Genomic DNA, 144179 nt, shown 5'->3' on the forward strand with positions numbered 1-144179 from the left:
AAACATTACATGCACCAGGCAGAAACTGGAAAATTGGAGGAGCCCAAGCTCAGGCAGCTTCTATGAGATTCCAGTGTCCAGGAGATACAAGGAGGCAGGAGGGACCACTTAGAATGACCTAGAAACAAAGTGTGAGCGAACATGCCTTCTTCATGAGCAAGAAATACTCCTCTATCCACCACCACCCCCATACGGAGCCTACTTTCCCAGGGCATGTGCTGTGGCACTGGGGGCAGGAGAACTTCATGCCCAGTATTGGACAGGCTCCGCCGACTCCCAGCACCCACACATGAATTTGGGGGATGTTTTCACCACATCCTGGTCGCCTGCCACCTGCTCTCATCATGGCACTCACTTATGTACAGGACACAGTAGCCTCTGAGCCCATGAGAAGGGCCATCCTGTGCAACCGCCTTCTCCAGTCAAAAAATTGCTACTGTGATCCCAGGTCATCTGCCCTTGTGACCTCTTTTTAAGAAAGGGGGTCCTTAGAATGTGCTCCAAGTCTGGGACCCTCTTTATGCATCCCTGGAATGTCAGTCAGCCCATCAGGAACCTGATGCTGGGGACACCCACTGACAACAGAAATCAGGAGTTCTCCCCAATTCTTCTGAGCTGTTTTGGAGAACGTGACAAGCTACAGTGTACAGAAGGAAAATCAACATCCCAGCTGCCTTTCTGGATCCAAAGAGGCACCAAAGAGGCAGGACGATGCCCTTCCTGGGTTCCACAGCAAGCCCTGCCTCTGTGGGTCTTCAGAGGCCCTGGGGACCAGTCCTCATGCATGGGCCTTCCCATCGTCCAATCTCTTCACCCAGCCTTTGAGCAGATACCCTTCCAGCTGGCTTCTTTCCCTCTGCAGTCAGACCTCTTCCTACACTGACCTATTTTGTCCTCTGTGCCTTTTTCAAACTCACAAGTCTCTGCTGGCACTACCTGACCTGCCTGTGCCCAACAATACCTGGTTTCACTTCAGACCCAATGACATCTAGACCTAAACAAAGGATTGCCTCTCTTTCTTGCTCCCCAAGGAGAGCATGCCTCACGTCCAGGACATGCCTGGGTCTAGCCATTGAATGCCAAGGACGCTGTAGGAGGGCTGGCAGGAGGCACTGGCACAGAGTGGACATGTTCTCAGGGATGTCCACGGGTCGGCCGATCCTCGCCCGCCAAAGACAGACTCCTCTCCTCTCTCTCTTCAATACATGATTTACTCAAGAACAGTCACTGAGTGCCTAAGGTGCATTCACTGCTATTCCGGGTGACCTGCAGGGACACTTCATGAGAATGTCACGGTCTTCCTCAGAGAATCTCTGAGGCACGAACCCTCACTTGTCTGAGTAGAGAAATGAAAAAACAAAACAACTGGGCGGGAAAATGTGTAAATCACAGGCTGGTCTTGCTTTGCCCTGTAGAGCATGCCTCACAGAATGGTACCTCCAGGTATAACCTGCCCAGCAATCCTAATAACCATAGGAAAAGTTGTCATTTTTCAATGGCCATTACAAATTTTTATCACAACATTAAAAACTCTGTTAGAAACATACCATACATGCAAATAAATAAAGTTTTAAAATCACTACTTAGCACCCTGTGATTTTAAATATTTGAGAATTAAAAACTGACATGCGCTTTGCAAACTATTTCCTGAGTAGTTTGAACATGGCTTGCGGGTCTTCTGCTCATACAACTTTCCACACAGAGTGAGAGTCTTTTCCATGCCCTGGTCAACTGTCACATTCTTTCTAGGTTTGGATAAGCTTCCAAGGTCCCATTCCTTCCTGCTGCCTACGTGGGCACATGTCTCTGGGAGAGTTCCTTTAGTGTGAAGCTCTTTGGCCTCATGGCTTACCCTGGGACCTCTCCCGCCTTTTTTTTGGTCACAACCATGTTGCTCATTTACACTTCTCTGGGAGCTGGCCGTTGTGAACCAGAAGCTGGGTTCTGAGTCACGATGATGAGTAAAAGTAATTCCTCATGTTTGGCAGAATTTAAGAAATTATGGAAGCATTTCACTTTCCAAGTCTCATTACTTCTCTCTCCAGACAAGGGACCTTGGCCGGGGCCATCAACTGACTACCTTCTCCATGTGCAGTAACTGAGGCCTGAATCAGTCGCCTGCACTCGTATCTCTGAGTGAGTCATGGGACGGTGACAAAAGAACAAGGCCCTGGTTCCTGATGTACGGCTCCCATGGCCATCACCTGGGCCAGCCTGATGGGAGTATGCCTAGAGAAGTCACCAGTGAATGGGAACATGCCACTCTCTGTGTGGCAGCGGTGGACACAATCAGGGTCATGGGCAGAGAGCAGGAGTACCCATTTAGGTGACAATCACCTGCCACAATCCAGGTGCTCAGCAGTTCTGTGCTCAGCCATGGTGTAGGGACCCAGTCAGGTCTTCAGGAGGATAAGGTAGGTGATGGTTTGATATTCTCAGGGAGAACTAGGAATGACCTGAGAGTATGTAAATTTACTGATGAGGTGCCACCCACAAGATCTGGGTAGCAGTTGTGCATGGAGGCCCCTCCAACAGCTGAGGTAGAGGGAAAGAAAGGGGTGGGGGACCCAGCTCAGCGCTGGGGCCACAGGAGGCATAGCTCCAGGGTGTCTCCCTCTTGGCCTGAGCTCCGCTATGCCCCGCCGCCTCATCCTCTGCACAGGTGGATCATACTAAGGAGGGCACCTTCCGGCAGCCCAGGGCTGACAATTCTCCGAGCCCAAACTACTCTGGAGTCATGGCCTTGATCTCTCCTCTCAGGGTCCTGCGACCAGTATGTCCTTAAATAGCCACTCTCAATGTGGCTGAGACACTAGTAACACGAGGGGTTACCACCAGGTGACCTTAGTACCAGCAGCATCTGTGTGAGGCCTGATAGTCCCAATGCATGAGGGCGAGGTCTCTCCATCCCCATTCTGTAGCTCCCAGGCCTCCCTGACCTCCTTGGGCTGTAGCCAGGGGACAGGTGGTGCACTACTGTTACTTTGTTTCAAGAACCATCCCTTACCCTCAGTGGTGCAAGCTCAGGGGAAGAGACCAAAACTTACCTGTCACCAAACACCAGTTAAGTCAGTCTGTGGGCTCTCATGCCAGCCCTGCTCCGAGCAGAGTTGCTGAACAAGGGGTCCCTAACACACTACAGCTTCTTGTCTCACGCTCGCTCTCTTTTACCCCATGAAAACACAGGAGAACAAATGAGTTTTGGGGGACATGACCTGATAATACAACGGCTGCTCCTGTTTCTGCTCCCCCAGGAGGAGCCTGAGGATGCAGATCCCACCTCTTTCCCTAATGATGAGAATGGAAGAGGTGCAGGGCTTCTCTAGACACTCAAGGAGGCTCCCGTAACCAGCACACCTGAAGATGTCTTCCTTCCATGCTAGTTCAGCTCAGAATGGCCTCACGCCCGCCAGTACTTGGTTGCCCTGGTGGTCCATGGTCTCAGTCACCTGTGTCAACCCAGGTCAGAGTAAGAACCAAATGGTCCCCAAATAAGGAAACACCATGTTAACGCATGTACGTAGGAAGCCATGGGCTCCTGGGAAAATCTTCTAGAACACCGTGGAGGAATCTGAAAACTGGAGATGTGCCCTGGCTGGTTGGGCATCATCCTACTAGTGGAAGGGCACAGGGTCGGGGCACGTACAGGAGTCAACAGTATTTCTCTCCTGTCTCTCCCCCACTCCTCTCTCTCTGTCAAATGGATGAAAAGAAAAGAAACCCAGATTACTTGAGAAGGTGGCGGCTGGCAGGACAGAGGGGAAAAGGTGATGTGAGTGAAAGGGGAAAGGAGAGTGTGTGGATGTGTGTGTGTGTGTGTGTGTGTGCGTGTGTGTGTTTGTGTGTCTGTGTGTGAGTCAGGGACAGTTAAATATGGCAGGAGTATCAGAGCCTGGCAGAACCAGTTCTCCTGGACAGGGAGCACCTACCACCTCCGTGGACATTCCACACCATCTGGAAGTGAGGAGCAGCCTCTTGTAGGAACTCATAAACACCACTGCCAACACAGTCCTTAAACACTGCCCGCAACCCGGCAGCCATGCCAGCCCAAATCCTGCTGCCCCACCCAAAGACCAGTAGACCCTAGGACCTCCACCTCCAAAGGTACTGGCCTCCCAGAACAGTATGTGAGACATCGCCCCACCCCAGCAGCAGATATCTGGACACCACAGTTGCGCTTTGCCTGAGCGCAGGCCTTCTGAGCCCACCCTCCACAGGCCTCTTCTGGGTGCTGCTGAGAGCACCTGCTGGGCACACTCTTAGCCAAACAAGGGCGCACTGCTCCAGCAGTAGAAATTCTAAATTCCCTCTCCCTGGATACCTGCCCACAGACACCTCAGTCGTGCGGCTTCAGAGCCAGGGCCTTTCAGTTTGCGTCAGTGCGCCGCACTGACAAATGTACCTCAGTTGCCCCTGTTAGCCGCCACTGGACGTGCATATCCAACCACGGACACCGCAGCAAAAACTGAGTCTTCCCACCCAACAGCTGCAGAACTCTGGACACCACAGTTGCACCTTTCCAGTGTCCAGGCCGCCTGAGCCCAACCACCCCAACAGACATTTCCTGGGTGACTCTGTGAGCCCCTGCTGGGCACGCACAATTTCAACCAAGACCACAAGGCAGCAAAAACTGGGATATACCCCTTCCTATAGCTGACTTCTGGACACCGCAGTTGCGTCTTTTCAGCACACAGGGCTACTGAGACTGCTGCCCCTAACGGCAGCTCCTGATGCCACTTCGAGCCCCAGCTGGGCGTGCTCATATCCAAACAAGGCTGCACAGCCCCAGCAGTAGAAATGTGGACTTCCCCCATCCCGACTGCCAAACAACATACACCATGGTCGCATGGTTTTAGCACGCAGGCCCCCTGAGGCCACTGCACCAGCAGGTAACTCTCAGGGCCTCTGTGACCTGCCACTGAGCACACTAGTATCCAACCAAGTGCTGAATGGCCCAGCAGAAGATAGTCGGACTTCCTCCTTTCCATCTGCAGACCTCTGGTCACTGCATTGCACTGATCCAGCACGCAAGTCCCCTGAGCCTGCTGCAAGGCACAACATGCTGGCATCCAGTCCCCACAGTAGCGCTGCTCCAGCACAAGGGCCCCCTGAGCCCACTGCCCCAGTAGACGATACTTGGGTACCTTTGTAAGCAGGCACTGGGCATCCAATTCCAATTATGGATGCTCATCCCCCAAAGCAGAAAATGGGACTTCTCCCTACACGTGCCAGAGGCACAGCACAATCACTCTGATCCAGTGTGTAGGCCCCACAAGCACACACCACTTGCAGACAGCTCCTGGTGCTATCACTGGGCATATGCCTTTCCAACTGAGGGTGCATGGCTCCCTCAGTAGGATGCAGGGCACCACCGCTCCCCCCCACACACCCCGGGTTACCTACCTCTGGACAGTCTGCTGCTGGATCCTAAACCCCTTTGTGATTCAGAGGGAAATCACACTGGCCAGAATCCCACTGCCTCAACCACAAACTACGAGATACCCGCCTCCGCACACTCATAGGCCTGGGACCTCATAGTGAGTTTCAGAGTAATGCTAATCCAGCGACGGTCACACCACACCAGCTAAAGTCACAGTTCCTGAGCCGCAGGCCCCAAGACTCCTTAATCCCAGGCAATGGTCTTTGGGAACAAACAGTGAGCACATACCAGTGAGACCTCAGAAAACCTTTTCCACCAGAGCCGGAACAATAATCACATCCAAAACACCTTGCAAAACAATGCTGGGGGTCAGTCACATTGCTAACCCGTGATAACACTTCATCCACAAATAAGACACTAACAGTCAAGACCCAACTACCTCAAGAGAACCCAAATAGCTCAAGTAGGGAGCTCCACTAGATGACCTATCCCAGAAGACCTGAGAGATCACACCATTAGAAACACCCCCAAAAGAACCTGCGTAGCAAAGCAGTTGAATCTAGCTCACAGATACAATACCAATATTACAACAAAACATAGGGAGACAGAAAAGCAATCCCCAAAGGAATGAATAAAGTGAAAACTACGGAAAAGGAGTTAAATGAAATGGAGGCAACTAACGTGTCAGATGAAGAAAGTTTAAAATGCAAGAGGAGTGCCTATGGGAGCTTTGTGACAACACCCAACAAAACAACATCTGCATCATAGGCATATCAGAAGGAGAAGAAGTGAAGCAAGGAATAGAAAACATGTTGGAAGAGATAATGACAAAAACTTCACGGATATTGGCCAGAAAATAACTATGCAAGTGCAAGAACCACACAGGGTCCCAAACAAGATGAACCCAAAAAGACCAACACTAAGACCCATCATAATTAAACATCAATGCCAAACTAAGAATCATAAAGGCCATTAGAGAGAGACAGAGAAAGTTACCTACAAGGGATCTCCCATTAGAATATCAACTGATTTCTCAACAGAAACACACCAGGCCAGAAGGGGATGGAATAAAATATACAAAGTGATGTGAAACAAGGGACTGAATACATACCCAGCAAGTCTACCATTCAAAATTGAAGATGGAATCTGGACATTCACAGACAAAAAAGGGCTAAGAGAGTTTATTAACACCAAGCCAGCAATGCAAGAAATGCTAAAAGGACTGCTGTAAAAAGAAGAAACAGAAAGGCAAGATGAAACAAATATATAAGAATAAAAATGATGACAAACAAGTACATATCAATAACAACATTAAATGCAAAGGGATTAAATGCTTCAATCAAAAGACATAAGGTAGGTGAATGGATAAGAAAACATGATCCATATATTTGGAGTCTGTAAGAGACCCACCTCGGAGCTAAGGATTCACACAGACTGATAGTGAAGGGATGGAAAATAAAAGTGTTTCAGGTAAATGGAAATGAGAAAGAAGCTGGGATGGCAATACTTATATCTGACAAAATAGAACTCAAAGTGAAGGCCATAACAAGAGACAAGGAAGGCCACTACATAATACTAAAGGGGGAAATTCAACAAGAAGATATAACTCTGGTAAACATATATGCACCCAATACAGAAGCACCCAAATACATAAAATACACACTTCTGGAAGGTATTAAGGGACAGATAGCAATATAGTCATAGTTGGGGATTTTAATACCCCATTGACACCACTGGATAAATCCTCTAAACAAAAAAAACTCCAAAGAAACAGCAATCCTAAATGACTCTCCAGTTCAGATGGACTTGACATCTTCAGAACATTTCATCCCAAAGCTACTGGATATACATTCTTCTCCAGTGCACATGGGATCTTTTCAAACACAGACTACAGATTAGGACACGCAACATCTCTTCAAATTCAAGAGCATAGAAATCATAATAAGCATCTTCTCAGGTCACAATGGCATAAAACTAGAAATCCACTGCAATAAAAACAATGAAAAAATCAAACACTTGGAGGCTAAATAGCATGCTATTAAACAATGGTTGGGTTATCAAAGAGATCAAAGAAGAAATGAAAAGCATCCTGGAAACAAGTGACAATTAAAACACACAATCCTAAAATCTATGGGATACAATGAAAGCAGCCCTGAGAGGCAAGTTCATAGCTCTACAGGCCTACCTCCAAAAACAAAAAAAAAAAATGGTAATGAAGTATCTAACCTTGCAACTTAATCAATTAGAAAGAAAGCAACAAGAAATGCCCAAAGTACTCAGAAGGTAGTAGATAATAAAGATCAGAGCAGAAAGGAACAACAAAGAGACCAAAAAAATATAAAAGATCAATGAAACCAGGAGCTGGTTCTTTGAAAGGATACCAACAATCATGAACTGCTAGCCAGGCTCAACAAAAACAAAAAGAGATGACCCAAATAAACAAAATTATAAATGAAAGAGGTGAAGTAACAAATGACCCCACAGATATACAAAGGATTGTAAAAAATTACAACAAACAACTCTACTCCAACAAACTGGACAACCTGTGTAGCTGGACATTTGTAAACAAGGATCTGATGTCCTGCCAAGAAGAAGCGAATGTTCTATCAGGAGCACAGCGAGAATTGCAAGCGAGTCACGCTGGGTCAACATTGCACACAATCTTGAGTTCCAAGAACATTTACGTCCCTGAGAAAGGCTCAGATTAAATAGTTGTAGGTGTAAAACAGAAAGGGAGGGCACAGCTGCAAGTTGTCTTCAATATGCTATAGTAATCCTATATAATAAAAGGCTAATATGCAAATAGACAAGAAGCAGAACGACCGATTGCTATGCTATTCACTGACCACCAGGGGGCAGAAACCCAATGCAGGAGCTTCCCCTGGTGGTCAGTGCGCTTCCACAGGGGGAATGCCACTCAGCCAGAAGCCTTGAGCCCGGCTCATTGCTGCCAAGTGCAGCGGTGGTGGCAGGAGCCTCTCACATGGGGAGTGGGCCTAACCCATCAGTTGGACATCCACTGAGGGCTCCTGGACTGCGAGAGGGCACAGGCCAGGCTGAGGACTTCCCCCGCTAAGTGCACGAATTTTGTGCACCATGCCTCTAGTAATATAGAACAAAACAAGATTTATTTATTTATTTTATTTTTTATTGATTTTTTATAGAGAGGAAGGGAGAGAGATACATCGATGAGAGAGAAACATCGATTAGCTGCCTCCTGCACATTCCCTATTGGGGATGTGCCCGCAACCAGGGCACATGCCCTTGACCGGAATCTAACCTGGGACTCTTGGGTCCGCAGGCTGAAGCTCTATCCACTGAGTCAAACCAGTCAGGGCACAAAACAAGATTTAATTGATTCACTGCTGACACATGACCTTGTACCAAACCCCAATAAAAACGATGGTGAGAGTGCAAGGTTTGCTGCATGCCTGAGCGAGCTGTAGCCCTCTGTCTGGCATCAATCATCCTGAGTGCTCATCTTACCTCTGCGTCTTTGGTTCAGTAAACATCCCTCAACTCTTGGCGCCCAAATAGGGACCTTAAGGTAAGTACTGGGAACGCACAGGACTGAAAGGCAAAAAGTCTGCAATGGTATATGCAAAACTTTCGGCAAGCCAGGCAGCGCATTGGGGAACTCCCCAACGGCAGAGAGTCAATATATGACTCTGCTGCGTTCAGTGCTTAAAAGCACTGGGGTTAGTGTGTCTCAAGACACTTTTAGGAAATTAGCTAGAGAAATAAAAAGGCATTGTTATTGGTTTGAGCTGACAGGCAGAAATCAGTTAAATCTAAAGGTTCATGCGCTACGTCACGCTCATCAGAATGGAGATCCTATAGGACAGGAAGTTTGGTCCTTGTGTACTTTGATTACTATGGCTCTTAAATCTTTGCAGTCAAAAGCAAAGGCTTTTGATTATAAGGCTACTCCAATTAAAGTTACTAGCTCTCGTTCATACTCTGCTTGTGAAACTGATAAAGACATGCCTTCTTTGCCTCATGGAAATAATACGGACCAAAAAAGGAAAGATTTTGAACGGAAGTTGAAGGGATATGAAGATATAGAAGAGACTGATAAAGAGGACATCCAGGATTTGTCAGAAAGTGAAACTAGTAGCACTGATTCAAGTGGTAGCGAACAAACGAGATTAAAAAAGAAAATCAAAACAAGGGATGACAAACAAGAGTTCTTAAAAGATTTGCTGACTCATACGAAGGCTTTAATATGTGGTATCCCACCGCCTCATGTTAAACCCACTAATAAGTTACAGGAATTAATCAATTAATGCTTTTCCAGTTCAACAGCCACTGTCAGAGGAGCCCGGAGTAACTCCCTCGGCTCCTCTTCCAGACCCACCACATTATTCCACAGGGGCACATAGGCAATTCCAGCTGCCCTTGCCTACTGAAATAAACAAAATATTATTCGATTCAGAACCTGGAGATGAGATTGTTCCTCCCACATGGAGAGAAGAGATAATGATTTCCTTGCATTTCTGATACAGCGGCAGCCAATGCCACAGGATCTGCAATAATATCCCCAATATCCAAATGGTTATGCTAATGTGGCTCATAGTCCTCAGTCCTCATGAGTTTAAACCTCTCAAAAGTTTAAAAGAGGCAATTAATTCTTATGGCATGCATTCCCCGTTTGTGACGGGATTACTTACTAGTTATGCCTCGGAATTTTTGCTAATTCCCCTCGATTTGGAAGCTTTGACCTAAACTGTACTGGATCCAGGAATATATTTACAATTTAAAACATGGTGGAGAGAGGAAGCTGATGTTATGGCTAGAGAAAATGCAGCAAAACAGCCTCCAGGACAAACATTTCAGGAATTAACTGGGTCTGGACAGGATGGGCGATTGCAAGCACAGGCACCTTTTTCAGATTTGCATATCACTCAGATAAATTATGTTGTTTAAGAGCTTGGCAGAGAGTGGATACACCTGGAAAGGCATCTTCTGCTTTTACTAAAATTACTCAACAAGCAGGGGAGCCTTACACTGACTTTCTGTCAAAATTAACAATAGCAGCTAAACCGGTTTGGCTCAGTGGATAGAGCGTCTGCCTGCGGACTGAAAGGTCCCAAGTTCGATTCTGGTCAAGGGCATGTACCAGGGTTGCGGGCACATCCCCAGTAGATATGCAGGGGGCAGCTGATCGATGTTTCTCTCTCATCAAGTTTCTAGCACTCTATCCCTCTCCCTCCCTCTCTGTAAAAAATCAATAAAATATATTTTTTAAAAAAAGATTAACAATTGCAATTAGAAAGGCTCTCTCAGGAAGAGTCATGAAGATTATTTCTTCACTATTTCTTTACAACCTCAAGACTATGAGAAATTTGCATTTACCGTCCCGGCTTTAAATCAAGCAAAACCCACTCAACGGTATCAATAGAAAGTCTTACCACAAGAAATGTTCAACAGTCCCACTATATGTAAGGCATATGTGCATCAACCTTTAGAAATAGTCAAAAAAAGATTTCCCAGTACTCTAATTTATCATTATATACATGATATTTTAATAGCTTCTGAAATTCAATCACAATTGCAGGAGATTTACCAATACCTCCCTGAAAAATTCTAAGACTATAGATTAGAAGTAGCCCCAGAAAAGAAACAATGGCAGGAGCCATGGAAATATCTTGGGCAAAAATTAACAGATGTCTCCATTATTCCACAGAAGGTTCAAATTAGAAGAGACAGTTTAGAGACTCTAAACGATTTTCAAAAGTTATTAGGAGACATTAATTAGTTGAGACCCAGTCTTGATATACCTACTTATCAATTGACTAATTTATTTCAAATCCTAAAGGGGCCACCTGAATTAAATAGCCCACATGTTTTAATCCCTGCTGCAGAAAAATAATTAACTTGGATAGAACAGCATATACAACAAACACAATTAAATAGACTTCTCTCCATAGACAATTTTAAATTATTAGTTTCCACACTGAGCATTCTCATACAGGGTTACTTCTTCAAGATAGTAATGTTATTGAATAGATTTTCTTGCCTCATAAATCACAGCAAAATAAAACAGACTTATATTCAAACAATTTGCCAAATTATTTACAAGGGGAGATTAAGATTAAGACCATTATGTGGTTTAGATCCAGAAGAAATTATAGTACCTTTTACTGTCAAAAAAATTCAAAAATTGTTTCAAATATGTGATAACTAGCAAACTGCTTGTGCTCATTTTTTAGAGAAAATACATAATCATTATCCTACAAATAAAAGGTGACAATTTCTTAAGAAAACTGAATGAATATGGCCTCATCATATTATAGCTAATGAACCAATTCAAGGCCCCACTGTTTATACCAATGCAAACAAGCTAGGAATAGCTGGTTTTCATTTTCAACAGCTAACAAAGGTAATTCAGTCTGCATACACTTCAGTACAATGCGCAGAACTATTTGCCATTGTTTTATTACTACAACATTTTCCTCAAGCTGTAAATATTGTCACTGATTCTCAATATGCAGTAATTACTCACTTACTAAAAGCTTTTGCAGTAATGGAAATACTTCAAAATATTAACACTGATAATGGTTCTGCATATCTATCTACAAAATGTCAAACATTTTTTTTCAATTTCATCATATCACTCACGTCACTGGCATCCCTTGTAACAATACAGGACCAGCTATTATTGAAAGACAAAATCACACCTTAAAGGAAATGATCAAAAAACAAAAACAGGGAGAATCCCCTACATGAAGACTATTAACAGCTCTATTTACTTTAATTTTTTTAAATCAAGATGAGACTGACAGTACTGCTGCTCAGCGACACTGGGTAAAGGATGTTTCACAAGAATTCAATCAACCTGTGTTTTATCATAATGAGTCCTCTCAGTCATGGGATCCTGCATGGGTCCTACGATGGGGGCGAGGATATGCTTATATTTCCACAGGTAAAGAAAAGTTCTGGGTTCCTGAGAGGCGTCTTCAGCGGAGACATGGGAACCAAAAGGAAGTTCTACTTAAGTGCCCTGACTAAGGATTTCTCAGAGATGACCTTGATGGGGTCTCCTACCCGCAAAGCTCTAAGTTCAACGCAACATTCATCTGTACCAACCTGGGGTCAGGTGAAGAATCTTCCGAAAGAGGGAGAACAACTGGTTTGGCATCATGGTAAAGAAGTGACGCCATCGACTTTGTTCCTTGCTATACTTGCACTAATAACCACTCAGGTAAATGCTAAGAATCATATATACTGGGCTTACAGTCCTAATCCCCCACCGAATAGAGGTGTTTCTTGGTTGGATTCAAAGGTTCGAATTTATGTTAATGACTCAAATTGGTTACCCGGACCTTATGATGATCGAGGTCCATTAAAACCAGAAGAGGAAGGTAGAGCCATAGAAAATCATACCACTGGAACTCAGCGAGTGCCAATATGCTTAGGTCAAGGAGACCATTGTTCAACAATACAGGCACAAGCCCTGCTGAACATTTTGAAAACACTATTACCGCAACAAAAAACAGGCATTTGATTCTTCTGAGTGCCCATGGGTTTAAAAATGTTAGTTGGGATAACAAAAGTACACCTCCATTACTTCCACCATGTCATGTTCCTATGTTTACACACTTGTCTGATTGAGTCCATTGGGAATCCTGTAGAGGAGAGACAGTTTGGGTTTTATCTAATACTTCCTATGGAAGCATCACTGATTGGAGCCCTTCAGGTTCTGCCCCTTCCAAAGCCTATGGAGCTGATCTATGATGGCATAGAGGAGAGAACAAGTCCATATCCACGCAAGCGAATGTAAGCATCGTATGGCATGATGGAGGATTTGCTCCCCCAACACCTCATCAAGAAGGACATCCTGCTGAATCTGACTTATGGAAACTGGGGTCTGCCTTACACTCTTTGAAAGCATATATTTGCATAAAATAAGCAAATCTATAAAAATAACTCTGGGATATACACCTTACAATTTTATGCTAACAAAACTGCATTTGCACAAGCCTGTGTTCGATTACCATTTTTATTAATGATAGATGATCAAATTGTAAGTCTGCAGAGACAAATGAATATGAAATATAACTAGAATTATTCATCAATTTGCATTACTCCTGTACCTTAGAATGAAAGTCTGTTTCCATGGGAAAAGGTTAAAAAACATATGTTCAATCATAAAAATCTAACAAAAGAAATTCTAAATTTACAATCTCATATACAAAAAATATTTCAAAAGAAATTGCATAAATTAACTGGGAAAAAAGTGTTAAAAATATGGTTAAGGAATTGCAACAATTAAATCCTATACCCCATTTACAAGCTACTTTAGGAGCTCCTGCTGGAATACTATTATTGATACTCTATCTCTGTATCATTTTATATTTAGTCTTCCAAGGACTCGGGAAAAACCAAGCAACTAATTAGGAGAAAAACAGCTGTGTTTTCACTGATGCTCCATCAAATGAAGCAAGAAAAAAAAAGGGGGGTTTGTAGCAGGACATTTGTAAACAAGGATCTGAAGTCCTGCCAAGAAGAAGTGAATGTTCTATCAGGAGCACAGCGTGACTTTCAAGCGAGTCATGCTGGGTCAACACTGCACACAATCTTGAGTTCCAGGAACATTTTCCTCCATGAGAAAAGCTAGGATTAAATAGTCATGGGTGTAGAACAGAAAGGGAGGGCACAGCTGCAAGTTGTCCTCAATAAGCTATTGTAATAATATAGAACAAAACAAGATTTAATTGATTAACTGCTGATTCACTAACCTTGTACCAAACCTCAATAAAAGCAATGGTGAGAGTGCAAAGTTTGCTACATGCCTAAGCGAGCTGTAGCCCTCTGTCTGGCATCAATCATCCTCTATGGCCGTCTTACCTCTGAGTCTTTGGTTCATTAAACATCCCTCATCAATCTGGACAAAATAGACATATTCCTAGAAAAATACAAGCTTCCAATACAAAATCAGGAAAAAGCAAACAACGTGAACAAGACGAAAACTAGTGAGAAAATTGAAACAGTAATCAAAAAGCTTTCAGAAAACAAAAGCCCTGGACCAGATGGCTTCACAGGGGAGTTTTACCAAACATTCAAAGAAGAAATAAAACCAATTCTTCTCACACTCTTTCGAAAAATTCAGGAGGAAGGCACACTTCCAAGCTCTTTTTATGAAGCCAGCATTACCCTAATTCGAAAACCAGGAAAAGACAACACAAAGAAAGAGACTTACAAGCCAATATTCCAGTTGAACAGTGATGATGCAATCCTCAACTAAATTCTAGCAAACTGGATCCAGCATTACATTAGAAAGATCATACACCAAGAACAAGTGGGATTTATCCCAGGGATGCAAGGCTGGTACAATATCCTCAAATCAATAAGCATGATACATCACATAAAAAAAATTGAGAGACAAAAAAACACACAGTCATATCATTTGGTGCAGAAAAGGCATTTGACCAAGTGCAACAGCCTTTTCTGATAAAAACACTCAGCAAAGTGGGAATAGAAGGATCATCCCTCCCCATATAAAAGCCTTATATTAAAAGCCTACAGCCAACATCATACTCAATGGGCAAAAACTAAATCCATTTCCCTCAAGAACAGGAACAAGACAGGGATGCTCGCTTACACCACTTCTGTACAAAATGGTACTGGAAATGCTAGCCACAGTGATCACACAAGAAAAGGAAATAAATGGCTCCCAAATTGGAAAATAACAAATAAATTGTCATGATTTGCAGATGACATGATACTGCACATAGAAAACCCCAAAAACTCCTTCAAAAAATTAGTAAACTTAATAAATGAATTCGGCAACGTAACAGAGTAAAAAGTTAACACCAAGAAATGTATGGTATTTTATACACCAATAGTGAACTTACACAAAGAGAGTTTGAAAAACAATCACATTTATCATCCCACCAAAATAATTAAGATACCTATGAATAAACTTCGTTACAAAGGTAAAAGACCTCTACTCAGAAACTGCAAGACGTTGAAAAAGAGATAGAGGAAGACAAAACTGATTAAAGAACATGCCATGTTAATGCTTGGTAGAATCAACATCATGAAAATTGCTGTACTACCCAAAACGAACTATCGATTCAATACACTCCACGTTAAAATACCAACAGCATATTTCACAGACCTAGAATGAACTCTCCAAAAATCCATCTGTAATAAAAATAAAATGACCCTGAACCCGAACAGGTTTGGCTCAGTGGATAGAGCGTCGGCCTCCAGACTGAAAGGTGCCAGGTTCAATTCTGATCAAGGGCATATACCTTGGTTGGGGGAACATCCCCAGTAGAGGGTGTGCAGGAGGCAGCTGATCCATGTTTCTGTCTCATCAATGTTTCTAACTCTCTATCCCTCTCCTTTACTCTCTATTAAAAACCAATAAAATATATTTAAGAAACAAACAAACCTCAAATAGCTGCAGCGATCCTGAGAAAGAAGAACAAAGTAGGAGGGATCTCAGAACCAGATATCAAGCTGTTTTACAAAGCCACTGTTCTCAAAACTGCCTGACACTGGCACAAGAATAGACGTATAGACCAATGGAATAGAATAGAGAACCCAGAAATCAATCGAAACCACTAGCTCAATTAATATTGATAAAGGAAACAAAAACATACAATGTAGACAAAGCAGTCTCTTCAATAAATGGTGCTGGGAAATTTGGTCAGATACGTGCAGAAAATGAAACTAGGCCACCAACTGGCACCATACACAAAAAACAAACTCAAAATGGATAAAGGACTTAAAGATAAGACAGGAAACTAAAAATATTAGAAGAAACCACAGGCAGCAGAGTCTCAGACATATGCTGAAGCAATATCTTCACCGAACCAGCTCCTGGGACAATGGAAAATAAAGTTAAAATAAACAAATGGGATGGCATCAAAATAAAAAGCTTCTTCATAGCAAAATAAACCATCAACAAGACAACAAAGCCCACTGCATGGGAGAACATATTTGCCAATGTTCTCTCTGATAAGGGTTTCATCTCCAACATTTACAGGGAACGCATACAATTTAACAAAAGGAAGATAAACAACGCAATAACAGAAATGGGCAACGGAACTAAAAAGATACTTTTCCAGAGAGGACTAAAGGAAGGCCAAGAGACACATGCTCAGAGTCACTAATCATCTGAGAGATGCAAATGAAAAGGACAATGAGATACCACCCCACAGCTGTCAGAATGGCTATCATCAACAAATCAACAAAGGGCTAGTGCTGGTGAGGATGGGGAGAAAAAGGAACCCTCCTTCACTGCTGGTGGTAATGCAGACTGGTGCAGCCACTATGGAAAACAGTATGGAGTTTCCTCAAAAAACTAAAAACGGACTCCCATTTGACCCAGTGATCCCACTTCTAGGAATATATCCCAGGAACCTAGAATTACCAATCAGAAAGGATACATGCACCTCTATTTCACTGCAGCACAATTTACAATAGCTAAGGTTTGGAAACAGCCTAAGTGCTGGTCAGCAGATGAGTGGGTTAAAAAGCCGTGGTACATCTACACACTGGCATAGTATGCTGCCGCAAAAAGGAAGAAACACTGACAATGTGCAACAGCATAGATGGAGCTGGAGAGCATTATGCTAAGCAAAGCCAGTCAGTCAGTCTGAGAAAGATAAATATCACATGACCTCACTCATCTGTGAATTATAATGAACAACATAAACTGATGAACAAAAACAGATCCAGAATTCTGAAGATGGCGGCGATATAGGCAGACGCGTCCCAGGTCCTGTCCCGGAGCAAATGGAGTGAGCAGCTGAAACTAATAACACCCACCCTAATTGGCGAAATTGCTCAGCTGGTGAGACCGTTTGCAGCCGGGAAGGGCAGAACTCCCCTGGAAAGGTAAAAAAAACAGGGATTTGGGCAGGAAAGTTTGCCAGTCCTCTGAGCCCAGAGGGTCGGATCGAGATTGCGTGGCAGACAGCCGTGTCCCTTGGGACAGGCATAGCCCCTGACTGGGGAAAGGAGATCCGCGGGATTCCTGGCGCCATCGGGGGATTTGAGAGGTGGGTTCTGTGATCACAGAGGACTGAGCCTAAAAGGGGCAGCCTGAAGAGCTGACCAGACCATGCAGTGCCGGTAAGAGAAGAGCTTACAGAAACCAAGCATTTCCCGTTTCCGTGGCCGGCGTTTGTTTGTTTTCACTGAATCCTGTTCATAAGATATTTTGGATACAGACATACACCTGTGCTGAAGAGAGGGAGAGGGTGCGGAGGAGTGGAATCTGCGGAGAGACGGAGGAGAGAAGGGGGGCCGGGAGAGGTGGCAGCGAATTGAGCGCTGAGACACCCCTGAGCACAGGACTGGGGCATCCATACGAATAACAGGGGTGCCAGAACAACAGGAAGAAGAACAAGGATCAGAAAACCTATTTGAAGAAATAATATCAGAAAACTTCCCTGAGGTGGGGAAGAAAAAAGTCACACAAGCCCAGAGAGTCCCAAGCAAGGTGAACCCGAAAAGACCCACACCAAGACACATCATAATTACCATGGCAAATGTTCAGGACAAAGAGAGAATCTTATAGACTGCAAGAGAGAGACGGAAAGTTACATACAAGGGATCTCCCATTAGATTATCAAATGATTTCTCAACAGAAACACACCAGGCCAGAAAAGAATGGACGGAAATTTACAAAGTGATGCAAAGCAAAGGTCTGAATCCAAGAATACTCTATCCAGCAAGGCTATCATTCAAACTTGAAGGGGAAATAAGAAGCTTCACAGACAAATAAAGGCTAAGGGAGTTTATCACCACCAAGCCAGCATTGCAAGGAATGCTAAAGGGACTGATATAAAAAGAAGAAATAAAAAGCTCAGAAAGAAAACAGCCACACAAAAAAAGGAATGGCTACAAACAAGTACCTTTTAATAATAACTTTAAACGTAAACGGACTAAATGCTCCAACCAAAAGACATCAAGTGGCTGAATGGGTAAAAAGAAACATGACCCATACATCTGCTGTCTACAAGAAACCCACCTCATTTGAAGGGACTCACACAGACTGAAAGTGAAAGGATGGAAAAATATCTTTCAGGCAAATGCAAAGGAAAAGCAAGCTGGGGTACCAATACTTATATTGGACAAAATAGACCTCAAACTGAAGGCCATAACGAGATAAGGAAGGCCACTTCATAATACTAAAGGGATCAATACAACAAGAGGATATAACCTGGTAAACATATAGGCACCCAATGCAGGAACACCCAAATTCATAAAAAAAAACTCCTGGACGATATCAAAGGAGAGATCACAAACAATACAATCATAGTAGGGGACTTTAATACACCACTGACAGCACTGGGTAAGTCCTCTAGACAAACAATCAGCAAAGATACAGCAATCCTAAATGACTTACTATATCAGATGGACTTAATTGACATCTTCAGAACACTTCACCCCAAGGCCAGGGAATATACATTCTACTCATGTGCTCATAAGTCATATTCAAAAATAGACCATATATTGGGTCACAAGCAAAGTATCCCCAAATTCAAGATGACTGAAATCATAAAAAAGCATCTTCGCAGACCACGATGGCATAATATTAGAAATAAACTACTATAAAAACAACCCAAAATACTCAAACACCTGGAAGCTGAATAGCATGCTAATTAATATTGATTGGGTTACCAATGATATCAAAGAAGAAATGAAAAACATCCTGGAAACTAATGACAATGAAAACACAACAATGCAAAACCTATGGGACACAATGAAAGCAGTCCTGAGAGGGAAGTCTATAGCTCTACAGGCCTATCTCAAAAAACAAGAAAAAATGGTAGTAAATCATCTAACTCTACAACTCAAAGAATTAGAAAGAGAGCAACAAGAAAAGCCCAGAGTGAGCAAAAGGAAGGAGATAATAAAGATTAGAGCAGAAATAAATGACATAGAGACCAAAAAAACAATACAGAAAATCAATGAAACCAAGAGCTGGTTCTTTGAAAGGGTGAACAAGATTGACAAACCTCTAGTCACACTCACCAAGAAGCAAAGGGAGAGTACCCAAATAAACAAAATCAGAAACGATAGAGGCGAAAAAACAACAGACCCCACAGATATACAAATGATTGTTAAAAAATACTAAGGACAGCTCTACTCCAACAAACTAGACTACCTGGAGGAAATGGACAAATTCCTAGAAAAATACAACATTCCAAAACTCAATCAGGAAGAATCTAAAAATCTCAACAGGCCAATAACTATGGAAGAAATTGAAGCAGTCATCAAAAAGCTTCCATCAAACAAAAGCCCAGGACCAGAAGGCTTCACAGGGGAGTTTTACCAAACATTCAAGGAAGAACTAAAACCTATCCTTCTCAGACTACTACAAAAAATTCAAGAGGAAGGAACACTTACAAGCTCATTCTATGAAGCCAGCATAACCCTAATACCAAAACCAGATAAAGACAACACAATGAAAGAGAATTACAAGCCAATATCCCTCATGAACATAGATGCTAAAATCCTCAACAAAATCTTAGCAAATCAGATCCAGCAGTACATCAGAAAGATCATACACCATGACCAAGTAGGATTTATCCCAGGGATGCAAGGATGGTACAATATCCGCAAATCAATAAACGTGATACATCACATAAACAAATTGAAGAAAAAAACCACATGGTCATATCAAGTGATGCAGAAAAAGCATTTGACAAAATTCAACACACATGTTTGATAAAAACTCTCAGTAAGGCGGAGTAGAAGGATCATACCTCAACCTAATAAAAGCCATTTATGAAAAACCCACAGCCAACATCATACGCAATGGATAAAAACTAACACCATTGCCCACTCTCACCACTGCTGTTCAACATAGTACTGGAATTGTTAGCCATTGCAATTAGGCAAGAAGAAGAAATAAAAGGCATCCAAATTGGAAAAGAGGAAGTAAAACTCTCCTTATTTGCAGGCGACATGACATTATACACACAAAACCCTAGAGACTCCATCAAAAAACTGCTAGACTTAATACATGAATTTGGCAATGTAGCAGGATACAAAATTAACCCCAAGAAATCTAACGCATTTCTATACACCAATAGTGAACTTTCAGAAAGAGAGATCAAAAAAATTAAGCTACCTAGGAATAAACTTAACTAAAGAGGTAAAGGACCTCTTCTCAGAAAACTACAGGACGTTGAAAAAAGATATAGAGGAAGACATAAACAGATGGAAGAACCTACCGTGTTCATGGATTGGTAGAATCAACATCATTAAAATGTCCATACTACCCTAAGCAATCTATAAATTCAACGCACTTCCCATTAAAATACCAACGGCATACTTCACAGATCTAGAACGAACTCTCCAAAAATTCACCTGGAATAAAAAAAGGACCCCAAATAGCTACAGCAATCCTGAAAAAGAACAAAGTAGGTGGGATCTCAATACCAGATATCGAGATGTATTACAAAGCCACTGTTCCCAAAACTGCCTGGTACTGGCACAAGAACAGGCATATAGATCAATGGAATAGAATAGAGAGCCCAGAAATCGGCCTGAACCAATATGTTCAATTAATATTTGACAAAGGAGGCAAGAACATACAATGGAGCCAAGATAGTCTCTTCAATAAATGGTGTTGGGAAAATTGGACAGATATATGCAAGAAAATGAAACTAGACCACCAACTTACACCATACCAAAAATAAACTCAAAATGGATAAAGGACTTAAATGTACGACAGGAAACCATAAAAATTCTAGAGGAATCCAAAGGCAACAAAATCTCAGACATATGTCGAAGCAATTTCTTCACTGATACAGCTCCTAGGGCACTTGAAACTAAAGAGAAAATGAACAAATGGGACTAGATCAAAATAAAAAGCTTCTGCACAGCAAAAGAGACCATCAACAAAACAACAAGAAAGCACACTGCATGGAAAAACATATTTACCAACATCATATCTGATAAGGGACTAATCTCAAAAATTTATAGGGAACTCATACAACTTAACAAAAGGAAGATAAACAACCCAATCAAAAAATGGGCAAAGGATCTAAATAGACACCTTTCACAAGAGGATATTCAGAAAGCCAAGAGACATATGAAAACATGCTCAAAGTCACTAATCATCTGAGAGATGGAAATCAAAATAACAATGAGGTACCATCTCACACCTGTCAGACTGGCTGTCATCAACAAATCAACAAACAACAGGTGCTGGAGAGGATGTGGAGAGAAAGGAACACTTGTGCACTGCTGGTGGGAATGCAGACTGGTGCAGCCACTATGGAAGACAGTATGGAGTTTCCTCAAAAATCTGAAAATGGAACTCCCATTTGACCCTGTGATCCCTCTTTTAGGAATATATCCCAAGAAACCAGAAACACCAATCAGAAAGGATATATGCACCACTATGTTCATAGCAGCACAATTCACCATAGCTAAGATCTGGAAACAGCCTAGGTGCCCATCAGCAGATGAATGGATTAGAAAACTGTGGTACATCTACACGATGGAAAACTATGCTGCTCTAAAAAGGAAGGAACTCCTACCATTTGCAAAGGCATGGATGGAACTGGAGAGCATTATGCTAAGTGAAATAAGCCAGTCAATGAAGGAAAAATACCACATGATCTCACTCATTCATGGATAATAGAGACCATTATAAACTTTTGAACAATAATGGATACAGAGGCAGTGCTGCCTCAGACAGATTGTCAAACTGCAGCGGGAAGGCCGGGGAGGGGTGGGGGACAGGAGGTAGGGGGGTGAGAGGTCAACCAAAGGACTTGTATGCATGCGTATAAGCATAACCAATGGACAGAAGACACTGGGGGATAGGGGAGGCTAGGGGACTGTCTAGGGCGGGGCGGGGAAAAATGGACACATATGTAATAACTTATGTATTACTTTAAGCAATAAAAAAAAGAAATATAGCTAACAAAACAATTTAAAAAGCCTCAGCCCTCAATTTAGATATTCTAATAAAAATTTAATTAAAAAAAAAAACAGATCCAGAGAGAGAGAAGCATAGATCAGACCATCACCCTCAGAGGGAAGGTAGGGGAGGGTGGGCTTAAGGGGGAGAGATCAACCAAAGGACTTGTATGCATGCCTATAAGCCTAGCCAATGGACGCAGACACCAGGGGGTGAGCGTGAGGGCATGCTTCCGGGGTGGGGGTTGGGGTGTGGGGGCAGTGGGGGATAAGAACACATATGTAATACCTTAGTCAGTAATATGAAAGAAAGAAAAGGAACCCAGGAACATATCATCAGGTGAGAATTCACACACTCACACTCACGCACACTCAGGCACATGCAAACTCACACCAGGAGAGGGCTCTGCTGCTCTCAGTGGGAATCACCTCTTATCTCCCAGCCTGACCACTGCTTTCTCACCAGCTGAACCAGAGGACAATGACGAGTGACAGGCCTGGTGCTCTGTGGAAAGCAACCTCTCCCTCCTGGACACTGCCCACTGTCCAGCAGCCACTTTTCTGCCCCCTCTCTGTCCCCCACGCCCTGAGCAGGGCTGGGCTGGCCTGAGAGCCCACAGACTTGAGGACCCAGATCCCGGGGGAGTTGGCGCCGAGGGCTGTGGGGACGCCCTTGGTCAACTGCAAACTCGGCCAGCTGAGGTCACACAATAAAGGCCGACGCCAGAGTTCCATGAATTGTTGCGTGTTAAGTCCCCTCAGCGAGCTCCCACTCTGGCGCAGCGGGCGGGGTTTGGACCTCAGGCCTTCACTCCAACCAGGTGGGAACTCATTTTCAGATAGAAAGAGCCTGCGGGGGAGGGGTTGCGGGTTGCCAGTGACTAGAGCAAGTTCACCCCAAGAGACAGCAAGTTCACCCCCGCAGACAGCAAGAACCCAGAGTGTGCGCTTACCTTTACCACAGGCCAAGCTCCTCACCACGTGGACTCCTGCTCAGCAGGGAGGCTGGCGGGAAGGAAGAGGTGGGGGCCAGCACCTGGCTAGCTTCCTGGGGCTGCGCCCTGTTTCCATTGGGGACTAATCTCGCGAGATCATGAGATCCAGAGCGAACCAAGATCTGGAGCAGGAGGGGTGCGGGGGGGGGCGTGTTTTAACAGGCCCGGAGAAGGTGGGGACAGGGGCGCCTGTGCCACTCCCACCAGGCTGCAAGGGGTGGCAGAGGGTGGGGGACTGTCAGGGGGAACCCTGTGCTTCCAGGCATGATGGTGGGGGCGGCTGTGGATGTGGAGGGAGAAACAGGAGGCCGCGACCCCCAGCTTACCTCCCACTCGCCACCCCTGGTCTGTGTTTCTGGGGACCCCTTTCCCTCTGTGGTTGTGGCTGCCACTTACCTACCTTGTTCCCTGGGCCAGGCTTGGCGCCCCACTCCCACCCCACCGCAGCCCTCTGTCTAGAACAGAGCGCCCTGCCCTGGGCTAGCCCACTGTCCCTACTGTCTGGATGGGGACATTTTAGTAACCCCCGGGGCAGAGGAGAGCTGGCCAGATGCAATTACATTGTCTCTCTCCACAGGTGCCCTCCTCAGTCTACCCCTGGGGTATGGGTCACCAGAGCTCTTTGACAAGCCTGGAATCCAGCCTTTGCTCTGCTCACCTCCCCTAAGCCTTCAGGTGATGGCACTCTCCCTGCCTTCCTGCCCCCTCAGGAAGGGGTTCTCCTCTCACCAACAAATCCCTTTGGCAAAGTCACACTTGGGCCTGAAAGCAGAAGGAGTGGGCAGGAGGCTCCTGAGGAGAAGCAGGCCAACAAAGCTGAGGGGAGGTGGGGAGGCACCAGCCACAGCCTGGTGCTCAGGCGCTGGCACAGCTGCCCCTTAGCTGAACCTTAACCCAGGGCTCTCCTCTCAGGTGGCGCCTCCAGGGCACACAGGGGGCCTGGCATGCTCAGTCTGGCAGGTTTTGCTGCCTGCTTTTCCATAGTCTCTTTAGGAGACAAAAGCCAGGCTTGTGAGGAGAGAGGGAGAGGGGAAGACCAAAGCTGAGGCCCAGCCCTGTCATCCAAGCTGGCCTGAGGCATCTCCTGGGCGTCCTTGGAAATCAGCTTCTCTTAGTGAGGAAGGGCTTGTAATAAGAATAGAGCCGCAGTTGTTTAATCATTACTTACAAACTATAAATACGAGGCCCCAGGACACTGGAGGATGAAACAGGCTCTACTGAAAACATAGGCTGCCTCCATGGCCCATTACTCAGAAAAGAATTGCATTTTGCAAAGAGACCAGGCACAGGACAGGCTTTGATTTGGCAGCTGTGCCCACATCCTGACCCCCTCCTGGGGTCTTTCTCAGGAAGGCTGACCATTCCAATCTCATCCCAGGAAGGGGCTGAGCTGTTCCTAAAGTCCTAGAAGATTAGCCATCTTGTGGTCAGCCTTTGAGCTCCTGAAGGGCAGACAGCAGGCCCTCCCCTCCCCTTTGCATGTGACACTTGCAGCTGGCAGCCACAGATAGCTATCTTCTCTACCAAGAGGCTGAGAGCTGAATTTCCAGGGTGAGCAACTGCTCTCCCCATACTGACCGCATCCTTGGATAAACACTCCGTGTATGGTTCAACCCTGTCTCTGCTTAACTTGGCTCTAGTAGTGACAGGCAGTTTCAGACACATTGTGCTGCCTTGCTTTTCCTCACTCAGACTTGGGGAATATTCAGACTCTGCAAACTCTGAGACCTTTTCTGAGAGAGAGCATGGGCAGAGGACACTGTGTCCCTGTCATGCAGGTGACCCTGCATCTCTTCACCATAGGCTGTGGGGAGGTTGTGGGGGCGGAGCGTAACAGCAGGGTCTTGAGGCTTGCTTCTTGTGTATCCCTACCCTGCCATTCCTCCAGACATTCCCCATGCCTATGAACTAGCAGAGGTTAAGGTTTCCAGCTACATAGATGGAGGAATGAGGACAAATGAGGCGACTGCTCGCAGCCCCAGTGGATCTGGGATTGTCACCTAGAGCAGAGCAGATCAAAAACAGAAACAGAAACAACTCCACTATTTCACCTGGGAACTAGAGATTCAGCCTAGCACTCGCACCTCTCTCCTAGATGCATTTGGCAACTATTAGTCCTGGGGTGGCTGCTAATATCATGCTCTGAGCTACACACAGTCTCTCCTCACAGAGTTTAGGATGAAAATAAAACACACACACACAGACACACACACACACACACACACACACACACAGCTAAACCCAACAAGACCATTGTCTACAAATGGCTCTTTGTAACTAATTCTGCCATGAAAACGAAGGTGCTGGTATGGAAAGTTACAGAGGCAGGAGACTCCTGCCTGAGGGTTGTACAAGGAGGGGCCATCAGGGGCTTGGAAGGATCCTGTTCAGGGCTTGAGGACAGACTGCACAATTTCTGAGAGAGTAAAGTGCTTGGCCAATTTGAGAATGCAAGAGACACTGGGGCACAGGGGAGGTTGATAGAGTGACACAGAGGGCAATGGATGCATCGTGGAAGGCGAAATTCAAAGGGAATCTATTTGAAGTTTGTCCACCCTTATGTTCATGATGATCCGGTTGCTTGTCAGCATTGCAGAGCTTGATGCACTAAAAAGAAGAGGTCTGTTATATGAAAAGCAAAATGCAGGCCACCTGACTGATTACATAATGCAACCCTATTCTTGTAAAATTAAATGTGAATGTAACATTCATTTATTTCATTGCCTCACCCATTGCCTCACAATGTTCACCATGTTCCTAGGTGACAGTAAGCCTGCATAAGGAAGAGAGACTGAAAGTTCCCGGGCCCCACTCTCCTGGGAAATCAGCAATTCCTATTTATGAACCTCGTAAAGCAGTCCACATGGCCACTAAAAGTGATAATGCTAGTTATCGTAAAATATCTTCCTGTAGTTTTTACAAGTTTCTCTATCACAATTGCCTCTCCTGGACTAGTGGTGAAGAGCTATTTTCATTTTAGAAAGATTAAAAGTGTCAGTCAACCAGCACTGCATTATAATGATCACCATTGTGACTTAAAAACCCTTCAGTGATGGAAGAGAGGGAAGCCGGATGCTTTTGAAGGAGCTGCTGTCTGTGTGTGTGTGTGTGTGTGTATGTGTGTGCGCGCGCACACACACTCCTGCACAGCTGAGAAAGGCTGAGTCTAGCCTGTCCTGTGAGGGGATGAAATAGAGATGAGGTGAAAGGGGTACATACTTTTGTCTACAATCACCTACAGTAAGCCTAAGGGGGAAAGAAGCTGCATTCTCAAACTAAGCATGCTTGATGTGGATGTGGATAAAACATACAGCCCTTTTTGACTAAGGAATATTTAGCCTTTTGATTTTGTAGCCAGACTCCTGCCAGGACATTTTGAACTTTAATGCTGTCAGTTGTTTTCAGGTGAAGATACTAAGATGAGGAAGATTAAACATGGGTCCAAAGCAGGGAGGGAAAATCAAGAAGGAATTTGTGGCTGATTTGTGCTTCCATGACACCCACTGTACAACAGGCTCCTGATGTCCTTAGAGGCACCTGCAATGGCCTCTGGACGTCCAGTTCTCTGCAGGAATAGATGTTGTGAAAGTTCTTGGAGAGAATTCAGGGTGACCAGAGTGCATTCGCCACAGTGTGTGGCCCGATTTGTGTGAACCACACCTTTTGAAAATTCTTTTGGCGTAGCTCTCGAGGAGCCCAGTGGGAAAGGTAGGAACCTTCATCCCTGGGCGGCATCCCTTCTCCCAGATTCGGGCCTCCCAGAGACTGGACTTGAAGAGGATAGAACCCTCCCCATGTGAGTAACTGTTGGGGGAGAGGTTGGGTGTGTGGAGAGGAACACTCAGCTGAAGGCCAGCTGCTCACTGAGATACAGGGCTCTCACAGCTCCAGGGCCTTGGCCCAGCCTCAAAGCAACTTCTTGGGATGGCGATGTAGGCTGCCCTACCGGTCCTGGTCCAATCCTACTTGTACAGGTTGTCCACTGTTTGCTCCCCTGGTTGCTAAACCTCAAGCTTGGAACAAAATACTTAGAATCCTCAGACTGCAGGAACAATTTGCATGGATATCCCTCCTCACCTGCGAACCTGGTTGGGGAGGGGATGAAAGAGTCAGTGGTCAGTGTCCTTTCAAGTGTCAGAGTGTCAGAGGGCAGAGGCCTGAGGGGCTTCCCCATGGCTGGGCTCTACTCCCCTCTCTCTACTCAGGACACACGTGAACTTTCCCAAGGACAGTTCTTGGGTACCAGCACTGACGCCTCTCCCTCCCCTCCAGGTTCACCTGAATCATCCCCCTCTGCATTTCCCCCTCTTCTCCAGGCCCTGGGCCCAGCCAGGCTGGACCCAGCCTCTGCCCTGTCCAGATGTGGGCTCATGAGGTGTGCTGGGCAAGCTGAACTGCCACCAATTCCAGCACTGGACACAACAGCCACTGGGATTTATAACCCTGCCTCCTGGGACCAACAATGTCTGTGAACCGCTCCCACACTCCTGATTGATGGTATCACAGGGGAGGAGGGGTACCTTGCTAATAGACATCTGCTGAAGCCCTCTTGTTTACCATGTTTCACTCCAATCAGGCAAAGGCAACAACCTTCTGAAGAGGGTCTCTCTCTCTGGATCTTTTGGGCAGGAGCAGGTAGGGGTTGCCCAAAGGTTCTCTCTGATTCTTGGCTTCTAAATAAACAGCTGAAAATCAATATCCCAAAAGGCAGCTTAGGGTGGAAGAATCTTGGTTGCCTTTATTTCTTAACTATTGGCTAAGAGGGTTCAGACTGGTGTCAGTCAGGTATATATATATATATATATATATATATATATATATACACACAATCAAATGAGCAAACAAAAAATAAACAATAAAACTTCTAGAGATCTTTTATGGAGAGCCTGAAAACAGGACAGTCATAGTAGTAGACTTTTATCACTCCTCTGACTTCACTGGAGAGGTCTTCCATGTGACAAAATAATGATACAGAGACTCTAAAGAACACACTGCATCAGATGGATTTAATAGACATTTTGGAACATTTCACCCCAACAGAGCAGAATATACATTCTTCTCAAGTGCACATGGATAATTCCCAAAGATAGACCTCATGATAGGACACATAACAAGTCCCTACACGTTCAAGGAGATTTAAATCCTATCAAGCATCTTCTTGGATCACAGTGGAATGAAATGAGAAATCAACTAGAGTAAAAACACCCAAAAACATTAAAGCACTTAGAGGCTAAATAGCATGTTATTAAACAATGAATTTGTTACAATGAGATCAAGAAAATATCAAAGACTTTTTGGAAAAAAAGGAAAATGAACAAATAACAACACAGAATCTCTGGGAAATAGCAAAAGCAGTCCTGAGAGGAAAGTTCATAGCACTATAGACATATCTCAGAAAATAACAAAAATCAGCAATAAACTATTTATCCCTATAACTTAAGAATTAGAAAGAGACCAACAACCAGAGCCCAGAGTAAGTAGAAGGATGGAAAAAATAAAGATTACAGCAGAAAAAATAACATAGACAAAAAATTCAATGAAACCAAGAGCTCGTTCCATGAACGGATAAACAAAATTGATAAACCATTTGCCAGACTCATTAAGAAACAAACAGACATGATTCCAATAAGTAAAATCAGAAACCATAGTGGAGGAGTAAGCACTGGCACCACAGAAATTCAAAGGATTGTAAGAAAATACTATAAACAGCTACTTGCCAAAATGCTGGACAATGTGGATGAAATAGATGAAGTCAGTAAAAAATGACATCTACCAAAAGTGATTCAGAAAGAATTAAGAAACCTGAATAGGCTCATAACAACTGCTGAAATAGAAGCAGTAATCAAAGAACTTCCAATCAACAAAAGCTCAGGTCCAGACAGCTTCACAGGGGAGTTCTACCAACCATTCAGAAAACTACAATCTATACTCCTAAAATTATTTCAGAAAATCAAAGAGGAAAGAATACTTCCAAATTCTTTATATGAGGGCAGCATTATTCTAATTCCAAAACAAGGTAAAGACACTACAAAGAAAGAGAATTACATGCCGATATAGCTGATGATGACAGATACTAAAATCCTCAACCAAGTATTAGCAAATCGCATCCAGAATTATATTAAAAGGACCAAATGCCATGATCAAGTGGGATATATTCCAGGGATGCAAGGCTGGTATGATATTCGCAAATCAATAAACATGATACAACTCATAAACAAACTGAGAGATAAAGATCACATGATCATATCGATAGACGCAGAAAAAGAATTGGAAAAAACCCAACACCCAATTGTGATAAAAACTCTCAGCAACGTGGTAATAGAGGTAGCATACCTCAACATGATAAAGGCCACATATGAGAAACCCACAGCCATCATCATACTGAATGGGCAAAAACTAAAACCATTTCCTGTAAAAGAACAGGAACAAGACAGTGATGCCAATTTTGACCATTCCTGTTTGACATAGGACAGGAAGTGCTACCATAGTGTTCATGAAGAAATAAAAATCATCCCAACCGGAAAAGCACAGGATAAATGAATTTGGTCATGTATCAGGATACAAAATTAACACCCAAAAATATATGTCTTTTTATACACCAAGAATGAACTCACAAAAAGGGAAACTAAGAAAAGAATCCCACTTACCATTGCAGTAAAAGAATTAAGGAAAAATCTCAATGAAGGAAGTAAAAGAACAGCACTTGGAAAACAAAGGAACATTGAAAAGGAGATAAAGATATCAACCAATGGACTAATAAACTGTGTTGATCCGTTGGGAGAACTAACATCATTAACATGTCCATACTACCCAAAGCTATTTAGAGATTCAATGTAATCTCCATTAATATACCAACAGAATAATTCACAAAGAATAAACTCTCCAAGAATTCCTATGGAGTATAAATAGCCTCAGCAATCCAGGGAACAAAAAAAAATATGGAAGGCTAACAATACCAGATATTAAGCTACATTATAAAGCCACCATTCTCAAAACTGCCTGCTACAGGCACTAGTAAAGACATATACACCACTGAAACAGAACAGAGAACCAAGAAGTGGACCGAAGTCATTATGCTCTATTATTAATTTACAAAGGAGGCAAGAGCATACAATGGATTCAAGACAGAGTCTTCAATAAATGATGAAAATCAGACAGAAACATGCAAGAAAATGAAACTAGACCACCAACTTACACCATACACAAAAATAAACTCAAAGTGGATAAAGGACTTGAACGTTAGTTGGGAATCAATAAAAAAAAAAAAAAACTTAGCAGACTGCATAGGCAGCAAAATATCAGACATATGTCTTAGCATATCTTTACTGACACAGTTCCGATGGCAATGCACACAAAGGGGAAAATAATCAAATGGACTACATCAAAATAAAAATCTTCTGCATAGCAATCTAAATCCTGAACAAAACAACAAGAAAGCCCACTGCATAGGAGAACATATTTGCCAATGGTACCTCAGATAAGTGTGGAATTTCAAAGTTTACAGGGAACTCACACAAATTAACAATAGGAAGATAAACAATCCAATGAAAACATGGGCAAAGGACTTAAATTGACACTTTTTGAAAGGGGACCTACATAAGGCCAAGAGACATAGGAAAAAATGCTCAAAGGCACTAACAGTCCAAGAGATGCAAATCAAAACGAGAGAAGTACCAATCTACACCTGTCAGAATAGCTGTCAGAAAAAAATAAAAAATAAAAAACTACAAGTGCTGAAGAGGATGCAGAGAAAAAGCAAACTTTGTGCACTGCTGGTGGGAATGCCGACTGCTGCAACCATTGTGGAAAACAGTATAGATTTTTCTCAAAAAATTGAAAATGGAGCTCCCATTTGATTAAGTACCCTCTCTTCTAGGTATATATATATCCCAAGAAATGAGTAACATTAATCAGGACAGATATATGCAACTGTATGTTCATACCAGCCCAATTTACAATAGCTAAGATTTGGAAACAGCCTCAGTGCCCATTAGCAGATGAACGGATTAAAAAACTGTGGAACACCTATGCAATGGAAAACTCTACTGCTGTAACAAAGATTGTACTCTTATAATTTGCAACAGCACAGATGGACTTGGAGAACATTATGCTAAGCAAAATAAGCCAGTCACAGAAAGATAAATATCACATTTTCTCACTCACTTGTGGAATATAATGAACATTAACTGATGAGCAACAAGACATCCAGACACAAAGAATCATCGATCAGACTGTCAAACCTCAGAGTAAGGCAAAGACCAACAGTAGTTAATATATATATATATATATATATATATATATATATATATATATATATATATATCTCCTTTCCAATAACAGACAAACATGGTAATTAACGGTACCTCTGGCATGCTTCCCATTGGCTCATCAGGGCAATATTCAAATTAACTGTCAACCAAGATGGTGGCCGGTAGCCAGGCAGCTGAAGGGAACAGGAGGCTAGCTTGCTCCAGTGAAGGAAGAAGCCAAGTTTCCCCACCTGTCACTGCTGGGCTGTGAGCTTGCACTCTAAGCAGCTATGTTGCAATTATAGACACTAAACAAACCCCATGCTTTCAGCCAGCCGGCAGAGCTGGAGTTGCAACAGAGTTTCTATAATAGAACCCAAACAAATCCAGATAACTGCTTTCAGCAGCCGAGGCCTCAGCGCTGTAGCCAAGCCTCAGAACTGAAGTTGGCTCTCAGTTCCAGTGACAGCCATAGAAGGTAAACAAATCCCAAAATAAAAAAAGAAAAAAAGGAGAGGTTGGGAGCTTCAGTCACCCGCCAGCCTGAAAACGGCCCTCAGCCCCTCATCCAGACTGGGCAGGAACCCCAGTGGGGAACCTGACCCTGAAGGGGGTGTGACCAGCTGCAAACAGCTATCATCCCCTCATCCAGGCCCGCCAGGCACCCAAGCGGGAACCCCACCCTGATCCAGGACACCATTCAGGGCAATCCAGCCGGCCCCCACCTGTGCCCCAGGCCTCTATCCTGCATAGTAAGAGGGTAATATGCCTCCCAACACCAGGAAGAGCAGAGCCGTGGGGCCTCCTGAAGCCGGGATCAGTGGAGCCAGGAGGCCTCCTGGCACCGGAATCAGTGGAGCCTGCCAGCACCGGGATCAGTGGAGCAGTGAGGCCTAACTGCCCCTTGTCAAGGGGAGCCGTGAGGCCTCCCAGCAATGGGATCAGAGGAGCAGCGAGGTCTCACTGCTCCTGTGTCAAGCGGAGCTGCGATGCCTCCCAGCACTCTGATCAGCGGAGCCGCGAGGCCTCCTGGCCCCTGGAGCAGCATGACAGGGGGCAGTGCCCAAACCCCCTGATCACCCTGTGGCTCTGTGTGTGACAGGGTGAGGCACCCCAACCCCGCCATGGGCCCTGCTCTGTGTGTGACAGGGTGGAGCCACAACCACCTCCTCGGCCCTGCCCTAAGTGTGACAGGGGTAGGCACCCCAACCCCCTGATCTGCCCTGCTCTGTGTGTGACAGGGGGCAGTGCCCCAACTCCTCTATAGGCCCTACTCTGTGCGTGACAGGGGGGAGCTCCCAAACACCCTGATTGGCCCTGCTCTGTGTGTGACAGGGTACAGAACCCCAACCCCCTTGATGGGCCCTGCCCTGTTCATGACAGCAGGTGGTGCTGCAACCTCCCCATCGTCCCTGCCTTGAGTGTAACAGGGGGTGGCACCCCAACCCCCCAATCGGCCTTACCCTGAGCATGACTGGGGGTGGCATCGCAACCTCCCGATCCGCCCTGCTCTGTGCATGACAGTGGGCGGCGCCCCAACTCCCAATCGGCCCTGCTCTAAGCCCGACCAGGGGTTGCACCTAGAGATTGGGCCTGCCCTCTGCCACACCGGAGCAGGCCTAAGCCAGAAGGTCATTATCTCCCGAGGGGTCCCAGATTGTGAGAGGGCACAAGTGGGGCTGAGGGACACCCCCCCACCAGTGAACAAATTTTTGTGCACTGAGCCTCTAGTATATATATATATATATATATATATATATATATATATATATACACACACACACACACATATACCTACATACATATATCTCTGTGTATATACATATGCATATGCATACGTATACGTATACGTATATGTATATATATCTCCCATAGAGGGCTAATGAACTTTGATATTCAGCAGGGCTGAACATCAGCATTATATTACCCTGCTGTTGGCAAAATGGCTGAAGGTAATCTCCTAACCTGATAACCCTTTTAATGTTTAGCAAACTTGACTGCTGATATGCCTGTTTGCTTTGCTTAAGGGCATATATGAGAAACCTAAAGCCAAGTCAATAAAAGCTGATGGGTGCTGGGTTTCAGAGAGCTTCTCCACTAGAAAGAAAGGTCTCTGCCTGGCTCCCCCATTTCTTCTAAATTTATATTTGTTGTATAGTGTATTCATTTGTGTGCAGCTCCTTTACCTGATCCTGAATCCTTGCTGCAAAAGGTTACAACATTCTGGCACCCAATGTGGGGCATCTGGAGAAGAAATTGCACCAGAGTGAAAAATGAAGACATTTCACCAGAAAGCTGGGAAGTGCACTGAAAAGGTGGGGAAAATTCTCTGTGCACAAAGCCCATGCCAGCTTTGGAAATTGTGACATAAAGTGGGTGGAAAATCTTTCATTTCTGCCAGGCTACAATGAGGAAAGTTTGAGTATATGGCAAAAAAAAAATTGTAAACATATAGCTTATACGCTCAAGGTTAAGGAAATTAAAATATCAAAAGGTACTCTCTGAAATCAGGCTCAAGGGAAAAAAAGTAACATTGTCATCTTGAACTATGTGGGCTCTTGTCTGCACTGCATTATGCCTAATTGGTATTGGGGATCAAAAGTCTGTAATACCTAAGCCCTGGGTCCTCCACCTCTAGTGTGGAAAGGCTCAGCAGCTAGAGAAAACGGGGCTAACAGTCATTTTACAAAAGGACCCTTTAATGCTTTGTCTGAAAATTACCATATGACACCTTGGGACAGGCAGATTTTAGCTAAAATAACTTTAGAGGACAGCCAGTGCCATGAAGAGCAGAATAGGATAAGATTTATGAAAACTACTCTGATTTATTAAGCCTTGTCTCTATGTTACGGGCACTTGTCTGTTGATTATTATCAATCTGTCTTGGTTGTTTATTGTTAGTCTATTAAGCATGCCTTCAATTTAATTTAATAAGAAAAGAAAGAGTAGATGGACAGGCCATTATTAATATCTAAAACACCTCCCAACCCATTAATTACTAGTCTTTTGGTGATCCTGTAAAATGTATGCCCACTCTCAAGAGTGTTATTAAAAGTCTCATTTTATTTCCCAGATCGTTATTTGAAATTTGGATAGATGAGACATTCCTCACAATTTAAGGGATATCTCTAGGATTTCTGTACCAGTGAAGAGAAAAACGCTAGCTTAAGAGAAGTCGCACCCCACCCGATTTTGTGTGGCCTCTTGGACTGACCCCCATCTCTTCACAGATGCTATAGTACAAACCCAAGACTGTTTTTCTTATTAAGATGGTGAAATGACACAAGGAAAATAGACAGGCTGCTTTTAGGCAATAAGATTAGTGTTTCCATAATAAGGGGCAGTTCTGAAATAATAATGGACCATATTCCAAGGTTAACATTAAAGCCAATGAAAGCCAGTAAGTTTTCTCTGCTGCAAAATTTGCCAAAGTAAAGCACCTTAGATGGTGATAACTGGCTTTGGAATCTCAAAATTGTTAAAAGTTAAATAGATAGATATACTTAAAATGAAGGCTTTGTGGCAAAGCTTTTCAGTAATAATTATAAATAAATATATTGATGGTGACGGTGCAGTCACTGAGGAGAGGGCGGACTGCACTCTCTGTTGGAGGAAAGGGCCAGTGGATATTCCCCCTGTAAAAGCAGAGAACCTGGCAGAGCAACCTTATATCTTATCTCTGAAGGAAAAATGTGGTGGTTTTAAAATTCAAATGCCTACAGGCCTTCTTCCTTTCTCCCCCTACTTCTTTAGCAACCTCATATGTCTAAACATACATTTGTAAAGTTTTGGTAACTTAAAAATCTGTGTTATTTACATTAAGGAATAAAACTTATTAAATCTCTGTTTTGAAAGAACAAAATACTGAAATATTAATTTGAGTTTGACTCGAATGAAAAAATAAAGGACAGATTTGAATCTATTAATTAAATAAGTCTTTGTTAATTTTATTGGAAACATATCCTTAAAAATGTGAAGGTATTACTAATCTAAGAAATGCTAAGTATTTAACTTACCACCTAAAATTTAAGGCTTCCAAGAGATAAAAGTTCAAATTAAATTGGGAGAAATTAAATGCTTGTAATGATACAATGCATAAACTTTAGAAATTCATTATCAAGAAAAATAATTCTTGTGATTTATCTGGAAAAATTTAGTAGCACAACATATATTGTAGTAATTATGTGTACTATGTGTGGTAAAATTTCATCCTAGGGTATAAAATGTAATTGGATTGATTAAAAAAGAGGAATAATTCTCTGGTCTGAACCAAATTTTTAATATAAAAACGAGTTTAAATTTAATTGATCTATTTTAGAATAATTACAACAAATGTATAATGTAATATTTGGGTTACACATATTTGTGATAGTCTTTCCATGTTAAATTTCAAGACTTTAACCAAGAGATAGCTTTGAAACTTTTCAAGTGCCCTGGAATAATTCAAGGGTTTACTCTTCTTAAAAGAAATATTTTAGGAAAAGAAATATTTTCAAACCAAATTATGCCGATCTAATATACTTGAAATCACTTGAAGCTTCATCAAATAAAAATTAATAATTGTGTTCTCTTAAAATACACGTATTTTAAATGTTATAAATGTGTCACCCTCTAAGGGAGGGCAGGACAAAGTTGCTGAATACTTCTTTAGCAACATCGGATTATTCAGCAGCAGAATTTTAAGATGGGTGCCCTGACAGCCTGATCTTTAGATAGGCCAGTGGGTAGTGCAACATCTGGACTTCATAGGTCAAACGTATAAGTTTACTTACTTTGCTTCCTCAATAAAGATGCATGCTTTAGTCACTTAATAAATTAGCTTTTTACAATATAATCAAGGTCTTATATAAACTCAGTTATATGAGAAGCAGATATTTTATTAGCAATTGGTTCTAACACAGTCCAGAGTAAAATTTCTGTACCTATGCAAATGAGCAATAGCCAAAAGAATGCTGTTCAAAAGTAAATTTTAAGCTTAATAAAAAGGAGAAATTTAAAAATCTCTTCTGCGACTATTTACAAGGGAAACCAAAAGTTAGTATTCAAACATTAAATCGCACCATTAATAAGAAAACATAAAAAAAAGAGTTACTTTTACTTAGTCTGTATGCATTGCGCTATTGGCCAGCATACCTCTCTCTGATAGGTATTTCTGAAAAGGAACCAAGTTTGTAGCTCTATTTAACAGAAAGAAAAAAAGCTTTTAAAAGAAACTCCCTAATTGTGGCCTAGAAATTACTCTGGAAGAAAAAACAGAAGGAGATTCCCTTCAAATATCTAGAAAACTGTAATTAAAAATAAATGTATTAGGCCTCAAAAAGAAAAGTAAACAATTTGCATTTTGCCTCCTTAAAGAAAGCTTATTTCAATATACTCAAAGACTGCTAGCAGAAACCCTATTAGTGTCATTTACTGTCCCCACCCAATGACACAGGAAGTTAGGAAATAAGCCTTATTTTAGACTGATTTAAATTAGCAAATGAAAATAAAAGAATATTCAGGGGAACTTAGTTGTAATAGGCCAAAATATATTCCTGGAGCAGTCACTGTTTTTACTGATAGTCCATCTCATGGTAAAGCTGCTTATAATGCAGTGAATCAGACCAAGTCATTCAGACCAGTCATACTTCTGTGCAAAGAATCAAATTAGAAACGATCAAGGCTGACTTGCAGGATTTCCAAAAGCCTCTTCATATTATCTCTGATCTGCCTATGCTGCCAGCCTGGTAAACAGAACTGCAACTACTCAATTTAAATGGCTGTGACCGAGGCCTCTCTATACTATTTGAACAAGTCCTGGTCCTTTAACAAAAGGAAATGAATACGCATATCAATTAGTTATTTTAAGGAAACAGGTCAGGGGAATCTCATCAACTTTTACATTAGTCTGCCAAAATATTGTGCAGCAGACAAAACAGATTATCAAGAAATGTCCCCCTTGCATGTTATATCTGCTACAAGGGCCTCTAAATCCCAACTTGAAAAACGAAATTGGGGGAATAGTGAAATCTCCTATAAGTAGACTACACAAAGCCTTAATTACTTTAAATTTTTCCCTTGTAATGCTGATGGCAAGACATCCATGGAAAGACACTAGTGAAAGAGTAAGCTAAAGGAAAATGTTCTGCTTAAATGGAAAGATACCGAGTCTGGTTTATAGAAGGGTCCCTTTATTAACCTTTGGTTGAGGATATACTTGAGTATTTCCAGAAAAATCCTCCAATTCCTGCAACATGAATCTGAGAGAGGAACTGACCAGACTACTGCAACGACAGATAGCAGTCACCCCAAGCAAAATGCTGAGGAGTCAGAGGAGAAACATCCAGAGATGGGGGATGGTGAAGACGGCTTGCCATGCTAGCACTCATCAGCTGTGCATTGGTACAGGTTGCCCATGACAAAGCCAAGAAAGGTCAGACCTGCATTGTCATTTCTCACCATTTGTCCACCATCCAGAACTCGAACATCATTGCTGTCATGTCACAAGCTAACTGTGATTGGGAAAGGGATCCATAAAAATCTAATGGCCCCAAACGAAACCTACTATGAACGAATCCTTAAATACCTGACAATAATATTTAGAAGGACATGAAAGAACTCAATCCTTGTCGTCGAACCTCCCTATATTTCCTTTTTAGAATAACCACTAGTGTTTTTCTTTCTTGTTCTTCTATGTTTGCTTCCAGTATGAAGATGCAGAATGAAGTCCTAAAAGATCTGAGCCCAGCTAATGGCATACACCTTTCTAAATTAATTAAGAAAGCAAAAAAGGGGGAAATGTTGGAGCAAAGACCAACAGTAGTGAACATATCAATGCGAGAAGTCCCACAGAAGGAGAATGGACTTTGATATTCAGCATGGCTGAAAATCAGCATTTTGTTACCCTGCTGTTCGCAGAATGGCTGAAAGCAACCTCCTACCATGATAATACTTTTATTGTTTACCAAACTTTACCATCGATATGCCTGTGTGTTTTGCTAAAGGGCAAATGTGTATTCAAGTAAATAAAAGCTGATGGGTCCTGGGTTTCAGAGTGCCTCTTTACTAGAGAGAAATATCTTCACCTGGCTCCCCATGCCTTCTAAATTTGTAATTGTTGTCTAGTGTATTCATTTGAGTTCATCCACTTTTCCTGATTCTGAATCTTTTCTGCAAAAGGTTGCTGCAGGGAAGATAGGGGAAGATGGGGTTAGGGGGAGAGATCAACCAAAGGACTTATAGGCATGCATATAAGCCTAATGGACACAGACACCAGTGGGGGTGATGAGATGAGTAGGAGGTAGGGGGGACAAATGGGGGATAATGACACATATGTAATACCTTAATCAATAAAGAAAAAAATAGCCCTAGCTGGTTAGGCACTGTGGATAGATTATTGGTCTCCAGACTGAAGGGTCCCAAGTTTGATTCCGGCCAAAGACACATGCCTGGGTTGTGGGCTTGGTCCCCAGTGTGAGGCTTGCAGATGGCAGAGGATCAATGGTTCTCACTCATCATTGATGTTGCTATCTCTCTCTCCCTCTCCCTTTCTCACTGAAATCAATAACAAATATTTCAAAAAATAAAAAAAGAAACAGATGAATGAAATAGAGACAGAGTAAAAAAAAAAATACGTTTTAGAATACCATAGAAGGAATCCTATTATTTTCAGATATTTAATAATTCCTACAACTTTTGTGATAAAATAGGTTTGCACTGTTTTGGTAATATAATATTTAAATTATTTTTCTTAACATATTAATTTTATTGCATGTAACACTGTATTATAAAAGGCTAATATACAAATTGTCCCTTCAAACAGGAGTTTGACCAGGAGATCAAACATGGGGTGGGACTGTGTAGCTGTTGTCCCCAGCTGCACCCTCCAACCAGCCCCACACTGTTCTGTCTGCCCCCCCCACCCCCTGCAATGATCGAGGACCCACCAGCTAGTAAGCTTCCCACAGCCCTTTCCACTTGCCTTCATCTTCCCCCATCTGATCCCGCACTCAATTGGGGTGGGGCCAGCCAGCCAAACACTTGCATCCCCTCCCCCTGACCAACCCGGCAATTGGGGTGTGCAGGCCAGACACCACGCATGCACGAATTTGTAAACTGGGTCTCCAGTATTATTATATTTAAAATAGTTTTTCTTGGGATATTAATGCTTATTGCATGTAAAATTATTACATTTAAAATAGTTTTTCTGGAAATATTAACATTTATTGAATGTAACATGACACTAAAACCATTTGTCTTAAAATATTAAAAAAGTAAATATAAAAAAGAGGGACACTGTATCAACATGGATTAAAAGGAATGCATTCCTCACTCTGGTGTTATCTACTTCTTACCTCACTAATCAGAAGATGAAGAATTATTTCCTAACAATGAAACAATAAGATAGTGTTCAGTACAGATGCCCATCCACTACTCACTTTCCACATGGCTTCCTGAAATTAAAGTACAGCATTCCTTTTAAAACAGCTCATTACTCTAATCCATGAAAGGCTGTACCATTTACCTTGACTTCCCATCCCAGTAGTGCTTTGCTTTGGAACAGAATGGGCAGGTCTTGTAGGTGGAGGATCCCAACTTCTTGAAGATGGAGTTCTTTGCAGTGGAAGGGAATCCACCCCGGAGCCACTGCTGTGAAGATTAATTGTATGTCTGCCATCCTCTGTGTTATAAATAACATCATTCTACTTGAGTAGGGTCAACATTTGTTAAATGGTCAAGTCTGGTTATTGTGTATAAATCTTTACTAAACAGGATGATGGTCATAAGCATGCTGGTTAGCCCAAAATGATAAAATTCTATCTTTACATGTCTTCAGCACAGTGCTCAGAGTTATTGAAAATCAGTTTGGATAACTGAGAAAGAACTGAAGCAGCATTATATATATGTGCCAATAAAAGAAAACAAAACACACATACACACACACACCGGAATTTGAATGCAGAGAATCCAGATACACTAAGTGAAAGAAGTTATTTAAAAGATACAAGAAAACAGTCTCAACTAGTCTTCAAATTAATTTCATCTCAATAAAAGCTTTTAAAACGTGTAACGTCATAGTTAAAAATTAAAATATAAAAAGTCAAAACATGATGCATTACAAAAAAGTGTTATTTCACGAATGTTATCATATAATTCCTACAGTTCATTTATAAAATAATTCTTTGATCAGAATACTACACTCTATTTTAATAGTATTTAAAGAAAACATGTTGAATAATACATAATTAACAATCACTATTTTCATTTTCAAATTGAAAAGAAGCTTATCTTCCAATTCTGTAATTTGTCATGGGAAAGAAGAACTATGAGCATCCTCATATGTGGCCAAATATGAACTGGCAAACTCTTCTCACCCACATGGGAAAAATGGGAACATTCACCTTCATCTTGCACAAACTCTGCAATAACACTTTAGAAAATTTCCCGTGAAATGTCACACACCTAATTATCACAAATGGACACTAAGTCTTTGAAATTGGGAAAACTGGTTAATATGAAACCAACTTTTCCTGCTACAGATATATTGAAATGAATATATTTTCCTTTCATAGTCAGTCAAATAAGTAAATAGTTAAATTAAAAGACAACTCCCTGAAAATAGCTCATCAACATTTTTATTCATGTTTCACATACCTCATATAAAAGAAAGAAAGAAAGAAACACCAATAAACTTGCTGAATCATTGGTTTGTAGCCTTTTTCTGGGTCAGAGACCCCTTGGTGAATCTATTTAATACCATAGACATTTCTCTTATGTAGTTTCCAAATGGAAATTTTTCTACATCAAACGTAGGTACAAGATCGTCTTATCAAATTAATAATAGAGATTATTATTTTACACAGTACAGGGTTGCACATTCCTATACTCAAAACTAGTATTTCAAATCCAATTCTAAATAATGAAGTGTGTGTCCTTGAAGTTTATGTAGTTAGACTAACTTTTATTTCAGTGGGAATTTTCCAAGGTGAACTGATGTCCTTTATTCAGACGAAAGAAGGGTACTTTCAGAACAAATTCTTAGTAGTTCAATAAGTATGAATCTTCACTTTAAACCTACATGCTTCCTGTTCCCAAAGTGTAACATTCTAACATGAGATCAATAGAACTGAGTTCTTCAGAGAACAGTTGAAGTGACTAGAGGCAAACAGTAATGCTAAAATAGACTGAATTTAGCTTGAGGTTTAAATCCTATCCGTGTAAGGTCATTAGGAGTGTTTCACACATTATATATTGCATTCATTATTATAAGTGCTATACCTCTTTAGCAATTACAAATCATATTGATCATCAGTATACATTCTCAATCTAATGAATGGTATCATTTCTTTTGCTTTGAATGATATGAATGAAATTGAGGTGTATCTCTTCATTCAATGTTACTGTTTTCACATAAATAATGGTTTCATGCTCATACCTATTTTTAATTTTTTAAAAACATTTGAGTTACCGACAGTTTATGCACTCTTTATTGAATTTATAGGAGTTAATATATCACATAGGCTTCAGGTACACAAGTCTATGATACCTCATTTGCATATTGCATTATGTTTTTACCTAAGTCAGATCTCCTACCATCCCTAGATTTTGAAACATTACCTGTTTTCCACCTGAGGGTCCTTTTGCTTCTCTTACTTCCTCCTCTTCCACTTCCAGACTTCTCACATCACCTCTATTTCTTGATGGAACTGGTGCCCTCTGCCCACCCCCACTTTGAAAAGATCGTTTCTTGGTGTAGTCTACTTTAATTGTTTTTCCACCCACAGAATAAAATGAGTACACATAATATCAACACTACATAACATTTAACCTGAACAAATGAGCAACTGTTTGAAACTAATTATTATTGCAACCAAAATCAAGACTTACCTCAAATTCTTCTCCCAGACCAAGAATTTCTTTCAAAAATGATAGAGTCTTTCTCATGGTAAGTTTATGAAACACTTCATTATTAACAATATTCCATTGTAGTATTCAACACAGAACCATATATGTTGGTTATTAAAAGTCCTCCAAAGACCTCTAGTAATAAGAACTAAAATGTCTCACATTCCAGGGGAAAACACATACATTTCATTCTTGTTTTTTAATAGGCTTATTCTTGGTTATCTGGAGAGAGGGATAGAGAGATGGAAACATAGATGAAAGAGAAATATTTCGATCAGCGGCTTCCTTAAATGTCTCATACTGGCAAACCAGCCTGCAACCTGGGCATGGGTCCTGACCATGTATAGATGATGAGACATGTTGGTTCACGATTCTATCCTCTACCATTGAGTAATACTGACTGTGCACTGTGGATTACTTTTTAGGATGTATCTGTTACTTCATTTATGTTTTGACACATCTATTTCATTTTTTCCAGTGCACCCGGCTTAAATAACCTATATTTTAAAACAAACAATCATTCATTAAAAATGATTAGGTACTTTATTGCTCCTCTACCACTTCTCAGATTTCTTACTTTTACTATTTCTTCAGTTAAAATGACAGAAAACAATGTCGAGTATGAATGCAACTCTGTATACATAGTTCTGATTTGTTTCTCCATTCTATTTTTAATCGGCTCCTTGCACAATCTTTAGTATTTTTTGGTTAGTACACTGTTTGATGTTAAATATGGTTCTAAGAAAACAAGCCATCTTGAAGGGGAGAGTTGCTATGACTAGGAACTCAGCCTCACCTCCACCCAGATGGGCCTCACATATCACCTGAGAGCCACACTGGCCAAAGACCTTTTTAAGGCAGCAGCAGATCCACGGGCACCGGGACTCCAACCCCCCACCACTGCCACTGCCTCCTGTGAGTCTTAGAGTGTACAATTGAATTGCCGATGCACTCTGTGGCCATTGGCCCATCGCACTCAAGCACCTGGATTCTGCAATGATAGCTAAAATGGGGAGACAAACAAACAACCCCCAAAGGACAGAAAAGGAGGAATTGCCAGAAGAGGAACTCAATTAAATGGAGACATACAATATGTTCGAAAAGGAATTCAGAATAAGGGTCATAAAGTTCATACACCAGATGCATGGGAAATCCACAACTTACATAAGAATCAAGGAAAAATGAAAAAAATTGATAATAGCTGCAAAAAAAAAATATGATGGAAGGTTTCAATAGTACACTAGAAGTAGCAAAGGATTGAACCAGTGATTTAGGAGACACGGCAGAGTAACACACCTGGAACAACACAATCTGAACAGCAATTGGAGAGAAAAAATAGAAAGCAGGTGGATATCCTAACGGAGATTGGGGACAACATGAAACAAAGTAACATGTGTATAATAAGGGTGTCAGAAGGACAAGATGAGGAACAAGGATTAGGGAACCTATTAGAAGAAATAATCACAAAAACTTTCTGATCTTGGGAAGAAAAAGTCACACAAGCACAGACAGTCCCAAACAAGATGAACCCAATAAGACCTATACCAAGACACATTGTAATTATAATGGCAAACAGTAACAACACAAACAGAATCTTAAAGGCTGTAAGAGAGAGACAGAGAGTCACCTACAAAGGCTCTCCTGTTAGGTTATCAAATGATTTTTAACAGAAACACATCAGACCAGAGGGAATGAAAGGAAATACACAAAGTGATGCAAAACAAGGGACCAAATCCAAGAATACTTATCCAGCAAGGCAATCATTCAAAACTATAGGGGAATTCAGTGTCCTCACAGAAAAAAAAAAAATCTAAGGGAGTGTTTCACTACTAAATTATCAATGCAAGAAATGCTAAAGGGACTGTTGTAAAAAGAAGGAATAGAAGAGACAGAAGAAACACAGGCATAAAGAAAAAAGTTGCAAAATATCAGTACCTATCAAAATAACCTTAAACCTAAACAGACTAAACACTCCATTCAAAAGATATATAATGGCCAAAATTATAATAAAAAAAGACCCATATGTATGCTGTCTATGAGAGACCCACCTCAGAATAAGGGCCTCACATGGACTGAAAGTGGAAGGAGAGAAAATAATTTTCAGGAAAGGAGGGGGAAAATCTAGGGGAGCCATAATTATATTTGAAAAAATAAATCTCAAGAAGCCAAGATGGCGATGGCATAGGCAGACGCGTCCCAGGGCTTGTCCGGGAGCAAATGGAGTGAGCAGCTGAAACTAATAACACCCACCCGGAAGTGGCAATGTACACTCAGGTGGTCAGACAGTTTGCAGCCAGGAAGGGCAGAGTTCCTCTGGTAAGGTAAAAACCATGGATCGGGGCAGGAAACTTTGCCACACCTCTGAGCCCAGAAAGGATATAAGCACCCCTATGTTCATAGCATCACAATTCACCATAGCTAAGATCTGGAAACAGTCTAAGTGCCCATCAGCAGATGAATGGATTAGAAAACGGTGGTACATCTACACGATGGAATGCTATGCTGTTGTAAAAAAGATGGAATTCTTGCCATTTGCAGCAGCATGGATGGAACTGGAGGGCATTATGCTAAGTGAACTAAGCCAGTCAATGAAGGAAAAATATCACATGGTCTCACTCATTTATGGATAATAAAGACCATTATAAACTTATGAATAAAAATAGATAGAGGCATAGCAGCTTTGAACAGACTGTCAAACTACAGCAGGAAGGCCGGGGAGGGTTTGGGGGCAGTCGGGGAGGGTAAGAGATCACCCGAAAGACTTGTATGCATGCATATAAGCATAACCAATTGACATAAGACACTGGGGGGTAGGGGAGGCCAGGGGATTGTCAGGGCGGGGAAGAAAAAGGAGACATATGTAATACCCTTTGTAATACTTTAAGGAATAAAGCAATTTAGAAAAGAAAGAAAAAAGAAATCTCAAAGTAAAGGTCATAAAAAAGAGATAAGACCAATTGCTATGATGTGCTCTGACAACCAGGGGGTAAACTCTCAATGCAAGAGCTGCCCTTGATGGTCAGTGAACTCCCACAAGGGCAGCACCACTCAGCTGGATCCTCTGCTGACAACTGGCAAGTGGAGCAGCAGTGGCAGGAATCTTTCCCACCTCCACAGAGGTGCTAAGAATGTTTGGCAACTGGGATTAAGCCTAAGCCATCATTCTGACATCCCCTGAGGTCTCCCAGACTTCCAGAGGGTGAGGGACTCTGCCAAGTGTACAAAGATCGTTCACTGGGCCTCTAATATTACTAATAAGCTACAATAAGATATAACAGAATTCAAATACTTGGAGGCTAAATAGTCTTTTATTAAATAAATGGAGGCCCCGGATATGAATTCCTGCAAGGAAGCAGTCTGGTCGGCATCCCGAGATGGGGGCACATGGGGCCAGGCCTGCAGCGGTTAGTGGCCATTGGTGGTTAACCAGAAGGCCATGCCTCCAATCTGGGCGTAGGCGCATATAGGGGGTGTGGCTGACCAGGGGAAAGGCTGTGAGTGGTTTGCTTATCAGTCATGCCCTGAATGGGTCATTGGGGGCAGATGGGAGGCAAGGCTGGTCAGGGATATGGCCGATTAGGGCCCAGATAAGGTTGGTTGGCTGCTGCAATGCAAGTCTTAGCCACCCCCCATTCTGGTCATTCTGCCATTCGGGTCACAGGGCTTTTATGTACAAAGATAGATTATTGGACTACCGAAGAGATTAAAGAAGAAATTAAAATCATCCTGAAAATAAATGACAATTAAAAATAAAAATCCAAAACCTATTGGACACACTGAAAATAGTCCTTAGAGGGAACTTCATAGCATTACAGGCCTAACTCAAAGAACAAGAAAAACAGTTAACAAATTATCTAACCCGCACAACTTAAAAAGTTAGAGAGAGCAACAAGCAAAGCCCAAACTGAGCAGCAGGAAGAAAATAATGAAGATAACAGCAGAAATAAATGGCATAGAGTCCAAAAACCGCACAAAAGATTAATAAAGACATGAGCTATTTCTTTGAAAGAATAAGCCACATTGATTAACCTCTAGCTAGGCTCACCAACAGGACCCCAGTAAACAAAATAATACATTCTGAATATTTTAACAATACAATATGTAAAAGTTAAACATTTAAGTATATTGTAATTTAAATCAGCACTTATGAAACAACTTTGAATAATTCAAACCTTGCCTCCAATCCTGAAACTTCATAATGGTACCTACAATTCTTGATGCTTCCCCCAAACCTACCATTTGCTTTTAGTCATTCTTAAATAACAGAAGCCAAATCCTTTACAATAAAATGTTGTCTGTACCTTATCATTTTTAATTTCAGTGTCTAATTCTTCTGTCATAGGGGCTTCCTCCCTGATCATTGCCAATAAGTCTGGGTGGTGGACAAACAGCTTTGGGTCAAGCAACCTGCACCCTGGGAGCTGGGCATGGACCAGATAGAAAGAGCAGACTGGCCTGGCCTCTCCTTCCCTTAAGGCCACTCCTTCCACTTTAACGGCAGAAAGGGGCACAGCACCACTCTGTTTCCTGACAGACCCTGATGCCCACCAGACTGTGTTGTGCTGAGGGCTTGACAGGCTACACATCACACATTCCTGCTTCTGACTGAGGAACTGGACATAGAGATGGCCTGTAAGGCAGTATTAGTTAGTCCCAGAACAGCCCGTGCAACATAGCCCTGTTTGTGGGCATCAGCCCCTGGTGTATGCGTGCCTCTGCCTTGGAGCTCTGCCCCTGGACACCCTGGTAATGCTTCTATGGTTCCTGTACAAGACAGAGGGTGTCTCCAGGATCCTGGGCCAGACCGGGGCGCACTGCCCCTAGCTTGTCCTCAATGTTCTTTTCTATGGGAACCATCCCCGCTTACACCGTTCTCCTGCACTGTCCCATGCTCCTTGTGATCCTGCTCCTCTACCCTCAAGGATACAGCTGTGAGCCAGAACCCAGGGATGCGCCGGATATTGAGGCTTCTCTGTTTGAAATAGGGCTTGAGCCTCTGCCGAGTCCTGCACCTGAGCCAAGAGAAGGCCCTGCTGGCTTGCTCATTCACGGGCTCCATCTCCAATTGGACGGCCAGGAGCACCTCCAGAGGGGACCAGGTGACTTGGCCCCGGGCCCTGACTGGGCCTGCTCCTGATGCACTGGCTCCTCTTCTTCTGGCTTTGCTTTGGCCTTGGACTGAGGCTCCACCTCTCCCACCTGTTCCACTGCCTTCATGGTGCACTTCCCCTCCCCCTGCAGGACAAACTGCTGCCCTGCAATAAATTGCTCCTCCATCCGCCCCTCCTCCTGGTGGTCACTCCCTTGCAGGTCACCTGGAGCCTGTGCCTCCAGCCTCAGCTCTTTACTCACCACCTCCTCCTGCCTCCCCACCTGCAGATGTGGGAAAACCTCCTCCCCTGCCCACATTGCCTGCCATGGCACCACCTGCAGCAGGCCCTCTGACCACGGGACAAACTGCGCCTGTGCCTGCAACTCCTCCCCCAGGCCCTTCTTGTCTTCCCTTTGCTCCTCACTCTGGGTTCCCTGCTGCACCTCACTCTCCTCTCTCTGCACACAGTGCTCTGCAGCCACCCTGTCCTCCCCTGCCCCCCACTCAAGATCTAGCCAAACTTCTTGCCTGCATCCAACCTCAGCTCCAGGATCACAGCCTCCCTCACCTGCATGAAATCCTCCCTCTCCAGCCCTATAGCTTTCCTCCAAACCTCCTGTGTCCTTGTGTCCTGGGTATCACCACTTCCCTGCACCGAGGTGAAGCTAAAAGCCTTCTGGGCCATCCTGCTTGCCCTGTCCTTCCTGGTGCAAAGGCCCTGGGGTGCACTGTGAGTCCTCAGGCGCCCTGCAGCTGTAGGCCCCCAAGTGGAACTGAGAGGAAGCGCGCTGCCCCCAGGAGCCCCTCAGTCTCCCAACACAGCCTGACTCTGGATGCCCCCTGGCTCTGAGACTGGTGCTATGAAGGAGCAGGTGGTGCAGAGCCTGCTGATTCCAGGTAAAGCGCTCGCTCACTGGTGCATGCATCCAGGCCCTGGTGTGCTGAGTGGGTGCACACTGGGCCCATGCACAGGCGCTGGTAATGTGAGCATGTGGTACAGAAGGCACCTGGCCAGGCCCAGCCTGCAGTCTCTGGATGGGCTCCTGAAAAGTCCCCTCCAATCAAGGGCAGGGCAGTGGGCGTCACCCTGCGCAACTCCACCCCCCAGTCTCAGCACTGGTGTATGAACCTGGCCCCTGCAGCCCAAGGTTCCTGAGGAAGCCCACCCACTTTCACACATGAAAATCCTCCCCCAAAAAAGCTGAGTGTGAAAGCTGGAATGGAGAAAGGCATGCCAGTCCCCCACTTTAACAAAAGGCAAGTTTTGTTCATGTGATTGCCTCCTTTGGGAATGGGTTTCCCGTTTCATTCTTGCTTGACAGGAAAATAAACTTTGTTGTGTTGAGGTTCCCCCCTCTAGAATGTTCTGATTGGCTTATGCGGTTGTCTGTGTACAAGGAAGGCTTTGGTCTACTGGCAGAGTTTTGACCTTTTCCCTTTCCCAAGTGCAACCCATGCAGGGTGCTGCAGTGCGCACCTGCCTCCATACACCCCAGGCCTTAGCACCCTCCCTGGCGTGTAACTCCTCTCCTCTGCCCCACACCCCTGCTCACTTCATTGCAATCCTGCCCCACACAGGGAGGGTGGCTCTACCTGTAAACTTTCACGTTCACAGGACAGGCCAATGGCTTCTGTTGAGCAGTGCCTCCATCTTGAAAAGGCCAGCTGTCTTCTGTCTGACCATGGCATGTCTATGTGAGTGACCACCCAAGCCAAGGGAGTTGAGAACCTAAGGGTCAGGATCTAAAGTCTGCCCCCTGCACTCCTGTAGTGTACAAGGTCCCTGTCCCCTGGCCAAATTATAATACTTGTCATCAGAAGTCAGCCATTCTTCCTTCCTCCTCCCAGACAACACCCTGAAAGAAGAGGCCGGCTGTCTCCTCTTCTGTAGCCCTGCCTCTTTCCAGGCAGGCTGAAATGCTGGAGATGCTGCTCCCACAGCCCCTTGTGAGGTCTTTGCCCAATACTTTTACATTTCCCTGCTACCAACAACGCAGAGTCAGCAACACCTTGCAAGCTTCTTTATGGTTCTTTCAGTGACACTCATGTTAGGTGGCATATGCTCTCTGACTCTTCCTCAGGCGATCCTTTTCTCCTCTTTTCCTCCTGTGTAAAGGGAATGGACAGAATCCCTCAGCCAACCTTGGTGTGTGCCCACACACTGCATCGTTTCTGTCCTTCGGGGCCATATTTGATGTTCTGCTCCCTCTCCTCTGAATCTGGAGTGTCCCCTTCTAAACACACAACCCACACTCACAGACACTGGCATGCGCCTGAAGGTGTGTGGGGCCCCTCTGAAGCACATGTCCACAGTCAGTACACCGTGCCTTTTCCGGGCCTGTTTAACTTTCCTACCCCAGGACTTCAAAAGTCTCGTCCAGATCCTCCTGCCATTGCCAGCATTGTGGGCTCAGCTCAGCGGAACTGAGCGGTGGGTATAAAAACTGAAAGAAATGTGAATTAGAGGCACTGAAAACTGGTAAGGCATGGGAGGGTAGGACTCCGCTGGAGTGGCAAGAGGCCTAAGTGAGTGACGAAAGCACCGACAACAGGATTGCAGAAACATGATGAAGAACCATGTTTGTTGCCCAGGGCCCTAGGCCAGTCATCCTGAAAGCCATGGTGCTTACAGCACCCCCATCTGCTTACATTCTGTGGGCACCAGGACTCCCAGTTTCCCTTTGCTGCTCTCACACACATTCCTGGCGCACTAGGGTACCTCCAATTTACCCAGGCCTGGTTTTCCATATTCACTTTTCTAAGGAGATTCACAGGGGCAACTACTCACCTTTTAATGCCCAGCAGGAGGGCTCCTCCTCTCCAACAGGTCCCCTCGGCAGCTCCCTCCTCTGGGTCCTGCGTCTGCGGGGTAGTACTGCAGAGGATTGGGCCAGAGGTCCTCGCTGATGATCTGGGAAGGAACACAGGGCAGAGGGGGACCACACCAGTCTGCTAGTCTGCTTTTCATGCACGTGGGGCTTCCACCATCACATTTTCTGACAGTGGCCAGAGCAGTATCAATCACCTCAGCAATCTTGCCTGACCCGGGCAGGGTATGTTCAGACAACCAGTTGAAGAAGCTGACGCTGCTTGTATCTCGCCGGCGGCTGGGGGCTCCACGTTCATAATCCCAGAACCAGAGGATTGGAGTGGAACTAGAGGCCCTGTACCCTGCCAGAAGGCTGGATTCCCATCGGTCCAATGTCCACACCCACCCACCATTTTCCTGCTCTTCCAAAGGCCCATCCTGGGAACTGTCACTCACCTGCAAGGCTGACATCATATTGCTTAATGATCAGGTCATTCAGGAAGTAGGGGTTGCTCCAGAAGAAAAACATCAACCTGCAGCGGTATTTGGGAAGGCTCACTTCCTTCACCTGCCAAGAGATGCAAATAGTAAAGTGTCTTGTCTGCCAGCTTCTGGAGTGAGCCTGCCTGCAGGAATCACCCACCTCCCCTCCCTTTCTTTCTGCTCGGACACGTCCCACTGGGTGCCAAAGCCCTCATCCCACGCTCCACTCTGCCTCCCAGTCTGACCTCCACATTGATCAAGTAGTTCAGCAGGTCTTCATCTTCCTCAGTGATGATGGCTGATATCTGCGGGTGGTTCCGGATCTGCTTTTGGTCAAGGAGCTCTCAGAGGCTGTGAAACGAAATGGGCAGCTAAAAGCCACGGAGCCATCCTGGGGGCATACGAGAGTTGGCCGTGGATGGCAGACATTGCCCCTGTTCCAACCTCCTCACCGCCTACCTTTCTTCACACATGCTCACAACAATGGTACCTGTGGGTTCATGTTCACCTGAGCATGAACCTGCCCTAACAATCGGAGGGTTCATTTCCAGACATGTTCTGAGACCTCCCTGTCCTCTGTGTGCCTGTGCAGATGACGCAGTGCTTAGGGCAGCGGTTCTCAACCTGTGGGTCGCGAACAATGAAAATACATCCTGTCTATCAGATATTTACATTATGATTCATAACAGTAGCAACATTACAGTGATGAAGTAGCAACGAAAATAAATTTATGGTTGGGGGTCACCACAACATGAGGAACTGCATTAAAGGGTCATGGCATTAGGAAGGTTGAGAACCACTGGCTTAGGGTGTCTGCATGGACTCTGGCCTTGTCCCTTGGGATCGCCTACACGAAATGTATGGTCTCCAGAAACAGTGGCAGCACACAACTTCTAGAGGTCCATGTGGGTCACAAAGGCTTCATTCCAGGTTGGAAATAAGCCTTTTATTGCACACGAGTTGCAATAAACGGGTGTGTGTGTTTGTGTGTGTGTATACCTCTGGTCCTTTGTGTATACCTGTGTGTGTGTCTGTGGAAGAGGGAGGAAGCCTGCCTGGAATTCCTATGGGCATCTGATGTGTTGAGAGTGGACACTGGAAGCATTCGCCTTAAACCTGGCTAAAACGAGCTGAGTGTTTACACTGAGCTTTTTGGTCAAAAAGGAAGAAACACAAAACACTACCTCCAAAGATCTTTCCACTGCCCAGAAAAGGTGCCCTTCCACTATCTGATTGTGGTGTGGTACGTTGTGCCCATACTTCCTGACCTGACACCTAGAAGCCGGCCATCGCTTTGCCCAGTGCTGTGCCACTGGGGAGGGGAGGCCCTTTCCTCTGTCCTCCTCCCTTTCACCTTCTCCTGGCTCCTCCTCCACTTACTTCCTGTGGTCTTTGTCAGCAGTGAAGCTGGAAGGGCTCAGGCAAGGATACAGCTTGGGCCCAGAAGTTGGGGATGCACTGGATGATGGCCCTTCTGCACTCAAGAATGGGCTTTCTACGCCAAGAGGTCTTGCGCTTCACCTGAACGTAGGCCCTGCTGGCTCGGGCGCTCTCAGTGCTCAGCTGGACCTGAAGGGCCGCCAGCACCTCCAGTGTGGGCCAGGTGCTTGTCCCACTGGGCCCTGGCTCTTCTCACTGCTCCTCAGGCTTCGCCTCTGCTTCTACCTGGGACACCGCCTCCCCTGCTGCACTCATTTTGTCCCCAGCCTCAGCTTCCACCACCTGGGAGAGAAGGTCCACGTCCAGTAGCTGCCCCGCCCCAGCAGCACCTGGGCCCTCGCCTCCTAGGGCCTTGGTTTCTGCACAGCCTCATGCTTAACATGGAGGTTACCTCGCCACCCATCCTGCCCTGGCCTGCGTGGTCCCTCCCACGCCCCACCCTGCACCTGTACACACAAGCTCCTGTGTTCACCCGAAGGGCCCTTGCGGGTACACTTCTGACACAAAGTGCTGGCGAGATCCGCTGTGTACTGACCCAGCAGGACCCGCCCCCCTCCCCCGAACCCCCCACCTCCAGATGGCACTGGTCCTGAACTGTGCAGCTGCCAACAAGCAGGTGGCAGTGTTTGGAGCTCACTGCATGTGCCCAGGTCCCTTATCTGGATCCTTCAGGCATAGTCTTGGTTTCACAGGGTAATTCTCCTACACAGGGGGTTTGGGGCCATCTCATGGAAAGGAGGATGCACTAGCTATGCTGGGTGCGCTGGCCATGCACAAGATGCTCTTTGCACATGAACTTCAATCAGTGAGGGAGACTGCACTTGACCCCATTCTGCTCCGCCCCTCCCTTCGCCAGCACCACGGCAGGCCACCAACCTCCATGCAAACTCCTCCTTGCCCCCCCTTCTGAAGTATATATAATCCTCTGGCCTTTTCCTGGCTGTCACCACCTGCTTTTCGCATTGATGCAAGCGCCAGAGTTTGCACATGGAGAATTTGCTTTCTGTGTCACTTACAGACTGGTACACATTTGCCCCTGGTAGAATGGACAGTCACAGTCCTGGCTGGTGTCTCCATGAGCTGGAGCCTGATCCCAAACACCAGAGGTTGCTAGTCTGGCAGGTAAGGGAATTCACCTCGGTTTTGTGTTGGATTCCTGGTCAGGGTGATTAAGGGAAGAAAGGGATCTCTTTTCTTCTTCTTCTTCTTCTTCTTCTTCTTCTTCTTCTTCTTCTTCTTCTTCTTCTTCTTCTTCTTCTTTTTCTTTCTTTCTTTCTCTCTCTCTCTCTCTCTCTCTCTCTCTCTCTCTCTCTCTCTCTCTCAGCAGTAAACATATCCTGGGGTGAGAAATAAAAATGTAATAATAAACAGGTTCATAGGACCTGGGCAAGAGGGTGTGGGAAACTGTTTATTGCCTTCACTATCTGATAAGCATAGACCGAGAACTCCCGGAAACCCCCGAAGGCTGGGTGCCTTTGAAGCCCTCCCAAAGGTGGGAGCTAGGCGCCACCTCTGTTTGTCCAGACAGTGGTAGCTGAAACTACTCCCCCATTTATTATTATGTAAATCCTTGCTGATGGGCTAGTCTGCCTGTTACTAGGGGGTCACCTGCCTAAGGGCTATGCTATGGGTGCATCCCAGATCAATAAAAGCTTGGTGAGGCCTGAGCAAAGAAGAAGTCCTTTGGGACTTGCCGCCTGGTCCCCCAATTTTGCAAAATTATCTCGTGTCTTTTTCTCTCATTTGCGGTGCGGCTCCTCTTTCAGATACCGAACCCTACTCCACGCAGGGCGTGGAAGGAAACACTCAACAAGAGAGGGCACCCCAACCTGGAAGGTCTCTGAGGTCCAAGCTGGAGCCAAGGGCAAGGCCTATGGCTATAGGGGACTGTAGCCTCTATTCTTGCAGATCCAAGGCTTAGGAGAACAAAGCCAAGAAAAGGGCTCATTCTCTGGGCCTGCAGGTGATTGCTTTGCTATCTGCATCTCATTTCTTTCATTCTCACTGTCTTTTCTTCTGAATATGTGGGTGCATATGCCCTTTCTGAGTGGTGTTTGTCATTTCTTGAGATATGTTCCTAGTAGTGGGATTCCTGATCAAATGGGAGCTCCGTTTTTTCAATTTTTTGAGGAAACTCCATAGTATTCTGCATAGTTGCTACACCAGTCTGCATTCCCACCAGTAATGCAAGAGGATTCCTTTTACACCCCATCCTCGCCAGCACTTGTTGTTTGTTGAATTGTTGATGATAGCCATTCTAAACAGTGTGAGATGGTATCTCATTGTCCTTTTGATTTGCATCTCTTGAATGATTAGTGATTTGGAGCATGTTTTCATATGTCTCTTGGCTTTCTGTATGTCCACTTTCGAAAAGTGTCTAAGTCCTATGCCCATTTTTTGATTGGAATATTAATCTTCCCTTTTGTTTAAATGAATGAGTTCAGTATGAATTTTGGAGAATAGGTCCTTATCGGATATAACATTGGCAAATATCTTCTCCCAGGCAGTGGACTTCCTTGTTTTGTTGTTGTTGTTGTTGTTGTTGTTGTATTTTTTGACTGCTTCTTCTCTGCAGAAGCATTTTAATTTAACGTCGTCCCATTTATTTCTTTGCTCCTCAGTTTCCATTGCCCTAGGAGCTGTATCAGTAAAGATATTGCTGAGACAGATGCCTGCTATTTTGCTGCCTATGGATTCTTCTAAGATTTTCATGATTACCCACTTACCTTTAAGTCCTTTATCCACTTTCAGTTTATTTTTGTGTATGGTGTAAGTTGGTGGTCTAGATTCATTTTTTGTTTGCATGTATCTATGCTATTTGTCCAACATTAATTACTGAAGAGACAGTATGACTCCATTGTATGATTTTGCCTCCTTTGTCAAATATTAATTGAGCATAACTGCTTGGATTGAGTTCTGGGTTCTCTGTTCTGTTCCATTGGTCTATGTCTGTTTTAGTGCCAGTAACAGGCAGTTTTCAGAATGGTGGCTTTGTAATATAGCTTGATATCTGGTATTGTGATCCATCCAACTTTGTTCTTCTTTGTCAAGATTGCTGTGACTATTTGGGGTCATTTTTAATTTCATAGGAATTTTTGGAGACTGTGTTCTAGGTCTGTGAGATATGCCATTGGTATTTTAATGGGGAATACATTAAAACTATAGATTGCTCTGGGTAGTATGAACGTTTAATGATGTTGATTCTACCAATCCATGAATGTGGTGTGTTCTTCTATATGCTTTTGTCTTCATCTATCTCTTTTAAATTTCCTGTAGTTTTCTAAGAACAGGTCTTTTACCTCCTTAGTTAAGTTTATTCCTAGGTATGTTAACTTTTTGTTGCAAATGCAAATGGGATTTTTTGTTGTTGTTGTTTTAGTTTTTCTTTCTGTAAGTTCATTATTGGTATATCAAAAAGCCATAGAATTCTGGGTGCTAATTTTGTATCCTGCTGCATTGCCAAATTCATTTATTAAATCTCCTAATTTTTTGATGGATCCTTTAGGTATTTCTATGGACAGTACCATGCCATCTGTGAATAATGACAGTTTTACTTCTTCTTTTCCAGTGGGCATGCCTTGTTTGACTTCTTCTTGTCTGATTGCATTGGCTAGCACTACTAGTACTCTGTCAAACAGAAATGGTGAGAGTGGGCATCCCCGTCTTGTTCCTCTTCTTAATATTTTTTGCCCATTGAGTATGATGTTGTCTGTAGGTTTGTCATATAGTGGGTATGATCCCTCTATTCCCACTTTGCTGAGAGTTTTTATCAAAAGTACAGTCCCAGTGTAGAAAAATTTGTGCACTCGGTGGGGCGGGGGGGGGGGGTAGTCACTCAGCCTGGCCTGTGCCTTCTTGCAGTCTGGGACCCTTGGCCGATGTCCACCTGCTGGCTTAGGCCTAATGCCTGAGGGATCAGGCCTAAGCTGGCAGTCAGATCTCCCTCTGGCAGCCCGGGAGCCCTTGGGGATATCCACTTGCCAGAGGGTGCAGGCAAAAGCTGCAGTGGGATATCCTTAGCGGTGCTGAGGAGGCGGGAGAGGCTCCCACCACCACTGCTGTGCTGGCAGTCATCAGCCTGGCTTGTGGCTGAGCAGAGCTCCACCTGTGGGAGGGTACTGACCACCAGGGGGCAGCTCCTGCATTAAGTTTCTATCCACTGGTGGTTAGTGTGCGTCATATTGACCAGAAATTCCCAGTCGTTTTGCTGTTAGGGTCAATTTTCATATTACCCTTTTATTATATAGGAGGACAGAGGCCTGGTGCACGGGTGGGGGCCGGTCGTTTTGCCCTGAAGTGTGTCCGGATCAGGGTGGGGGTCCCGCTGGGGTGCCTGGCCAGCCTGGGTAAAGGGCTGATGGCATTTTGCAGTCTGTCGAAGCCCTCCAGTGGGGATCCTCAACCCGTGGGGGTGCCTGGCCCACCTGGGTGAGGGGCTGAGGGCTTTTTTCATGCTGGCCACATCCTCTCCAGGGTTGGGGGGGTCCCTACTGAGGTGCCTGGCCACCATGGGTGAGGTGCTGATGGCTATTTGCAGGCTGACCAAGCCCCGCAGTAGGGACCCTCACCACATGGTTGTGTGGCCAGCCTGGGTGAGGGGCTCAGGGCCGTTTTCAGGCTGCTCACAGCCCCTTCAGGGTGGGAGAGTCCTGCTGGGGTGCCTGGCCAGCCTGGGTGAGGGGCTGATGGCCATTTTCAGGCCTGCCAGGTCCCTGGGCAACCTACGCTCCCAGCCTTTCTCTTTTCGCTTTTTCTGTTTTTCTGGCATTTATTTATCTTCTATAATTAAAACTTTGTAGCCTTGAGCACAGCCCAGGTCTGGCTGGAAACCTGCGTTGCCTCTGGCAACCCAGGCTCCCAGCCCTGCCTTGAGCAGAGGCTGGCTGGAAGCAGGTATCAGAATTTATTTATCTTCTATAATTGAAACTTTCTAGTCTTGAGTGGAGCCAAGCGCTTGCCAGAGCAGGCGGGAAGCTTGGCTTCCTCCATTGCCGGGAGCAACCCAAGCCTCCTGCTTACTCTAGCTCCGTGGCCACCATCATCTTAGTTGGGTTAATTTGTAAACTCACTCCTGATTGGCTTGTGGGCGTGGCGTGTAGGTGTGGCTTGAGCATAGCAGAGGGATGGTTAATTTGCATGTTTCTGTCTTATTATATAGGATTGGGTGTTGAATTCTATCAAATGCTTTTTCTGCATCAATTCCTATGAATATTTCTCAATTTATTTATGTGATACATCATGTTTATTGATTTCTGGATGTTGTATCATCCCTACTTCCCCAGAATATATCCACTTTGTCATGGTGTATGCTCATTCTGAAGTAATATTGTATCCAATTTGCTAGAGTTTTGTTGAGAATTTTAACACCTATGTTCATCAGAGATATATTGGCCTGCATTTTTCTTTCTTTGTATTGTCTTTATCTGGTTTTGAGAATTAGAGTAATGCTGGCTTCATAGAAAGTATTTGGAAATGCTCATTCCTTTGAATTTTATAGAATAGTCTGAGGAAGAAGGTCTTAGTTTTATTTTATTGTTGAAACACTTGGTAAAAATCCCCTGTGAAGCCATCTGGCCCAGGCTTCTGTTTGCTGCAAGGTTGTTATTGGTTTTGTTGTTGTTGTTGTTTTTTGACTACTTCAATATCCTTAGTAGTTATTGGCATAGTCAGATGTTTTATTCTTCCTGATTGAGTTTAGGAAAGTTGTATTTTTCTAGAAATATGTCTACTTTTTCAAGGTTGATCAGTTTATTGGAGTAGAATTGTTCATAGTATTTATTTACAATCCTTTTTATATCTGTGGGGTCTTTTTCTACTTTTCCTCTTTCATTTCTGATTTTTTAAATTTCGGTCCTCTCTCTTTGCTTCTTGGTGCACCGACCTAGAGGTACATCAATCTGGTTTATCCTTTCAAAGAACCAGTTCATGGTCTTATTGATCTTTTGTAGCTTTTTTGGTCTCTATGACACTTATTTCTGCTATGATCTTCATTTTCTTTCCTGCTGCTCACTTTGGGATTTTCTTGTTGCTCTCTCTCTCCAACTCTTTAAGTTGTAGAGTTAGATAATTTATTAACTGTTTTTCTTGTTCTTTGAGTTAGGCCTGTAATGCTATGAAGTTCCCTCTAAGTCTGTTTTCAGTATGTCCCATACATTTTGGATTTTTATGTTTTCATTGTCATTTGTTTCCAGGATGATTTTGATTTCTTCTTTGATCTCTTTGGTAACCCAGTCATCTATCTTTATACACAAAATCCCTGTGACTGGAGTGGAAGAATGACCAGAATGAACAGTGGCTAAGACTTGCATTGCAGCAGCCAACCAGGCTTATCTAGGCCCTGATTGGCCATAGCCTTGGCCAGCCTGACCTCCCATCTGTCCCCAATAACCATTTCAGGGCGGGACTGAAAAGAAAACCACCCATGGCTCCTCCACCTGGTTAACACCACCCCTATATTCCCCTAACACACAGATTGGAGGCATGGCCTTCTGGCTAAATGCCAGTGGCCACTAATCCCTGCCAGCCTGGCCCTGATGGGCCCCCATCTGGGGAGGCCGACCGGACTGCTTCCATGCAGCAATTCATACACTGGGCCTCTAGTTATTTAATAACAGACTATTTAGCCTCCAAGTATTTGATGTTGTTACATTTTATTGTAGTTTATTTCTAATACTAGAGGCCAAGTGCATGAACTTTGTACACTAGGAGTCCCTCACCCAGTCCTGTACCCTCTTGCAGTCCAGGAGCCTTCAGGGGATGTCCGACTGACGGCTTCGGCCTAATCCTGCTTGCCAAACATTACTAGCACTGCGGCGGAGGTGGGAGTGATTCCTGCCACTGCTGCTCCACTTCCCAATACCTGCCGAGCTTAAGCACAAGCAGAGGGCCCAGAGAACAAACATCACAGCCACTTGCCTGTGGTGGTGAGAGAAGGCCACTGGGCCCAAGCCTCCAAGACATCCCAGGGCATGGTGTTTTCTCAGTCCCAGTGGGGCTGTAGCTCTGAAGCTCTCGGCAGGGTGTGCTTCTAGTTGGTCAATGTCAGTTCCTGTTGCTACATACTTTGATCCTCAGTCTGGGGCAGGGAAGGGCCTGGCACAGTGAATATGAAAGATGACCATCATGCCTGCGGGAGGGATGAGCAAGGAGCATAGGAACAGGAGAAGAGTAGGGGAAGCTGGGGGCCTCCATGTTATTGCAGAAGCAGATCTCCCTTTTATAAGAGAAACAACACCACTCTGAAAACTAAAACTGGGGCTTGGTACCATAAGGACCCACTCAGGCTAGAAGCTGGGTAAGCAGCCTCTTTCAAGCCTTCTACCATCTCTAAACCTGTGCTACGGCCCTGAAGCCTCTCAATCCCTTTTTCCCTTAGACATTGGTGCACTGGGATTTTCAGTCACTTTTAGGTGGATGGAGAATTTTTTCAATGTGGGTTTTATTATATGTAGGCAGCATAATGTATCTGTGTGTTTTGTTGTTGCTAATCCAAGTAGAGGACCTTTTTCTAGTGTTGTCCTTTTTCAACAGAAAGCATGGAAGGGGAGGTGGGAGTGAGAAAGATGAGAGAGAGAGAGAGAGAGAGAGAGAGAGAGAGAGAGAGAGAGAGAGAAACATCATGGTTAACTAGAACCCAGGGACATGTCCTTGACCTGGAATCAAATCCGGGATCCTGCCATGCCAAGCCAGATTCTCAACCCACTTAGACACAGCAGCCAGGGGGCATATTTTAACATTTTTTCATCAGAAGGAGCATCTGACAGCGAGAAGCATAGAAATAATACGAAGGTCTGAATTTCAGCCCATTTCCAGAGAATGTGCCTTCATATTCATTCATAATTAATTATTTAAGTTAAAACATTATTCTTCAGCTGTATTTTAAATAAATAAATATCTCAGCATCACTGACACCTTTTCAGCACAGGCAGATAAAGGATAGCTTTTCTAAATATTTAAGACTTTACTAGGGTCATGTCATACTGACATAAAATTATTCATAAAGAGGCTCAAGTATCATTGTTTGGTCACTGACTTTTTAGGAGGCTCATGTGGAGCACCACCAACACAAATGCCCCCTCTAACTTACAGTGAACCAGTTGCTGTGATGATTATTATAGCCGCACACTAGGTGGTTATGATGAGGGGCAAGGCAATTATTACAACAGCAGATGGGACACCTCTGTAAGAGGTCCCGAGCATACTGTTGTCAGAGATAACAGAATTCGTGAATTATTCAGTACAATTTCTCAACTTATTGGGCTCTTTCTGGGGGAGTCAGGGGGAAAAACAGTTAAATTAAAAATAATGCTAAGGTACGGGTGATATTTAATTTTTAAAAAATAGGTCTTCTGTTAGTTAAGAATGGGTAAAAGCAAATGGTGGGTTTGGGGAAGAAGCAAGAATAGTAGGTCCCTTTATGAAATTTGTGGATAGGATGCAAAGTTTGAATTACTCAAGGTTGTTTCATAAGTGCTGATTTAAATTACAGTATACTTAAATGTTTAAACTGAACATATTGTATTGTTAAAATTTTCAGAATATAAGCACAACCAACAGAGGCAATACACTAGGGCGAGGGTTGGGGAGACCTAGGGGAGGTCATTGGGGACAAAGAATAAAAAGAGTGACATATGTACTACTATCTGTAATACCTTAAACAATAAAATTAAAAAACAACAACTTCAGAATAAAGTTTTCCACAAAAAGGGAATCCTTGTCTTATTTTACTACAAACACATAAAACCAATGTATTTGGATTGTGAGTTGAAGTCTTGCCCCTAAATTTCCCAATGTGCCTTTGACCATAAGTGCATAATTCTTTGAAGTGAACTGCATACAAAATGAAGCAGTGTGGGATTAAAAGTAACAATTCGAAGAAGTAGCAGCTGCTTGTGTAGCCCGCCCCCATCCAAGGAACAGCAGCAATCCTGATCTCCACACCCTCTGTCTGAGGAACAGCAGCTGTGTGTGAAGTCTCCCCGAACAAGCCCAGAGGAGCCAGCGCAACTGTGAACAGCACCCACCAGAGGAGCTGCTACCAACTGAGGAGCAACTGCTACCACAACTGCCCAAGCAGCAACCGCAGCCCAAGGAGCCACTGCCACCCAAGGAGCAGCCACTGAAAGACTCAACATCTAGATATGGTGGTATGATAAACATTGGTAGACAAAGAAAACCCCAAAGAAAAGAAAAGGAGGACTCACCAGAAAAGCAGCTAAGTGATACAAAGGCATGAAACATGACAGAAAAAGAAGTCAGAATAATTGTCCTAGAGTGCATAAATCAGATGGAGGAAAAAATCAACAACTTATGCAAGAAGCAAGAAGAAACAGATGACAAAAATCAGTAAATTATGTAATAAACATGAAGAAATGAAGAGTGATATAGCTGCAAGAAAAAACAGCATTGAAAGTTTCAACAGTAGACTAGGAGAAGTGGAGGACCGAATTAGCAAATTAGAAGACAGGGAAACAAAACACACCCAAACTGAACAGCAATTGGAGAAAAAAATAAAAGAGAGGAGGAGAGCCTAAGGGAACTATTGGACAACATGAAATGAAAGAACATATGAATAATAGGGGTGCCAGAACTACAGCAGAGGAACAAGGGTTAGGAAACCTATTGAAAGAAATAATATCAGAAAACTTCCGAGAGGTGGGGAAGAAAAAAATCACTCAAACACAGAGTGTCCCAAACAAGGTGAACCCGAAAAGAACCACATCAAGACAAATCATAATTACCATGGCAAATGTTCAGGACAAAGAGAAAATCTTAAAGGCTGCAAGAGAGAGAGACGGAAAGTTACATTCAAGGGATCTCCCATTAGATCATCAAATGATTTCTCAAGAGAAACACATCAGGCAAGAAAAGAATGGACAGATATTTGCAAGGTCATGCAAAGTAAAGGACTGAATCCAAGAATACTCTATCCAGCAAGGCTATCATTCAAATTTGAGGGGAAATAAGAAGCTTCACAGACAAAAAAAAATGCTAAGGGAGTTTATCACCACCAAGCCAGCAATGCAAGAAATGCTAAAGGAACTGGTGTAAAAAGAAGAAATAAAAAGCTCAGAAAGAAAATAGCCACACACAAAAAAGAAATGGCTACAACAAGTATCTTTCAATAATAACTTTAAACGTAAATGGACTAAATTCTCCAACCAAAAGACATCGAGTGGCTGGATGGATAAACAAAACATGACACATACATTTGCTGTCTACAAGAGACCCACCTCAGAAGAAGGGACTCACAGTCTGAAAGTGAAGGGATGAAAATATATCTTTCAGGCAAATGGAAATGAAAAAAAAAGCTGAGGTAGCAATACTTATATCAGACAAAATAGACCTCAAACTGAGGCCATAACAAGAGATAAGGAAGGCCACTTCATAATACTAAAGGGATCAATACAACAAAAATATATAACCCTGATAAACATATATGTACCCAATGCAGGAGCACACAAATACATAAAAAAAAAAATCCTGGAAGATATCAAAGGAGAGATCGACAACAATACAATCATAGTAGGGGACTTTAATACACCACTGGCATCACTGGATAAATTCTCTATACAAACAATCAGCAAAGACACAGCAATATTACATGACTCACTGAACCCGATGGACTGAATTGACATCTTCAGAACACTTCACCACAAAGCCAAGGAAAATATATTCATCTCAAGGGCTCATGGGACATATTCAAAAATAGACCACATATCGAGTCACAAACAAAGTCTCCCCAAATTTGAAAAGATTGAGATCATACCAAGCATCTTCTCAGATCACGATGGCATAATATTAGAAATAAACTACAATAAAAACAACCCAAAATACTCAAACACTTGTAAGCTGAATAGCATGCTATTAACTATTGATTGGTTTACCAATGAGATCAAAGAGGAAATGAAAATCATCCTGGAAACTAATGACAATGAAAACACAACAGTCCAAAACCTATGGGACACAATGAAAGCAATCTTGAGAGGGAAGTTTATAGCTCTACAGGCCTATGTCAAGAAACAAGAAAAAATGGTAGTAAACCATCTAACCCTACAACTCAAAGAACTAGAAAGACAGCACAAGAAAAGCCCAGAACAAGCAGAAGGAAGGAGATAATAAAGATTAGAGCAGAAATTAATGATATAGAGATCAAAAAACAATATATAAAATCAATGAAACCAAGAGCTGGTTTTTTGAAAGGATAAACAAGATTGATGAACCTCTAGCCAGGCTCACCAAGAAGCAAAGACAGAGGACCCAAATAAACAAAATCAGAAATGATAGAGGCAAAATAACAACACTCCCCACAGAAATATAAATGATTGTTAAAAAATACTATGGACAGCTCTACTCCAACAAAGTAGACAACCCGGATGAAATGGACATATTCCTAGAAAAATACAACATTCCAAAACTCAATCAGGAAGAATCAAAACATCTCAAGAGGCCAATAACTATGGAAGAAATTGAAGCAGTCATCAAAAAGCTTCCAGCAAACAAAAGCCCAGGACCAGACGGCTTCACAGGGGAGTTTTACCAAACATTCAAGGAAGACCTAAAACCTATCCTGCTCAGACTACTACAAAAAATCCAAGAGGAAGGAACACTTACAAGATCATTCTATGAAGCCAGCATCACCCTAATACCAAAACCAGGTAAAGACAACACAATGAAAGAGAATTTCAGGCCAATATTCCTCATGAACATAGATGCCAAAATCCTCAACAAAATCTTAGCAAACCAGATCCAGCAGTATATGAGAAAGATCATACACCATGACCAAGTTGGATTATTCCCAGGGATGCAAGGATGGTACAATATCTGAAAATTAGTAAATGTGATATATCATATAAACAAATTGAAAGAAAAAAACCACATAGTCTTATCAATTGATGCAGAAAAAAAACATTAGACATAATCCAATACCCATTTTTGATAAAAACTCTCAGCGAGGTGGATTAGAAGGATCATACCTTAACATAATAAAAGCCATATATGAAAAACCCACAGCCAGCATCATACTCAATGGAGAAAAACTAACACCATTCGCCCTAAGAACAGGAACAAGACAGGGATGCCCACTCTCACCACTTCTGTTTGATATAGTACTGGAAGTATTAACCATTGAAATTAGACAAGAACAAGAAATATAAGGCACCCAAATTGGAAAAGAAGAAGTAAAATTCTCCTTATTTGCAGATGACATGGTATTAGACATACAAAACCCTAAAGACTCCATCAAAAAACTATTAGACTTAATAAATGAATTCGGCAATGTAGCAGGATACAAAATTAACATCAAGAAATCAATGGGATTTCTATACACCAATAGTGAACTTACAGAAAGAGAGACTAAAAAAACACTCCCATTTACCATCACACCAAAAAAATTAAGCTACCTTGGAATAAACTTAACTAAGGACGTAAAAGATGTCTACTCAGGAAACTACAGGACGTTGAAAAAAGAGATAGAGGAAGCCATAAACAGATGGAAGAACATACCATGTTCTTGGATTGATAGAATCAAGATCATTAAAATGTCCATACTACCCAAAGCAATCTATAAATTCAATGCACTTCCCATTAAAATACCAACGGCATATTTCACAGACCTCTCCAAAAATTCATCTTGAATAAAAAAGGACCCTGAATAGCTGTAGCGACCCTGAGAAAGAACAAAGTAGGTGGAATCTCAATACCAGATATCAAGATGTATTACAAAGCCACTGTTCTCAAACCTGCCTGGTATTCCCACAAGAACAGACATATAGATCAATGGAATGGAATAGAGAGCCGAGAAATTGGCCCAAACCAATATGCTCAATTAATATTTGACAAAGGAGGCAAGAACATACAATGGAGTCAAGATAAATGGTTTTTGGAAAATTGGACAGATACATGCAAGAAAATTAAACTAGACCACCAATTTACACCATACACAAAAATAAACTCAAAATGGATAAAGGACTTAAATGTAAGACAGGAAACCCTAAAAATACTAGAAAAATCCAAAGGCAACAAAATCTCAGACATATGCGGAAGCAATTTCTTCACTGATACAGCTCCTAGGGCATTGGAAACTAAAGGGAAAATAAACAATTGGGACTAGATCAAAATAAAAAGCTTCTGTACAGCAAAAGAAACCATCAACAAAACAACAAGAAAGCACACTGCATGGGAAAACATATTTGCCAATGTTATATCTGACAAGGGACTAATCTCCAAAATTTATAGAGAACTCATACAACTTAACAAAAGGAAGATAAACGATCCGATCAAAAAATGGGCCAAGGTCCTACACACCTTTCAAAAGAGGACATTCAGAAAACCAAGAGACATATGAAAACATGCTCAAAGTCACTAATCATCCAAGAGATGCAAATCAAAACAACAATGAGGTACCATCTCACACCTGTCAAAATGGCTATCATGAACAAATCCACAAACAACAAGTGCTGGAGAGGAGGTGGAGAAAAAGGAACACTCATGCACTGCTGGTGGGAATGCAGACTGGTGCAGCCACTATGGAAGACAGTATGGAGCTTCCTCAAAAAATTAAAAATGGAACTCCCATTTGACGCTATGGTCTCACTCTAGGAATATATCCCAAGAAACCAGAAACACCAATCAGAAAGGATATATGCACCCATATGTTCATAGCAGCACAATTCACCATAGCTAAGATCTGGATACAGCCTAGGTGTCCATCACTAGATGAATGGATTAGAGAACTGTGGTACATCTCCATGATGGAATACTATGCTGCTGTAAAAAAGAAGGAACTCTTACCATTTGCAATGGCATGGATGGAACTGGAGAGCACTATGCTAAGTGAAATAAGCCAGTCAATGAAGGAAAAACACCACATGATCTCACTCACTCATGGATAATAAAGACTATTATAAACTTAAAAAAAAAGAAGAAGAAGAAGACTATAGGATTATGAAAGAGTGCATTCATTCATTCTTTTAAATACATACTGAGATCTTACTGTTTCCAAATAATACATATAGTTACCAAAAAAGAAAGAGAACTGTGCTTGCTTCGGCAGCACATGTACTAAAACTGGAATGATACTGAGCAGATTAGCCTGGCCCCGCGCAAGGATGACATGCAAATTCATGAAGCGTTAAATATTTTTTATATGAAATGCTGAAAGGTATTCTTTAAGAAGGGGAAGAAGGAAAGGTAAAGATAAAAATTATGAACAACAAATACATATCTATCAACAAGTGAATCTAAAAATCAAGTGAGTAAAAAATCTGATCAGAGTAAACTGGTGAATATAATAGAATTGGGCATAGAGAGGGGGTGGACTGACAATTCTTGAGGGGGAAAGGGATGTGGGGGGTGTGGGGAGTGTGGGAGGAGACTGGACAAAAATCGTACACCTATGGATGAGGACAGTGTGGGGGTAAGGGCAGAAGGTGAGGTGGGAACTGGGTGGAAGGGAGCTATGTGGGAAAAAGAGGAACTGTAATAATCTGAAAAATAATGATAAAAAAAATAAATGAAGCAGTGTGCTACTTCTTCATGGCATGCTGCCCTGTTTCCAGTTAGGGAGGGTAAACAATTTGCATATTCTCCTTGGAAAACCTAAATGGAAAAAAGGATTGGGGAACTCCACCAAGGCTGCAAAACAATTCTTGACCTCCTTCCTGTGACATTTTGTATGTCCTCAACCTTGAAAGGAATAATATAAATAGGGAAAAATTGCATACGGAATGATATAAAAGTTTGATGAAGTCTAAATGTAGGCATCCTTTTGCTTACTTAAATGACATCAGCACTTTCTGAAGTGGTTATACTAAGATTGAAACAGAGATTACCACTTAAACGGAACCAGTTAGCTTTCCTGACTATACTTCTAAACGGAGTGAACAAAAGTGCCCCTAGATTGTGATATGTATTTTATTGGAGAACTATTAATGCACTTTCTCTGCAACTATTTGATATTTAATGTACCACAAAGGGTATGATCAGTCAAACTATGAGTTATCTCGAATCCTCAGTATTTTTATTAGTGAATATAAACAAACATCATGAATGGGAAAGGTTTTTAGAAACTCACCTCTTGGACTGTTGAGTGTATAGTTATCAACAAGCCTTCCAACTTCAATTTTAAAAATTACCCCAATAATGTGTGGTTTTTAACATTCTTTTTGTTAAAATAGTGTATGTGAAATTAATTGAAAATTTAGGAAGCTGGGACCTCAACTTTTTAAGGATTTTAAAATCTAGCCTGTCAGATTGCGCATTGTGGGGTGGCACAAACCATGGATGGTATGGCTCAGTGAGCCCATTTTCCAATGCCAGCTGGTATGCTCCTGGATTGGTGAAATACTTAATAAAGCCATTTGGATGCCAAATTTACTCAGCCTAATTTTTCCAATGTAGGTTTGTACTGATAACGTATTATGGTACAGAGAAATACAACAAGACAAACAATACAAAACGTCCCAGCATGAAATAGATCACTTTATATACAATCCCATGGGGAAGTGGAATACAAAGGAAGATTAAAGGGGAAGAAGGAACAGCATAAAAATCCTGACCATGACAAAAGACTCCTTCTTGTATTTCTAAATGGATATTCAGGGTATCAAAACCCTAAGCTATGTACATACTTTTAGATATATATTTTTATTGATTTCACAGGGGAAGGGAGAGGGAGAAAGAGTTAGAACCATCAATGGTGAGAGAGAATCATTGATTGCCTGCCTTCTACAAGACATCTACTGGGCTAAGAGCCCACAACATGGGCATGTCCCGGCCTGGGAATTGAACCCTGACCTCCTGGTTCACAGGTCGAAACTCATCCACTGAGACAAGCAGGCCAGGCTTTGGCTCTTCTTTATTCAGAATCTTCCTTTTGACATTCGTGTGCTCCAGCTGCCCTGTATCCAGCCTGCCTGACAGCTGTGCAGATTGGTGGACTCTAGGGTACATTCTAGTAGTAAGGAACCTACTATGTGTGCCTTACTCTCCCCGCTTGCTTTCTGATGGCCTAGAGACCCTGCCCATAGTGCCTTCATGTACCAGATGCCTGTGCACCAGCAGTCACCTCCTATCCAGGCCCCTTCTGTGCACATCTTCACAGATGTGGTCTCTATCTAAGCTTTCTAAGCCTCATTGCCTTAATATTATGCTTTTATGAATATTTTGATGGAAAAATCCAGATTCCAATAAAGAATTTTTCTAGATTTATCATTGTGGTCTCCAGAACAAATAAAGCGTCAAGTGCAGGACACTTGGTTTTAGAGGCAACATGCAGCAATGAGTTTTCTTTTGTTGTGTCTTAATATGGTGGGTTTTTAAAATTAATTCTTTAGAGAGAGGTGAATGGAGAGAGACAGACACAGAAGCATGCATTCATGTTAGAGAGAAACAATGTTGGATGCCTGGGGACTGAACCTGCAATCTGGACATGTGCCCTGGCCAGAAATCAAATCGGTGAACTTTCTGGTGCACAGGACAATGCCCAGACACACTGGCCAGGGTGCACTGACTTTTATTTTCTTCCTTATCTTGCATCTGGTGGTTAATAAATACCATCAATGCTAATAACAGTGGGCAATTCCAGAGGAGGACATGATGACAAGAGCTTTACATAAGTTGGCCCCACAGGTGAATCTCCCCACAAGGTAATGGGCACGATCTCTATGTGTGGAGGAATTAACACCCAGACCATGGGATGTTTTGCCTATGCCCTTCCTCCCTCAGAACCTGCCCATTTGTGTACTTTTCCTCAAATTCCAGAGGTTCTGATTCCCATTATGGACACTATTTCCTGTGAAGGTGGGGATGGCAAGACAAGGTGCATGTCAGAGGGACAGGGAGAGGGAGACAGAATAGGAGAGAGAGAGGAAGAGAAAGAGAGTGTTTGCTGTAAGAGATACACATTTTCTGACCAATGTTCTCTAATCCTCTTTTTGGGGGGAGTGGGGAGCTCACCGACTGTTACAGAGACTTCAGCATTTTCTCTTCCCACTAGAAGAAGCAGAGTGTGCCTGGCCAGTGTGGCTCAGTAGGCCTATGAACCAAGAGGACATAGTTCAATTCTCAGTTGGCGCAGGGGCCAGAGTTTACATCTGGATCCCCAGGTGGATGTGCAGGAGAAAGCCAACCAATGATTTTGTCTCATTATTGATGTTTTATCCATCTCTCCCTCTCCCTTCCTCTCTGAAAACAATAAGAAATGTACTTAAGAAATGGGAAAATGAGCTCCTACACTGATGGGCCCAAGGTAAAAGAGTGGAAGGTAGAAGAAAAAGAAAGGAACGGCAATAAAAAGAGAACGAAGGGCCAGGTGCTGTATGTGACAAGCTAGGAAGCTGCTGACACCCAGCAGAGAGCAGCAAGCACATGAGTGGCTGGCACTGAATGAGAGGCAGTAGAAGGAGAAAAACCAGGACTGACTTCCTCACATTTAGGGAGACATACAGGCAAATGGAGCCCTGCCCCTGGGCCTGGATGTGTGGCCTTCTCCCTAGGTGGTCCTCTGGCAGGCGACTCAGTGAGCAAACTGAGACAGTCTAGGGCCAGAATGAGGTGGCAGGTGGGCAGGGAGCCTGTTCCATGCTGAGCAGCTAACTGTCCATTGACTGTGGGATCCAACAGCACACTAGGACATCTCCCTTTCACTTGGTTGTATTGCCCCTCAGGGTGGCCCTCCATACCCCCATCTCCCCGGTGTGACCTTCACCTGTGTCCACTTAAATGCTCTCTGGGAGCTGGCTTGGGGTTGTCCACTCTTCAGACCAGGGGCCTGTCACTGGCTGAGAGTTGCTTTACCACCTCCTTGATTGATGGGAAGGAGGATCATGAGGGGAAAGTCTTCTAACATTAGACCATCCTCCACAAAAGGATGTTCTATTCTTAGGACGGGACACAGAACAAAGCAGAGGTTTATGCCAGCTTAGTATTTTGCTGAAAAGAATGTAAATGTGTTTAGGCCACAGGAACTTGAATTCGAGAAGGGGCTTGATCCAGTGGAATGACAGGCATAGACTTGTGAGGCCAGGGCTCTGGCTCCCTGGCAGGCTGATGTCCCTTTGAATACTGGGGGCCTGACTTGTGCACAGGGAAGCCCTACCATGGAGCGGCCACAGGCCAGTGGGGAGGAGTGTTTGAGTCCAGGGCCTGGACTAGTTACCCGTGACGGCCCCAGACAAGTTGTACCTCCGTGATGCTCACTGGAAACCACTTGTTCCAGTCCCTGCGGATGCACCTTGTGTGCGTTGACCCACTAACAGAGAGACAGAGAGGCACAGCATTTCTGTAGGCCCTTCTGTCCCCCCTGCACTGTGATGCCCAAACAACTCTCATATTCCAGGCAGAGGGTCCACGTGACAGACTACAACAGTGGTGTTGACCAGAAAATTCCAGACTGGCTGATGAGGTTTGTGGAAGAGGTTCAAACTGTAATGAGGTCAGCAGTTGAGTCTAGACTTGGTATCATGGTTTGAAAGCCTGAGTGGTGCCACCTGGGGGCTGAGATTTTCTCTTTAACACAAACATTACACGCACCAGGCAGAAATTGGAAAATTGTAGGAGCCCAAACTCAGGCAGCCACTATGAGATCCTAGTGTCCAGGAGATACAAGGAGGCAGGAGGGACCACTTAGAATGACCTAGAAACGAAGCCTGAGCGAACATGCCTTCTTCATGAGCAACAAACACTCCTCTATCCACCCCCCAAATGCAGATCCTGCATTCCCTGGACATGTGCTGTGGCACTGGGGGCAGGAGAACTTCATGCCCAGTATTGGACTGGCCCCGCCGACTCCCAGCACCCACACATGAATTTGGGGGATGTTTTCACCACATCCTGGTCACCTGCCACCTGCTCTCATCATGGCCCTCACTTATGTACAGGACACAGTAGCCTCTCAGCCCATGAGTAGGGCCGTCCTGTGCAACCTCTTTCTCCAGTCACAAAATTCCTAGTGCGATCCCAGGTCATCTGCCCTTGTGACCTTTTTTTTGAAGGAAGGGAGTCCTTAGAATGTGCTCCAAGTCTGGGACCCTCTTTATGCATCCCTGGAATGTCAGTCAGCCAATCAGGAACCTGATTCTGGGGACACCTACTGACAACAGAAATCAGGAGTTCTCCCCAATTCTTCTGAGCTGTTTTGGAGAACATGACAAGCTACAGTGTACAGAAGGAAAATCAACATCCCAGCTGCCTTTCTGGATCCAAAGAGGCACCAGAGAGGAAGGCGGATGCCCTTCCTGGGTTCCACAGCAAGCCCTGCCTCTGTGGGCCTTCAGAGGCCCTGGGAACCATTCCCCATGCATGGGCTTTCCCATCGTCCGCTCTCTTAACCCAGCCTTTGAGCAGACAGCCTTCCACCTGGCTTCTTTCCCTCTGCAGTCAGACGTCTTCCTACCCTCACATATTTTGTCCTCTGTGCCTTTTTCAAACCCACAAGTCTCTGCTGGCACTACCTGCCCTGCCTGTGCCCAACAATACCTGGTTTCACTTCAGAGCCAATGACATCTACACCTAAACAAGGGATTGCCCCTCTTTCTTGCTCCCCAAGGAGAACATGCCTCACGTCCAAGACATGCCTGGGTCTAGCCGTTTAATGCCAACAGCAGCGCTTCTAGAGGCACAGGGGAGGTGCATGACGAAGAGCACTCACTCTGGGCTAGAGCGACAGGGCAGAAAATGGCCCAGAGAATCCCATGAGGAACCCAGAATGGGGGACAAAAGGGAAATGGCAGCAGAGCATTGGCCAGTCTTGCTGAATCTGAGATCTGCATCCCTTAAATATCAGAGACATAATCTACCAGATTATGCAGACCGCGGTGGTGGCGGGAGGGGTTGGGGTGCAGGGGTGGCCTGGTGTAGATGAGGTGCCAGTGACATTCCCAGATCCCAACCCCAAAGGCACTGGGTCATTCCAATAGAGAGTGCATGGCAAGGTGGGGAGAATGGCACACACCGATCCTGGACACAAAGAAGAGGAGAGGGCTAGAGGGAAAGGGAGGGCCCAACCATGGCATTCAGGCCTGCAGAGGGATGCTTCTGGTGAAGATTGCACTTCTGCCTCATCAGATGGTAAGAATTATGCTTCTGACCAGAGAAGGAGAGAATGGTTCCTGCTACTGCATCCCTGTCATCCACTGACCCTAAATCTCCAACTCGAAGCCAGAGGAAGACTATTGTGGCTGAGAGGAAAACCAGATGCTATAGGCTGTACAGCCCGTTCCACTGCTGATTGTTCCCCTGGGGACGGTTCCATAAGCCTCAGGGTCACAGAAGGTCTGTCTCCATACTTGACAGAAAATCCCTCTATGCCCTATGTGAAGGCTGGCAGGACACACTGGCACAGAGTGGACATCTTCTCAGGGATGTCCATCGGTCAGCTGATCCTCATCTGCCAAAGCCAGACACCTCTCCTCACTCTTCAATCCTTGATTTACTCCAAAAAATTTACTGAGTGCCTAAGGGTACATCCACTACTATTCTGGGTGATCAGCTGGGACACCTCATGAGAATTTCATGGTCTTCCTCGGAGTATCTCTGAGGCATGAAACCTCACTCGATTGAGGAGACAAACAAACAAAACAACTGAACTGGAAAATGAGTAAATCACAGACTAGTCTTGCTTTGCACTGTAGAGCAACCCACACAGAATGGTACCTCCAGCTAATACCCTGCCCAGCAATCCTAATAACCATAGGAAAAGTTGTTATTTTTCAATGGCTATTACAGAGTTATGTCACAACATTAAAAAAACTCTGTTATAAACATAACATACATGTAAATAAATAAAGTAGTAAAATCACTACTTAGCACCCTGTGATTTTAACTGTTTGAGAATTAAAAACTGACATGCGCCTTTGCAAACTATTTCCTGAGTAGTTTAAACATGGCTTGCGGGTCTTCTGCTCATACAACTTTCCACACAGATTGAGAGTCTTTTCCATGCCCTGGCCAACTGTCACATTGCTTTCTACATTTGGATAAGCTTCCAAGGTCCCATCCTTCCTGCTGCCTATGTGGGCACATGTCTCTGGGAGAGTTCCTTTAGTGTGAAGCTCTTTGGCCTCATGGCTTGCCCTGGGACCTCTCCATCCTTTTTTTGGTGACAACCATGTTGCTCATTTACACTTCTCTGGGAGCTGGCCATTGAACCTGAAGCTGGGTTCTGAGTCATGATGATGAGTAAAAGTAATTCCTCATGTTTGGCAGAATTTAGGAAATTACAGAAGCATTCCACTTTCCAAGTCTCATTACTTCTCTCTCCAGACAAGAGACCTTGGAAGGGGCCATCAATTGACTTCCTTCTCCATGTTCAGTATCTGAGGCCTGAATCAGTCGCCTGCACTCCTATCTCTGAGTGGGTCATGGGACGGTGACACAAGAACAAGGCCCTGGTTCCTGGTGTAAGGCTCCCATGTCCATCACCTGGGCCAGCCTGATGGGAGTGTGCCTAGAGAAGTCACCGGAGAATGGGAACATGCCACTCTATGTGTGGCAGCGGTGGACACGATCAGGGTCATGGGCAAAAAGCAGGAGTGTCCATTTAGGTGACAATCACTAACCGCAATCCAAGTTCTCAGCAGGTCTGTGCTCAGTCTTGGTCTATAGACCCAGCCAGTTCTTCCAGTCAGATGGGGGAGGGGAATACATGTTGGAAGAAATAACGACAGAAAACTTCCCTTTTACAGGCCAGAAAATAACTATGCAAGTTCAAGAACCACACAGAGTCACAAATAAGATGAACCCAAAAAGACCAACACCAAGCCACATCATAATTAAACATCAATGCAAAAGTAAGAATCATAAAGGTTGACAGACAGAGACAGAAAGTTACCTACAAGGCATCTCCCATTAGAATATCAACAGATTTCTCAACAGAAACACACCAGGCCTGAAGGGAATGGAATGAAATATACAAAGTGATGTAAAACAAGGGGCTGAATCCACACCCAGCAAGGCTATAATTCAAAATTGAAGAACTAATAAGGAAATTTACAGACAAAAAAGGGCTATGAGTGTTTATTACCACCAAGTCAGCAATGCAAGAAATGCTAGAGGGATGGAAGTAAAAAGAAGAAACAGAAAGGCAAGAAGAAGCACACACATTAAGAATAAATATGACAAACAAGTACTTACAATAATAACATTAAAGGTAAATGGATTCAGTGCTCCAATCAAGACATAAGGCAGCTGAATGGATAAGGAAACAAAACCCATATTTTGCAGTCTGCAAGAGACTCACCTCTGAGCAAAGGATTCACACAGATAGTGAAAGAGGGAAAAATAAATTTTCAACAAATGGAAATGAGAAAAAAGCTGGGGTGGCAATGCTTATATCTGAACAAAATAGAACTCTAATGAAGGTCATAGCAAGGGATAAGGAAGGCCACTACACAATACTAAAAGGAGCAAATCAACAAGAGGATATAACTCTGGTAAACATATATGCACCCAGTACAGGAGTGCCCAAATACAAAAAACAACTTCTGGAAGGTATCAAGGGATAGATAGATAGCAATAGTATCAAAGTAGGGTACTTCAATACCTCACTGACACCACTGGACAAATCCTCTACACAAAAAACCTCCAAACAAACAGCAATCCTAAATGACTCTCCAGTTCAGATGGACTTGACATCTCCAGAACATTTCATCCCAAAGCTACCAAATATACATTCTTCTCCAGTGCACACGGGACATTTTCAAAGATAGGCCACATATTAGGACACAGGTAAAGTCTCTTCAAATTCAGGAGGATAGAAAACGTAATAAGCATCTTCTCAGGTCACAATGGCATAAAACTAGAAATCAAGTGCAATAAAAACAATGAAAAAAATCAAACACTTGGAGGCTAAATAGCATGCTATTAAACTATGGTTGGGTTACCAAAGAGATCAAAGAAGAAATGAAAAGCATCCTGGAAACAAATGACAATGAAAACACACAATCCTAAAATCTATGGGACACAATGAAAGCAGTCCTGCGAGGGAAGGTCACAACTCTACAGGCCTAGCTTAGAAAACAGGAAAAAAAATGGTAATAAATTAAGTAATCTTCAACTTAAATAATTAGAAAGAGTGCAACAATAAAAGCCCATATTACCAAAAAAGAGATAATAAAGATCAGAGCAGAAATAAAAGCCATAGAGACCAAAAAAATAATACAAAAGATCATGAAAGCAAGAGCTGGTTCTTTGAAAAAAAGAAAAAAAAATTGATGAACCTCTAGGGAGGCTCACCAAGAAACTAAGAAAGGGGACCCAAATAAACAAAATCAGAAATGGAAGAGTTGAAGTAACAAATAACCCGGCAGATATACAAAGGATTGTAAAAACTATAAGAACTCTACTCCAACAATTGGAAAACCTGGACAAAATGGACACATTTCTAGACAAATACAAGCTTCCAATACTCAATCAGAAAGAAGCAAAAAAACTGAACAGGCCGATAACTACTGATAAAATTGAAACAGTAATCAAAAAGCTTCCAAAAAACAATTCCCTGGACCAGATGGCTTCACAAGGGAGTTTTTCCAAACATTCAAAGAAGAACTAAAACCAATCTTTCTCACACTATTTCAAATAATTCAAGAGGACGGCATACTTCCAAGCTCTTTTCATGAAGCCAGCATTACCATAATCCCCAAACCAGAAAAAGACACCACAAAGAAAGGGACTTACAGGCCAATATTCCAGATGAACATTGATGCTGCAATCCTCAACTAAATTCTACAAACCGGATACAACATTACATTAGAAAGATCATACACCATGACCAAGTGGATTTATTCCAGGGATTCAAGGATGGTACAATATCCACAAATCAATGCACATGAAACATCACATAAACAAATTGAGAGAGAAAAACCACACAATCATATCATCTGGTGCAGAAAAAGCATTTGACCAAGTGCAACAGCCTTTTCTGATAAAAACACTCAGCAAAGTAGGAATAGAAGGATCATCCACATAATGAAAGCCTTATATGACAAACCTACAGCCAACATCATACTCAATGGGCAAAAACTAAAACCATTTCCCTCTAGAACAGGAACAAGAGAGGGAAACCCACTTTCACCACTCCTGTTCAAAACAGTACTGGAAGTCCTGGTCACAGTGATCACACAAGAAAAGGAAAGAAATGGTTCCCAAATTGGAAAAGAAGAAGTAAATTGTCATTATTTGAAGATGACATGATACTGTACATAGAAAACCACAAACAGTCCTTCAAAAATTTAGTAAACTTAATAAATGAATTCGGCAATGTAGCAGACTACAAAATTAACGCCAAGAAATATATGGCATTTTTATACACCAATAATGAACTTACAGAAAAGGAGATTAAAAAAAGAATCCCATTCATCATCCCACCAAAAAAATTAAGATAACTGGGAATACTCTTACCTAAGGACGTAAAAGACCTCCACTGAGAAAACTAGAAGATGTTGAAAAAAAGAGATAGAGGAAGACATAAACAGATGGAAGAACATACCTTGTTCATGGATTGGTAGAAACAACATCATTAAAATGGCTATACTACCCAAAGCAATCTATACATTCAATGCACTCCGCATTCAAATACCAACAGCATATTTCACAGACCTAGAATGAACTCTCCAAAAATCCATCTGGAATAACAAAAAAGATCACGAATAGTGGCAGCAATCTTGAGTAAGAAGAACAAAGTAGGAGGGATCTCAATACCAGATATCAAGCTGTATTACAAAGCTACTGTGTTCAAAACTGCCTGACACTGGCACAAGAATAGACATATAGGCCAATGGAATTGAATAGAGAACCCAGAAACCAATTCAAACAACCAAGCTCAATTAATATTTGACAAAGGAAGCAAAAACATACAATGGGGATAAGACAGTCTCTTCAATAAATGGTGCCGGGAAATTTGGTCAGACAAATGCAAAAATGAAACTAGGCCACCAGCTGACACCATGCATAAAAATAAGCTCAAAATGGATAAATAACTTGAACATAGAGCTGGAAACCATAAAAATAGTAGAGGAATCCATAGGCAGCAGAGTCTCAGATACATGCGGAAGCAATATCTTCACAGACACAGCTCCTGGGGCAATGGAAAATAAAGTTAAAATGAACAAATGGGAAGACATCAAAATAAAAAGCTTCTTCATAGCAAAAGAAACCATCAACAAGGCAACAACAAAGCCCACTGCATGGGAGAACATATTTGCCAATGTTCTCTCTGATAAGGGTTTCATCTACAACATTTATAGGGAACACATACTACTTAACAAAAGGAAGATAAACAACCCAATCACAAAAATGGGCAACGGACCTAAATAGATACTTTTCCAGAGAGGACAAAAGGAAGGCCAAGGGACACATGAAAACATGCTCAGAGTCACTAATCATCTGACAGATACAAATCAAAAGGACAATGAGATACCACCTAACAGCTGTCAGAATGGCTATCATCAACAAAGGGCAAGTGCTGGTGAGGATGGCGAGAAAAGGAACCCTCCTTCACTGGTGGTGGGAATGCAGACTGGTGCAGCCACTATGGAGAAGAGTATGGAGTTTCCTCAAAAAACTAAAAACGGAACTCCCATTTGACGCACTGATCCCACTTCTAGGAATATATCCCAGGAACCTAGAATTACCAATCTGAAAGGATGCATGCTCCTCTATGTTCACTGCAGCACAATTTCCAATAGCTAAGGTTTGGAAACAGCCTAAGTGCTGGTCAGCAGATGAGTGGGTTAAAAAGCTCTGGTATATCTACATAGTGGAATAGTATGCTACATCAGAGCAAAAGCTGGCCCAGTATAAAAAAAAAAGGAGCTGTTGGGAGCTTCAGTCACCCGCCAGCCTGAACACAACCCTCAGCCCCTCACCCAGACTGGCCAGGAACCCCAGTGGGGACCCCCACCCTGAAGGGTGTGTGACCAGCTGCAAACAGCCATCATCCCTTCACCCAGGCTGGCCTGGCACCCCAGTGGGGATCCCCATCCTGATCCAGGACAGCCTTCAGGGCAAACCAGCCGGCCCCCACCCGGGCACCAGGCCTCTATCCTATATAGCAAAAGGGTAATATGCCTCCCAGCACTGGGATCAGTGTGACAGGGCAGAGCGCCCAAACCCCCTGATCGCCCCGCAGCTCTTTGTGTGACAGGAGGCGTGGCCACAACCTCCCTATCTGCCCTGCTCTGTTCATGACAGTGGAAGGCGCCCCAACCCCCTGATCAACCCTGCTCTGTGCCTGATAGGGGGGAGCTCCCCAACCCCCTGATTGGCCCTGCTCTGTGTGTGACAGGGGGGAGCTCCCCAACCCCCTGATGGGCCCTGCTCTGTGCATGACAGGGTATGGAGCCCCATATGGAGCCCCTCTGTGTGGGATGCAGCACTCCAACCCCCCTTCTCTGTGTGTGATGGGGTAGAGCCATAACTTCCCCATTGACTCTGCCATGAGTGTGACAGGATGTGGTGCCCCAACCCCCTAATCCGCCCTGCTCTGTGTGTGACAGAGGGCGGTGCCCCAACTCCCCTATCTGCCCTACTCTGTGAGTGACAGGGGGGAGCTCCTCAAACCCCTCATGGGCCTTTTCTGTGCATTACAGGGGGAAGCTTTCCAAACCCCTGATGGGCCCTGCTCTGTGCGTGACAGAGGGGAGCTCCCCAACCCCCTGATGGGCCCTGCTCTGTGCATGACAGGGTATGGAGCCCCAACCCCCCTGATGGGCCCTGCTCTGTGTGTGACATGGGGTGGCTCCACAACCTCCCCATCGACGCTGCCTTGAGTGTGACAGGGGGCGGTGCCCCAATCCCCCAATCGGACATACCCTGAGCATGACTGAGGGTGGTATCGCAACCTCACAATCCACCCTGCTCTGTGCATGACAGGGTGCGGTGCCCCAACTCCCCAATCAGCCTTGCTCTGAGCCCGACCAGGGGCTGCACCTAGGGATTGGGCCAGCCCTCTGCCACCCGGGGGCAGGCCTAAGCCTGCAGGTCATTATCTCCAAAGGGGTCCCAGACTGTGAGAGGGCACAAGCCAGGCTGAGGGACCACCCCCCACCCCCCAGTGCACAAATTTTTGTGCGCTGGGCCTCTAGTTCAAGTATAAGGGGCTTTCAAAGTTGCGGAGGGAGGTATGAGAGGAAATCAGGGGGAGATGTGACTTCAGTAGAGTCACAAGATGCAATATTCCTGGCTTTTAATGATGAAGGAAGCGGTCACCAGTCACAGAATATGGGTGGTCTCCAGAAGCTGGAAAGAAAGTCTCCCCAAGAGCCTCCAGAAGAGAATGCAGCCTCCTGATACCTGGATTGCAGCCTGGTGAGCCCCACATCAGACTTCTGTGCTAATAACTGTAACACATTTGCATTGTTTCAGGCCACTAAATTTGTGATAATTTTTTACAGCAGCAGTAGATAACTAACACACATGTCAAAGCTTAAAAAAAGCCTTGCAGGCATGAGGAAAAAATATTTAAAGAAGTGTCAGCAAAAAGGTAAAAGAAAGTGAGGATAGAGGGAGTTCATTTACTATGGCACATGGATTGTAAAACTTTGTCAGAAAGGTTGGTCTGAGCACAATGCTGCATCAAGGTGGAGCTACTTACAGCAATATGGAGAAAGAGTATGGAAAAAACAGGGTTGTGTTTTTTTCCAGCCTGATTCCCTAACACTGAGACCAGGATATAATAAGTGCTCAATGTTTGCAGAATGCAGCTGCAAGGAGGGGACTGTAATTTAGACAGTATAAGATGACCCTGAGATTAGGGCAGAGGTAATGCTGGCATGAAAGGCAGGGTGGGATTGACTAGCTCAGTTGAGGACCTTTGAGGGCATGGAGGAAAGGGGTGGTCTCAGGCCTGAGAGCTGAAGTCTGTGTTTGAACAATTATCACCACCTTTTTGAGAACCGGCTGAAGTTGTTAAGGTCCTTACATAAAGCAATCCTCATTACAAGGGACAGGGCCTGTTGCCTAAAGGTAGGGGAGCCCTGACTGGCTCCTGTGGGGAAGATAGCATCTGTCTCGAGTAGCTAGGGTGACTTTGTTAGGGGCAGAAATAGAACATTCAAGACTAGCTATCCTATATAATGATAGGTTAATATGCAAATCAACGAAAAGGTGGAACAACAAGTTGCTATGACATGCACTGACCCCAGGGAGCAAATGCTCAATGCAGGAGCTGCTCTCTGGGGGTCAGTGCACTCCCACAGAGGGAGCACTGCTTGGCCAGAAGCCGGGCTCATGGCTGGCAAGTGCAGTGGCAGTGGCGGGAGCCTCTCCTGACTCCATGGCAGTGCTAAGGATGTCTGACTGATGGTTTAGGTCCACTCCCCAAGGGCTCCTGGACTGTGAGCGGGTGCAGGCCAGGCTGAGGGACCCCTCACCCCTGAGTGCCCAAATTTCGTGCACCAGACCTCTAGTTAATTATAAAAAACATTAATCATGTTCTGCTCACTGTGATTGTTTTGTCCTGATTAAAGAAGGCACATTCTAACCTGGCTGGGAGTTGCAAGCAGGACCTAGGACCTCACTTGGAAATACGGCCCATCCTCCACATCCAGTGATGCCTTCCCCAGGATATAAGTGACACATTTTCCCATGGAACTCTGAATTAGTACCTTTCCCTCTAACTTTCTTCAAATTAAGAGAATCTATGGAGTTCCCTATACTGCACAGTTTTAATGAAAGAAAATAAGACTTTCTAAGAGCATCAAATACATTTTTTTTATTTATAAACATATATACTCCTCTCTCTCTCTCTCTCTCTCTCTCTCTCTCTCTCTCTTTCTCTTTAAAATATATTCTTACTGATTGAGAGAGGAAGGGAGAGGGAGGGAGATAAAAACATCAATGATGAGAGAGAATCGTTGGTCGGCTGCCTCCTACACACCCCGTATAAGGGATCAGGCCAAAACCTAGACATGTGGCCTGACCTGGAAACAAACTGTGACTTCCTGGTTCATAGGTTGATGTTAACCCACTGAGTCACACTGGCCGGGCTCAATTCTTATTTATAAATTCATTCCAAGGACATATACAGCTTGAAAAGCTTTGAAAGCAGTTTAAAAAAACAACAACAACTAGCTTTTAAGTAGCAAGAAAACAGTTATAGAAGAAAGTTTAAATTAAAAGAAAAAATAATTGTTTTACTTTATTCAAGAGTGGGAACATCCTCCATGAAAATGTGTACCTTGACTGAGGATGGCTGGGTGGCCTTATCACACCTTAGGAAATCAAATGCTTTTTACAATGACAAGAAAGAGAGTTTCATCTAATTTCTCTCCCAGGGTAGATGTCTGTCAACAGAAGGTGGACATGAATAAAAGGAGGGGCTTGCACAATCAATCAGGAAATCAGCAATCTATGAGTAATCCAGAACCCAGTATTTATCTCCTCTGCCACACACCCTCCCTCCCAGCCAGTGAGCAAGACAATTACTCTCAAGTCAAGCTAAGTGAACCGCCACTCACAGTGGCCCAATGCTGACATACAAAGCATACAAATAATTCTCACTCTGGCATAAAAGTGACAACTTTCTTGGAAGAAAAGCAGATACTGTAAATTCTCAAAGTCTTCCTGAAACATTTTCTAAAGTAATTTTTACTTCTTTAGAAAAAATGCATACCTGGCAAACCATCTGTAATAAAAGGCCCATTCTATAAAACCTTACCTGATCCTACTCATATCTGCAATCATAATCATATTTACAGACAAATATATCTATACTAAGAAAAGAGCAATATGCTAATTAGACTGGGAGACCTTCCAGGAGACCTTCCAGATGTTCTTCTGGACAAAGCCATGGTGGTGGGGCCAAGGTAGAGGCGGTTAGAGGCCAAGAGGGGAGGGCAGTTGTGGGTGATCAGGCTGGTGGGGGGCGGGGCTGTTGGGGGTAAGCAGATCAGCAGGGGGGCCATGTGGGGGCAAGCAGGCCGTCAGTGGGGGTCAGTTGGAGGTGATCAGGATAGCGGGGGTGGGGGGCAGTTTGGAGTGAGCAGGCCAGCAGGGGACAGTTGGGGATGAGCAGGCCAGTGGGAAGGGAAGGAGGGACAAGCAGGCCAGCAGGGGGGGAAGTTTGTGGTGATCAGGCTCATGGGGGTCATGTGGGTGCAAGCAGGCCAGCAGCGGGGGGCGAGGGGAGGTCAGTTGGGGTCGAGCAGGCCGGCAGGCAGAGTGATTAGAGGCAACGAGGCAGGCAGGCAGGCAGGTGAGCGGTTAGGAGCCAGCAGTCCCAGATTGCGAGAGGGATGTGTGACTGCTGTAAACTGGCAGTGGGACATCCTTCGAGGGGTCCAAATTGGAGAGGGTGCAGGCCAGGCTGAGGAACACACTGTCCCCCGTGCATGAATTTCATGCACCGGGCCACTAGTAAAAATATAAACAAACAGATAAAAACAAAGATAACATGCTAAAGACCACAAATTTATTATATGGCAAAAGTCAAGATTCAAAAATATCTCCCCTACTAGCAGAATTAGGTGGGAAATTAACAAAGTAGAATTTAATAGGATGCAAAATAAAGTCTCGTACTAGGGCTTTAAAAAAAAAAAACCTGCACAACAGGATAACCTAGTTTAAGACCAGTGCATCTACAAAAACACATTTTCGTTTATTGCAAGCTCAACAAGAGGCAGCAGTCTGAAACAGTGGTCCCAAAAAGCTAATGCAATTCTAAGTTGCATTAAGAGAACACAATGTCCTCTTCACAAATAATATCATCCTGGGGACCATACTCAGTTCTGGGAATCACATTTTAAAAGAATCAATAACTGAACTGTGTGTTGGGAGAAGGGTGGGATCTAGCCTAGGGAATATTCTGCACAAAAGCTAGTGAAGGAACTGGGGATGTTTAAACTGTTTTATTTTGTTTTTCATCTCATCTGTAAAGAGGATATGCTGCATAATGGAAAAGGGAGTGGACTAGGAATGACAAATGGGTTTCCTTTCCTGAGCCAGTTCTAATCAACTGGTAGTGACTCCCAGGACCTGGTGCTGAGAAAGATTCTGAGAGTAGAAAGGAGGGAGTGAGGGCAGAGAGAGAGACACCAACTGGTTGCCTCCCACATTATCCCAATCTGGGGATTAGGGGAGTAGAGGGGCAAACTGCAACCAAAGTAGGTACCTCTGACTGGGAATTGAACCCAGGACCCTTGGGTATGCTGCAATTCTCTAACCACTGAACAACACCCGCAAGGCTTCAGTGCATCTTAGTTCTTATACCATTCTCTGGCTATGGTTTTATTACCGTGTTAACATAAGAAACATTCAAACCTGTAAAGAATTTTGTGTTTATTTGAGCAAACTGTCGACAAGTGCCTGGAAGCAGTACCTCAATGGATTGGGAAAGTGCTCTGGAGAGTGGCGGGTTTTCTTCTATTTTTATACATTACAACCAAAGGAGGAGACATAGGTAGGTTACAAGAAATTCATTGGTGATAGATTAGAGAGGCGGGAGAAACCAAAGGGGTCTTGGGGGTGAGGGAGAGAACCTGTGGGACTGGATAAAAAATAAAATGATAGACACATACTTAGAAGGGTGTAGGATAGCCAACAGTCAACAATAAACATGAGAACAATGAAGGAATTAGTGGTAACTGTCCGGGAGCCCAAGCACAGTAGGTTGTGCCACAAGGGGCCCAGAAAAAGGGAAGTTACAAGTTACCCAGATATTTCAAGGGTATCCTAGCTAATAAAAGACAAAAGGGTAATTAACCGAACCTCCGCTATGCTTCCCATTGGCTAATCAGGGCGATATGCAAATTAACTGCCAACAAAGATGGCGGTTAATTTGCATACATAGGCACAATGATGGGAGGCGAAAGGGGAAGGACAGAGGAAGCTGCCTGACGCTGACAGTGATCGGAAACCCAGGCAGCAGGCAAGAGCCGGGTGGCAGGGCAAAGGTGGAGTACCTCGGCTGCCTTTGCCCTGCATGAACTATGCAGCTGGGAGAGGGGTGTGCGGCCGCTGGGAGCAGGGCGGGAACTTCCCGGGGTTTGCATCAGGCAGCCGGGAGAGGGGCGAGAACTATGCAGCCAGGAGAGGGGCACCAGGTGGCTGGGAGCAGGGCGGGAACTTCCCTGGCTTTGCAGCAGGGAGCTGGGAGCGGGCCGGAACTTCTGCCGCATTGTCATGGCAATGCGGCAGAAGTTCCCGCCTCGTAGCTGCTTGCTCATTCACTTACTCGCTCATTCATTCACTCATTCACTCACCCATTATTCACTCACTCACTCACTCAGCAAACCATCTCAGGTCCCTGGCACCAGGCCAGGCACTGAAGTTGAAGCAGGATAAGACAGAGCAATGTCCTCAAGATGTTAGTAATTCAGTAGGGCGAAGCAGGCACATGAACAAGGCAGTTGTACGCACAGATGCAGTGTACTGGTTTCAGTGAGAGCAGTAACTAATGCCGACTTTGTTCTCTTGATACAATGGGGCCTCGGGAGCCAGGCCGCCCCAAGCCTGTAGGCCTGTGCCTAGGCCAGGAGTGGCTGGGGTCCAGGAACATGACAGAAGGCGCAGGTCGGGCTGAGGGGTCTGACCCCACCCCTCACCCTCACCCCCGAGTGCACAAATTTTTGTGCACCGGGCTACTAGTCTATCTATATAAAAGACTAATATGCTAAGTGTCCTGCCGTCAGGGTAATACGTTATATCGCAATGCCCAGCTTCCTCTCCCTAGCAACTAGCCTCCTAGAAGTTTCTTCAGCCCAGGAACACAAGTTGCTTTATAGCCAGGTAGAAACATTCACAGTTAACCAAATGTCTGTGAAGTATTTTCCTGTGCCTCATCTCATTTGATCCTCACACAAGTCGTGGAGTAGGTAGATTGGAGACTTGGTAGAATCCTATTTTCTTTTCATTAAACAGAAAATGAAGATTTAGAAAGTTTAGAAACTCGACCCAACTGAAAAGAATTGAGAAATGGTGCCCCCTCCCCTCCACCCCCCCCCTTCCCCCGCTCAAAAAGAAATAAAGAAAAGAAATGGTGGACCTTAAAAATGACTTCAGGTTTTTTCACTGCACAAAATATAGTCAAACACTGCTGCAAATTAAATATTTTACCCTTTGTTCTCCCTGCGTGATCTACAATAATAATGTGCTTCTTCGTGTTGATATTTACTGCTGTGTTGCTGACAATTACCTGAAAAGAAGTTGGAGTGCTTCACTGGGCTGGAAAAAGTTTAGCTAAATCAGAAAGCAGCTCTAATTAACAAGTTTGTTTTATATCTATAAAAGGCTAAGTTGACTCACACATGGGTGATACATATAAAGCTCTCATTGGCAGCAATCACATGCATTTCAATCTGTCACTGTCGATCATGAATTTGGTTGACACTTCTATTATTGAGAAAGGGTGAACAGGGATATTAAAATATTTCTTCTAATTAATTTCCTTTCAATGTGCACAAATTCATGCACCAGGCCTCTAGTGTTATTATAGATGCAAAAAGACAGATAGGCTCAGTGAAGATACTGTCCTAGAATGTAACTACCCACTATTACTGCTTTTGGTTAAAGTTTAATTTCTGATCGTCCTTTGTGGTTACTTCAGGTCTTTGAGTTTGCAAGACCATCATACAGGCCTTCCCTGAGCTTGTCAGGTTACCATGTGGCCCCTTTCACCCACAGCATCTTGGTAAGCCAGCTTACCTTTATCTTCCTTGGTATGCACAAGAGTGGGTACTTGCCATGGCCTGTGTTGCTCGGTGGTTAGAGCATCAACCTGAGCAGCAGAGTCACCTATTGGATTCCTGGCCAAGGGCACATACCTGGGTTGCAAGTCCAAGCCCACAGTGGAGTGGAATGGGGGTGCTGCAGGAGGCAACCTATAGATGTCTCTTTCACATTGGTGTTTTTCTGACTCCCCCCCCCCCCCGCCACCCCCCCTTCCTTCCAGTCTCTAAAATCAATGGAAAATATGTCCTTACTCCTTGGGAGAGGTACAAAGAAAACCAAAAACCAAAAAACGATAAAAAGGTAGATACTTAAAGTTTAGCTCACTGATTTTCAACCAGTGACTTTTGCCTCTCCAAGAACATCAGGCAATGTCTGAGACATTCAGTAAGGTCAGAACTGGTAAGAGGCGCTGCATTTAGTGGGCAGAGAGGCCAGGGATGCTGCTAATCACCCGGCGGTGCACAAGACGGAGCCCCCTACAAAGGGTTTTCGGGTCCCAAAAGGCAACAGTGCCGCAGTTACTGAGTGACTTAATGAAAGGCAAAATAAGCAAAGCCCGAGCTGGGGGAGCTCGCTGGGTGCAATGCCTGGGCTGTGATGGGACCAGCTGGCCAGGGGATAGCCAGGTTGGGTCCAGCGCCCTAGGCCGCAACAGGAGGAAGACACAGGGTTAACACCCAGATCCCGCAGGCCCCGGATGTGGTGCAGAGCACATGGCTTCTCCTCCAATCCCCGCTCTAGCCCAGCGGTCCTTGTGGGACTGGGAGGCCAAGCTCTCGCGAGAAGTGGGCGGAGCTTCCGGCGGTTGTTGGCATTGACTTGGCTGTAAAGCTCTGGGTTCCCGGATTCCCGGATTCCCGGATTCCCGTGCTGGGCTGGCTGGGTCTCGGGGAGAGGGCGGGATCGGCTGTGAGGCCCCCACCCGCCGCGAGGTGCCTCCACTTCCAGGGCCGCGGGTTTCACAGCCTCGCTCCGTATCTCTACTCTCCAGCCGCTGGTGAGAGTCGCGCCCGGTACACAACCCGCTCACCCGTGGCAAGCCGAGGGGAGGAAATGTGTTTATCCGCCATTTCCTAGTTCGAGTGGGCGGGAGAGCCTTGAGGTATACCCGTTCCTCTTGATTCCCGGCCCGCGGTTGGGCTCTGAGGACAGGTGAGGAAAAAGTACCGGGAGCACACGTGAGGAGATGTAGCATCTTGTTTGTTTCCGTTAAAGCACCAACCCGGTGCGCGGGTGAGGAGGCGAACCTTCTTGCTTGTTGTCGTGCAAGCGCCGTCCCCGCTGGGCTTTCGTGCTTTCCCGCTTTCCCGCAGGTCAGCCACTGTTCCGTCTTCAGAAATTCCCGTGCCCTCTGCCTGCCTGGTAACCGTTGGCATCTTCTCTTCCAGCTCACCGTGCCCCCCAAATATGACGTGTTGAGTCAAGACGAACTACGCACAAAGCTGTCCCAGACCTTCAAGCGCCGAGGTATCCTGGACTCCCTCAAGGTGTCGGCTTGAGGCATATCTGTTCTGTAACTTTTACAAGTGGAAGCGGTAACAGGGAGTCCGCATTTAAACCCACTGGGTCTTGGTTTTAAAAATAATATGATATGCAGGTGGTATTGGGGAGTGACGCTTTTATGTTTTGTAGAACTCGTTATCCTGGAAAGCATTCTCAAACGGTTGAGAGTTTGCCCGGTCTTCATATTCAAATAGATTTATTGACTGGCATTCAGGTAGGAGCGAGTAGCTGTATAAAATGAAAACATTTTAGCAACAAGGCAAGTTTTGTGAAACTGGTTTGTAGGTTCTTGAATTAATACGTGGTTTTGTAATAGTCATGTTTGGATGAAGGATATTGAGACAATATAATAAGCATTGTGTGCTGCTTACAGTACAATAGTCTGGAGAATGACAGCTTTTTTCTTTAAAATATAATGAAAGCTCTGAAGGTTTCACTTGGGCAGCACATACGTATAGTATGAATTAACAGCAAGGAGTAGGGTTACCTCAAATGTGTTTTCATTACTATATACAGTTAGACGTGTATTTTACACTTATCAGGGGAAATACTGAGTTTTTCCTTCTCCCCCCATTGTTTTCGTAACTTAAAAAACAAAACAGAACACTTTATACCTATCTGAAAAACCCATAAAAACATAGAGGAAGAGAGTCTTTTCTGATTCAGCTATTATTGGCACAGTGGTGTGTGTGTGTATTCTTAGTTCACTGTTGTATAGTGAGCATTTTCCTGTGACCCGAAAAGTTCCTTGAAACCCTCCATTTAAGTGTCCCATGATTGGATGTATGGGTAATTTATGTAGCAGTCCCTGGTGAATGTTTAATCTTGGCAGAGAATAATTTACTAATACACTTTACATGTAAAGTAACATCAGGAATAGAATTGGTTTAAATGTGTTTTCATTACTACATATATTTCAGAAGTATATCTGAAATATAAATGCTGAATAGGTTATAACCAGGTCTGTGCATCCTTCAGTTGCATTTCTCATTTTTGCCTAGGTTACGTGGCATTCTTACATTCTTGTATGACTTTATCTATATAGAAAAGGCTAATATGCAAAGTGTTTCCTTGGAGGTTAGCCCAGGAGACCGGGAATTCGATTGCTCGCTATGATGTGCGCTGACCATCGGGGGGTCGCACAGAAAATTGCAGGCAGCGAGCTGGTGTTGGCGGGGTACTGAGGGAGCAAGGAAAGGGGGAAGCAGGAACAGGGGAGGGGGGAACCGCGTGGTGGTGGTGCATGAGGGAGCAGGAAAGCAGGGAACCTGATCAGCCGTGATTGCCAGCCAGGCCTAGGGACCCTACCTATGCACTAATTTCTTGCATCAGGCCTTTAGTCCTGGAAAATAAAAGGCCATAAGCATTTTTTAAAAAATACATTTTATTGATTTTTTAAAGAGAGGAAGGAAGAAGGGTAGAGAGTCAGAAACATCGATAAGAGAGAAACATCGACCAGCTGCCTTCCGCACACCCCCTACCCAGGTACATGCCCTTGACCAGAATCGAACCTGGGACCTTTCAGTTCTCAGGCTGATGCTCTATCCACTGAGCCAAACCGGTTAGGGCCGTGGTCGCCAAACTGTGGCTCGCGAGCCACATGCGGCTCTTTGGCCCCTTGAGTGTGGCTCTTCCTAAGCCTTAGGAGTATCCTAATCTACACTAATAAAAGAGAACAATGGTAATTGGCATACGGCGATACCGTTTTTATTGGCTAATCAGGGCCATATGCAAATTAACTGCCAAGAAAGATTGGCCGTTAACTGCCAACAAGATGGCGGCTAACTTGCATATGTAGGCACAATGCAGGGAGGCGAAAGGGAAAGCAGGAAGAAGCCCCCTGCCACTGACAGTGGTCGGAAACCCAGGGGGGAGCTAAGAACTGGGGGGCAGGCCAAAGGCGGCCCTGGGGCCGCCTTTGGCCTGCCCCCCAGCCATGATCGGAGAATCAGGCTCCTTTGCCGCCCTGGCCAGTGATAGCAGGAAGTAGGGGTGGAGCCAGCAATGGGAGCTGGGCACGGTCAAAGCTGGTAGTCCCGGGAACTAGGGGTCCCTTGCCTGGGCCTAATGCGAAGCCCACGATCACGGCGCCCCCCGCTGCCACTGCAGGTCCCCGCTGCCCGGGACGGACGCCTAGGCCAGAGGCGTTAGGCCTGGGCAGGGGCGGAGCCTGCAACCGTGGGGAGCTGGGGTTCCCCTTCCCAGGCCTGACACCTCTGCCGGAGGCCTCAGGCTTGGTCAAGGGGCCGATCCGGTGATTTGTGATCGGAGGGTGATGAGGGTCTACTCCTCTGGCTGAGGCGTCAGGCCTGGGCGGGGGTTGGAGCAAGCGATCAGAGGGAGGTGGGGGTCCCCTGTCCAGGCATGATTCCTGGGCCAGAGGCCTCAGGCCTGGGCGGGGGCCAGAGCCAGTTATCGGGGGGCAATAGGGGTCCCCTGTCCAAGCCTGACACCTCTGGCAGAGGCGTCAGGCCTGGGCAAGGGGCCGATCAGGCGATCGGAGGGTGATGGGGGTCAACGCCTGAGGGCTCCCAGTATGTGAGAGGGAGCTGGCTGGGCTGAGGGACACTCTCCCCCCACACACACACCCAGATCACGAATTTCGTGCACCGGGCCCCTAGTTACGTTACTAACAATGTACCTACCTATATAGTTTAAGTTTAAAAAGTTTGGCTCTCAAAAGAAACTTCAATCGTTGTACTGTTGATATTTGGCTCTGTTGACTAATGAGTTTGCTGACCACTGGGTTAGGGCAAAGCATTTTTTTAAGGCTCTTTGGCAGAGCATGTGTATTCTTCTCAGTATAAATGTCTTTTGTACTATAGGATTTTTGATGTGTAAGTACTGTTCTGAACTTGTAGTTATATACTCTTGTTCTTTTCAGGTGTAGGGTAGAAGATAGAGGTATAGCAACTCTATTTGTTTCCTGCTTGTATAGTATTGATATGAATACGTTGCGTGGATATAGGCAACATAGTCTTGAGCTCTGCTCAATTAATATGTTTCCAGATTATATGCAAAGTATATTAGGACAATATTCAGTAGTTCAGTTAATTTAGAGGTTTTCTTAAAACTCAAAGGAAAACTAACACATTATAACCTTGAAGAAAATTACCCACTTTGAACCTAAGTTTTCATATTTATAAAATGTGGGAAAATTACTGTATTTCACAGTGCCTTGAGATGTAAATAATATATATGGAAGTGCATTTTTAAAAATATATTTTTATTGATTTCAGAGAGGAAGGGAGAGGGAGAGAGAGATAGAAAAATGAATGATGAGAGAGAATCATTGATCAGCTGCCTCCTGCACACCCTCAACTGGAGGTGGTGTCCTGCAACCTGGACATGTGCCCTTGACCAGAATCGAAACCAGCACCCAATATTTCTTCCAATATTATTTTCATATTCTTCATCAATCCACAGAGAGTTGAGGAAGCAACAGAATTTTCTCTTATACATGCTATCTGAATCAAAGACTGCTGAAATGGACTCATAGGGAAGATAGTTAGAGTCTTCATGTGTTCTGACTAAGCAGCAATTCACTTGGAAGCAGGTGAAAACAGCTTCTCTGGCCAGAATCCATGGGCTGCTTATCTCATAGAGTAAGACAAAGTGTGCAGCAGAGTAGTACTAACTTTTGGCCATGGATCTAAAACAACTCCCCCATCAGACCTGCCTTGAGTGTGACGGGGGGCGGTGCCCCAAACCCCCAATCGGCCCTACCCTGAGCATGACTGAGGGTGGCATCACAACCTCCCAATCCACCCTGCTTTGTGCATGACAGGGGGCGGCGCCCCAACTCCCAAATCAGCCCTGCTCTGAGCCGGACCAGGGACTGCACCTAGGGATTGGGCCTGCCCTCTGCCACCCGGGAGCAGGCCTAAATAAAACGATTCTAATAAAACGATTCTAATTTGTGTGGCAAATCTGTGTATTCCTAGTGCAGCAAACCTGAAAGTTTGTTCCCATTTGTTTTTTTTTTTTTGTTTTTTTCTTTTTTGTCATTGAGCTAGACACAACTGAGAAAGCAGGTCATTCACGAATTGATGCACCCTGTATTGAGTGGAAGTCCTCCACCATTTCAGTGGAAGGGAGTTCCCTCTTCTTTTTAAAACATATTTTATTGATTTCAGAGAGGAAGGAAGAGGGAGAGAGAGAGAGAAATATCAATGATGAGAGAGAATCATTGATTGTCTGCTTCCCGCATGCCCCCCTACTGTGGATTGAGCCCACAACTTGGGCATGTGCCCTTGACTGGAATCGAACCCGGACCCGTCAGTCCCCAGGCCAACGCTCTATTCACTGAGCCAAGCCAGCCAGGGCAGGAGCACCCTCTTAATAGGCAGGTATACCTGTGTCCCACATGAGAAACCAGAGTCTGCAGATGTGGGTAATTTGCTTAAGGTCACAGGATTTCAAGATGGCAACACAGGGCAGTAAATCTAGATCTCTAAAATGTGCTCTTTAGATAAGAGAAATAAAGAATACATTAATTTTTTTGAAACCTGTTTTAATCCTCAAGTATTAAAACATATGTTTACCACTTCTTAATTATTTTAACTGTATTCCTACACCATTGCCTTTGAACATATTAGTTACATTTTATCTTAAAGGCAGATATAGCAAACTTTCCATATATTTTTTAAATTGACTTAATATTTTAGAGCAGCTTCATAGCAAAATTGAACAGAACGGAGAGTTTCTGTATGTCTCCTCCTCCTTCATGCACAGCCTTCCCCATGATCAACATTTATACAGTCAATGAGCCTACATGGTGGCATCATTGTCACCTAAAATCCATAATTAACATTAGGGTGCACTCTTTATGTTGTCCCTATGTTTTAATTCTCTTTCTATTAGCTGTAGTTGTCCAAAAGTTTCTTATTCAGAAGTTTTAAGAAATCTTGAACAGTGTTAGTATTTGAAAAACTTGAAACTTAAATATGCTGTATTTAAGTTTGCCTGAGCATTAGTCAATTACATAGTTACTAGAGGCCGGATGCACAAAAATTTGTGCACTGGCGGGGGTGGGGGGTGTCCCTCAGCCCCACTTGTGTCCTCTCACAGTCTGGGACCCCTCGGGAGATTACGACCTGCTGGCTTAGGCCCACTCCCGGGTGGCAGAGGGCAGGCCCAATCCCTAGATGCCTGCACCGCAGCTCCTGGTCGGGCTCAGAGCAGGGCAGACAGGGGAGTTGGGGTGCCGCCCCCTGTCATGCACAGAGCAGGGCAGATCAGAAGGTTGCAATGCCACCTCCAGTCACGCTCAGGGTAGGGCCGATTGGGGGGTTGGGGCACTGCCCCCTGTCACGCTCAGAGCAGGGCCCATCAGGGGGGTTGGGGCTCCATACCCTGTCACACACAGAGCAGGGCCCATCAGGGGGTTAGGTAGCTCCCCCCTGTCATGCACAGAGCAGGGCCGATTGGGGGGTTGGGGAGCTCCCCCCATCATACACAGAGCAGGGCCGATCAGGGGGTTGTGATGCCACCCTCAGTAACGCTCAGGGTAGGGCCGATTGGGGGGTTGGGGTGCTGCCCCCTGTCACACTCAGGGCAGGGCTGATGGGGAGGTTGCGGCTCCACCCCATCACACACAGAGCAGGGCCCATGTGGGGGTTGGGGCGCCACACCCTGTCACACACAGTGCAGGGCCCATCAGGGGGTTGGGGCGCTGCCACTGTCACACTCAGGGCAGGGCCAATGGGGAGGTTATGGCTCTACCCTGTCACACACAGATTAGGGCCCTGCTCTGTGCGTGACAGGGGGCAGCGCCCAAACCCCCTGATTGTCCCGGCTCTGTGTGTGACGGGGTGGCGCCGCAACTTCCCCATCAGACCTGCCTTGAGTGTGACGTGGGGTGGTGCCCCAACCCCCCAATCGGCCCTGCTCTGAGCCGGACCAGGGACTGCACCTAGGGATTGGGCCTGCCCTCTGCCACCCGGGAGCAGGCCTAATCCAGCAGGTTGTTATTTCCCGAGGGGTCCCAGACTGCGAGGGGGCACAGGCCGGGCTGAGGCATCCCCTCTTCCCCCCCACCCCCCCCGAGTGCACAAATTTTTGTGCACCGGGCCTCTACTACTAATATAAGGGTAATACGCTAATCAGACTGGATGTCTTCCAGACATCCTTCTGGACAAAGCCATGTTGGTGAGGGCCGAGGCAGAGGCAATTAGGGGCAATCAGGCCAGCAGGGGAGAGCAGTTGGGGTAATCAGGCAGGCAGGTGAGCGGATAGGAGCCAGCGGTTCCAGATTGGGAGATGGATATTGGACTGCCGGTTTAGACCCATTCCTGGCAGTTGGACATTCCCCGAGGGGTCCTGATTTGGAGAGGGTGCAGGCCAGGCTGAGGGATCCTCCCTCACCACTCCCTTACCCCACTCTTTCCCCCTACCCCGTGCATGAATTTTGTGCACCGGGCCTCTAGTATTATATATTTAAATGAATTAATCATGAAGAGCATAGTTAATTAAGCACCTGTTGATTGAGATTTTGTTGTTTTATTGTTTGGGTTTTGCCATTAGAAGCGGTGTGCAGTGTACACTCTTTGTTTCCCTGTGGAAGTGTAGCTGTGTGAATTCCTAGAGGTGAAAAGACTAGGTTAAAGAACACATGTCTTTTTGAATACACAAACACTAACAAATTTCCCTCCTGAGTGATTGAACCTGCCGACTTCCCCGCTTTCTTGCCAGCACTTCACGTATGATCAGAGTTTTAATCTTAGCAGTCTTATTGGGAAAATAGGACCCCTTTGTTTTAGTATTAACTTGCATTTTCTTAGGATTTTGTTTATCGACATTAAATTGTCTTACTGATTTATTAGATCTCTTTAATATTATGAAAGTTAGTGTGCTTTCTCCTCATTATAGCAAATATTTTCTTCCAGTGTGTCATTTGTCTTTTGACTTTATTTCATGCCATATATAAGTTCTTAATTTTTATGTTATTAAATATTTCTCTTTATCACTTCTAGATTTTTGTATCATGCTTGGGAAGGACTTCCTTCAGAAATTATTCTTAAGAGATATATAACGTACAACAGGATAATGTTATAAGTCCAAAATTTATAAAGTGACTGAGTAATGGTTGAATGAAAGTTGTGAGACAAAACTATGTACATTGTGTTTTTTAGGTTTTCTCGTGGAGTTTTTAAAAGAAATGGCAGAATATCATCAGGCTAAAGAGACTTGTGACATGGACCCTCAGACAAGTGCAATTTTGCCTAGCAAAGACTCTCTTGGTAATTTCAGGCTTTTTTCCTGATTCCAGGTTTCTATTTTCTTTTTGAATGAAGAAAAAGATCTGCTTTCCTATGTTGTGTGTGTTCCTAAACTGTGTGCAGGTGGAGTGCTCATTTCCCATTGTGTCAGCACAGTCCTACCTTCAGTGCTGCCCCTCCCTCTGTGATCACCAGGTGGATGCAAAGGCCCATGTTCTTGTTTGTTGGGTCAACCCCTCAACTGGGAGGATCTTCCCTGTGACTCATCTAACTTTATCGTATAGCCATTAACGTGAGAAGATCCTAGACTATTTGCATTGCGGAAAACTAGAGAAGTCAGTGGCCCGTCACTTCATGTTATAGTTGAGGAAACCAAGGTCACCAGATGAAGGAAAAGTGATACTGGAGTCCAAGTTTTCTGGTCCATGATCCAGATCCTTTTCCATGGGACAGCCTTTCTACATACAGTACCATCCTGCCTTTAGGTGTATGCTCAGAAGGGAAACAGGTGGCTAAAATGCTGTGATTAATCCTGGCTCCTCCTTACTCATTAAAAGCAATAACTTGTTAGACAATAAATTCAAATATCTTAATCTGATTCTGCCAGTCTTTTTTTCCTGTGCATACTTTTTAGTGGGCACTGGTGTTTACATGATTGAGATTGCACTCTCGTGTGGGTTTTGCACTCTGTTAATGTTTGATTCTAATCCACATTTGGTTTGAGGGCTTCGGGTCTGCTGCAGAGAGCACTGGAATGAGAGAAATAGCAGACCTGGCTTTTGTCCCAGTTATGCCGTTGTGTAGTTGCTAAGCCCTCTGGGAGTCACCTACACTGTGTGGGCACCTGTGTCCTCTGTAAAATGGAAGACTTAAAACTAAGAATCTCTGATTCATTTTAAGATCAGTGTTTTGAACATGTGACTCAGCTTTCACCAAAGACCATAAAAGAACTCTTTGGCACTTGGAGACTGGAAAAAGATGCCATTGTTTTCTGACCTACCTTTTGCTTTCTTTTCCCCTGACTTTTATGATGGAAATTTTCCAGCATTCAAAAAAGTTGAAAGTTTTACAGTTCACCAGTAAGTTTGTATTATGTTTGCTTGATCACTTTCTGTTCATCCAGTAATCTATCTCAATTTTTTGAATTGTTTCAGAGTAAATTGCAGATGCCCCCTGTCCGTATCCCTGTACTCTTTGCTTTTGAACAGACTTCTTGCTCACCTACCCTGAGTCCTCTGCCCTGTTTGTGTTTTTTTAATAGCTGAGAAGCTTCAACATATTGATGATCAGTTTTCAGGTGCTTACCCTCAGCATCCAACATTAGGAACTTTAGAAATAAAGTTAAATGAATATAAGAGAGAACTAGAACAGCAGCTTCAGGCAGAAATGCATGAAAGGGTAAGTTTATCTTGTTGCTGTTAACAAAAGTGATATTTTTGCTTATCTTTTCATTCTTAATCTTAGGTATATAGGAAAATATCTAGAATCTTTAATAAACTAGAGGCCCAGTGCATGTGTAGGTTCCCTAGTAGCTACCTGCTGGTGGGGCCTCCCTTTCCCTGGCCACCTGCTGCCAGGTGGGGCTGGTCTCAGGGGACGGGCTGCAGGTGGTTGGCCAGCCCCGCCCCTGCTTGAACTCCCGGTGAAGGGGACAATTTGAATATATGGCTTTTATTATATAGTTAATATGATATGTACTCTTGTGCATGTTATTATTTTTCTTTCCACTTGCTGTTGTTTCTTTTTGCCTTTTGAATGAGTTTTACAGGAACAGTTAATGAGACCAAAGATGAATTAAACTATAAATATAGGGTGTCCCAAAAATATATAAACACACCTTGAATAATTATAAAGGCAGTGTATATTAAACAACATTTTCACAATTGAGCTATCGGCTGTTAGAGTGTGTATACATTTTGGGGGGGATACCCTGTATAATTAATGAATATTGAACTTAAACATGGAGAATTTGTTACTAATTGTTTAGTATTATTATTTACAATGATTTGTAGTTAATTTGCAGTTGAAGCATTTTAAAAATACTGAAGTAGTACAAATTAAAATGGAAGAGAAAGGAAAGTCTGAGGAGTTAGTGGTTTGGGAATGATGTTGGAGAGCTTGTCAAGCAAGATCGGAAGCCTTCTTGGGAAAAGATGTTCCTTGAGAGAATTCAAAAGCACCAGAAGGCAATATTTTAAAATCATTTACTGGATGGCTCCTTCCTGCAGCTGCTTGTAGATTTGCTAAAAGTCCAGGGGTGAGATGAGACATTTGCTGGAACACTTGTGGACCTAGAGCAGTGATGGTGAATGTTTTGAGCTTGGCGTGTCAAAAATTTTGAAAAACCCTAACTTAACTCTGGTGCCATGTCACATATAGAAATATTCATATATTTTTTTGATATTTGCAACCATAATAAAAAAAGATTTATATTTTTGATATTTATTTTATATATTTAAATGCCATTTAACAAAGAAAAATCAACCAAAAATATGTATAAAATGAACAAAAACAGAAAAACAATGTACATTTAAGAAAAAATAATAATAAAAACAATGATAATCATTACCATTTGCAACGTCATGGATGGAACTGGAGAGCATTATGCTAAGTGAAATAAGCCAGTCAATGAAGGAAAAATACCACATGATCTCACTCATTCATGGATAATAGAGACCATTATAAACTTTTGAACAATAATAGATACAGAGGCAGGCCTGCCTCAAACAGATTGTCAAACTGCAGCGGGAAGGCCGGGGAGGGTTGGGGGGCAGGAGGTAGGGGGGTAAGAGATCAACTAAAGGACTTGTATGCATGCATATAAGCATAACCAGTGGACATAAGACATTGGGGGATAGGGGAGGCTAGGGGACTGTCTAGGGCGGGGGAATAAAATGGAGACATATGTAATACCCTTTGGAATACTTTAAGCAATAAATTAAAATAAATAAATAAATAAATAAATAAATAAATAAATAAAAAATAAAAAATTAAAAAACAAACAAACAATGATAATCAAATGGTACGAAAACTAGAAATTAGTGACTTTTTTGGTGCTGAAGTTTGTCTGCTAATTCTTCGATTGCAGGTTCATACTTGGTGCACTTCAAAGCCAAGCAAGCGCCACTAACATCATGTTAGCCGGTTCCTTTTGTTCATTTTAATATTATTTAATGCTGAGAACAAAGTCTCACAAAAATATGTTGATGAAAAAATTGTTAGCAAAGCCATCGCTAGATTTTTTATATTGCTAAAAGTGTCAGGAACTCTGTTCCAAGCACTCAAAATTTCTTCTTCATAGTTGCACTCTTCATGTTTCAAACGATTTCGTTCCAGATTTTCAAGTTTCGACCTTAAGTCGACAAACACGAGTCCAAATGCTACCTTGAAAATCTGCAAGTTGCATCTCTAAATCATCAATTTGCATCCATTGGAAATTATTCAATTCCAAAGTACTGTAAACTACATCCAGATACTTAATTATTTTAATGGTCTGTTCTAGGCTTCTAAATTGGTTGAATCTTTCGCTGAACTGTTCAAAGAACGTGTTTACTATATTCTGGTACATAAGTATAGACTCCATTACACTTGTAGTAGCCTTCTCGAAATACTTTTTCATCTGAGGAAAATACGAGTTTTAGTTTCAATATCTCGCTTGAAAATTTTAAGTTTACTTTCAAAAGATTTGATGTATCCAAACATAACGTCAATATTTTTGCCAAAACCTTGTAATTTTAAGTTCAGTTCATTCATATGAACAGAGAGATCTGTAAAAAACATCAAATTGCTGACCCACTTATGATCATTGATCTGAGGAAAGTTTGCCAGATCCTTATTCTCAATAAATACCATAATTTCTTCAAAGCACTCCACAAATCGCTCAAGTAGTTTTCCTCGACTTAGCCATCTCACACGATTGAACATCAGTAGTCCACTGTAGGTTGAATCAACTTCCTGTAAAAGTACAGAAAATTCTCGCTTGTGAAGGGGTCGAGAAGCTATAAAATTCACAATTTTTGTTACAACTGACATTAAATCATTCAATTCAGAGAATCCCGATTTGGCACACAACACCTCCTGATGGATAATGCAATGAAAAGGTGCAAGTGGATGTCTAATAGCTTCCATAAACAATTTCAGGAATCCCACTTTTTTCCCACCATCTTTGGTGCCCCGTCTGTCGTGACTGACACAATTTTAGAGATATCAATGTTTAGGACACTGAATGTTTTTATAACAACTTTACATATTTGGTTTCCTGATGTACTCATTGGCACTTATTCTAACTTCATCAACTCTTCTCTCATAGTGAGACCATCAGAGCCTGAGAAGTTGTGCGAATTTGCAAGCCTCCACCTTCCAGGTCTGCGCACAGTCTCCACGCACCCACTCGCCCCTGGCACCAAGCACCCGGCAGACTGGCAGAATCCGAGGCTGCTTTTTTGCATCCAGTCCAGCTATGTGCTTATTTTTATCGTTCCCTTCTGCCAGCAGCCCTGTGGGGCCCCTTCCCCACTTGAGGGTCACGCTGGTCCCAAGGGCCACGGACTCTGTGGGGCGCAGATTTCACCCCGCGCGGTTCTCTCTCCAACCTGAATTGCAAACCGCACCTTTAGGGGAAGTCTAACCTTTCTGTGAGAAGAAGCAGTGCTCGTCTGAGTTCACGCAGTCACGCTGCTTGAGATCCCTTGTTTCCAGGTTAGTAGCTGATCTCTGGTTGTCTGTAACAGCCACTCAAGATGGCACAGTCTCCGCTGCTGAGCCGGCACACAGGGAGACGTTTCAGCCGCAGTCTCCAACCGTCCTTTTTTTTCTGGGAGTTCTCTGTCTTTCCCAGCTGCAGACTGTCTCTCAGCTGAATATCCTCTGCCTATTCGGGCTGTATGTTACCCGTTTCAGCTGCTCACCCTTATCTGCTCCAGGACAAGGCACAGGACACGTCCGTTTATACCTCCGCCATTTTTCTCCCCTTATATCTTTTTCTTCTAACCTTCCCACTCCTGTCTCCTAATGAACATGGCGATCAAGTGCGTCCGTTTGCCGAATGCACCCGAACGCACAGGAAGCTTACCCGAGGCACATGTTGACAATAATGAGGCCGTTTCCAGAATTGGGCATTTTGTCACTCGAGTAAAAATAAAGTGTCTTGAGTAAAGATTAATCTCTTTATAGTGCAATTCTTAACCTTTTCATATTAATGCCAATATTGGAACAGTGTATCTTGGATGTTTTCACAATGTATCTTTGCTACGCAACACTGATGTACATGCTTACATCTGGTTTTAGAATTGTGTAATTGATCATGAGTAACATGAGTAATAATATTACTCGAGTGATGCCCAGCTCTGGCCATTGCGAGAGACAAATATATGAATACGCAATTTTTTGTCTCTTTCGATGCGTGTCACCCAAAATGGTACGCGTGTCATAGGTTCGCCATCACTGGCCTAGAGGACTAGTAGGGACTGCGGTCAAGAATACACCTGGAAGAATCAGCTTTGAAAAGGATACTAAGACTTCTTTTTTCGAGATTACTGGAAGGAAGAGTGGAAGTGAATGTCCGAGTCAGGGGCGTGAGACAACCTCACTAAAATTGCAGCAGATGTGAGAATTAAGTGATAAGGAGAGGACCAGAGGTATGGAATGGCCACTGGGTGGCGGGGGGTTGCAGAAGGAGCAGAGCAGCTCTCTGAAGCTGACAGGATTCTCGAGCTGTTTTGAGGGTACTGCTGAAGTGGGCAACCTGGAATTGAAGTAGACCAGACCAAGTGCATGTAGGTCAAGAATTTCAAACACTAACACGAACCAAGTTTATGTGGGCTGCAAAACAAAAGCTTCAATTTTCATAGAAAGGTTTATTTCGATAAAGACATGCTGGATACAAAGGGCTAAAATAAATGAGTAATCGTTAACAAAAAATAATAGAACGTTTTAATAAAAATTAGTATTTTGCATTGAACATTAACTTCCCAGACACTGAATAACTGGACAGATTAATAAGCACAATGCAAATAAACCTACTTTTCTCATTCTCCAAAAGCAAAGTATTTCCTGTTGCACATACCAAACAAGTCAGTACAAGACTAATGATGTGGTCATCGGGTGCTAAAATATTGTCTGCTAGTATTAATGGAGAGAAATGGCACGCCTGCGTGTAAGGCGCACAAGGGAAATGAATGCAACACAATTATAATCAGTCATTAGCAAATGTAGTTAGTAATTAATAATTATGTAAATCAGGTTATTGTAAAAATCAGGTTACGAAATTTTTATTAATACGCTACATACTGTTATATTCGCTGAGCCACAAACATATTCATTGTGGGCCATGTGCGGCCTGTGGGCCATGAGTTTGACATGCTTGTTGTAGGTGATTGTTCTGTTGCAGCTCTTGGGAGGATTTGGAAGGTCATTGAGGGCAGAAAAATGGTCGTAGTTGAGGAGTGTAGCTTTATAGAGCTGAATTTATTTCATTTGAGAAAGGCAGCCTGTTTAGTTGAAGACATTGGGGTTCAGCATGATGGTGAGCGGAACCAGAGCAGAGTGTGGATGACTAATAATCCAGGAGAGAAGGGAGAGCTACGTGGCAGTCTCAGACATCAAGGAGTAAGTCTGGGGATACAGACAGATGGAAGAATAAGGGTGGACCAACAGGACAGAGTTGCAGGTTGGGGTTCTAGGTGAAGTTGGAAACCAAATGCAATGTGCTTCCATCTGAGCAAAGGCAAAGGTCCCTGCAGTAGAAGGGTCTGGGGCTTATAAGTGTCATCCATGTGGCCATTTGATCTTGTCACCCAGAAAATGACTGGACAGGACATGAAGAGGTTGAGGAATGGTGGGGAGTGCATGCCTGCAAAAGAGATTGGATTGTTTCTTTTGGAAAAACAGTTCCTTTCCCAAGGGTTGTCAGACCTAACTAGGTTGGGGTCATGGTTTCCTCAGCCAGGACTACTGATACCAGGAGATGGTTGAAGTTAAAAGGCTTCCTCCCAGTGTCAACCTTTCTTGGAGCTTCTCAGTAAAACCCAGTTATTAATGGTGACCACACCCCCTCTCCAATTTTTTCTGGCATTTCTGGGAATTGGGTTAATTTTAGCTATAAAAATAAATGGAAGCACTGGTCTTTGAGATGATGGGTTGTGTTCAGACTAACACTTTGAACCTTAAAATGAGTGAGTGACTAGATCAGATCAACCAGTTGACAGCCTGTCTCCATTCAGTCAGATTCTCTGAAGGCACTGGAGAAGCTTGGCATCCTCATAAAAGGCACCATACTTTTACTCTGCCACCCAACTGTTCACCCCCTTCTCTCCCTGATAAAACTGTCCTGTCCTTCAAACTTTAGCTTCAATGATGCTTCCTGGTGACGCCTTCCCTGAATCCCATTGATAGACTCATTTAGGCATCATTCCTGCCGTGGAGACTGGACTCTGGTTGTGAAATTATCACATTGTAGTATTATTTCTCTCTCCCTCAGTAAATTGTGAATTTTTTAAAAGATGGGGACTGTAGCTGTTCATCTTTTCATATCCAGCTCACTGTGCTTTTTGACATGATATTCAGTAAATCCTTGCTCAGTGAACACGCAAATGTAAGTGTGATCTATTTTTCACAGTTTCATTCCAGCTTGTTCATTCTGAGTCAGAACCGCCCATGAATTGAAACTTTCAGACGACTATTGAACCATGGGGATTCTACTTTGTTAAGTTCCCCCATTTTGTTTTTTGTTTTTTTTTTTTCTGGAGAACTTACAAAAATGTTAAGGAAGTGTCAGGATATTCTGCACAAGGGATATTAGGGTAATATAGCGTAACAGTCATTGGGCTAGGGAAGCCATGGGCAAACTACGGCCCGCGGGCCGGATCCGGCCCGTTTGAAATGAATAAAACTAAAAGAAAAAAAGACCGTACCCTTTTATGTAATGATGTTTACTTTGAATTTATATTAGTTCACACACACACTCCATCCATGCTTTTGTTCCGGCCCTCCGGACCAGTTTAAGAACCCATTGTGGCCCTCGCGTCCAAAAGTTTGCCCACCCCTGGACTCGGAGGTAAATTCTTGTGTAACTAGAATAGGCAAAATGCATACCTTGAGATGGAATGTTTTAAAAGTGAAATTGTTCCTCTAATTGTCTGTACTTTGTTCTCTGGAATGTAGGAAGCAGTCCATTAGTTCAAATCTGTCTTATTTTCCTCAGCTTGCTTGCTACAATTAATGCTTTCCTCTACAGATGGAAACAAAAGAAAGTTATGCTCAAATACAGCTTCTACTGAAAGATATCGATTTCCTAAAAGGCAGAGAAGCAGAACTGAAGCAAAGAATTGAAGCTTTTGATTTGTAAGTAATGTTTTCATTTTGACTATTCAGAGTCTGTGAGTTTAAAACAAATACTACTAATTATTCTAATGCTAATTGCCAAGTAGAGTTCTTGGTTGTAAAGGTGCATTCGGCTAGTTTTAAAAGGCATAAGTTGAGAGAAACAAAGACTAGGATTTTGCTTTTGAAATATTAGTTATTGGGATGAAAAGCAGTGAGACACCATCATCAGGCTACAGTAAAACCAGACCAGTACTTTGAAGAAGCTAACAACTGTTAACAAATTATGTTCAGTCACACACTTATGTTTAGTCATTGAGATCTAACGGTTCCATGTGCATGTAGTAACTCAATGCAGTGGCTCTGACTTGATTTGTACTGGGTGATGGATGTGTGTGTACTAAGTGCTCACCACTATTTCATTCTTCACATTGTACCTGCCATTAATGGCAAGCTCACCAGTCTAGTTTATGAAACAGGTTTCATTTCCATTAGGTTCTACTGTTAGTTGACTCTTACTTCCTTAGTGGATTTGCCCTGGTCTTCATTAATGTGGTTAGATCATTTATATAGGCTTTAATTCATTTTATTTTTCATCTCTGCTACATTACTCTGTTCTAAGCAGTACTGAAGTGGTAAATTGATCATGACAGAAAAGGAAAGTGACAAATAAGCCATCGATTTTCAACTGGTGTGCTGCAAGAATATATAAAAGATGACATACCTGACTGTAGTCAAGGGCGTTAACCTCTTTTTCCTTAGATTTTCAAATAAAAAAAAAAGACAACAGTCAACACAAAATAGCGGTTCATTGTGAACGATTCAAAAATATACCTGTTGTGTTTTTTTTAAATGGGCAAATATATTTTTGGCATGCTGCAGAATTTTAGTAGTTTATGTGTGTCAGAGATAAATAAGGTTGAAAATCGCTGATATCTTACGTAATAAAAGCCTAATATGCAAATTATTCCCTCTACTGGAGTTCCACTGTGAGTTTGACCACTGGAGCAGTCGATCAGTCACTATGACGTGCACTGACCACCAGGGGGCAGACGCTCGGACCAGTAGGTTAGCTTGCTGTGGGCACTGGTGGGCTGGACTGGAAAGTGAGATGTGAGGTGAGAGCTGTCAGGAAGTTCCTGGGGTTTGTCTTGAGCCCTGGGCAGAGGCAGGTGGGGGCGGGAGCCAGCAGGGACCGGGTGGCTGGGGAGGCTTCTATGCTGAGAGCCTGGACTATGCAGCCCTCCGCAGCCTGTGGCCTTCTCAGTGCTCAATTTATAATCTTCAGAGCTGCTTATATTTATTTAAGTTTCACTAACTACTCCAGGAGAGTGGGTAACACCATTATAGGGGGCAGGCCAGGCATAGCTGCCCAAAGCCAAGGTGCAGCCTCAGGCTCCTGGAACGCAGCTGAGAGGGGGGTGGGGCTGAGTCAAAGAAACTGAGTCCAAAACTTGAGGCGGAGGCAGCAAGAGGTGGAGGATGATAGCTGTGCAGGGGCCTAGAAAAGCTGTTGTGTGGGGACAGCCAAGGAACCCAGTGCCTCTCCCACGGAACAAGGTCTACATCCCTCCCTCCTCCTCCCGGTGACCTGTCACCCCAGCTCTTCTCCAAAGGTTGGACTTGGCCCACAGAGCTCTCCACCACTGCACACCCTGTACTGCCTTGTCTGCCCCACCCCACTCTGCACAGCCCGCTCCATTCCCACACAGCCTTTGGAGAGCTCTGCCCCCAGAGGAGAAAGTGGGAGGCTGCAGACAGGAGGTCACATGAGGAGGGGGCAGAGCAGGGCCCACCAAGTTAGATGGAGGGGAAGGAGGGAGAAACCCCACAGGACTGGGGGCAAAGACAGTCGGGGAAGGAGGGCCATGTGGAAGCTTTGCCCTTGGTTGAAGTAGAAATCCTGACCCCATTTTACAGACCGCAGCAGAGTGTGTGTGTGGGGAGGGTCAAAGCAAAAGAGGGTTTGAGGGGACTGGATGGAGAGCAGCAACGTTTGATTAATGGCCTACTTACTATTTTTATTGATTTCAGAGAGGAAGGCAGAGTGAGAGAGAGAGAGAGAGAAACATCAATGATGAGAGAGAATCCATCGCCTCCTGCATGTGCTCCATACTGGGGATTAAGCCCGCAATCCAGGAATGTGTCTTTGACCGGAATCAAACCTAGGACCCTTTAGTTCGCAGGCTGCGGCTGTACCTACTCTACCAAACCATCTAGGGCGACCCATGGCCTATTTAAAAACCACTGCAGTAGGCTGAGCAGGGGTCTTACCATGATGGTGTTACCTGATAATGAGGGTGTCTGTCTTTATGTTGGAGTAATTGGAACTGCAATGAAGTAAAGACACAGCAATGGAGCCTACAAAGGGTTTCCACGCACACAATGCAATTTACTTCATGTGGCAGCTGAATTTGGTGAGCAGAGCCTTAGAAGAACATGCGGTCTCCAAGACCAGGGGCAGGGGAAAGTTCATGCTGAACATTCTGTGCTGTGAGTTACAACCTATATATATAAAGGCATGATATGCTAAGTGTCTGACCGAGTGGTCAACTGACTGGTCGCTACGACTTGCACTGACCACCCGGGGGCAGATGTTCCAACCAGTAAGTTGCTTGCTGCTGGGGTGGGGCCCATCAGGACCAGGCAAGACAGGACCAGACTTGCCCTGGAGCCCTCCTGTGATCCCACCCCAGCCCCAATTGGGACTGGGTGAGAAGATCAGGACTGTGTGAGACCACCGTGATCAGCCAGGTGGAGGGACCCCTGCCATTCATGAATTTGTGCACCAGGCATCTAGTAAGCTAATAAGTATAGTTTACTGCTCCTTTGCTTTACATGTTAGTCAGCAGAGGGTGCTAACACATAGAGCTTTTATCCTTTGCTTGGAATGGTCAGCATTCCCTAGCACTTACCTGGCTCGATCCAAGGGAAGACCATTCCATTCTTCAGTATTTGGAAGTTCTGATTGACCTATCTATCTTTTTCTATTGTTCAGCACTCTTCAGTATTCAATCACTAGATTATTAAATATCAGAAACAAATCTTTTGTCTTTCATACCTATGGGCTGATCAGTTAAACCTCACAGAAATAATCTTACTGAAGAAATAAGTACTAAAGCAAAAGTACACTAACTTAAGTTTGGTATGTAGCTTTTCTCTGAATTTATTATGGCCATTTATTACCTGCAATCATTTTTTAAGTGTTCATCATCTTCTATGAAAAGCACTTTGGTCTTGAAACTTGCACACTCCCTGCAGCCTGGTGCACCATGCTGCTCCATCTGCTACTTCAGATCCCACATAACTTGGTCAGTTCATAAAATAGATGGAGAACTCCAGCTCTTTCCAGTTACTTCCCAGCAGTGACAGTCACATAACAGTTTTAGCTTGTGGAGCTAAAATTATGTTATTTTTTTCTCCTAAAGTCTTTACTTCAGCAATTACAGTTTTATTTTTTTGCTTTTTATATTTTTGCTAATATCAGAGGCTACAGAAGAAAATCATAAAAGTGTGGCTGATGCACTTAGGAGACAGGATCCTGAATATAAAGAGCATGGAGGAGACCTGTGACCAAAAGCTCAAGAATGAAATTCTAAAGAAATTGTTTGGTGTTCTTAAACAAGTAATAGATTTGGAATAAGTTGATGGAAACACAGCAATACTAGTGAAGTAGATAAGACTTAACATTTTATGGTGATAGTGTTTAAAAAAATACGTGTTTTTTATTGACAGTCAAGCCTTTCCCATGAATATTTAAGATAATTTTACAGAGTTACAGTATAGGGAATAGCATCCTCTGCTCTTTCTTACTCATAGCTTTTCTAACATGTATTGAGGGTCTGTGATTTGCTTTCATTTTATGGCACATTGTGAGTTGCTCAGCTCACATGGTAGATAAACTATAAAAGTGGTTGATCTAAGGCAGTTATTCTCAACCTTCTGACCTTTTAAATACGGTTTCTCATGTTGTGACCCAACCATAAAATTATGTTCGTTGCTACTGCATAACTGTAATGTTGCTACTGTTATGAATCGTAATGTAAATAGCTGTTATGCAGGATGGTCTTAGGCGACCCCTGTGAAAGGGTCGTTGAACCACCAAAGGGGTCGCGACCCACAGGTTGATCAACTTTTTAAAAAATCACTTTTTAAAAAAATAATAATAATTTTAGGGAGGAAAGGAGAGAGACAGATAAAAATCAGCATGAGAGAGAAATATTGATCTGTTGCCTCCTGTATGTGCCCTGATCAGGAATTGATCCCATGACCTTCCAATGCACTGGACAGTGCTTCAACCATCTGAATCAGGCTGACCAGGGCTGGAATTATAATCCCTTTTAGTTCTCTTTTCCTCTCCCGCCTCATACTTGCCACTACGATGGAGGTATCTATCAATTTATAAATTATTCTGCCTAGTGGTTTTAGTGCTTATCAGGTAACATGTGCCCTGTATTCCTTCAAGATTCTGCAAAGCCAGAATCAAAAGAAATAAATGGAAATTAACAATGGAGCAAAAAAATTATACAGGAAAAGGAAAATATGATAACTATGGTTACTATGACTTCCCTATAATCTGAGTTTTAATGTGTTGCAGTGATTAACTGCTCAGTGCAGACATCAAGCCCATATGGTAACTTTTCTCTACAGTGCTCAGTGTAGTGTCTAGCACACAGGTGTTCATATAATATTCATTGAGTAAATGAATTTGTGGTGAAGTGATGACTCAACTAACTTTTGGTATGTCTTAATAAGTGGTCTCTTTTTACTGCCTTGCCCGTAATTTGTCATGAGATTACATTACATAGTACTTACATTACATAGTACTGAGCTTATTCTTTAAAAGAATTCTAATTAAAATATAGTACCTTTCCATGTATAGATTTTGAAATGATGACATACATATAGTATGTCAGCTTCTCGAGTATAATAGCAAATGCTGACATGTCTGTAGTTGTTAAACCCTTAGGACTAAATGAATGAGTAAATGTGTATGTTAATTTTCCCACTGCTTCGCAGATCATGTACTGTTTGATGTTGTCTGGTTTGGGTATCCTCTATGACTTGAGCAAGGGTGGGAATTCACAGGATACTCACCATCTCTCTCAACTGAAACGTCTGCTAGTGGCAGTTGGTGGAGATAAGTAAAACTTGAAAGTGTGCTTTTGGTATTGCTAACCCAGATATGAGGGTGGTCGAAGTTGGCCCCGAACCCTATGCCCAGCCCTTGAGGGCAAAAGTTCTTTGGGGTGGGGATGGGGTGCAAGGCAAGGCAGGTGGATGTGACTGACTTCTTGTTCTTGGGATTTAGAGTCAGTTGTACCAGTGTAAATTGAACTTAATTTACTTTTGTGTGCCAATCCAGACCACCATGGAATAATTGTTCTCAATAACCTCACAATAACGAGTTTTGGGGACCAAGTTAAAGGATTGTAGCAGGTTTTATATTCAGAATTTGGATCTCTGGGCTTTGGTACTGATAGTCCTTGAAGTTATGCATGGCCATGTTCATGCCCTTAGGTGCCTGGGTGCCACAGAAACCCATACATTGATAGGAATCTGTTCAGGAAAGTGACAAGAAAATCATTTTGGTCATTCTAATTCTCAGGTATCAACTTGAGCTAAAGGATGACTACATCGATAGATCTAACAGACTGGGTGAAGAGGACAGGAAGAATAAAGGTGATTCTTGTGGAGAAGAAAGCTGCATTTGTAAATTTCTGGTATAGGTTATTAGCTTCCTAAATTGGGCCTGTTCTAAATTTATATGTGTGTGTGTAGCTTACATTTTACTTTTACTACAAAATTAATCATTATTTTGTTCTTTTAATTTTACGTATCAAAAATGACCTTAACCTGAGAGAGGTAGGGTATTCAGGAGGTTTTTCTTCCCCCATCTACTTTCCTCCCTCCCCTTTGACCACCACTTGCTTGTTATCAATATTTATGGGCCTGTCTGTTTTGTTTTGTTTATTTTTATTTCTTAAGATTCCACATGTAAGTTAAATCATAAGGTATTTGTTTTTCTCTGTAACTTATTTCATCATAATATCCTTTAGATTCATCCATGTTGTCACAGGTGGCAAGATTTTATTCATTTCAGTGGCTGAGTAATATATCACATCTTCTGTATCCACACATTCATTTATTGATGGTAGTCTAGGTTGCTTCCAAATCTTGTCTGTTACTAGTAATGCTGCAGTGAACATGTGGGTGCACATGTATGTCTTTTCAAATTGGCATGTTGTTGTTTTTTACATATACTGAGAAGTAGAATTATTAGAACATATGGCCGCTCTTATTATTATTTTTTTTTGGGGGGTGGGGGTGGGGAGAGTGACTTCACACTGTTTTTCCATAGTGGCTGCACCAATCTGCATTCCCACCAACAGTGTATGAGGGTTCTCTTTTTTCCACATCTTGGCCAGCACTTGTTATTTATCCATTTATTGATGATAGCTGTTCTAACAGGTGGGAGGTGATATCTCATTGTGGTTTTAAGCATGAGAGACTTCATTTTTTACTTATGGAAAAATTTAACTTCTCCATTCCCTGTGACCTGTTTCCTTATTTCTTTTACTTGTAACATATGTTTATGCCTCATGATATTTTTACCTGACATATAACTTCCTAAACTGTTTTATAACTAACCCAGGAGTAGGAAAGTTGAATAATTTTTCAATCTCTTGATATTTTATGTCTCAGTATATTTGTAGAAACTTGTCTATGAAAAGAAGTGAACTTAAGTAGAAATTTCAAAGGAACCAGAGCTGGGTACTTGATAAGGACCCATAAGGTCACCCAGTGTGTGGCTGCTCCTCTGTGACTATCTTGTGAAAACTAGACTAATACTTCTTAGGAATTAGTACCATCATGTAGTCAGCTAATTTTTTTTTAATGATATATCTGCATAGACTCATATTGAATGAAGTGGAAATGATGAAATAGACATTAAAATCATAAGACAAATCTTTGTATTTAAGGAAATTCAGATCTTTGTGTATGAGGGCTCTGAGCAGCTGGTGCAACTGGTTGGTATGTGTAGTGGAAGAAAGTTCACAATATATGTGACCATTAAGACTTCCCATCACCTGTTGGGTAATAGGACTTATTTCTTACTTTCCCTACTGATTTTTGACTATGACACCTGCTATTTTAGATGATGAAATAATCGTCATTAGGTCTGACATTGTACATAAATTCTTAAATGAGTTTTTATTCACTAGAAAAACATCTTTAATTGGTTGGCTTTCTCTTTCAGTAAAACCTATTCTTTTGCAAGAGCAGTCCATGGCTACCAATTCAAACAGGAAGAAGAATGCAATCATTCTGCAACTCGTGTGAAAGAACTTGAGGTAATTGCTAAGCCTATTGTTTTTTGAAGTCGATAAAACTTCAAGGCAGTAGATGAAATTTTAGTTTCAGCCATACATTATTTAGCTTGATGTGTTTAGACTGTTTATTTTATGACTAAGAAGGCCCAACTTAAGTTAATTTAGTAGTTCTTCCTTTTAGTCCTTCCTGCTTGTTGCCTCGAACAAGTTCCTTAAACATTGGGGTGGTTGAGGTTCCGTGGTGAGCTGACCTATGTGCCTAGCCCATAGCAGGTGGCCAGTGCTTTTAGTTTCTGCCTTAGCCTCTCCTTCCTTCCCATCAGCAGAAGGTGAACATTCCTGTCATTACATTGGGATCTTACAGGATAAAACAGAATGAGATGTGTTTTTCACATGCCATTTATTTTCTTGCTGTTCATCACGTGTGCTCTCTGAAGGACAGAGCTGGAACTTGATGTACCTGGATATATCCTGCACATAAAATGTATTTTTGCAGCTGTAATGATCTATTTATTTGAGAACATTGTAGACTTTTGTATGTAAACATGAAATGTATAAAAAAAGGAAAGCACCACAGCATGTTTGTGATAGCTCAGCTTTTCATTTTTATAAACATTGCTGCAGTCTGTGATTGCTATTGGGACCTTAGTTGTATCTGGAAAATGGGCAACAAACTTAATCTGAAGCACTTGCTTTGTAGGCCAGGGTTCTTCTGCATAAGTATAAGGTTGGATGAACTTCCCCCGCCCCTTCTAGGGCAAAGATGAGCTTCCATGTTGGAATCAGGTTCTTCTTACTGCAGAGAATGAGTCCTCTGTCCAGTGACCTTACTTACTATGACACCCAGTTTATAGCAGCCTGCCAGTTTTTGCATAAGAAGTACTGCAGTAACTGTTCAAATGCAAGTTTTTTTTTCAATTCCAGCTTGAACTCGAATCTCTCAAGGCCCAGTTCTTGGCAATAACCAAGCAAAACCACCTGCTGAATGAAGAGATGAAAGAGATGAGTGGCTATTTGCTTCTAAAAGAAGAGAAATTAGAGCTTCAGGCTCAAAATAAATTACTTAAACAACAACTGGAAGAGAGCAGAAATGAAAACTTGCATCTTTTTAACCGTATGTCTTTTTCCTGATTTGCATGTCTTTGTAATTCATATTAGCTTAATATTATGACACTATGCTTTGTATCTGTAAGGAAGGCTTCAATCAGGAAAATTTTTATAAAATTAAGATTCTCAATTTGAAGTTACTTCCTTTTTTGCTTGCTATTACTATAGTATATTATTAGTGTCACTAAGAAGTATCTTTAAACTACAAATCTGCCTTCTGGGTTGTACAAATCTCCCCTCACTTTCTGCTGCTCAGATTTGGCCATTGAGAAGGAGGAATGAGAGTGAGGTTGAGGTTATTATTCCCTCTCCACCATTGCATCCTCACCCCCACTGTATATATTGGCTGTGGGCTGGCCCTGTGCCTCTCAGCAAGGCAAGATCCAGTGCTTACAGGATGACCTCTCACCATTGCTCTGTGCCTGTGCCAGATCTTTCTCTCCCAATTCTGGGAATTCTTCCCTCCCTGATGGTTTAGGCCAAGTGTGGAGACTGTCCTGCCCACAGGCTATAGAAGACCCATAAAATCTTTTGATCTGGCCCTGCCAAGGCATTAGGGGTGAGTTAATTAAATGTTTGACCAAATATAGGAGGCTAATTAAGTTGATAATTTTGTATGACCTGCAAATGATGTTATAAATATCCATGTCAAAACCGGTTTGGCTCAGTGGATGGAGCGTCGGCCTGCAGACTGAAGGGTCCCAGGTTCGATTCCGGTCAAGGGCATGTGCCTGGGTTGCGGGCACATCCCCAGTGGGGGATGTGCAGGAGGCAGCTGATCGATGTTTCTCTCTCATCGATGTTTCTGGCTCTCTATCTCTCTCCCTTCCCCTCTGTAAAAAATCAATAAAATATATTTAAAAATAAATAACTAACTAAAAATAAATATCCCAATGGCCCTTGGCAGAAGAAAGTTTCCCCACTCCTACTTTGGGCCCACGGAGTTAACAGCATGGCCCCATTACTAGCCCAGAGAACTATACCACCCTTAGTGGCTAACCTACATGAATCACCCTTTAGTGGTTCTTCAGTGACTGAAATGGTGGAACTCCATCTGATGTCTGCTTGAACCCTGAGTGTTGCTGACTGGTGCACAGATCAGATTAGACCTAGGGGTACTTAACAGGTTTTGATGGAGAACTCCTTTTATGCCTCCTGTGTGTGATAGAGGAAAGAGGTGGGCTTTCAGGTTAGTTAAAGGATTTGAAAGAATTTCTTTCATTTGCATTAGAAAAGAGTAGTGAACTTTGCCTCTGCATGCATTAAACTCTTCTGAAATTTGTGCTCTTAGTCCATTCCATAGAATTAATATGGTATTAACTACATGTGTACAAAGAAAAGAAAGAACAATTTAAAATATCTTTAGCTGCTTTTGCTAAGTGAGATGGGAAAACTTACTGTTGATAATCACCAGGCTTTTTTACCTTCTTAGTTATAGCTCAACCACCTCCTGAACTGGTAAATTTGCAGAAACAGTTGAAGGAAGCAGGAGCTGCTTTCGTGTTAGGGCATAAGAAGTTTGAAACTCACAAGGAGGCTCTGCAGAGACAGCTGCAAAGTGAAGTGAGTACTGATCTTTATTTGGTCGGGTGTTAGTCTGATCCACTGTGTACACATGTAAGCTTGGTGTGTGTCACACCAGTGTAAATCAGATTGGTTTTAACATCAAAAATTATCCCCCCACTATTCTAAGGTAACCTTCTCACCTGAGAAATTCTTGGGTGATGATATAACTATATTTATAACAGTAATAAAATCCCAAGGAAAGCGCACTCATAAACAGAAATTGTCCCAGTCTCGGTTGTGCCCTCTAGTAATGTCTCTTGATTCTTGCCCTGTGACTTAGAATTGTTGACACTCTGGTGTCTGCCTCATACCTTATAGAACTGTTCTTAGAGATGAGTGCAAATGGAGGTGGCAAACTTGTTTGTGTGCTCTATTGTTTTCTAGGGACCTGTGGACCACAGGCATGAAGCTGCTCAGAATGGGCAAAGTGGAAAAGAGAATAAGCCCTATAAAAGACTTGTTCCTTTTGAAGTGAACTGGGATTTCTTTTACATTGATTTCTTCCCTTCTTTAAATCTTTTCAGACTGAGCATTCTGCAAAGCTGAAGGCCCGGATATTAAATTATGATGCTTCTGTAAGGAGGTTAACTATGCAGGTGGCTGATTTAAAATTGCAACTGAAGCAGATTGAGACAGGTTAGAGAGATTTTTAACTTACAAATGTGTATGTGTAAAACTTCCAGTATATATGGAAATGTAATGATCACTACTGAAGTTTCAGTAATTCTCATAGTAGGGGAAAAGCCATAGAAATATGTCATCTTAGAAGTAAAAACTCTGTCCATTTCAGGAATACCAACCAGTCAGTCATCAGCTAACGTGACTTGCTTTTATAGGTTCCTTTGGCTTGGAAGAGCCTTGTACCCCAAATAAGAAAGGTGTAATGGCACAGAGGTTCCCAAATTCATGGACCTTGGTTTTTCTTTTATATTTGTTACCTTGATAATAAGATCAATCTGACCCTTCAGGGTTTTTACGTGTTCCTTGAGAGATGAGTAAAATATGTGAGAAGCAGGGTGACTTATGTCACACTAGAGGCCTGGTGCATGAATTTGTACATGGGTGGGGTCCCTCAGTGTGGCCTGTGGGGATTGTGCTGAAACTGGCAGTCCAGCGCCACCTGCTGCTACTGCCTACCACTCTCGCTCATCCTGATCCTGCTGCACCTGCCACAGGCTCACGCCCAGTCAGTCCTGATCAGGAGAAGCTCGTCTGCTGCAGTGGCACTTGCCTGCATCTGGCGCCTGTCCCAAAGGGTATGGGATGGAGGGGTCGGTGGGGGGAGAACGCAATCTGCCCTTTGGGCAGGTGGTGGGATGCCCTTGCCTGCCCAGGATCCAGATCTGTCCCTGATGTTCGCAGGGATTGTCAAGATTTCTTCCTTGCAGAGTATCTAGGGAGGGGAAGCAGCTGCGGTGCCTGAGGCCAACTTTCAGGAGGCTAGTGGCCCTGTGCTAGTGGTACTGGTCTGTTGGTGCCTGGCCTGTTCTCTAGAGATTGAACCTGCAGGACTACTGAGGGAGTGAGTGGCTACTGCTGCTGGCTGGTGGGCCTCCAGGAACAGGTCAGTCAGCAGAGCAGCACTCCCCCTGTGGGAGCGCACTCACCACCAGGGGGCAGCTCCTGCGTTGAGTGTCTGCCCCCTGGTATCAGTACATGTCAGAGTGACTGGTGGACCTGTCTTGCAGTTGCTTTAGATAGAGGTTAGTATATATCACATTGATTATATACAATGTTTATGTTTTTGCACCTCAGTTTTGAAGTTACTGATTAACCTTGGTTGGACACATTTAACTTCTTTGTGATAACCATTATAATAACCTGGTTATTAACAGGGAAGGAGTAAAAGGAAGATTAGGTAATAGAGACATGCCATTTATACAGCTTTGCCAGGGAATTGCAGTTAATAGTCTCCAAGTTTATTACCTAAAGATCACTGTGGGAAGGCACTAGACAATGGACCCATGCCCAGTGAGGTCTGCATGACGTGGGATGTTGCTTATCTGTTAGTCAGTCACACCAGGGAATAAGTCAGTAGCCAGAAATAGGCATGCCACCGCAAGTACAGGAATATTTAATTTTTAAGCTCCTGAACAAAGAAGCCCCTCTCTCTCGCTGCTCACCTCAGATTCCCAGCTTATGGTGTTCTTACCTCCCTCTACTCACCCTGTGACCCACAGCCATGTAGACTTCACACAGTGTACTGATGTACTAAATGTAGCCTGACACTAAATCATGCCCTGCTCCACCATGGAATGGACACTCTGGATACTGGCCCTACTCTTTGATTCTGCTGGAGCCCCGTCTGCACTCTTTTCAGGACTAGGCTAAGGGACATTGAACCCTGCAGACCAGAAAATATAATTACACACCAATAAAATACATTCATTCTCCCATGGGAGTCTTAGAAAAGTCTTTTTCTAAAGATACTGCAAGAGCCACCCACTACCACTAAAGTCGGAAAAATTTGACCCAGTGATTTCTCCAGCTACAGTTGGACCTCAGTTTCCTCATTTGCAATGGGGATATGAATATCTACTTTGCCATGGTGAAGAAGGCAAAATGAGATGGCTCTCAGTTGAGTGCCTGCAACACATCAGATACTCAGAAGGATTACTGCTATCATGTTACTGCATGTTTGCCCTGAGGATGCATACTGCCTGCCTCTTCTTCATAACAGGTGTACTGAAGCTGAGATACAAAGCTCAAAAAGAAAGTTTCTGTGTGTTAGCAGTTGAACTGGTTTCCACATTTCCTGGCCTGGAGCCTTCCTCAGTTCCTATTTGTACTCACTCCTCCTCAGTTCCTTTTCCCATCTTCCACACTAGTTTCATTTTTATCTCTTGACTCCTTCCCTGTTCCTTATTTTCTCTCAAGCCTATTTGCTAAACTGCCCACAGCTGAAATCACAGTGATCTCGAAAGATGAATAGTTTGAGGATGGAACCTTTTCAAACACATGCATTGCCCTGGAGGCATTGCTGGAGAGTAGCGGCCACAAGACTGGCTATGCATGTTCAGGTTTTGCTTAGGGAGTCCCAGCATCTGTACACCTCCCTACCTGTATGACCTAGCCTTAGCTCCCCAGGTGTAATGTGGGAGGAGCAGAGTTGTTAGTCTTGTTGTGGCTGCAGGTCCTCATACCCTTATCTGAAAACTAGAGGCCTGATGCATGAAATTTGTGCTCTCACCTTCGGTGGCTCGCCTCAGACCTCGCAGCTGTGGCTTTGTCTGGAAGGTTGTCCAGAAGGATGTCTGGAAGGTCGTTCGGCTGTCCGGTCTAATTAGCACATTATGTTTGTATTATCGACTAGAGGCCTGGTGCACAAAATTCCTGCAGTCAGGCGGAAGGGGCCCCCCAGCCTGGCCTGTGCCCTCTCAGTTCTGGAGCCCCACGATAGATCGCCCCAAAGATGTAGGCTCCTGGATGAATTGCCCCAAAGAGGTAGGCTGGAGTAGGGTCCCTGCCTGCAGGCATGTAAAGCCTCGGGACCCCCAGTGCTAGAAGCTAAGACCAGCAGGTCATAATAAATGCGAGAAGTTCACCAGAAGGCTGATGGGCTTCGATATTCAGCAGGGCTGAAAATCTGCAAATTATTACCTGCTGCTAGAGGAAAGGCCAAAAGCAGTTCCTCTAACCTGATAATTTTTTCCTGTTTATCAAACCTGACCTTTGATATGTGTGTTTATTTTGCTAAAGGGCAAAATGTGTAAATAAAAAGCCATGGGTCCAGAAATTCGGCAAGCCACTCCACTAGAGAGCTGGTTTCCGCCTGGCTTTCCCCCATGCCTTCCAAATTTATACTTCTTGTCCAGTGTATCCATTTATGTGTCAGCCCCTTCTCCAAATTCCTGAACCCTTGATGCAAAAAGACTGCGGCACCCCAGGCCACGCCATGTGGAGCTAGCTGCCAGGCCCCACCTCCGTGCACACAGCATCAAGTCTGCGCCCACCTGTGCACGCAGCCTCCTGATGATGGATGTGATGGGCATGAGGGCATTGCGGCGTGAGGGCTTAACAACCACATAAACTTATATTAGCATAGATAGATTGGGCCCTATAGTGGTTTTGCCACAGCCCTGGGAGTTCTGGGGCAGCATCCTTTAGTGAACCATGTTTGCAGTCAAATATGTGACTATCCATGCTGGGTAGAATAAATAAAGGTAATGAATGGATTTGCATCAGTTCAGGTAAAGTTTATCAACAGTGAATTCAGGTCTGCTTAGGCTTTGTTACCAAATTTATGAATATGATTGTGGATCCTGGGTTGTGAAATAATATCATGCATTAAGAAGGAAGGCCTAGCTCTGGCTAATTTTGTTCAGTGGTTAGAGCAATGGCTTGCAGACCAAAAGATGGTGGGTTCCATTCCTGTCAACCACATATACCTCAGTTGTGGGTTTTCTCACCATCTTTGGTTGGGGGTGCATGTGGGAGGCCAAGTTGAGGTGTCTCTCACATCAGTGTTTCTCTTCTCTCTCCCTATTCCTCTACTCTTCCCTTTCACTCTTCAATGGAAAATACATCTTTAAATGAGGACTAAAAAAAAGGCCTAAAAACAAGGTCTGTGAAGTTATAACTGGTACATAAAGCTCTCAAAAAAAATGCTAATAAATAAGAATTGGCTTCAGAAATTGTTTAGTGTGCATATTTGTTCTTATTAATACCTCTCTCTTCATTTAAAAAAAAATATCAAGCATATTTGAATTTTTTTTCCTGCTCATTGGTCACATTATTTTCATTTAGCCCCCAGCCAAAGCCATCTCTGTTTCATCATTCTGCCAGCAGATTTATGGTGTCTCCTACTGGTGAAACAAGCAGGGATTTCTTGAAAAAAATCATCTCAAACAGGAAAAGCTGATGGGAGAGACAGTTACACCAAGGATCATAAATCATCCAAATACAAGCACAGTTGTTTGCTCCCACATTTCTGATCTTTAGTTTGTAATCACACCAAGGCAAGAATGAAAGAGCTAGAGCAAGAGATTGATTGCTTAGAAAAAGCTTTCTTCGGTATTCTGTTGCTAGAAGCCCACTAGCATCTAAGAGTCTGCCTCCACTCATTTAGGTAAGCTTCTGCAGAAGGGGTTTCAGGACTTTCATGGTCCTTTTATCTGAGTACGAGTGAGTGAGCTGTAGAGAGCAAGAAGGAGGAGAAGTCTATGCTTGCTGTACCTGGGAAATCTTTAGCCTGAGTAACTTCATCCTCACTGCACCTATGGTTGCCTGCTTACCAGAGACTTCTCCCCTGTGACATAACATTGTGGGAGGCAACGGGTTAGAGCAAGTTCAGCACTTTGCTTGACATGCAGACGTGTTCAGAGAATGGTAATCAATGGCTTTTCCCTTACTGCTGATTAGTTTTATTATTAATGCTGAATCCTTAATAATGTGGGTCAGTTATACATCATACTCAACTATTTGCAAGGATAATAGAATTTCTTTTCAAATTAAACTCCTTGGGAACCATGTTGCTGTTTTCACTGTGTAATTTGTAATACTCTTGTCCTGATACCTTTTGCCCTTTAGGTCTGGACCAATCCCAGTCCTTTGCTTTTCCCAGTCCTTGTCCTGAAAGAATGCTCCCGCCTTCAGCAACTGAATCTAGGCACAGCCTTTCCATCCATTCACTCTCAAGCCTTCTGGAGCAGAAAGCCAAGTAAGTTCCACATTCTGATTGGCCCAGCCAAGTCTGGTTAGCTGAATGGCCCTGACTTTGCGTTGTTTTAAAGTGACGCTCAAGACCATGTGGAGTGTAGAATCAGATTGTAAGATGATGTGTAATCTTCAAGAATCATCTGAATTATTTGGGGAAAATTCCTTTTAGCAAATAATTAATTTTTCCTTGTTTGCTAAACCTGATGTGTACACAGTGCACTATGGTAGCAGTAAGCATTTTCATAGTTCTATGAATAGACTTGGTTTATAGAAATAAAAAAGCAACATACAAAATCTACAAAAGCAAATTCAGTTTATTTTTAAACTTGAAGTAGTTTCACACATTTTAATTTTAAAGTCCTTCAAAAAAAATAAGTCAGTTAAAAAATATTTGGGCATTTAGTCCAAACAAAAGTCTAATTTGTCTATTGAGATAAATACTGAATTGGTAGTGGGTTGTAGGGTCTGATTGCTGAAGTAGAATGGCGTATGTAGAAGTTGGGTGGCGGGTCACCCAGGCTGGGATTGAGGCGCATAGGAGACTCCTGTCTGTGCTTGATCCATATGGACGGCACCCTGACTCCTTAGTTCTGGGCTCCAGGCTGGACATCTGTCTGCATATTTTGATTCACTCCCAGTGTACAGAGTTGAAAACTGCCACATGTGTCCATCATGGTCCTAATGCGTGTAATGTGCATTTATTTATATTGCTTTCTCATGATAAAGCCAAGAGGAGAAACAGCACACCCATGTGGGAGTTAGGGCACTTGGATGCACATGGGGCTTGTAGTTTTGCATCTTCAGCTGACTCATACTGATGCTGTGCAGAATTTGTTCTTTTCAAAAACGTTTTGTGGTTCTTGAAAATATAAAAGCATTGAGAGTGCCACATTATTTCTTGTCAGCAATATAATTAATACCTGCCTCACAGTGTAAGGTGGTTCTGCAGAGTGCCCAAGCTAATGTCTTGATTACTTGGAATGATGCCAGTTGCATGGAGCGTGCCCAGTGCAGGACAGCTTTCATTTTCACAGAGCACAGTTCATTCTCTAGAGCAGCGGTTCTCAACCTGTGGGTCGAGACCCCTTGGGGGTCAAATGACCCTTTCACAGGGGTCGCCTAAGACCATCGGAAAACATATATATAATTACATATTGTTTTTGTGATTAATCACTATGCTTTAATTATGTTCAATTTGTAACAATGAAAATACATCCTGCATATCAGATATTTACATGACGATTCTCAACAGTAGCAAAATTACAGTTATGAAGTAGCAACGAAAATAATTTTATGGTTGGGGGTCACCACAACATGAGGAACTGGATTAAAGGGTCGCGGCATTAGGAAGGTTGAGAACCACTGCTCTAGAGCCTTTTCCAGAGTCACAAAGGCTTTTCATAGCCCTGTGCTCTTGGTTTTACCTTATTACAACTTCACACTCATGAATTTTATTCTTTCAACCCAGTCTTTATCAAAGACAAACTGAAGTTCAAGACAGACATAAATTTTCAAATGTGGATGAACTATCTTTTGAGGATAATGAGGAATTTGGATCATCTTTTGAACGTAAGTTTAAATGTAAGTACCAGTTTTTAACAGTTGAAAATGTAGAAAGCGAAGTCTTGGTGAAATATATCCATTGTTAAATCAAAGGCCTTAAAAATTACAACATTTGTATTTTGTGATAAAAACATGGATACAGATGTATTACCTTTTTTATATCACAGATTTTGATGGGTCTATTTGAGTGTTACTTTTTTTTAATTTTCAAGATAACCAATAATTTCAAAGTTGGAGCTAAGCTCACAAGTGAACCCTTAACTTAATTTACCAAGTTTGGGATTGCCTCAGATTAAAATACCTGATTCTTAATTTTTTTTTCTTTTTATGGAATATGAAGATGCTAAGTTATTTAAGTTATACAGATTCTGATGACTGCATCAGATGTAGAAACCTCATTCTTAGTGAATGAATGGAGGTGGAAGTATATTAGCTTCCTTATCTGAAAACTGGAGGCCTGGCTCTGGCTCTGCCTTAGATTGTTCTCTGGGAGCATACTGCTTAAGTATAAAATTAGGATATAGAAGTCAGTCAGCTCTAAGGTTCTCTCTAGCCTAGGAAATCTTTATATTTGTATATAATCTGTAGTTTTGCATTGTGAGCTTCATTGTCAAATCTGAAAGTACTCTACTTTGAACAGTTAAATGAAAGAGCTTAGTAAAATTGGTAAATTCTTTGCAACTAACTTTTTAACAATTTTGTTAAGGCTTTACTATCTAAATGGAGTTCATATAATTATCAGCAAGTCAGGTGAATTCTGTCACTTTCCTGTTGGGTTATAAATCTAGTTTTGGAAACAAATCTAATTCTTTTAAGTGTAATAACACTTTGAGAAGCAAATAGATTGTCAAGTGGTATGCTGAAAGTCTTAGGATTAATTCTGTAGGAAAAGATCTGGCTTGGTTGCTTTGGCTGAGACTTGAGCGCAGCCAAAGTTACCCCCATACTGCCCTGCCTTCTTTTGCTGTTGTTAAGGACTCCTGGGACACTCATTTGTACCTATTATAGATGCAGCAGACATGCCGATACAGTTTGAAGTGAATGGCCTCCATCCTGCTGGTGACATGCCTCTCTTGGGAACTGCCTTGGGTGCTCCTCCTGCCAGACCTATCTCCTCTCATTACCCAAGTAAGTTTTCCTTGGTTGTAACTACAGATAGTATGATAGCTACTAAATGCCAGCCTGTTCCTAGTGAGTTATTTCATTTATTGAGGGAGGACCTTTATAAGCATAAATTATTCAAAGTCTTAGAGTTGAGTATTGCCATTGTTAATACATTTCTGAAATAAATTTGAACATGTAAAGAGGAGAAAATTAAAGGAGTTGCTTCTCATTAATCTTCCCCAACAGTGGCTTTTTTAAAAAAAAATCTTTATTGTTGAAACTATTACAGAAGTCCCCTTCTTTCCCCCATTGACCTCTTCCAGCCTGCTCCTGGCACACGCCCGCCCCCCCACCCCCACCCCACACACACAGGCCCTCACCATCCCATTATTTGTGTTCACTCATTATGCATATATGCATACAAGTTCAATGATTGAGCTCTTCCTACCCACCTCCCCTCCCCTGACTTCCCTCTGAGGTTTCACAGTCTGTTCCATGCTTTTATGTCTCTGGGTCTATTTTTGTTCATCAGTTTATTTTGTTCATTAGATTCTACACATGAGGGAGATCATGTGATACTTATCTTTCTTTGACTGGCTTACTTCACTTAGCATAATGTTCTCCAGGTCCATCCATGCTGTTGCAAATGGTAAGAGTTCTTTCTTTTTTACTGCCACACAGTATTCCATTGTGTAAGTGTACTATAGTTTTTTTTATCTACTCATCTGCTGATGAGCACTTAAGGCTCATTCCAAATCTCAGCTACTGTAAATTGTGCTGCTATGAACATAGGGGTGCATTTATTCTTTCTAATGAGTGCATTGGGTTTCTTAGAATATATTTCTAGAAGTGGGATCACTGGGTCAAATGGGAGTTCCATTTTGAATTTTTTGAGGAAACTATACTGTTTTCCACAGTAGCTACACCAGTCTGCATTCCCACCAGCAGTGTACTTTTCTCCACATCCTCGCCAACAGCTGTCATTTGATTTCTTGATGATAGCCACTCTGACAGGTGTGAGCTGGTACCTTATTGTTGTTTTGATTTGCATTTCCCAGATGATTAGTTACTTTGAGAATTTTTTCATATGTCTCTTGGCTTTCTGTATGTCCTCTTTGGAGAAGTGTCTATTTATGTCCTTTGCCCATTTTTTAATTGGACTGTTTACCTTGTTTTTGTTAAATTGTATGAGTTCTCTATATATTTTGGAAACTGACTCCTTATTGGATGTATCATTGGCAAATATGTTCTCCCATGCAGTAGACTCTCTTGTTATTTTCTTTTTAAAAAAATACTTTTATTGATTTTTTACAGAGAGGAAGGGAGAGGGATAGAGAGTTAGAAACATCGATGAGAGAGAAACACCAATCAGCTGCCTCCTGCACACCCCCCACTGGGGATGTGCCTGTAACCAAGGTACATGCCCTTGACCAGAATCGAACCTAGGACCCTTCAGTCCACATGTCAACGCTCTATCCACTGAGCCAAACCATTCAGGGCTCTTGTTATTTTCTTGATGGTTTCTTTTGCTGTGCAGCTGCTTTTTATTTTGATGTAGCCCCATTTGTCTATTTCCTTCTTAGTTTCCTTTGCCCTAGGCATTGTATCCATAAACATGTTGCTGTGTAAGATGGCTGAGATTTTGGTGCCCGTGATTTCTTCTAGGATTTTTATGGTTTCCCAACTTAAATTTAAGTCTTTTATCCATTTTGAGTTTATTTTGTGTATGGTATAAGTTGGTCTTATTTCATGTTTTTGCATATATCTGTCTAATTATCCCAACACCATTTCTTGAAGAGACTGCCTCTGCTCCATTGTATGCTCTTGCCTCCTTTGTCAAATACTAGTTTCGTATAGTGGTGTGGGTCAATTTCTGGGTTCTTAGTTCTGTTCCATTGCTCTGTATGCGATACTTGTACCAGTACCAGGCTATTTTGATTACAGTGGCTTTCTAGTATAACTTGATATCTAGTATTGTTATTCCTCCAACTTCTCTCTTTCTCAAGCTTGCTGCAGCTTTTGAGGTCTTTATTGGTATAATTTTTAGAGTATTTTTCTAAGTCTGTGAAATATGCCATTGGTATTTTAATAGGTATGCATTGAACCTAAAGATTGCTTTGGGTAGTATGGACATTTTGATGGTATTTATTTCTGCCAATCTATGAACATGGTATATTCTTCCTCTAGTTTATATCTTCTTCTACCTCTTTTTTCAATGTGCTATGGTTTTCTGAGTATAGGTATTTTACCGCTTTGGTTAAGTTTATTCATAAGTCTCAATTTTTTGTTGTTGTTGCAGTGCTAATTGGGATTGTTCTTTTATTTCTCTTTCTGAGCGTTCAATATTGGTATATAAAAATGCCATAGTTTACTGGGTGTTAATTTTATATCCTGTTATGTTGCATCCCTGTCTTCCTATTCTTAGGGAAAATGGTTTTAGTTTTTAGCCATTGAGTATGATATTGGCTGTAGGTTTGTAATATATGGCTTTTTAATATGTTGAGATATGATCTATTTCTACTTTACTGAAAGTTTTTATCAAAAAAAGGGTGTTGGCCGAGGCCGGTTTGGCTCAGTGGATAGAGCGTCGGCTTGCGGACTGAGGGGTCCCAGGTTCGATTCCGGTCAAGGGCATGTACCTGGGTTGCGAGCACATCCCCGGTGGGGGATGTGCAGGGGGCAGCTGATCGATGTTTCTCTCTCATTGATGTTTCTGACTCTCTATCCCTCTCCCTTCCTCTCTGTAAAAAATCAATAAAAATATATTTAAAAAAAAAAAAAAAAAAGGGTGTTGGATTTTGTCATGCTTTTTCTGCATTGATTGAAATGATCATGTGATTTTTGAGTGTTGCAGTCTGTTAATGTGATATATCACATTTATTGATTTGTGGATATTGTACCAGCCTTGCATTCCTAGAATAAATGCCATTTGGTCATGATGTATGGTCTTTTTAATGTATTGCTGGATCTCATTTGCTAAAATTATGTTGAAGATTTTAGGGTCTGTATTCATCGGGGATAATTCTCTTTCTTTGTAGTGGCTTTATCTGGATTTGGGATTAGGGTAATGCTGTCCTCATAGAAAGTGTTCCTTTCCCTTGGATATTTGGAATAGTTGAGGAGATTAGGTATTAGTTTTTCTTTGAATGTTTGATAAAACTTCCCTATGAAGCCATCTGGACCAGGACTTCTGTTTGCTGGAAGTTATCTAATTACTGCTTCAATTCCATCAGTACTTACTGGCTTATTCAGGTTTTCTGATTTTTCCTGATTGAGTTTTGGAAGATTGTATTTTTCTTATTTGTCCATAGTCTGACAAAGCAGTTACCTTTTTGCTTAAGACAGTTCTTCAGAAACTATTCCATTTTGGGAAATCATAGTATAAAATTGAAATGGCGGTTAATACCCATATACATCTTCAATGTGATTGTAGTATGTTAATAATTCTTTGTTTCCTTCATGTCTTTAAAAAAAAATAAGGACAGAAGAACCTTTATATTTCAGTTTTCAGAAGAGCTGATGACATTGGAGGAAAACTCGTCATCAAACTTGTCTGGCCCACTTTCTCTTTCTTCTTACTGTCTCTAATTTACACACTTCCCTCCCCTGTGTGGAATCAGGGAGGAAAGCTCTAGGGGGAGATTAGAGCTTTGTCTCATACTCCAGCCAGATCTTTTTCTCCTTGAACTAAAGAGTTTAAGCCGCAAGCTTGAAAGGAGATTTCTTAAGTAAAACCACCTCTTGTTTTTCCAGTGTTTGGATGGGACTATCATGTTCAACGCCTCTTGTAAGTAGTTTCTTGGTTCAAGTCAGCATACTCAGGGAGATGAGGAATTGCCAAAGGAAACAAGACTTTGAAAGGATTGTTCTCACTGATTCCAGGGTACACCATCCTGTAAAGCACTCATTCAGCGAGACTTCATTGAGAACCTTCACTTCATATATGAAAACTCTATCACCCAATATCACCTCATTGATTTAATTGTGAAAAAAGAAAAACAAACACCTCCTGTGTGCTGGGTGCTGGGCATACTGCAGTGGGACAACCCAAGCCCTTTCTTCATGGAGCTTCTAGTGGGAAAGTCAGCAGTCAGCTAGCCATCACCAAGACCTCTGATGGGATAGATACTGAGTAGGGGCAGTGGCCACCCAAGAGTGGCTGTGATAGGTTGTTTCGCAGAGACCTGGGTGAGTAGGAAATAAAAATAATACAATAAAGGAAACCAACTGAGTTCATAGGTGTTCTATCTCAGAGATAGAATGAAAATTATAACAATGGCTTTTAAAATTATTCTTAAGTAATGTTTACATTGATCATTGAAAAATTCTCTTATAATCATCATTTCCCCTCTTCGTTTGGATACAAAGGGAAGTGAAAAAATCCAAAACTTGATATCTTTGAGATGTCCAGTGGAAATACTAATTAGGTAGCTACAAAGTACAGTCATGCACCTTTTAATAGCAGGTATATATTCTAAGAAATGTGTCCTTCGGGAATTCATTGTTGTGTGAACATCAGAGTGCACTTTTGTAAATCTAGGTGGTACAGCCTCCTGTACATCCAGGTAGCCTATTGCCCCTCCGGTGCAAGCACATACAGCATGTTACTGTACAAAACAAGATTAAATCAAGCACAGGAGAAAATGACGCCATCGAGAGATGTAATAAACATGAGGTATATGAAGTTGCTGCCCATATAACATGGGATGCTGTTTCACAGCACACTTTTCTTTATCATTAGAAAAAAAAAAAAAACCACTATAAAACAGTGATTAAAAGGGTAGTGTAGTAAATACATAAACCAGTGACATGGTCCTTTATTATATTTATTAAGTATTAGGTACTAGACGTAGTTGTATGTGCTGTACTTTTATATGACTGGCAGCACAGTGGGTTGGTTTACATTAGCATCTCCATAGACACGGGAGTAATGCATTGTATTACATTACCATGTGGTGATAGCCACACCACTTAGACAGTAGTGATTTTTCAGCTCCATTATAATCTTACCAGAGGCCTGGTGCATGATTTTGGGGGGTCCCTTGGCCTGGCTGGTGAACAGGGCCATCTTGTCCACTCCTGATCGGGGCCTACTGGCAGGGGTGGGGTCGCGGGAGCAACCATGGGAAGTTGTCTGGTCATGGGAGCTTGGCTGTGGGAGCACACTGACCACCAGGGAGCAGATTCTGCCTTGAGCATCTGCCCTCTGGTGGTCAGTGCACATCATAGCTACCGGCCAGTCTTAACCGTTGCTTGGACTTTTATATAGAGAGAAGATGGGACCACTGTCATATATGTGGTCTGTTGAACGAAATGTTGTTATGCAATGCACAGCAAAGATATAGTCCTTTTTTCTTCTTTATTGTTTAAAGTCAGCAACCAAACAGCATTTCTATTTTGAGATTGCTATTCCATGTGATAAAGTGATGGCATTTAGGTCTGCAAGCAAGAAGAAGATTGCATTTCTGCCTGTGAAAATGATCAACTGCCTCCTCTGGTATTTGAATTTCATGACCAGGAGTATGAGTCCGAAATGACTGTGTTGTTTCTGTCCTGTTAGCAAAAACCTTCAAAATCCTTTGGTGAACCTATGAATTTGTCTCTTAGCATTGCTGGGGGGAAAGTGTAGCCTACAAAAGTTTAGGCTCTTCCAGAGCCAGAGGAGAAAGGCAAGCATAGCCATCTGTGGGATTGACATTGAGTTAAACCTGTGACAGGTGAGGACTTTTGCTTTGAGCTACAGGGAATAGACAAATAAAGCCTGGAACAATAGATGTAGAACAAACAGATTCATGTGGTTGTGAGAAGGCAGGTACAAAATACTGTTTAAATGTGGTGGTGGAGAGGTGTCACTTTAGGAATACTGTTTTTCTTAGTGGCTGTATCTTGTATTCCTTAGCCAGAAGTGTGCTAAGGTTCCTTCTTATCCACAACCTCACCAGCACTTATTGTATGACTTATTAATGGTTGCTATTCTGGCTGGTTTGCAGTGGCACCTCATTGTCATTTTAATTTGCATCTCTCTAATAATTAGTGACATTGAGCCTATCTTCATGTCTCTTGCCATTTGTATGTTGTCTTTGGAGAAGTATCTATTTAGATTTTCTGTCCACATTTAATGGGGTTGTTTTTCTTTTGGTGGGTTATCGGAGTACTTCATGTGTTTTGGAAATTAACCCCTTACCATATGTATTATTGGCAAATATGTGCTCCAATACAGTGGATTCCCTTTTCATTTTGATGCTGATTTTTTTTTGCTTTGCAGAAGTTTTTTTAGTTCAATGTAGTCTCATTTGTTCCTGTTTCTCAAGAATGTTGAGGCTAGGGGACCCTACCCCCCTCCCTATGTGGGAGTCTGTTCTGTGGTACTCTTTCCCCCTCCCTACTTTGGAGTCTGTACTTGTTCTTTAACAAATCTCCGCCTTTGCTATACCGAAAAACAAAAAACAAAAACAAAAACAAAAACAAAAACAAAAACGAATGTTGTGGCTATTTTGGGGTCTTTTTCAGTGTTCTGTATCTCATTTGAATGTTCAGAACATTCAAATTTATATGCAAATATAAATTTTTTGCATATTTCTACATCTGTGAAATATGCACTTGGCATTTTAATAGTGATTGCATTGAATCTAAGGATTGCTTTGGATAGTAGGCACATTTTAATGATATTAATTCTACCAGTCCATGAACATGGTATATTCTTCTGTTCGTTTATCTCTTTTTTCAGGGTCCTGGGCGCTTGCTCAGTGGTGGGGTTGTGTGGGAGAGGTGGGAGGAAGTGAGTATTAGGTTAGGGAGAGATTGAAAGCAAAGCACAGAGCAAGGGAGGCACAAATATACCCAGGTAGCATGAGTCTGCTGCTGGAGGTGCAGTGTTCCCAGTGCAGAAGTAGTGTACTATTTCAGGTCAGTCCGGAAAGAAGGTGTGGACACCACCAGAGCAGAGACAGCAACAGAAATCCAGGTCTTCTTTTCAGGAAATGAAGGGTGCTGCTGATGGTGGTTGCTTGAAGGCAGAGAGACTGATGTCAGGGTGAGCACATTGATTAGGTTATTTCAGCTCAGCTGTCCAGGTAAAAGGTGAGAGGTAGTCTTATTGCAGTATCTGGGGGAGTTAGAGCCTGTAAGCCCTGGTGGATGAGTGAATGTAGTGTAGAAAGGCATGATAAAAAGGGACAGGAATGATAACTTCAGGTCTGAAGCTGATGCTGTGGGATTTCCAAGTGTTGATGGTAGGGAACTGGCCAGAAATGCGGATGAGACTCGGGGAGGGATCTGTGCTAGAGAAAAAGATGTGAGAATGATCAGGGCAGAGGTAATAGCTAAAACTCCAGGAAGGGATCGGCCCAGGGCAAGTGGGAAATGTTGGTAAGATAACTAGGGGGGTTCAGGGGCGGGGTGCTGGTTTTGTACTAATTTTGTACTGTTCTGGGCGGGAGAGGCTCGATTGCTTTTGTGGGAATTAGGGGAAGAGTTATACAACTGCTGTATAAATACAGACTAATGTTTAAGTTAGAATCCTAAATAGAGAGTTACAACTGAGGATAGAGGCAGAAATGCAAGGCTTGCGAAGGGCAGAGTACAGAAGAAGGGGTGAGGAAGATAAGGAAATGTGTTGTGGCAGGAGGACAGTTGAAGTTGTTCATGGCAAGGGTGACTTGTTTTCATCTAAGTAAAGTAAAAGGCAGATGCTGTGCCAGGTGTGGGGCTGGAGGCTGCGAGACCATGAAGATGGATCAGCAGGCCAACACAATCAACTGAGAGTCGAGCAGTCTCCCTGGGCCTCTGCTCTTTATTTTCTGTCTCTTTAGGTGCAGATGAGAAAGAAGTTAGAGAAGAGAGTGAAGAAGCAAGAATATGGAACCTGCTGAAAGAACAGAAGCTGAGAGAAGAAAGAAGGCAGAATGAACAGAAAGCTTTGGAAAGAGAACGGAGAAAACTAGAAAAACTGGATCGAGAAAAGGTATAATAAGCATAGCTCAGTTCTCCATGCTAGTAGGTAACTTTTAAAAAGCTTGCTGCAGGCATCCCAATCCTCTCCTGTGCTTAAGCCCACTGAAAAGGGCTGTACATGGGCATAATAGGAGTCTCATAGGAAAAGGGAGCTTTGCAAGTCTGTGAGCATGCATTCTCATGTTCCTGAAAACACACTCGGAAAGGAGATGGACTCTGCTTTGCTGTAGAACTTCCCTGTGTAAGGGGTTTCAAGGTCAGCTGGCTAGGACCAGAAGAAACTGGGGGAGGTGGCTGCCAATCTGGTGGCTTCCTCAGGCTGCCCTGCCCTCCTCCCTCCTCATTGTCTTTGACTTTCTATGTCCTGATTCTGGTCCCAGGCAGATGGATTACCCTGCTACTTCTCATGCCTGCTGGACCTTACGTAGATTAATCTTCTGTATCATGTTCCTTGAATTCCTGGCTCATTTGATCTGGAACACAGACACTTTAGGCACAGTAATTCCTATTCTTCATTACATGATATATTTGTGCCACTTTGATAGTAGCAACGAATGAAACAGTTTTCTGTCATGCACATGTCACATAAAGAAACAGAGTTATAGTACTATGTGTTTTTAAAATGTATATGTGTATCTCCTATTTTGCTGGTCATCTATTTACAGCAGATTATTGAAGAGTCTTTCAAGACGGAAATGGAGAAAGAATTAGAAGTGAGTGCTCAGGAAATGAAAGACAAATCTGTTTGTGGTGAATATGCTTTAAAGAAATACATGCATATCACCCAAAAGGACCAAGACCTGAAGAAGGTGGATAAGGTACTGATGCTATGGACCAGTGGTCTGTATGTGAGGATGTGAGGGCTTCTGTGGTTTGTTAGAAAACCTTGGGACAGGAGTTGGAGACAAAAGGTAACAGCAGAGGAAATCCAAAATTCAAATGGAGCCTCAAGTCGTATGTATATTACACTTCTGACAAAATGTTATCTCCTTTGCTTGGGCCAAAGAGTGAACAGATCTTGATTGGTAAGGTTTGTAAAATTGGAGCTATCTCATTATTTTCAGAACAAGAATGAAAGTGCTATCAATGAAAAACAAATGGATTGGTACTATCTGAGACATGAATTCTATATAATAAAATCCTAATATGCAAATGGTTGAACCGCAGAATGACCAGTCATTATGATGGGCACTGACCACCAGGGACAGATGCTCAATACAGAAGCTGCATCCTGGTGATCAGTGCGCTCCCATAAGGCTCATGGCTGGCGAGCGCAGCGGTGGTGGTGGGAGCCTCTCCCACCTCTGTAGCATCGCGAAGCGATCAGTGGGACATCCCCCGAGGGCTCCCAGAATGTGAGAGGGTTCTGGCCGGGCTGAGGGACCCCCTGAGTGCACGAATTTCATGCACTGGGCCTCTAATATATTACATAAGTCTAGAATACTATGGCTATTGAGAATGCGCACAGGACAGTTAGAGTGCTTGCTAAATTTCACATCTAAAAGTCAACGTTTTGGACTCAAATTATATTTAGGCAGTCCTCGGGTTACGTTGAACTCGATGTATGTTGTTTTGCGGTTACATCACTATCTCCCATTTACAGTGTTAATAAAAAAAAGTTCCGTCATTTCGACATATGTACATATGTGCTTTGTTTTTTATTATCTGCCACAAGTAAAGGTCAGGAATTGTTATCTTGCTTTAATTTTTTTTTTTTTTTTTACTCTTTCACTTCATTACTGCTGTGTATGTGCTCCATGTGAGTGATGTAGGTGATTCTATAGGTGGGTTCCGACTTAACGGGGAAAATCGCGTTATGTCGCGATATAACCCGAGGACCTACTGTATATTTCAAAAAGTTTTCAGCCCAACCAGCATGGCTCAGTGATTGAGTGTTGACCTATGAGTCAGAAGGTCACAGTTTGATTCCTGGTCTGGACACATAACCCAGGTTGCTGGCTCGATCCCCAGTGAGGGATGTACAGGAGGCAGCCAATCAATGATTCTCATTGTTGATGTTTCTATCTCTCCCTCTCCATTCCTCTCTGATATTTTATTTTATTTTATTTTATTTTTTATTTTAGTATTTTTTATTGTTTTATTGCTTAAAGTATTATAAAGAGTATTACATATGTCTCCTTTTTTTCCCGCCCTTGACAATCCCCTGGCCTCGCTTACCCCCAGTGTCTTATGTCCATTGGTTATGCTTATATGCATGCATACAAATCCTTCAGTTGATCTCTTGGCACCCCTCTCCAGCCACCCAGCCCTCCCCGGCTTTCCCGCTGTAGTTTGGCAGTTTGTTTGAGGCAGCTCTGCCTCTGTATCTATTTTTGATCATACGTTTATAATGGTCTTTATTATCCATAAATGAGTGAGATCATGTGGTATTTTTCCTTCATTGACCGGCTTATTTCACTTAGCATAATGCTCTCCAGTTCCATCCATTCTGTTGCAAATGGTAAGAGTTCCTTCTTTTTTACAGCAGCATAGTATTCCATCGTGTAGATGTACCACAGTTTTTTAACCCATTCATCTACTGATGGGCACTTAGGCTGTTTCCAGATCTTACCTATGGTGAATTGTGCTGCTATGAACATAGGAGTGCATATATCCTTTCTGATTGGTGTTTCTGGTTTCTTGGGATATATTCCTAGAAGTGGGATCACAGGGTCAAATGGGAGTTCCATTTGTAGTTTTTTGAGAAACTCCATACTGTCTTCCATAGTGGCTGCCCCAGTCTGCATTCTCACCAGCAGTGCACGAGTGTTCCTTTTTCTCCACATCCACTCCAGCACTTGTGTTTTGTGGATTTGTTGATGATAGCCATTCTGACAGGTGTGAGGTGGTACCTCATTGTTATTTTGATTGGCATCACTCGGATGATTTCAGTGACTTTGAGCATGTTTTCATATGTCTCTTGGCTTTCTGAATGTCCTCTTTTGAAAGGTGTCTATTTAGGTCCTTTGCCAATTTTTTGATTGGATTATCTCCCTTTTATTAAGTTGTATGAGTTCCCTAGTTGGAGATTAAAAACTTATCGGTGATAACATTGGCAAATATGTTCTCCCATGCAGTGGGTTTTCTTGTTGTTTTGTTGATAGTTTCTTTGCTGTGCAGAAGCTTTTTATTTTGATGTAGTCCCATTTGTTTATTTTCTGTTTAGTTTCCAATGCCATAGGAACTGTATCGGTGAAGAAATTGCTTTGGCATATGTCTGAGATTTTGTTGGCTTTGGATTCTTCTAATATTCTAATGGTTTCTGGTCGTATATTTAAGTCCTTTATCCATGTTGAGTTTATTTTTGTGTGTGGTGTAAGTTGGCGGTCTAGTTTCATTTTCTTGCATGTATCTGCCCAATTGTCCCAACACCATTTATTGAAGGGACTATCTGGACTCCATTGTATGTTCTTGCCTCCTTTGTCAAATATTAATTGAGAATATTGGTTCGGGCCCGTTTCTGGGCTGTCTGTCCTATTCCATTGATCTATATGTCTGTTCTTGTGCCAGTACCAGGCAGTTTTGAGAACAGTGGCTTTGTAATACAACTTGATACCTGGTATTGAGATCCCACCTACATTGTTCTTTCTCAGGATCGCTGCAGCTATTTGGGGTCTTTTTTTATTCCAGATGAATTTTTTGAGAGTTCGTTCTAGGTCTGTGAAATATGCCATTGGTATTTTAATGGAAAGTGCCTTGAATTTATACATTTCTTTGGGTATTATGGACATTTTAATGATGTTGATTCTACCAATCCAAGAACATGAATATTTTCTGAATAGAGGTCTTTTACCTCTTTAGTTAAGTTTATTTCTAGGTAGCTTAGTATTTTTTGGTGCGATGGTAAATGGGATTGCTTTTTAAGTCTCTCTTTCGGTAAGTTCACTATTGGTGCATAGAAATGCCATAGACTTCTTGGCAGTAATTTTGTATCCTGCTACATTGCCAGATTCATTTATTAAGTCTAATAGTTTTTTGATGGAGTATTTAGGTTTTTTTATGTATAATATCATATCATCTGCAAATAAAGACAGTTTTACTTCTTCTTTTCCAATTTGGATGCCTTTTATTTCTTCTTCTTCTTGTCTAATTGCAGTGGCTAATACTTCCAGTACACTGTCAAACAGGAGTGGTGAGAGTGGGCATCCCGGTCTTGTTCCTGTTCTTAGGGGAAATGGTTTTAGTTTTTGCCCATTGAGTATGCTGTTGGCTGTGGGTTTGTCATATATGGCTTCTATTATGTTGAGGTATGATCCTTCTATTCCTACCTTGCTGAGAGGTTTTATCAAAAATGGGTGTTGAATTTTGTCAAATGCTTTTTCTGTATCAGTTGATATGACTGTGTGTTTTTTTTCTTTCAATTTGTTTATGTGGTATATCATGTTTATTGATTTGCGGATATTGTACCATCCTTGCATCCCTGGGATAAATCCTACTTGTTCATGGTGTATGATCTCTCTTGTGTACTGCTGGATCTGATTTGCCAAGATTTTGTTGAGGATTTTGGCATCTATGTTCATGAGGGATATTGGCCTGTAATTCTCTTTCATTGTGTTGTCTTTACCTGGTTTTGGAATTAGGGTGATGCTGGCTTCATAAAATGAGCTTGGAAGTGTTCCTTCCTCTTTAATTTTTTGTAGTAGTCTGAGGAGGATAGGTTTTAGTTCTTCCTTGAATGTTTGGTAAAACTCCCCTGTGAAGCCGTGTGGTCCTGGGCTTTTGTTTGCTGGAAGCTTTTTGATGACTCTTCAATTGCTTCCATAGTTATTGGCCTGTTGAGATTTTTAGATTCTTCCTGATTGAGTTTTGGAATGTTGTATGTTTCTAGGAATATGTCCTTTTCCTCCAGGTTGTCTAGTTTGTTGGAGTGGAGTTGTCCATAGTATTTTTTAACAATCATTTGTATTTCTCTGGGGTCTGTTGTTATTTCGCCATTATCATTTCTGATTTTGTTTATTTGGGTCCTCTCTCTTTATTTCTTGGTGAGCCTGACTAGAGGTTCAACAATCTTGTTTATCCTTTCAAAGAACAAGCTCTTGGTTTCATTGATTTTCTGTATTGTTTTTTTTGTCTCTATGTCATGTATTTCTGCTCTAATCTTTATTATCTCCTTCCTTTTGCTCCTTCTGGGCTTTCCTTGTTGCTCTCTTTCTTATTCTTTGAGAGGTAGTTTTAGATGATTTACTACCATTTTTTCTTGTTTGTTGAGATAGACCTGTAGAGCTATAAAGTTCCCTCTCAGGACTGCTTTCATTGTGTGCCATAGGTTTTGGATTGTTGTGTTTTCATTGTCAGTAGTTTCCAGGATGTTTTTAATTTCTTCTTTGATCTCATTGGTAACCCAATCAATATTTAATAACATGCTATTCAGCTCCTAAGTGTTTTTATTTCTAAGTGTTTGAAAATGTTGAGTTGTTTTTATTCTAGTTTATTTCTAGTATTATGCCCTTGTGGTCTGAGGAAATGCTTGGTATGATTTCAATCTTCTTGAATTTGGGGAGACTTTGTTTGTGACCCAGTATGAGGTCTGTTTTTGAATATGTCCGATGAGCACTTGAGAAGAACGTATATTCCGTGGCTTTGGGGTGAAATGTTCTGAAGATGTCATTTAAGTCCATCTGATCTAGTGAGTCATTTAGGATTGCTGTTTCTTTACCATTTTATTTATTTATTTATTTATTTATTTATTTATTTATTTATTTATTGTCTAGAGGATTTATCCAGTGATGTCAGTGGTGTATTAAAGTCCCCTACTATGATTGTATTGTTGTCAGTCTCTCCCTTGATATCTTCCAGGAGTTTTTTTTTTTTTATGTATTTGGGTGCTTCTGTATTGAGTGCATATATGTTTATCAGGGTTAAATCCTCTGTATATTCAATCCTTTAGTATTATGAAGTGGCCTCCCTTATCTCTTATTATGGCCTTCACTTTGAGGTCTATTTTGTCAGATATAAGTATTGCTACCCCAGCTATATTTTCATTTCCAGTTGCCTGAAAGATATTTTTCCATCCCTTCACTTTCAGTCTGTGTGAGTCCCTGATTCTGAGGTCAGTCTCTTGTGGACAGCAAATGTATGGGTCATGGTTTTTTTTGTTGTTGTTGTTTTGTTTTTGTTTTTGTTTTGTTTTTTTTTTATCCATTCAGCCACTCGATGTCTTTTGGTTGGAGCATTTAGTCCATTTACCTTTGAAGTTATTATTGAAAGGTACTTGTTTGTAGCCATTTCTATTTTTTCTGTGTGTTTTCTTTCTGAGCTTTTTATTTCTTCTTTTTACACTGATCCCTTTAGCATTTCTTGCATTGCTGGCTTGGTATTGATAAACTCCCTTAGCCTTATTTTGTCTGTGAAGCTTCTTATTTCCCCTTCAATTTTGAATGATAGTCTTGCTGGATAGTGTATTCTTGGATTCATTGCTTTGCTTTGCATCACTGTGTAAATTTCCGTCCATTCTTTTCTGGCCTGATGTGTTTAGTTGAGAAATCATATGATAATCTAATGGGAGATCCCTTGTATGTAATTTTCCGTCTCTCTCTTGCAGCCTTTAAGATTCTCTCTTTGTCCTGAACATTTGCCATGGTAATTATGATGTGTGTTGATGTGGGTCTTTTAAGGTCACCTTGTTTGGGACTCTCTGTGCTTGTGTGACTCTTTTTTCTTCCCCACCTCAGGGAAGTTTTCTGATATTAGTTCTTCAAATAGGTTTTCTAAGTCTTGTTCCTCTTTCTGTTGTTCTGGCACCCCTATTATTCGCATGTTGTTTCGTTTCATGTTGTTCCATAGCTCCCTTAGGCTCTCCTCCTGCCTTTTAATTTTTTTTCACCAATTGCAATTCAGTTTGGGAGTTTTGCTTCCCTGTCTTCTAATTCGCTAATTTGGTCCTCCGCTTCTTCTAGTCTACTGTTGAAACTTTCAATGGTGTTTTTTATTGCAGCTATATCACTCTTCATTTCTTCTTGGTTCTTACATAATTTATTGATTTTTTTTTTCTGTTTCTTCTTGCTTCTTGCATAAGTTGTTGAGTTTTTCCTTCATCCGGTTTATGCACTCTAAGACCCTTAATCTGAATTCTTTTTCTGTCATGCATGCCTCGGTTTCACTTAGCTGCTTTTCTGGCGAGTCCTCCTTCTCTTTCTTTCGGGGGTTTCTTTGTGTACCCATGTTTGATCTCACCGACATATCTAGATGTTGAGTCATTCAGCGACTGCTCCTTGGGTGGCAGTGGCTCCTCGGGCTGTGGTTGCTCCTCTGGCGGTTATTGTAGCAGCTGCTCCTCAGTTGGCAGCAGCTCCTCTGGTGGGTGCTGTTCACAGTTGTGGTGGCTCCTCTGGCTGGTGGGGGGAGGCTTCACACACAGAATCTCTTCCTGAGACAGAGGATGTGCTGATCACGAAGCTGCTGTTCCTTGGTTGGGGCTGGCTACGCACGCAGCTGCTACTCCTTGACCTGGGGCGGACTGCTCACGTGGCTGCTGAACCTTGATTGGGGGCTGGCTGCATGCTGCTGTTGTTCCTCTGTGGTGGGCTGCTTGTGGGGCTACTGCTCCTAGTATCGGCTGCTGCTCATCAGACAGGTGCAGGCTGTTGTGGCTCTGCTCCTCCGGTGCATGCTGTGTAGAGCTGCCACTCACCAGATGTGGCCGGTCTGCTCATGTGGTTGCTGTTTCTTGGACCGGGTTCGGCTGCCGCTGCTCCTCGAATGGGGCCAGGCCACTTGCAGAACTGCTGCTCCTTGGATGGGCACACAGCTGCTGTTCCTTGGATTGGGCAGGCTGCTTGTGCGGCTGCTGCTGCTTGGACAAGGGCAAGATGCTTGTTCAGCTGCTGCTCCTCGGACAGGTCAGACTGCTCATGTGGTTGCTGCTCTTCGGATGGGGAAGCGGGCTGCTCACACAGCTGCTGCTCCTTGGATAGGGGCAGGCCACATGAGGCTGCCTCTCTTTGGCTCGACGCAGGCTGCTCACGGGGCTAATGCTCCCTGGACAAGAGTGCACCGCTCACATGTCTTTTGCTCACGTGGTTGAAAAAATAATGTGTACAGAAGTAGGAAATAAAGGAACAAACAACAAAAAAAGGAGAACAAAGAAAGAAGAAAGAATAAAAGCAACAAACAAAAAAAAGGGGGGGGGGAACAAAAAAGAAAAACAAAAGCTAACAAAATAATAAATAAAATTGAAAAATTGAAATGTCATTCCTTTGGCTGGGTTAAGATCCCAGTTTTCTGGAATGTCTGTGATCTTCTGATATTTTCAAAATCATTTTTTTAAGAGTTTCAGAGAAATCAAAATCTACACTAATAAAAGAGAAAAATGGTAATTGGCGTACGGCACTACCCTTTTCATTGGGTAATCAGGGCTATATGCAAATTAACTGCCAACTGAGATGGCAGTTAACTGCCAACAAGATGGCGGCTAATTTGCATATGTAGGCACATGCAGGGAGGCGAAAGGGAAAGCAGGAAGAAGCTCCCTGCCACTGACAGTGATGGGAAACCCAGGGGGGAGCTAAGAGGTGGGGGGCAGTTCAAAGGCGGCCCTGGGGCCACCTTTGCCCTTCCCCCCAGCCATGATCTGAAAATCAGGCGCCTTTGCCACCCTGGCCAGTGATAGCAGGAAGTAGGGGTGGAGCCAGCGATGGGAGCTGGGCACGGTCGAAACTGGCAGTCCCGAGAGCTAGGGGTCCCTTGCCTGTGCCTAAAGCGGAGCCCATGATCGCGGGGCCGCTGCAGCTGCGGGTCCCTGCTACCCGAGCCGGATGCCTCAGCCAGAGGCGTCCTGCAGGGGCAGGGGCGGAGCCCGCGCGATGGCAGCGCCCCCCGCTGCCACTGCGGGTCCCCGCTGCCCGGGCCGGACGGCTAGGCCAGGGGCGTTAGGCCTGGGCAGGGGCGGAGCCTGCAACCACTGGGAGCTGGGGGTCCCCTGCCCAGGCCTAATGCTTCGGCCAGAGGTGTTAGGCCTGGGCAGGGGCAGAGCGGGGGATCACGGCGCTGCTGCCACTGCGGGTCCCCGCTGCCCAGGCTGGATGCCTCGGCCAGAGGCATCAGGCCTGGGTGGGGGGCGGAGCCGGGGATTGGGGGGATATGATGGTCCCCTTGCCCAGGCCTGAAGCCTGGGTCAGAGGCGTCAGGCTTGGGCGGGGGGTGGAGCAAGCGATCAGAGTGAGATGGGGGTCCCCTGCCCAGCCATGATTCCTGGGTCAGAGGCCTCAGGCCTGGGCGGGCGTCAGAGCCAGTGATCGGGGGGAGATGGGGGTCCCTTGTCCAAGTCTGACATCTCTGGCGGAGGCTTCAGGCCTGGGCAAGGGGCTGATCAGACGATCGGAGGGTGATGGGAGTCTACATCTCTGGCCGAGGCATCAGGCCTGGGCAAGGGGCAGAGCCAGCAATCGGAGGGGTCTGGGGGTCCCCTGCCCAGGCCTGACGCCTGGGCCAGAGGCATCAGGCCTGGGCTGGGGGCAGAACCAGTGATGGGGGGAAATGTGGGTCCCCTGCCCAGGCCTGACGCCTCTGTCAGAGGCGTCAGGCCTGGGCAAGGGGCCGATCCTGCGATTGGAGGGTGATGGGGGTCAACGCCTGAGGGCTCCCAGTATGTGAGAGGGGGCAGGCTGGGCTGAGGGACACTACCCCCACACACACACCCGGTGCACGAATTTCGTGCACCGGGCCCCTAGTTGTTTAATAAAATTAATACATTAATACACCTCTAATTTCAAAATTATTCTTTCTCCTCTTTTCAGAGCTCAATAAAGAGTGTCAGAGAAGACTCACAAGTGGACAAGCTGCTCCCTAGTGATAAAGATTAAAGGTATGCTTTCCCCGACATTGTGTTCTTATGCAAATCATTCATCACATTGCTGACTTTGTTAGCCCAAGAGCATTGTTCATATGTTGAGGTCTGCCTCTAAGAAACTATTGAATTAATCAAAATTACTGACTGCCAAAAGAATCTTTTACATTTTGAAGTTATGATATGGCTACTGATTAGGAAAGGAATGAGAACATTAGAAAGGTCCCCTAATGAACTGACAAGAATTTAACAAATTTTTAAAATTTTGTCTTTCTCTAATTTAGTTTCACAGGGCTGTCTCATGAAGAACCAGATGACTTCTGGTAACCACCTGTGTTGCCCAGCTTTTTTCTCATGTAACACAATGTAATAAATACAGTTCTCAATAAAAAAATGTTTGTTTAATACAGGGTGGTTTCTTTTTCATCATTTAATTTGGTACTCTAGTGTATAAAATTAAAAATAATCAGAATTTCTCATACTTAGACCTTTCATTACACTAGAATGAGCTGTTACGTGTTTTTTTCCTCATTTTTGTGTTAGATATTTCTTTGAAAATCATGTTATTGGTCAAATTTCCGGACTGCATTTTGGTCGTTTCTTCTGTGTTCCTTGCTCTCCAGAGTTGGGCTATTGCCTGTCAAACCAGAGGCCATCTTCCCCAGCACCATCCTTCTGATTTGTCCCTCAAAATAAAGACAAAGGTTTTTCATTCTAGGTGCCAGAAACAGCATAGTACACTGGGCTTTATTTCTGACATCTTTGTCTTGAGAATGAACCCAAACCCTGAGAAGAAAAGGTAACAGTTACTGAGCACTTACTGACTGTGTGTCAGGTATTCTTTAAACTTGTACCTGTATTAACTCACTTAATGCTCATATCAGCCATATGAAGTGTGACTGCCTGCATTTTATAGATTAGGGAACGTGGGACACAGAGGTTAGAGACTTGACCAAGGTCTTGTGACCATCCAGTTGTGCAGCCAGGACCCAGGTGTCTAGACCAGCATCGCTGCCTCTAGCCTGGGCTGTGCTGGAGCTGCTTCTATGGAATACATCCCAGGACTGGGAATGGCTCAGCCCCTAGAAGCTCTTCCAGAATGGCCTTTAGAAAAAGCACTTCACCCAAATCCAGCCTAACACAGGAAGGATTTATCTGGTCAGTCCTTCCATGAAAATCCTGGAGTGGATCATCTTCCTTTACAAATACAAGCTAAGCTGAATTGTTTTTGCCATTAATACTTGTCTAGCCCTTGAGTTCTACAACAAAATGATAAGGCTTTTTAGTGTTATTCTTTAGGCTTTAAGAAATGTATCTTTGAAGTATTTTTAATCCTTGACAATATGTTTTTCATTTCTTAGTTTTTTTAATTTTAGAGACGGGGACAGAGAGAGACATCAGTTTGGTTGCCTCCCCTACGTGCCTGACCAGGGATCAAATCTGCAACCTGGGTATGTGCCCTGACAAGAAATCAAACCTGTGACCTTTTGGTGCACTCCAACCAAGTGAGCCACACCAGCCAGGGCTATTGAAGAATATTTTGGAAAGTAATTGAAAGAATTTAAGCACTATTTTTTTTTGTCACAATTAGCATAAGCAAAACATTTACTCATGTTGCCACCAAGAATTTGACATCTCTTGCAACAGCTCTTAGATAACATTATTTTTCTTCCAGCTTTATTGAGATAAAATTGACAGAAGATTGTGAGTTTAAGGTAAGGTATATAATGTGTTCATTTGGCACACTACTGCAGAATGTTTGCCACCATGGCATTCAGTGACACCTGCATCATGTCATATAATTATCAAATATTTGTGGTGAGAACATTTAAGACCTACTCTCATCAATATTCAATTATACAACATAGCATTATAACTATAGTTACTATAACACATAATAGATTTCCCAATCTTACTCATTCCCTAACAGGGAGTATATGCTTTTTGGCCAACATCTCTTTTTGCCCACTACTCAGCCTCTGGTAAACCCTTACTTTAGTCTCTGTTTATATGAGTTCTTTTTAAGATTCCACATATAGAGATTTAGCATTTGTCTCTGTAATTTATTCACTTAGCATACGAATCATCCATGTTGTTGCATATGCGAGGATTTCCATGTCTTCTCATGGCTGTGTTTCTAGGAATTTATCCAGGATGTTCAATTGTTGGCCTATAATTGTTCATAGTAGTCTCTTACACACACCCACACATATTTTTCTCCATTCATCCCTTATAGACACTAAGCACTTAGGTTGTTTCTATATCTTGGCTATTGTGATTAATGCTGCATTATATCTGCTAACATTGGAGTGCAGTCTTCAGTATTCTGTTCTCATTTTCTTTTGATAATACCCAGAGGTGGAATTGCTGATCATATGGTAGTTCTATTTTAAATATTTTGAGGGACCTCCATATTGTTTTTCATAGTGGTTGGACCAATTTACATTCTTACCAAGAGTGCACAAGGGTTCCCCTTTTCTCCATATTATCACCAACATTTGTCTTCTTTATGATAGCCAACCTAAATGTGTGAGGTTATAGCTCATTGTGGTTTTGATTTTGCATTTCCCTGATTAGTGATTTTGAACACATTTTCATGTACCTGTTAGCGATTTGTATGTTTTCATTGGAAAAACGTCTTCAATTCTGCCTATTTTTTGGATTAATTGTTTTTTGTTTGTTTTGGCTTAGGTGCATTTTATTGGTTTTCTGTCAGAATCCTTCTACAAAAGGGCAAAGTTAAAATCCAAGTCCCTAATAAGGCAGTGAGAACCCTCCCCTTTACCCAGAGCCCTCCACCCTTCTCATGTTCATGGAGGTGGAGAGGGGGCTAATTCCATCCCACTTAGTGGGCTCCGTTAACGTCATAGGTAACATACAAGTTTTACATTTGTCACAGACGTGTTAGAAACCCCAAAAGGGGAAAGACCTTCCCCCTAACTCACCCTGCCCCTCAACCCCACCCCTCACACGTTGGTCCTGGCTGCAGGAGCCTGTCGTTAAGAACTGGTGCCATCCAGCAGGAGTTCTAACCCCAAGAAGGCCGCGGCCAGGTTATAATCCAGGAACATCCGTCCTCCAGCAGCACTGCGGAGCCCAGCACCATCTCACTCCCGGAGGCCGGCTATGTTCAATCTGGGCCAGGGAGAAGCCGAGGATGGGCAGGGAGAAGCCGAGGATGGGGCCGTGTCCGGGAGCTGGTGCAGGTAAATGCAGTCAGACTTGAAGGGGCAGCGGTCATTCCCCCGCGCAAAGTACCAGCATCGGATCTGGCTGGTCCGAGCCTTGAAGTTCCTGATGATTTGCACCTTCTCTGCCCCCCTCACTCACCCAGAATTTGTGGGGGATGATGTAGCTGGAATAGACACGGCACTGGGGACAGGCCTTGATGACATTCAGCGGGAAGTGCTGGCGGCTCATCCGCCAGGTGCTCAGGCAGCCCAGGCAGTGGGCTTGTGTGCAGTTGGGCAGGATGCCGAAGATCCGCTTGCCCTCCGGCTTGTCCCACACCTTGTCCATGCAGATGCCACACACGACATCGCGGCTGTCTTGCTCCCTCGCAAGGTCCGTGCTCTGAAGTGGGGCCCAGAGCCCCTGGGCAGGGTCTGACTTAGGCCGAGACTTCTGGGAGTAGCCGTGATCTCCATCAGGTGATGTCAGCCACCAAGCTCCTCATTCCGGCTGGCCAGCCCCTCGAGGCCAGGCTCCGTGTCCCAGATGGCCTCAGCCTCGGCCTCAGCCCCTCCCTAACCCACAGCCACTGTGGGCAAGTAGGTGGGCTCGGAGCCCCTGCGGGTCAGCCCCAGCGGGAGTCCTGGCTGGGTGACAAGCGGCTAGGAATGGCGGCGGCCCCCACTGCACGTGGCCCAGGGGCTGCGGGTGCTGATAGCTGCACCAGTCTCCATGGAAGCAGAATCCTCGCTGAAGTACCTGCAGTCCTGGGACGCCTTCCTGTCTTGAGCAAAATGGCAGCTGGATCCCGAGTGATGGGCCCGTCAGGTAAAGGTCCTGAATGGCCACTGGGAGTGGGGTCTGTCCTCCTCACCATGGCTGCCGCCACCGCCACCGCCATCCAGCCCTGCAGGGTCCATGCCAGCTGTAGCTCCTAGTGCCTGGATTAATTGTTTTTAATGTGTTTTGCTGTTGAGTTGTATGAAAGGGACAGAATATATACTTTGGATATTAACCTCTTATCATATAATAGTAGATGAATTGTGAATACTTCCTCCCATCCTATCTAGTTTGCCTTTTTATTTTGTTGATGATTTTCTTTGCTGTGCAGAAGCTTACTTTGATGTAGTCCCACTTATCTGTTTTGGCTTTGTTAGCTTTGCTTTTGGTCTTAACCCCCCCCCCCCCAAAAAAAAAAATAATAATTGCCAAATCTGTTAAGGAGCTTGCTTATGTTTTGTTCTAGGAATTTTACTGTTTCAGGTCTTACATTCAAGTCTGTATTCCATTTGGAGTTGATTTCTGTATAGGGTGTAAGATAGCGGTCCAATTTTTATTCTTTTGCATGTGCCTACCCAACTTTCCCGATAAAATTTGTTGAAGAGACTTCTTTCCTTATTGTACATTGTTGGCTGCTTTGTCATAACTTAATTGACCATATAAGCGTGGATTTATTTCTAGGATCTCCATTTTGTTTCATTGATCTATGTATATTTTTATGCCAATACCATACTATTGATTACTATATCTTTGTAACATATTTTGAAATCAGAAGTGTGATGCTTCCAATTATGTTCTTAACATCATTTTAGCTATTCAGATTTTTGTTGTTTTGTGATTTTATACAAATTTTAGGATTTTTTTTCTATTGCTATGAAAAAAAATGACTTTGTAATTTTGATAAGTGTTACATTGACTTTTTAGATCTCTTTGGGTAATATGAACATCTTACCAGCATTCTTCCAGTTGAGCATGGAATATTTTCCATGTATTTGTGTCTATAGTTTCTTTTATCAGTGTCTTACAGTTTTCAATGTATAGATGTTTTATCTTTGTTAAATATACTCCTAAGTATTTTCTTATTTTTACTAGAGGCCCAGTGCACGAAATTCTTGCACTGAGGGTCGGGGGTCCCACAGCCCAGCCTGCCCCTTCTTATAGTCCGGGAGCCCTAGTGGATGTCCTACTGACAGGGAGTGGGCCTAAGCCACAGTCTGGCA

General features: G+C 43.3%; 1 pseudogene across 1 annotated transcript; it reads left to right on the top strand.

Moving 5' to 3' along the window:
- The first annotated feature begins 4846 nt into the window (after nt 1-4846).
- Nucleotides 4847-111404, top strand: LOC308512435 (centriole and centriolar satellite protein OFD1-like; annotated as a pseudogene). The gene is made up of 5 exons: nt 4847-4889; nt 106427-106545; nt 108548-108621; nt 110201-110294; nt 111198-111404. The product of its transcript is annotated as a centriole and centriolar satellite protein OFD1-like (transcript).
- Nucleotides 111405-144179: the final 32775 nt, after the last annotated feature.

Source organism: Myotis nattereri (genome assembly GCF_964212035.1).
Source record: "Myotis nattereri genome assembly, chromosome: Y".
In the NCBI taxonomy this organism is placed as follows: domain Eukaryota; kingdom Metazoa; phylum Chordata; class Mammalia; order Chiroptera; family Vespertilionidae; genus Myotis; species Myotis nattereri.